Here is a 144,179-nt window from a genome sequence, read left to right on the forward strand (position 1 = left end):
GTCCTTACATAAAAACCCTAGGTCCTCTATCACATGACTTAGCCCTGAATTTGACTTGAAGATACTGGTGGCCTGGTACGCTGCCCCTAAACTTTCCTGTAACTGAGGGCCTACACCTTGCCAATGGCTACTACCTAGCAGCAGCACTTTCTTCTTCCTAACACTTTGTACATTCCTAGGCTTCTTGACCGAAATTTGAAGTGTGCTGCACATTTCCTGCTCCTCGTTCTACCTGAGGCTCTTCTCCACTTAACTCTGGCTGTGGTGATACCTGTACTTGGTGTTGATGATAAAACTGTCAGATCATGTTCCCTTTCTTCCTATCCTCCTACCAGCTGCCAGTTCCCAACCACCCTCGTCCCCCATATCTCCCTTGAATCTTAGAAGCTCCTTCCTTGCTTCCTCCAACTGTGCCTGAAGGGTACAGATTTTCCTTTCCTGTTCCCCAATCAAAATGTTCCTACTCCTTACGCTGCAGTTCCAGGAGAGAGCCTCTTCTGTTCTCCCAACATTCGCCCCATTGCAGCCCCCCCCCCACCCCCCACCCACAGAGAAAATATTTCCTACAAGATTGGCAACAAATCCCTCTACTCACTACTCTTATAACAGCTTCCACATTTCTCACTCATGGTCAGTTTAGAAAGAATAATTAAGTTTAAAGAATGTTTTAAATTTGTCAAGGATGATAGATTGGCTGTGTGTAAGCAAAAAATGACACAAAGGTCTTATGTGTGGTGGTTGATTTTTTGTACTGATTTAGAGATACAATGACAGAAAAATGAATTTGTAATTAATTTGCTTGTAGAGGATTTTTGTTATCAGGCATTTTTGGTCAGGTTTTTAAATGTTTATAACTCGGAAAATTTAGGCCTAGATCACATCTATCTAACCAGTAAACAATACGAAATGTGTTACATACATACCCAGCAGGATAACTGTGAACATGTCATGTTTAAATGGAAATGTAGTCACACTGCATACAACTTGGTTTCATATTTCATGTTTCTCAACAAATTATGAATTTTATTTAATTATTTTTGGCCCAATGAAGACATAATTTTTATCTGGCACTAACAACCAGTATACAGACAGGCACGGGCATTTCCACAGATTTTTGTACTCAGGTTGCTACATAATTTTGACTTATTTAGTTTCATAATGAGGAAAAGGTTTTTCACATGTGCACTTGTTCGTCAAAATATTGTAGCACTTTTGCAGCTTCATTATGGAGACATGGAAACTCTACCTGAGGAAAACAATGTAGAAGTCCTGGACAGTTTTAGTGTAAAGGGATTTATCTTTAGAATGGGAATTACATTGCAGATCAATCAGTCACATCTGTACAGACAAATGGGCACTTTCAACTGAAACAGCAAACAGACTCAAAAACAGCTGAAAAACAGATGTAAGATTGGCAGTGTCCTCAAAACTTTTAGAAAATTATCATTTTAATTCTTTCAAGGCCTGAATGAATTCCTCAGACCTCACATTGTCCTTAGCACCAGTAAACTTAGGCAAATGGACTGTGTTTGTTAGACTGTGTCCCTTCTATGATGTAATTTTCTCTTTAAATGCTTCCCCATCAAATCAGAAATAAGTTCTTTGTCACCCTGCAGAGACTTACTGTGGGGTTCAGTCAGTCAATTCCACTTAAAATCTGATGTTTGCAATCCATTCCAGATGTTGTAATACCCTTTTTTGCACTCCTTTTTCCTCCACAAATTCAACAGCAGCAGATTTTAAATAGAAAAATCATTCCAGTCTAGACCCTTACCTTAACAAATACACTTTGAAGTAACATATAAAGTAACCACACTCTTCATTCAGTTCCATCAAAAACTGTTGTAACTGACAGTGAAATAATGTGTGTGACTTCAGAAATTTTACTTTTTGTACCACCAGTTTCTTCACATGCTCCATGCTGTCAAATGTAGCACAAAGTGCTTCTTGACATACAGACAATGAACCTTGACTTTCAATCATTGTAATTTTTTGCTGTTTCATTGTCAAATAAATCTTTAAATTCTTTCTGCATGGTATTGTAATGTTGTTTCACAGTAAATCTGCAGTACTCATCAATTATGCAATCACATAATAGATATCGAGAACTGTCATCCCTCTCTTCCATCATTTTTATTAATTTTTAAAGGCTTGTGAGAATAGACAACTAAACTGTCTGTTTCTGTGTAAACAGTCACAGGATATGTGAAGACCCTTCATACCATGAACAAACACCAAAGCATTCCAGCACTGACACAATGATTCTGCTGAATAGCAGACAGTCTTCCTGACTAAAAAATGACACACCTCAACACTGAGTGGAATGTTGTGATACACTGAGCAAAGCTGAGACAATCTGATGCTTGACCTGCACATGATCTGCACATCTGCCTTGCATGCAGTTTGGCATGCCATGACCAGCCCTGCTCTTTTGTATCCCCTATACTTGAGAAACATAATCTTCTGCCTCTTATATCATCTCCAAACAGTAAATATGCTCTCCTGGGCAATTTTAACCAGCTTCCTTTTCCTAAACCAGCAGACAAGTCCTAAGATCTACCTATACTGTCAACAACAACCTACAACATCTGTCTTATGACAAATTAAGACTTCAACCCTCCCCCTTTCTGCCTAACTGAAATCCTATCAGTCTTTTCAGTCCTATATCCCACCTAACAGGTCCTTCCCCAATATGCTACCAACGGATTTCTTAATATAAAACACTCTCCAGTCGCCTTTCTCATTTAAATTCTTCATTTTTTATTTACCAGGAGCTCTTAGCATCACCATTATCACAGAGCATAAAAAGAACATTTTCAAAATAATGATTCTAATATACCTTCTCCATTTTCTGTTTCTTTCTCCTTTCTTCAGATCAGTTTGGCAGCTGTTTTCATTTCCTTCCACCCACAGAAACATTCCACTTTTAAACTTTCCTCCTAAACATTTGTATCCTCATTTTTTCCCAACTGTTTCTTGAATTCTTGAATTTTGGTGATTGTTGATCTTTGTTGTCAGAGATACATGAAAATTCATTTGATTCATTTAGTTTCATTAGTTCAACAAATATGTACAAAAAATAGCAAACATCTCCTCCTTATTATTTCTGATATGTTTCCTATGTTCTGATAAATTATATTATTTTGTACCCTCTGAACTCTGTCTGAACAGGCTTTGGAAGGTCTAATGTTACTGATCGACCACCATGCCAACCTCAACCAATAGGCTTCATTGGATGTGGACATGGAAGGGCATGTGGTCAGCGCACTGCTCTTGTGGCCATTGTCAGTTTTCATGACTGGAGCCACCACACATCCCAAAAGAACTCAGCAGACCCAGGCAGTCACCCATCCAGATGCTGGCCAAGGCTGACAGTATATAACTTCGGTGATCTGATGAGAACTGGTGTTACCACTGTGGCAAAGCTGTTAACATATTATTTTGTACACTACAAATTCTAAAGGCTGTAGAAGACCTAATGTTTTTCTTAAAATTCCTGTTTGTAATTATTCTAATTTTTCAAATGGTTCAAATGGCTCTAAGCACTATGGGACTTAACTTCTGAGGTCATCAGTCCCCTACACTTAGAACTACTTAAATATAAATAACCTAAGGACATTACACACATCCACGCCTGAGGCAGGATTCGAACATGTGACTGTAGTAGCAGCATGGTTCCGGACTGAAGCACCTAGAACTGCTCGGTCACAGCGGCCAATCTAATTTTTCAAGTTTATAGTTTAGCATTAAATATTCACTGGCAAATAGGCATTCTGGTTTCAGTACTGTGTTGTACTGCTTCATTTTAGGTTATTCAGACAAGCACTTTTTTTTTATAAGTATTCTTAGATTTACTACAGCAGATTTTTTAAAAGTGTTTACTTGGATTTTTTCTCCCAAAATATTTGAATTTCTTTACTTTTTTTATTAGACTAACAGTGTCCTAAATTTTTTGGAGCACTTTTTTATAATTGACGTGTATTTTCTTTCTTCTACAGAGATTTTTAAGCCTATCATGTCAGTTGCCCTTCCAGGAAACTGACTTGTATTGCTGCATTTTTTCAGACCTCCAGAAAGAAAATGAGAAAATAATCTTTAAAAGCTAGACAATTTATTGCAAATCCTTGGCTTTCTTCCCAGCGTGAGTGGGAATGTTTTGTGTTCTTTGAGCGTTTAATTCAAATTTCCCACAACTTTCTCAGGATGACAGTTAAAAGGAATGGAGATAAGTTTTTGACTTAGTTTGGAAGGTCAGCATACCTCACCTATGAAGTTTTCTTTAGGAATTGTGTATGTAATGGTTTCATGGATTAGGTTTTCCAAGTTAGACAAGTTGACAAAACTCTACCATCTGGTGAGCAAGATGTATGAGACAGGCGAAATACCCACAGACTTCAAGAAGAATATAATAATTCCAATACCAAAGAAAGCAGGTGTTGACAGATGTGAAAATTACCGAACTATCAGTTTAATAAGTCACAGCTGCAAAATACTAACGCGAATTCTTTACAGACGAATGGAAAAACTGGTAGAAGCGGACCTCGGGGAAGATCAGTTTGGATTCCATAGAAATGTTGGAACACGTGAGGCAATACTAACCTTACGACTTATCTTAGAAGAAAGATTAAGAAAAGGCAAACCTACGTTTCTAGCATTTGTAGACTTAGAGAAAGCTTTTGACAACGTTAACTGGAATACTCTCTTTCAAATTCTGAAGGTGGCAGGGGTAAAATACAGGGAGCGAAAGGCTATTTACAATTTGTACAGAAACCAGATGGCAGTTATAAGAGTCGAGGGGCATGAAAGGGAAGCAGTGGTTGGGAAAGGAGTGAGACAGGGTTGTAGCCTCTCCCCGATGTTATTCAATCTGTATATTGAGCAAGCAGTAAAGGAAACAAAAGAAAAATTCGGAGTAGGTATTAAAATTCATGGAGAAGAAGTAAAAACTTTGAGGTTCGCCGATGACATTGTAATTCTGTCAGATACAGCAAAGGACTTGGAAGAGCAGTTGAACGGAATAGACAGTGTCTTGAAAGGAGGATATAAGATGAACATCAACAAAAGCAAAATGAGGATAATGGAATGTAGTCAAATTAAATCGGGTGATGCTGAGGGGATTAGATTAGGAAATGAGACAATTAAAGTAGTAAACGAGCTTTGCTATTTGGGGAGAAAAATAACTGATGATGGTTGAAGTAGAGAGGATATAAAATGTAGACTGGCAATGGCAAGGAAATCGTTTCTGAAGAAGAGAAATTTGTTAACATCGAGTATAGATTTAAGTGTCAGGAAGTCGTTTCTGAAAGTATTTGTATGGAGTGTAGCCATGTATGGAAGTGAAACATGGACGATAACTAGTTTGGACAAGAAGAGAATAGAAGATTTCGAAATGTGGTGCTACAGAAGAATGCTGAAGATAAGGTGGGTAGATCACGTAAATAATGAGAAGGTATTGAATAGGATTGGGGAGAAGAGAAGTTTGTGGCACAACTTGACTAGAAGAAGGGATCGGTTGGTAGGACATGTTTTGAGGCATCAAAGGATCACAAATTTAGCATTGGAGGGCAGCGTGGAGGGTAAAAATCGTAGAGGGAGACCAAGATATCAATACACTAAGCAGATTCAGAAGGATGTAGGTTGCAGTAGGTACTGGGAGATGAAGGAACTTGCACAGGATAGAGTAGCATGGAGAGCTGCATCAAACCAGTCTCAGGACTGAAGACCACAACAACAACAACAACAACAACAACAACAACAACAAGTTAGATTTAACTCCAAATTCAGGACAGCTTTGTCTAGTATTTTTCTGTAAACAGTGAAAACCTTTTTGAAACCAATATCAATTATGGTACATTTTGGGAGTTCATTAACCTGTGAAGAATATTATGGACATGAAGTTGGAAATGTATACAGAACAGGTTTTTTTCCATTTGGTAAAAAAAAAAAATGGAAATGCGTTTGGCGTCATTGGCCGGGAGGCCCCTCGCGGGGCAGGTCCGGCCGCCATAGCGCAGGTCTTATTACATTCGGCGCCACATTGGGCGACCTGCACGCCGGATGGGGATGAAATGATGATGAACACGACACAACAACCAGTCCCTGAGCGGAGAAAATCTCCGACCCAGCCGGGAATCGAACCCGGGCCCAGAGGACGGCAATCCGTCACGCTGACCACTCAGCTACTGGGGCGGACTTCCATTTGGTGAAATAGATGTACTTCTGTTATTGTCAACACCATGCTTTCTGCTCTTCTTGTGTAATAGGTATATTAAAGACACTTTCCATTTCTTCAGGATCTTTCTTGTTTTCCAGATTTCTTAAATCGTTAATGATTTTTAGTTTGGAAAATTTTAAAATTTAGTTTTTATATTTCTGTTATTTTTTAAATAAAGATTGAAGAGCAGTGACTTGGCTTGTGACATCCTTCTCTTGATAAGTGGAATAGAAATTAAGAACAATAAACAAACCAGGTGGTGCTGAATTAAGAATTCACTCTGTTTAATATAATGTTTTCAGACTATTAACTCTTTTCATTTTTTAGTCTTATTGCTGAAGAGTAGTTGAAACAACTACATCTGTATCTCAGATGCCTAAAGTGAATGAAATGATAATAGAAGACAAAAAGTGGGATACTGCATCTCAAAATTGTCCTTGCAGCTATACTCTTGCTATTGAAGGACCTAACAGGCAGCTAAATGTCACACAGACAGACGTTATTTTATTTGGATCTGTAGATGTGATTACATTTGACAACACGTCTTCCATAATAAAGAGTAGCCAACATTTTTGAAACTGTTTCAATCAAAGTAGAATAAGTCCTTTTTTTGCCACATAACATTATTCACCTAAATGAAATAGCATTTCAGTTATTGTTAACCATCTACAACAGTACATTAATTAGTTAGTTACAGTAATTACTTGTTCCATAACCTATATTCACAATAAATGGTATAACGAGGAATGTGTTAAAAGAGAAAATACATTTATGACTATAAATAACTAAAAAGTAGAAGAAGAAATATTTTGTGGATTTGTGCTGGCCATTAAAATGTTTGTTCTGTCAAAATGACTATTTCTATTCAAGAGTTCTTCTGTGGTACAGTAGAAGTTATACAGAAGAAATGTGTTGATGTACGTTTAAAAATACTTCTGGTATCTGTCAGACATTTTATTTGCATGGGCAGATGGTCAAGGACATTTTTAGCTGCATATATCACCCCTTCTGTGACAAAGTTAGACTCAATATATCTAAATACAGATCATTTTTCTCTCTGGTGTTGTACTTGTGACTATCTTTGTTAATCTCAAACCCAGATGGAGTGTAGATGACTATTTTTGTATGTGTATAAATATACTGCAAGATTCTGGTTAATATTCCCAGATGCTCAAAGAGTTTTATATATGTGAACTCCACACATAATTCGAATTGTCTCCTTTTGTGGAACAAATACTTCTTGCGTAAGAGAGGAGGTGCCCAAAAATGTTATTCCATAAGACACTAGTGAATGAAAATATGCTAAATATTGGATGTGCTTTGTTTATTTCAAAGTTTAAAGCTAGCCAATTTGTGCAAAAGCAGCCAGTATTTTCACAAAAACGTTAATTCATATTTTATCTGTTGGTGCGTCTTTGCTCAGCAAGATTTTTTCTGCTATCTAATTTCTCCCCATGCAGATGATGTAGCATCACTCAGACAGCCTAGCATAACTTTCGGAATTCTATGTCTTAAATAAGAACTAAACCAGGCACGTGCTGAACAATGCATTCTATAAAAAAAATAATTTCTCTAATAGAACATTATAACTGAAACAATCAAATGTCTTCAGTAAGTCACAGAAGATCCGAACTGTGAGATTTTATCATTTAAAAATTTTATTACATGTTCTGTAAATGTATATGTTACTGTCAATGTAAGATGATTGGTAAATCCTAGAATTAACTGATGAAACCTAAGACTTACCATATAATGAGAAATTTCGGACTTCTACCACATCGCAATGGTAAATCTTAGGTTTCACCAGTTAATTTTAGAATTTACGAATTATCTTACTTTTACAGTGACATATAATATAGAGCTGACTCAGAAGAGTGGCGTTTTTGAAATGCAAACTATGATTTGGCTAAGTAGCCTATCCCATTACTTACATATGTGGGTGACACAATGGAGTGCACTTACTTTCTCAAAAATTTCAGACTGTGTTGTAGGGAGTGACAGTGGTCTCTAGTTACTGACATCTGTGGAGTCACTGTTCTTATAGAATGACCAGGCAATGTCATCTGTAAATTTGTGTGGGGTAACACCCAGAATTAAATATACATTACATAAGTGACTAACATCACATATTATAGAGCCCTAACTTTTGACTGTCTTATGGAGAGTCAGTTCAAGCTTAAGGTTTAGTCCTTCAGTGGATCTCAGTCTTTAAACTATATATGAGTGAGTATTCCTTAATTTTATGGAAAAGTCAGATTGTTTTCTTTTGAAGCCAGATTAACTATAAGGAAGTGACAAAAGTAATGAACTAGTCCGTTACCAAGTGTGTAAGTAAAGATGTTTTTTGTTTATGGTAACAACTTCTGAAAACAATTGTGTTAAGTGTTACTTCATAGCAAATCTTGCTTAATTTTGGGGCAGGAAGTGTGGTGCAGTAGAATGTTGTATTATGAAAATATGTTGTTGTGTGCAGTGTCACAATTGAGTGCTTTGTTTGCAAACGGGAATGAATTGCAGTTTTCATAAATATCTATACGTTTATTTTTGTGAGTTGGTAATTTTTGCTTAAGTGTCCAGGAGATTCTTGTGGGCAGTGTGACGCAGGTGCCAATGTAGCAGAAAGTGGGCTGGCTAAAGTCTTCTGGACTCCTGAAGTTCCAGCAGTGCCCACCGATGAAGAAGTGTGGTAAAAGTTTTTTTTTCAAATATTGTCATTACCAAAAAGTTTATATAATTTGAGTCTTTTATGTGCAGCTTCTACCTGATCTGTAATGCCCATAATACATAGGGATGAACCCTTTTTTATATGTTAAAGTTTCATTCTGAAGTGAAAGGTGAATAAGTTGTAATAGTCAACAGGACTCACATAGTGAAATACATACGAGAGTCATCCATAAAGAGTCATCCACAAAGTAAAGTACAACTGTGCAACACATCCATCGCCGATCCCCTGCCACCGTGAATGCAAGCATGCCAGTTATCTCCTTCCACCATCTTAGTGTGAGACGAGTTCTGTTGCCGAGCAGTCACGCCTCTAAGTTCTGTAAACTTTTCAAATTAGTGGCACTCTTTGAAAATCGCGCCAAATGTGAAGAGCGGAGTGTCATTCGTTGAATGAATCCACAAAATATTTTGCATACTGAAATTTGTAGACAAAGAATTTTTATGGTGATAGAGAAATGAACGAGTCGCCATTGACATGGAATATTGTCTGCAGAGGTGTTTTTGATTCACGACTATGTGCAGCCTCAAGTATCAACCCGAAGACAGTAAGGACTTACGTCTTAAGTGGAAATTATTGGATACCACCCTTACAGCCCTGAATAGGCACCAAGTAATTTACACTTATTCCCGAAATTAAAGAAATTTTTGGGTGGAAAACAGTTCTCAACTGAGGAAGACGTCAAACAAGTAGTGACATGATGGCTCAAATCTTTGGTGGTAGAGGAGTACAAGGGAACTGAAATACTGATCCCATGTTGCAACAGGTGCCTTGACAGTTATAGAGACTACATTTAAAAATAGAGTAAGGTATTGTAACTTCGGAAATAAATTTTTATGTCGATATCTTTCGTTTTCATTTAGTTATACAACAGTGTTCTTTACTTTCTGGATGATCCTCCTATATTGAAAGCTGATGACAATAAGAACAGAAGCGCAGGAATTCGATTTTACACAAGCATTAAAAAAGAATAACACTTCACTGTTTCCTTAAATCAATTAAAAGAATGCCAAGATAATGGCACTGGAAAAAATGGCTTATTATCTTCTGCATCCTTGACACATCTCCATGAGCTCCATCGCAAGTGACCGCATTGTCAACAAAATATTAGTATTGCTTCCTTTTCCTCCGATAGAATGTATCACTGTTAAGTCCTTCAATAGTGCTTCCCTTTTTCCATGGATTTCGTAAACAAATATCTTCGGAAACACAGCTCGCTGCATTCGTTTGTGAAATCCAGAGTGTTGTAGACAAAGGCGTCGATGCTGATGCCGTGTTCTTTGACTTTCGGAAATCATTTGATACAGTACCGTACTGTCGTTCAGTCAACAAAATACAAACTGGTTTCAGTACTTCATTGCAGTTATAACACAATACATTGCCTAACGAAACTATATGGTGCCAGAGACCTTTCCAAGTGTTTCTGGTACCGCGCGCCACGGTTTTGAATCCGCGCCAGACAGCATGGACGTCGAAGACCACTAGAGGTCTCTGCACCGTCGCGCCGTAAGCTGTGGTGGTGCGCGCCTCCTGGCCCACGTATAATGTGAGGGCGCCACGGTGGAACACGTGGTCCCAGCGGCCAATAGCGGCGTACCCGATCATGTATTTAAACGCTCAGCCAGTCAGTCTGATCTTTGCATGCATCTATGGACATCTCGCCTACAGACAGATTGCTTACGTTACTTTGTTCCGCGTACGAGTGGATGTGGTTGATTTGTGGGGTTTTCTTGTAACTCCGTTGCCTCTTGCATGTTGTTGTTCATAAGGTATCGCTCGTTTGTCCTTCATTGTTTGTGTCCGTCCTTAACAGTTTGTGTTGTTGTTGGCTTTCCTTCACTGTTCTGGCCGCGGTTACAACAGTGTTAAACATGTCTGATGTATATATGCAGACTGAGCGACGAATGAAAATTTGTACCAAGGCTGGAATTCGAATCTGCCTCTCCTATTCACTAGGCAGATGCGTCAACCACAATGGCGTCCTAGCACAATGCCTTTGCACAACTGGATGAACTACCCTAGCATGCCTGTCTCCTGTTTCCAAAATCCTATTCACGACCCAGCTGAGGTGTGCCACATTGGTGAAGTGGTTAGTGCATCTGCTTAGTGAGCAGGAGACACAAGTTCAAATCGCGGTTCTGGCACAATTTTACATTAGTTGATTCAGTGTGCAAATATGAAATAGCCTACATGGCAAATGTAATTTGAGGAGTACCCCAAAGGAATGTTATAGAGCAGTTACTGTCCTCAGTGTACAAAAATTATCTATTGGATATTGTCAGAGTTCCAAGAGACCGTTCACCATCGATGCTGTTGCCTACTACTTTGCAATGCCAGAAACTGAAGTGAAAAGCAGAAACACTTTAGAAGTACTGATGTTAGTGCAGAGGCTGGCTTTTGACTCTAAACGTGAATAAACTTAGTGTACTGCGTGCAAATAGACGAAGAGAACCACTACTGTTCAACTACACTATTGGTGACAAATTACTGGAAACAGTAACTACTGTAAAACACCTACGAGTAGCTATCTAGAATGACCTACAGTGAAATGACCACATAAAACTATTTGTAGGACATATACAGGTCAGGTTGAGAGTCAGCGAAAGAAATATAATTCAACCAAGGAAGAAGCTGCTGATCAAACACTTCTTGAGTTGTGCTTGTGAGTATGGGATCCTTAACAGATAACACTGACGGAGAAAGTAAAGAAGATCCATAGAGGAAGAGAGCATTTCTTCAAATGATCGCGTGGTAAACTCTCATGTGTCATGGAGATGTTCATCCAGTGCGAGAGGCAGACGTTACATGAGAGGCGTTGTGCATCACTAAGTAGTTTACTGCTGAAATTCCGAGAGAGTACATTCGAGGAAGAGTCAGACAATGTACCACCTCGTACGACACAAATCTCGCAAAATGACTACTACTAGAAGATCAGAGTAACTGGAGCTTGCACAAACGTTTATTGATTGTCGTTCTCTCAAACATCATTCTTGAATGGAAGAGGAAAAAGAGGAAAATTATAGTGGCATCAAAGATGTCCTCAGCCATACCCCATTAGGTGGCTTGCAGAATATAGATGTGGAAGTTCAGGTTATGCACAAGTATCTCCAGTGTTTCGGAAGTCGATTGTACGAAACATAGAAGAGACACAGCAAAATGACACATGTCAGTGGATAGAGCATGTCTCCAATTTTTGTTTCATAATACGCAGCACGGTGTAGTTGCAGAGCACACCACTAGAGGGCAGGCATGTTAGAAAATGGCGTACAATTGAGCGATTTGTGTATTTTTTTCCCCCTTGAATCCGCTAAATATGAGTACACAGTGACGATATCGTATCATATATCTGGTAAAAGTTCCAACAAACAAAACAACCCATGTGTGGTACAGCACATTCCGCGAGAGTTGATGCTTATGTGGTGAGAAGATGTTGGCCAGGAGCGTCAGCAGAGAATGTAGATCATGTGCAGGAATCATTCGCTAGGAGCCCAAATAAATCGACGACATGTGCGAGGAGAGGACTCCAGATACCGTAGTCAACATCTGATACATTCTATGTGAAAATTTGGGTGTAAAACCTAGCCAGCTACAGTTGTTACATGTGCTGACTACTGGGGACAATGAGCCTCACTCTGATATTTGTAATGACTTTTCGCAGAAGTGGATTTTCTCATGTGTCTGGAAAGGTGAGTTTTCTTAATGTATGTGTTTCAGGCATGGAACATCCTTGCGAGAATGCGCAACAAATTCGTGATTCACCTAAAGTTAATGTTTTTGTGCCATAAAAGTGTTTGGATCATTTTTCCTTGCAGAGAAAACCGTGACTCGTTCCGTGTATCTGCACATTATAAAGTCGTAGGTTGACACTCTGTGGCTAGTACTGAACCTATTAATGCCCGATTTCTAAAGTGAAGATACGAGTATAATTTTTTTAACTTACACGCTTTTCGTTTTTGGCAGGTGAGATTTTTGTATATGTTCAGAAGGCATAAATGGTGTAACTCAAAGAATAATAGGTATCCAGGTACTGTACATTTGATTAAAACCCATTTGAATAAGAACAGTGATTGAATATATTAACAGAAATAATTTTTCGAAATAAAGCACTAATTTCTCCTTTTGATGTACAAAAATTTATTTCACAATTTATATTTTCAAACCTCTGAAACTTCTTGGAAGTCTATCTTTGTTATACGTGTAGGCTATCTTTGATTTTGGAAGGGTGGGCTATTTGGCATGTATGTAACAAAGTACGAGGAAGGAACTGAGTTAGCGTGCTTGTACTTCGGTACTAATTGGTTATTGCCTGTGGAGAGTTGTTGGATATTTGGATTATAAAAAAGAAAAGTCAGATTTCACTGTCATTATGATGAAAATGGAATATATTGTCTGTGTCAAAAACATAGAGAGAGATTTCTCTTGGATTGAATAAACAGCCAAAAAGGAATTATGCATTTTATTCAAGCAATTGATAAAAACCTGAACCATTATTAAAACCAGGTTAACAGAAGAAACCACCCTCGAGACAACGCTGCTACAGTTAAGTATCTGCAATCAAAAATGGATTGTACTCGTCTCCAAATTAAGTCAAAGTGCAAAACAGAGTCTGTTTTGCTCTGAAGTGTCTTCACTAACTACTTATTCTCAAGAATATCATTGTGGAATCTGGGCACATTTGAACGTGCTGCAGCAATGGCTTATGCCACAACTGTAGCAAGACGGTGGAGATTTTATTTTGGCAACAAAACGGTGCTCTACACTCTTTGTTTCAGACGTTAGTGATTACCTAAAAGCCGAACTACCTCAATGTTGGACTGGATGTGCTTCCATTGTACCTCTCCACTTCTTCAGTGATCGTCATGGTCGCCAGATTTAATTCCACATCATTTTTCCGTAGGGGGAGTGTCTGCCAAAGATTGTGTGCTCTTGCCTTCACAGTCACTTAATCTGGAAGAGTTGCAAGGAAGGATAATTAATGCGGTAGCTGATACTGACCATGACATTTTGGGACATGTGTGGCAAGAGTTTTACTAATAAATTGACTTGCATGAACGAAAGATCTCCTCGCTAAGCCATGGAGGCCCAATTGGTGTCTACCGGTTGCTGTGTCATCCTCTGCCTTGCAGCGTCATGCAGATGCGGTGTGGAGGGGCACGCGGTCAAGCACACCGTTTTCCCGGTAGCTTTGGAGATTTTCCAGATCGTGGAGCCACTACTGTTTTGTCAAGTAGCTCCTCAGTTGGCATTACGAAGCTGAGTGCACCCCTTATCGGTCCTCCCACCAAGGAAAAATTCTTAGCAGTACCAGGAATCGAACCGGGGTGCTCCACACAGCAGTTATACACACTGGCCACGCAGCTACGGAGGCATTTGCATTGACTTGTACGAGGGCGGTTCAGAAAGTAACCTCCGATTGGTCACAGTGCGGGTTGTGGGGGGAGTAGCGACGCCATCTGTGCGTTCACGCACTCAACAGGTCAGTCGGCATCAAGCCGTGGTCGAGTGAACGTCGTACCTGCGCTAGTTTAGTTTTTGTGGCAGTTTGAAATGTGTGCTGCAATAGAAAACCCCGCCAAATGTGAAGTGCGTGCTGTCATAAGGTTTTTACAGCCAAAGGATATTCTGCAGCAGCTATTCATCGTGAGCTTTGTGCCGTGTACGGACCAAGAGTTATGAGTGAAGGAATTGTCCGTGAATGGGTACGTTTATTTAAAAGTGGACGAGAAAACGTTCATGATGAAGAGAGGAGTGGTAGACCATCATTGGTGACTGACGAACTCGTTCAGACAGTTGATGCAAAAGTTCGTGAAAATCGACGTTTCTCAATGTCGGAGTTGTCTACTGGTTTTCCACAGATTTCTAAGACTCTCTTGTACGAGATAGTGACAGCAAGATTGGGTTACCGTAAGTTCTGTGTACGATGGGTGCCCAAAATTCTTACCGACCACCACAAAACTCAAAGAATGGCCTCTGCATTAGACTTTCTGTCACGTTATGAGGACGAAGGAGAACCATTGTTAAACAGAATCGTGACCGGTGACGAAACCTGGATTAAGTACGTGAACCCTGAGACAAAAGAACAATCAAAGATGTGGGCACATTCAAATTCGCCTACCAAACCAAGAAAAGCCTCGCAAGATTTTTCTGCCAGAAAACTGATGGCAATGGTGTTTTGGGATGCCAAAGGGGTGTTGTTGGTTGAATTCATGGAACGTGGTACGACCATTAATCAAGACGTGTACTGTGAAACAATAAAAAAGTTACGACGGGCTATACAGAACAAACGCCGTGGTATGCTGACTTCCGGTATCGTTTTTTTGCACGATAACGCCCGTCCTCACTCTGCTCGCAGAACAACGGCCCTTCTTGAGTCCTTCAAGTGGGACGTTATCAACCATCCACCTTACAGCCCAGACCTGGCGCCAAGTGATTATCACCTCTTCATGCATTTGAAGAAATGGCTCGGGTCACAGCGGTTTGATGATGAAGAGCTCAAAGATGCGGTCACAGGCTGGCTCCAGGCACAAGCGGGTGATTTTTATGCAGAAGGAATTTCAAAGCTTGTGAAGAGATACGATAAGTGCCTCAATCGCTATGGAGACTATGTAGAAAAATAGTGCAAAGATGTAGTTGTAAGATGTATATATTAAAATATTTTTAATTAACTTGGTGTATTTTTTTAAATCAACCGGAGGTTACTTTCTGAACGGCCCTCGTACTATATCAATATTTATTGAACAATGTGTGTCTAGTTCCCGTACGTCTTTCAATGTTTGCACAGTCGCGTTCTGAAACCCCGAAGGTACGAGTGTCATTTGAAAAGTTCTACACACCTTATGACAGCTTCCCAACACTTTGGGAACTTCTGTATTTCGAGTAGGGCACCTTCATTGTTGAGCTGTCTGATTAATCGGGTCATGTCACTGGAAGCTTCATCAGTTGCATCAAAACGTTATTCCTTCAGCTTCGGAAATAAATCGAAGTCTGGCGGGCTCATATCGGAACTACATGGTGTCAAGTATTTCCTATCCAAATTTGTCGAGCATTTGTGTCACTGGTAGGGCAATAGGCGGTCTTGCATTATCGTGCAAAATGACACCAGCTCCGAGCATGTCAGATCTTCTTTGACGAATTTTCGGGTGGAAAACATTATGCAGAAACAGCTTGTAGTACGGGCCTGTTACAGACGTCACCTTGGGCACTCTATTTGCGAATATGAGCCCATTCATGTCCTACGTAAAGATAGTCATCAGTGTCATCTTTAATTTTTGGTGACAATTTTTTCCGGGTGAGGGGAACCGGAACTTTTCCCTTGTGACGTCTGTGACTTCAGGTCTCCGCCAAAACATGGTATTCAGGTTTCGTCAAGTCGACAATACTTTTCAGAAGCTATTCTACCAATTCTTTTGCCACCTGCTTTCCATTCTTCACTCAGGTGATGCGGAACCTCTCTGGCAGCAACTTTTCTCATCTTTAACTTTTCAGTTAGATTCTCTAAGATGAAGTGAGAGACATTCTGGCTTCATATGCAATTTACTCACAACGTTTTCGTCTATCTCCTCTCAGAATCTCATTAATAAGAACTTGAAAGATGTAGTCTGTTGCAGTTGATGTGCTTCCACTTCTTGTGTTGTCCTCAGTGCTTACCCGACCTTCATGAAAACGGGCAGACCATCGTGATAATATCCACTACGATATTCCCACAAACCTCTTCCAATGTGTTACAAATTTCCGTTACTGTTCTTTCCACGTAGGAATTCGATTCTGATGTAGGAACGCTGGTCACTACGTATAATCCGAGTTGACTCGGTTTCAGCTTCCATTTTGAAACTGAATTACGATACAGCTACGTGAACCAGCGAAACACATATACGACCGTCGCGCTTAAGTCTCAGTCACAACTTACAACAATTTCAACTTGATCGAGTGGCTGTAACGGTCGGGGATGCCCAGTGTGCAAGACTTTTGAAATGACCCTCGTACTTACGAATAACACTGTAAATGTAGATTTAGCTGGCAACTTCCAACCACGGTTCAAGGAGTCATAAATAATGAAAAAGAGTAGCTCCCTTTCCGGAATAAAATGGTTGCAGCGAGACGTTAGTTTAGCATCGGTTTTATTGACGGGAAATTAGCGTGGCGTGTCACTCGGCGGGCGTGGCCACGACCTCCTCGGCGACCTCCAGCGCCGCAGCCTCCGTCTCTTCGGCGTGATGCTCCTCGGCTGGCGGGGCCTCCCCTTCGCCGCCCTCAGCCGGCGCCGCCTCCTCCAGGTCGTCCCCGGGCCGCGGCTGCGCCAGGATCTCGTTCTCGGGCTCCAGCTCAGCCAGCTTGCCTCGCAGCAGGTCGTTCTCCTCGCGCAAGTTATGCAGGGCCGCCACACTTTCCTGTGCGCATTTTTATTTATTTAACGATTACTGGCAGTGGTCAAATTGGCTCTCTTCAGCTATATGATTGCATAATTTGGTAAAAGTCTACATCAGGGCCAGGGGCCGGTCTTTTGTGTTTGTGCAGCAATGTTGTCAGCAGTTTCCACAAAGTATGTGCTGCAAATAGTCTACACGGGTTTGCCGCCGGATGAAGTTGTGAAAATTCCACAATATTTCCTCGGAGCAACTGTCCGACAACTTCAGGAGGTTGAACCTTGCTGGTGGCAAGGTACGACTGACGGTATCTGCACGTCGACGTCCCTGTATATACACTGCCATTAAAATTTCTACACCACGAAGATGACGTGCTACAGACGCGAATTTTAACCGACAGGAAGAAGATGCTGTGATATGCAAATTATTAGCTTTTCAGAGCATTCACACAAGGTTGGCGCCGGTGGCGACACCTTCAATGTGCTGACATGAGGAAAGTTTCCAACCGATTTCTCATACACAAACAGCAGTTGACCGGCGTTGCCTGGTGAAACGTTGTTGTGATGCCTCGTGTAAGGAGGAATAAAACGTACCATTACGTTTCCGACTTTGATAATGGTCGGATTCTAGCCTATCGCGATTACGGTTTATCGTATCGCGACATTGCTGCTCGCATTGCTCGAGATCCAATGACTGTAAGCAGAATATGGAATCGGTGGATTCAGGAGGGTAATACGGAACGCCGTTCTGGATCCCAACGGCCACGCATCACTAGCAGTCGAGATGACAGGCATCTTATCCGCACGGCAGTAACGGATCGGACAGCCACGTCTCGATCCCTGGGGACGTTTGCAAGACAACAACCATCTGCACGAACAGTTCGACGTCGTTTGCAGCAGCATGGACTATGAGCTCTGAGACCATGGCTGCGGTTACCCTTGACGCTGCGTCACAGACAGGAGCGCCTGCGATGGTGTACTCAACGACGAACCTGGCATAACGTCGTCTTTTCGGATGAATCCAGGTTCTGTTTACAGCATCATGATGGTCGCCTCCGTGTTTGGCGTCATCGCGGTGAACGCACATGGGAAGCGTGTATTCGTCATCGCCATAGTGGCGTATCACCCGGCGTGATGGTATGGGGTGCCATTGGTTACACGTCTCGGTCACCTCTTGTTCGCATTGACGGCACTTTGAACAGTGGACGTTACATTTCAGATGTGTTACGACCCGTGGCTCTACCCTTCAGGAGGATAATGCACGACCGCATGTTGCAGGTCCTGTACGGGCCTTTCTGGATACAGAAAATGTTCGACTGCTGCCCTGGCCAGCACCTTCTCCAGATCTCTCACCAATTGAAAATGTCTGGTCAATGGTGGCCGAGCAACTGGCTCATCACAGTACACCAATCACTACTCTTGATGAACTGTGGTATCGTGTTGAAGCTGCATGGGCAGCTGTACCTGTACACGCCATCCAAGCTCTGTTTGACTCAATGCCCAGGCGTATCAAGGCCGTTATTACAGCCAGAGGTGGTTGTTCTGGGTACTGATTTCTCAGGATCTATGCACCCAAATTGCGTGAAAAATTAGTCACATGTCAGTTCTAATATAAAATATTTGTCCAATGAATACCCGTTTATCATCTGCATTTCTTCTTGGTGTAGCAATTTTAATGGCCAGTAGTGTAGAACACGCACGCGAAGAATGTTACATGTACAGGGGCGTCGACGTGCAGATACCGTCAGTCGTACCTAGCCACCAGCAAGGTTCAACGTCCTGAAGTTGTCGGACAGTTGCTCCGAGGAAATATTGTGGAATTTGCACAACGTCATCTGGCGGCCAACCCGTGTAGACTATTTGCAACATATCCGCTGTGAAAGCTTGAAGAGTCACAAAAGTGGATGTGTTAGTTGCTCTATCTACACAGCCAATGAGAGAGAACTGGGCAGAGAACACGTTTGCAAGCAAGAGAGGAAGGAACAATGTCACTTTCTCACTTTAATATTGATGCGAAATCCGTTGAGTATATGGGATGAAAAAATAGCTGTGCAGTAAGGTCCCAGCCTACCCTCAAAATCTTATATTGTGGCATATTCGAAAGGAACAGTCAAATGTTTGTGACAACAAAGATTATATATATTCTAAGGTAAAAAATAAATCAATAAACAGACGCATCACGAACGAATTATGGAACTGTCCGAATGGAATGGAAATCGGTAGATTTGATGCAGATGTATAGACAAATAAGTGATTATAATTTCAGAAAATTTGGATGATTTATCCAATTAAAGAGCTTCACAAACTGAACAAGTCAACAACTCGTTGACCCACCCCTGGCTCTAATGCAAGAAGTTTTTAGGCTTGATACTGATTGATAAGAGTTGTTGGATGTCCTCATGAGAAAATCATGCCAAATTCTGTCCAATTGGCGCTTTAGATCGTCAGAATCCCAAACCAGTTGAAGGCCCCCCGCCCCCCCCCCCCCATGACGCTCTAAACGTTCTCAATTGCGGAGAGATCATTCGACCTTGGAAGCGAAGGTTGGCTTTGGTACGCTTGATGACAAGCGGTAGAAACCCTCGCTGTGTGCGGGTGAGCACTGTCTTGCTGAAGTGTAAGGGGCTACTATCACCGACGTACTGCTGTTCTGTAAGGCTGCCACGAATAACAACCGACGGGATCCTGCTATGAAAAGGAATGGCATCCAGACCATCACTCCCGGTTGTCGGGCTGTATGGCAGGTGACAAGTCATGTGGTATCCCAACTCTCCACGGCATCTTCACACACGTCTTTACTTTGGCTCAGTTCGAAGCGGGTTTCAATTCTACTGCAGTTAATGAGATTCCAGGTCCCGATGACTAGTGATGATGTTTTTGAAGACGTCCCAGACAGCAATGGGATACCAACCTGAATATTGCCCGCCATGCTGCCCGCCAGCATGCCCTCTTTAGTTATCATATGCGGCACCTTCACAGCACAACGGTACATCGACGATATTCCACGCCCCGTTTCGTTGCCCTTAATGGCAAGCCATCCTGAGCTTACATTTCAGCAAGATAACGCCCGTCCACACGCGGCAAGAGTTTCTACTGCTTGCCATCATGCTTTACAAACTCTGCCTTGGCCAGCTAGGTTGCTAGATCTCTCCCCAATTGAGAACGTTTGGAGCATTATCGGCACGGCCCCCCCAACCCTCTCCGGATTTTGACGATCTAACGCGCAGTTGGACAGAATTTAGCACGATTTTCTCAGGAGGACATCTAACAACTCTATCAGTCAATGCCAAGCCGAAAAACTTCCTGCGTAAGAGCGAGAGGTGGACCAACTCGTTATTGACTTGCTCAGTTTGTGAAGCTTTTTCATTGAATAAATGATCCACTACTTTTGAAAATGTAATCGTTTGTTTGTCCACACACGTACTTCACGTCTACAGATTTTCGCCCCATTCGGATAACTGTTTCTTGGTGCGACGTTTTTGTTTTGTTTTGGAGTGTATTTCATTACTGCTCGTAGAAATACAGTGCCTCTTTTCGTGTCTCTCGCTGGTTATGGAAAACTCGCTACACGAAACTGGTGCATTGCAAATGAATGAGCTGTAGAGAAACACTATTGTGACTGTCACTGGCTTCAATCTAGACTTCAGTCCACACTTTTTATGCTTAATATAACATGATTCAAGACATTACAACAGTTAATGATAATTATGACTAAATGATGATGAGATGTGCACTGGAGAGGATGTTATAAGGAAAAGTATGTGGGATTTCTGTATGGAAAGCATCCGAAGGATATGAATGGAATGACAGTTGGGCAAGAAAATTTTTGTCGCAGCCTTCATTTGGGATGGGCTCGTTAGGGTATGTCATGGTTGGCAGGATGAGGAGATTTCATGGATGGGCTCAGGTTTTTGGAGGACGGACTATTGAAATCCCGCTGGGAAACACGTGGAGTATTTAGAGATGGAGGGAAGCTGGGGCATGTTAATAGCGGCGCGGCAGCAGATCAGGGCTATCAAGACTGTGGGGAGACTATTGAGTGTTGAGGCTCACGTTTACCAGATGTGAAGGAGAGACACGAAAGTTCCAGATGTTTGCAAAGATGTGGCAAATTTGTGAGCTTGTACAGCATGTTGATGTGAGAAGGTAGATGGGCATATGAAAGTGAGGTAGCGTGTGTATAGTTCAAGAATATGGAGTGACCGATAAAACTTGGCTGGAGAACAAGTCCATGCTGTACTTGAATAGGTCGGTATAGAATGGATGAATGTTTTGTATGTGTAGATGATAGGTGTAGGATTTACTCTCCATATTCTGTCGGTTAGTAATTTTGTGGGGCTAGTTGGGAAGGCATACACGTTAGATTTTGATTGAGTGGTAGTCCGAGGCATTTGAGTGTTTTAGTAAGGTGGGTTGGCCAGCTATGGGTTGTCAGATAAAAGCCTCTGTGATGGAATTCATGAATGGTTTTTCATATAATTATTCCCTTTGTTTTTGCAAGCTAGATGGGAAGGTACCAGTGGTCACATCAGAAGGTAAAGTTTTTGAGAGAAGTTCAGAGGAATGGCTGGGTATGATGGATAGGATGGATTACAAGGAAGGTAGTGTCATCAAGATATTGAAATAGCTACACAGTAGGGGATGGTTATGAGAGGACAGGTGTGTATCGGAGATAAAGGAGCAGTGATAGGGCGGACCCTTGGCGCATGCCTGAATGTAGATGGAAAATTCGGTGATGATGTGTGTTGTTGATTGTTATATAAGATGGAGAGTTAGTAGGAATGGAAGCCTATGCTTGCTTTGACGCTACGTTCATACACTCATATATGTTTGATGCTTTACGTTTTGGCGATTCAGGTAAAATATTCAGATCATCTTTAAGAACATTAAGTCATCTCTTTATGCATGGGTCCATAACTGTTATGCATTTTTGAATGACGACTTTTTGTAAGTGACTTCTTTTAGAAAAAGTAGCGCTTCATTTCATTCAATAAGTTTTATTCATTACACTTAATTTTATTCCTTACACTTTTTGTTCCTTCTACTTTATTTCATTGGCTAATTTCGTCTACATCACACAAAATATTACAATGTACTTGTAACACATCATGATCTACATAGCAGTGTAGAAGAACTACACAATGGGTCTCTATCAAAAATCCTGCGCACACAACTATCAAAGGTGTAAAGTATTGCATAGAATTTATAGTACACTGCACTTTATTCCTCCAACACAAAAAACTTCACATTTGAGATAGTTATTCCAATACTTACCATGGTTGTGCTGAACACTTATTAGGGACACCACACTATTTTTTGGATAATAAGTAGACCTAGGGTTTTGGGGTGGAATAATGTGAAGAACAATATGCAAAAAAGTGTGATGATTTATGTGAAAGTGTGCCAGTTTCAAACGTGAAAATAAATAATATGTACGACAGTTTGCAGATCAGCTGTGACATCACTTACGCGCCTTCAGAACGGTAAGTGTATCACTGTGTGCCTAAATTCTTTTGCGTCACGGTGTTCTCTCCACACTCCAACACAATGACAGAGTGATCTGTGCCACACACTATATGCATGTGAACTGTCACTGATAAAATGTGATCAATAACTCCAAACAATGGATGATCCTAACAACTGATATGATCCTTGTAAGAAGTATATAATGATTCAGTTTAGAGAAATAAGGATGAAGGAATCCTTCCTTCTTTCTGATTTGTTATTCGTAGTTAAATATTTTACACAATTGGAGATCACTCTTTTCAGTTGGCAGGCAAATCTGGTGCATAATAATCTTGTTTCACTTCCTCTTCCGTTTGCTTAACCACTAGATATTCTTTCTCATGCACAAGGTTGATGATTTCACATTGCAGGCATGTCATATCCCTCTCTCCCTTTTCCATCGTAAAACTTAAAAAGAATTCCATCTTTCATTAAAAAGTTTTCATAAGGTTGGGCTTTTCTACATGTTTTGTCCCAGAAGCAGATCACTGTTTGATAGTGCAGGAATGCTCTTTCAAGACTAAAACCCGCCTTGGTATCCTTGAAGTCTTTCCTATCCGTAATCTTTTCGGATGCATTACAGTCTGTTACAAGTTTGAAATATATTCCTAGAAAATACAAGCATATTTCTTTAAGGCATTAACTGAAGATAAACTTCAAACTCATAACTACTATATTTGTCTTCGTGAAGTGTTTCTTACTCATATACGAGACTGGGTGGAACTTACCATTTAGAGATATTGGTAACAACGTGGCACCAAAGCCCTCTCTGCTTGACTCTGTGTGTAATTCAGTTTCCCATTCTGGGTTGTTGATTTTTACAACTACATCCACTGAAAGGATATCTTTGAGCGTCTTAAATGCTCACCTCTGCTCCTTGAATCTTATACTCTCGATTATTTCTCAGAAAATCATTCAGAGGTTTGGCAGTTGTAGCGTAATTTGAGATAAACTTGGAAAATATCCTATTAGTCCTAGAAAAAATTGTATTGCTGCATAAGATTTCGTTGCTGGAAAGTTATGAACAGCTATCGTCTTCTCAGAGGGAGGTCGGATTTATTCACACTGTATAGCATACCCAAGAAACGAACAGCTCTCTTCAAGAACTGCGATTTTGCTAAATTAGTATTCTGCTGCAGTTTTTAATACTAAACTAATCTGTTGAAATGCCTCATCATCACTCTTGGTTCATATAATAATATCGCCCATGTAAATAGATGCAATGTTCTCTCGAGTCAACGAAAAAAAACCTTCTTCTGTTGAACGCTAGTACACTGTAGGCGAATTTGAGAATTCGAATGAAACTTTCCTGAAATGCAACTTCTCCGAGTGTGTCGCAAACGATGTATGTTTTCGGTTTTTCTTTTCAACATCAGCGTGAAAAAAAAATTGTTGAGGTCTAGCGTGTAAAGCACACAGGTGTCTTGTAGTTTATTTAAAAGATCTTCATTGGGGGGCAACGGGTAACGACTTTTCACTGTAATTTTGTTTCGTCTTCTGTAGTCTCTACAGACGCAATGTTGTCCATTTCTTTTTACAACTACAACTTGGGTAACATATTCAGATGAACATGGTTCTGTTATTCCTTGATCAAGTCACACCTGGATTTAATTGTCAACAGTTTCTTTCACTCCTGGTGACGATGTTCTTGATTTACTATAGGTTGGTTGCTCTTCTTTCACAATAATCTTCACTGAGACATCAATGGACCTTGTCTTTGTTGGAGTGTAATTAGTCACTAAATCTTCGATAGGTTCCTCTGTTTCATCACTAACGGAGCTTTCAGTATCTGATTCTGATTTTTCAGCTGTATGAATACAGAAAAGATGAGCTTCTCGTTCTGGCTTCCTAACAGTAACTCTGTCCTTGTTTACTAAAACGTCAGTTGGTATAGAAGATTGTTCACAACTTCCATTTTTTAATTCATATACCTCTAGAAACCAAATAATTATCTGTTTCAAATCTCTGATTTGGTAACCTCAATCAAAATGGGAAGGCTAACATGGTTAGGACATGTTCAGCGGATGACAGATGATGGATGATGGAGAGGGTTGTATGGGCGCACGACGGCAAGGTCATCAGCGCCCGCTCAGTAACATATTGAGACGGGTGTTAAGAAAATACCCAGTAAGATAAAACAGAACGTAAAACACATGTAACAAGGTTGGAAAGATATGTGCCTACCCACACCGAAACGTGGGACGAAGCATGCCGTCAGTAGTAAAACATGGACAACACAAGAAGAAAGTGGTAGAGCGAGCTAAAGCAATATAGCAGATGGAAGTGGCTGGCTGACCTCAAGGAAAAACGGGAGGAGCCAGCCAATTTGCAATACACTAAAACTTCCAGCCTAAAAGTTCAGGCCAAAGTCCAGACACATCACAAAACTTTGAAAACCTAGACACACACGTCTCATCATTAGCTAAAACACAGGGCAGATCCCCATCAACTTGTGCTTCTGCCCTTGCATCACGGTATAAAATGCAGTCTGTTAAAACGTGCCGGACAGAGATGTGCACACCAGAAGCATCACAAAACGGGGGATCCTCCCGCCATAATAGGAAGCTATGTGTGAGAGGACAGTGCCCGATCCGAAGACGCGTGAGGGTCACTTTCTCCCGCCTGAGAAACCGGCAGGAGGAACGCCATGGCCGAGTTGTTGACTTCACCAACCGCAATTTATTGGCCGTCACCGCCAGCCATTCTTCCTCCCACAACTCCATGCACTTCTTGTGGAGTGCAGAAATGACACACTGCAAGGGAATAGGACACTGGACCATGTCCTGCTCTCTGCAGGCCTCCTTAGCAGCCCGATCAGCCTGTCGATTACCCTATATTCCTACATGACCAGGCACCCCGCCGTTGGAGCAAGTACAGTTGGTCATATATCAGCTGGACCATCTCCTCAGTTGGGTACAGATTCTGCAATGACTGAAGGCACTAAGAGAATCGGAGCAGAGGAGAAATCGATTGCCCCGAACACGATTCACCAGCTCCAGTGCCTTCAGGATCGCGTGAAGCTCCGCTGCGAAAGCGGAATATTCATCAGGGAGGCGAATCCAGGTAACATGATCAGGGAACATAGCGGATGGCAGAAGAAAGGCTTCCTAAGAAGATGATGATGGGACTTCCTGGTGGTAGAAGAAGGAAAGGAAGACCGCGTGTGAGATGGCTGGAAGATGTGGAATCCGACCTGAGAGTGGAGGGAGTGAGGAGGTGCAGGCGTGCTGAACACCGAGACGATCGGAAATCTGCGAGTGAGGAGGCCAAGGTCCACAGAGGACCGTAGTGCCATGGAGTAAGTAAGTAATCTTCACACCATCAATTTCAACAATACCTACAACATACTCGCGTCGAGAAACGAAATTTTTCCCAAATCCTGTCAATACTGCCCCTGTATCTTACGAATGTGGAGCATTGATGATCTGGGAAATATTTTGTCTTAATATATTAAGTTGACCGCCATAGTCAGTAAGCATCTTCGCCTCTCATTTACTTATTCGGAATGCACTCGAGGTCTACGGGTAGTGTCACTGATTAGTTATCGAAACGTCCTCCGTCCCATGCTCGAACCCTGCCACGGCTTAAATTTTGAATAAAAATCGTTAGCAATGGCGTGGCGAAAGACTTTTGGCATAAGATGTCACTCTCGTTCTGCCAACAGCCTTATCAAAGGGGGCAAAGGAGTGGGGAAAGGCTCAGGCCACTCTCTTGTCCTTGGGGTGGGAAACTGCCCCGACAAGGCGGAAGAATCAGCAATGATCAATGGCATAAGGATACAGAAGGCTCTGGAAACCACTGCATTAAAGACACACAATATTTATCCACAGGGCATGTTGCCTGCAACTGAAAAAAGTGTCAGGATGATCTATCCATCGGCAAAAGATTTTGGACTAATTCCCAACTCAGATCTCTCGTAGGGGCTCCAAGAGGGGAGGTAGCCATGAGAAAAAGACTGAATAACCAGTAAAATGACGCTGTTTTACGGGTCGAGGCGTGGAATATCAGATGTTTGAGCATGGCGGGGAAGCTAGAACATCTGGAAATGGAAATGCTCCTGACTCAATCTAGATAAGGGGGGGGGGGTCATGAAATTAAATGGAAAGAAGACAAGGATTTCTAGTCAGGCGAGTGAGCTGTAACAACAACAACAGCAGAAAATGGTATGACGGGAGTAGGATTCGTTATAGGAAGGTAGGGCAGAGAGTGAGCTACTGCGAACGGTTCAGTAATAGGTTTTCATCATCAGTATCGGCAGCAAATCAATACCGACAACAATAGTACAGATATATATGTCGACGTCGCAAGCAGAACACGAATCAATAAAGGAAGTACATGAAGATACTGAACAGGTAATTCAGTAGGCCTACGTAACGGGAGATGAAATTCTGATAAGTCATGGGTGAGTGGAATGCAGTTGTAGGGAAAGGCGCAGAAGAAAGGGTTACAGGGTAATATATATTGGTTGTTTGATTTGGGGGAGGGGAACAAACAGCAAGGTCATCAGTCCCATCGGATTAGGGAAGGATGGAGAGGGAAATCGGCCGTGCCCTGTCAAAGAACCATCCCGGCATTTGCCTGAAGCGATTTAGGGAAATCACGGATAATCTAAACCAGGATGGTTGGACGCGGGTATGAACCGTCGTCCTCCCGAATGCGAGTCCATTGTGCTAACCACTGCAGTTAGACAACATCATGGTTATGCAGAGATTCCGAAATCAGATATTGGACTTCTTTTTTTTGTTTTTGGTTTAGGGCGCAAAACTGCTATGGTCATTAGCGCCCGGTCCGTGACTTACGAAACAGTAAAAAACCGAAAATGGAAACCAGCACCAATGGGAACGAAAGTCATAAAATTGGAGAAACTAAAAGCAGAAGGAAGGCTTAAAAATCCACTACAGAAAGGGGTTGGTTGTCCCTAAAAAAAGCTTCAAATGACTGACGTAATTTCACTGGCACTAATAAACTCGAGAATGCGATCGGCTGAACGCGTGTCATCTGCTAAAATCGACGATATATCAGGCGACAGCTGTAGACGGGAGCGTAACGGATTAAAATAGGGGCAACTCAATTAAAAGGTGTCTTACCGTCCACAGCTGAGAGCAGTGGGGACAGAGTGGGGGAGGATCGCCGCTTAAAAGATGTCGATGGCTAAAAAGACAGTGCCCTATCCGGAGTCTAGTTAAAATTACCTCCTCCCGACGACGCGTTCGGGAGGAAGAGGTCCAAGCACAAGGAAGAGCTTTCACGTCCCGCAATTTATTATGGGGAAGTGTCGACCAATGTGCGTGCCATAAAAGAACAACACGACGACATAAAACGCTCCGTAGATCGGCGAAGGGAATCGATTGAATAGCTGGCCGAAGAAGAGAGACTGCAGCCTTGGCTGCTATATCGGCCGCCTCATTTCCACAGATACCAACGTGTCCCGGGAGCCAGAGGAACGCCACCGAGACGCCCCCCAGGTGGAGAAAGCGCAGACTGTCCTGAATCCGGTGGACCAGAGGGTGCACAGGGTAAAGAGCTTGGAGACTGAGGAGAGAGCTGAGAGAATCTGAGCAGATAACGTACTGTATCCGCTGATGGCGGCGGATGTAGTGGACAGCCTGGAGAACAGCGTAAAGCTCCGCAGTATAAACCGAACACTGGTAGGGAAGCCGAAAGTGATTTGGGGTGTCGCCAACAATATAGGCACTCCCTACACCTAACGATGTTTTCGAGCCATCGGTGTAAAGAAATGTGGCTTCCTTCATTTGTGCACATAGAGCAGCAAATGCCCGACGATAAACAAGTGAAGGGGTACCATCCTTGGGAAATCGACAAAGGTCACGGAGCAGGCAGTTCCGGGGACGGAGCCAAGGCGGTGCTGTACCCCAAGTTGTCAAGAAGGTTTTAGGAAAGCGGAAGGAAAGAGAATTGAGCAGTTGACGGAAGCGGACTCCCGGTGGTAGTAGGGAGGAGGGGCGGCCTGCATACCCTACATCAAAGGAGGCGTCGAAAAAAATGTCATGGGCTGGATTAGCAGGCATGGAAGACAGATGGCTAGCATAACGACTCAGAAGGACTGCTCGCCGATTGGACAGCGGAGGTTCAGCAGTCTCAGCATAAAGGCTTTCCACAGGGCTGGTGTAGAAAGCTCCAGACACTAAACGTAATCCACGGTGGTGGATAGAGTCTAGACGCCGAAGAATAGACGGCCGAGCAGAGGAGTAGACTATGCTTCCATAGTCCAATTTTGAGCGCACTAAGGCGCGATAGAGGCGGAGAAGGACCACTCAGTCCGCTCCCCAGGAGGTACCATTCAGGACACGGAGGGTGTTGAGGGATCGCAGACAGCGAGCCGAAAGATAGGAAACGTGGGAGGACCAGCACAGTTTTCTGTCAAACATAAGACCCAAGAATTTAGCGACGTCTGAAAACGGAAGGTTGACAGGTCCTAGATGTAAGGAGGGTGGAAGAAACTCCTTACGTCGCCAAAAACTAACACAAACGGTCTTACTGGGAGAAAAACGGAAACCGGTTTCGATGCTCCAAGAGTGGAGGCGATCGAGACATCCTTGAAGACGTCGTTCAAGAAGGCTGGTCCGTTGAGAGCTGTAGTAGATCGCAAAATCGTCCACAAAGAGGGAGCCCGAGACATCAGGAAGGAGACAATCAATAATTGGATTTATGGCAATGGCAAACAGTACAACACTCAGCACGGAGCCCTGGGGTACCCCGTTTTCTTGGGAGAAAGTACGGGAGAGAGTAGTGTTCACCCGCACCCTAAATGTGCGCTCTGCCATAAATTCGCGAAGAAAAAGGGGCAGCCTACCTCGAAAGCCCCAAGAGAACAGTGTGCGGAGGATGCCTGTCCTCCAACAGGTATCGTATGCTCTCTCCAGATCAAAAAATATTGCTACTGTTTGGCGTTTCCGGAGAAAATTGTTCATGATATAAGTGGAGAGAGCAACAAGATGGTCAACTGCAGATCGATGCTTTCGGAATCCGCATTGGGCAGGTGTTAAAAGACTGCGGGATTCCAGCCACCAAGCTAAACTGTAATTCACCATACGCTCCAAAACCTTACATACACTACTCGTGAGAGAAATGGGGCGATAGCTAGATGGGAGATGTTTGTCCTTTCCAGGTTTCGGAACAGGAAAGACGATAGCTTCCCGCCATCGTCTGGGAAAAGTACTGTCGGTCCAAATTCGATTATAAAGGCGAAGGAGGTAACGCAGACTATGGGTTGATAAATGCAGCAACATTTGGACGTAGATACCATCCGGTCCTGGGGCGGAGGAGCGAGAAGAAGAGAGTTCATGTTGGAGTTCCCGCTTGGAGAAAACAGTATTGTAGCTTTCGCGATTTTGAGAGGAGAAAGCAAGATGTCGCACTTCCGCTGCACGTTTCTTCGGGAGAAACGCTGGCGGGTAATTTGAAGAGCTCGAAATCTCAGCAAAGTGCTCACCCAATGAGCTCGAAATCTCAGCAAAGTGCTGACCCAATGAGTTAGAAATTGCGACGGCGTCCACTAATGTATCATGCGCGATAGCGAGCCCAGAGACCGGGGAGAAACTAGGCCTGAGAACCGTCGAAGCCGACTCCAAACTTCCGAGGAGGGAGTGAAGGTGTTAAATGAGCTAGTAAAGAATTTCCAGCTTGCCTTCTTGCTATCGCGGATGACACGACGGCATCGCGCACGGAACTGCTTATAGCGAATACAGTTGGCCAAAGTAGGATGGTGGCGGAAAACGTGAAGAGCACGTCGCCGCTCACGTATTGCGTCACGGCATGCCTCGTTCCACCAAGGAACTGGGGGGGGCGCCGGGGCAATTCGGAGGTGCGTGGTATTGAACGTTCCGCAGCTGTAAGAATAACGTTGGTAATATGTGTGACCTCATCGCCGACGCTGGGAAAGTGACGGTCATCGAATGTCGCTAGAGACGAAAAAAATGTCCAATCGGCTTGGGCAAACTTCCAGCGTCGCGGGCGCATATATGGCAGTTGAGGCTGCAGTCTAAGGACACATGGAAAGTGGTCACTCGAGTGTGTATCATCAAGGGCGAACCATTCGAAGCGCCGAGCTAGCGGAACAGTACCGACCGCAAGGTCCAAATGAGATAAATTTGTCGTGGAGGCAGACAAAAATGTAGGGACCCCAGTGTTGAGGCAAACTAGATCCGCTTGGTGGAAGACGTCTAGCAATAGTGAGCCACGTGGACAAGGATGTGGAGATCCCCAAAGCGGGTGGTGGGCGTTGAAGTCCCCAACCAGCAAATAGGGGGGGTGGAAGCTGACCAAGAAGATGAAGGAGATCAGCTCGTGCCATTGGTGTGGACGATGGAATGTATACAGTATAAAGAGAGAACGTGTATCCAGAAAGGGAAAGACGGACGGCGACAGCTTGGAAGGAAGTGTTTAAGTGGATTGGGTGATAATGGAGAGTATCATGGAGAAGAATCATGAGTCCTCCATGGGCTGGAGTGCCTTCAACAGAGGGAGATCATATCGGACGGACTGAAAATGCGGGAGAACAAAGCGGTCATGGGGACGCAGCTTTGTTTCCTGAAGACAGAAGATGACCGGCGAGTAGGATCGTAAGAGGATCGACAATTCATCCCGATTGGCTCGAATGCCGCGGATATTCCAGTAGATAATGGACATAGGGTGAACAGAAAATGGAGGAATGTGACCAAGGTTGCTGTCAACTCAGCGACTGCTCAGAGCTTGCGACCGACAGCATGGAATGGCATTCAGCCGAAGGCAGAAGATCCTGATCCATAGGTTGTTCAGGAGCAGCTCCTGCCACCAGCGATAAGCTGGTTGATCGGCCGCCAGCAGTGCGCCTCGGCGACACAGAAGACGGCCGAGGGCGATTTCCGCCAGGTGGTGCTGTAGATGGGACACGCCTTGGCGGAGAAGGAGATGAACTGGGTTTCTTAGTAGCCTTCTTGGAAATATGATGTTTAGATGAAGGAGGAACCGATGGTTGTGAAGTTGGGGTACGTAAAATATCTTCACGAGTATGCTCTTTTTTCGAAGTCTTGGTGTCTGACTTTTGGGCTCGAGATTTAGCAGAACCCGATGAAGGGTGAACCATAGAGTGGGCAGGCGAAAGTGGGGAGGTTGAACGGGCGATCTTTGCGCTGGCCGATCTGATGACTGTGGCACTAAAAAGGTGAGGTCACAAGTCTGCGTGGCCGCCTCCTTTGTTGGCTGAGGAGAAGCAAGGACAGTGCTGTATTTTCCTGTCTGAGGCACGGTGGGCTGTCGACTGGCGAATAATTTTCGAGCAGCAAAGGTCGACACCTTTTCCTTCACTCTGATTTCCTGGATGAGCTTTTCGTCCTTAAAAACGGGGCAATCTCGAGAGGAAGCAGCGTGGTCACCCATACAGTTGATGCAGCGAGGGGATGGAGGTGGACAAGCACCCTCATGGGCATCCTTGCCACACGTAACACATTTGGCCGGATTGTTGGAACAGGAGTGGCTGGTGTGATTGAACCGCTGACACCGATAGCAACGCATAGGGTTTGGGACGTAAGGGCGAACAGAAATTATCTCATAGCCTGCTTTGATTTTCGATGGGAGTTGAACTTTGTCAAATGTCAAGAAGACAGTGCAGGTTGGAATGATGTTCGTGTCAACCCTTTTCATAACTCTATGAACAGCCGTTACGCCCTGGTCAGACAGGTAGTGCTGAATTTCTTCGTCAGACAATCAATCGAGGGAGCGTGTATAAACGACTCCACACGAGGAATTTAAAGTGCGGTGCGCTTCAACCTGGACAGGGAAGGTGTGGAGCAGTGAAGTACGCAGCAATTTTTGTGCCTGGAGAGCACTGACTGTTTCTAACAACAAGGTGCCATTCTGTAATCTGGAACAAGACTTTACAGGACCTGCAATTGCGTCGACACCTTTCTGAATAATGAAAGGGTTGACCGTGGAGAAGTCGTGACCTTCGTCAGACCGAGAAACAACAAGGAACTGTGGCAACGATGGAAGAACTGTCTGTGGCTGAGACTCAGTGAACTTACGCTTGTGAGCAGACATAGTGGAAGTTGAGGAAACCATTGCGGAAGAATCCGCCATGATTACCGGCGTCTCCGATGGCGCGCTCCTCCCTTGTGGGGGCCCTCTCTGAGGGCACTCCCGCCTTAGGTAATTGTTCACACCTCAGGTCACACCTCCCGACAAACGGACAGAGGGACCAATCGGCACTTTCGGAAGGTATCAGCTCGGGTAATCACCCCTCCCTGGGCCTGGCCGTTACCAGGGGGTACGTAGGTGTCCTACCTGTCTCCCCGGGGTGGGGAATTACGCGTTACCCCGTCACCGGCTACGCACAAAAATGCGTGGGTCGGCCTTCAGACACGCACAGGGAGGAAAAAAGAAAGGGAAAGGAAAGAAGAGGGGTCTCAAACGCCGCAGCGGAGAAAAGGGTAAAGAGAAGAGGTAAGGAAAAGAGAAGGACAAAGGAAGGATGAAGACATACAAGCAGAGAAGGTGAAGAATGCGGTACATTGACGAGCGTCCGTGTCTGGACGTAGGCACAAACCATACTCGCAGAGGGGGAGAAAGGGAAGGAAAGAGCTGGAGGTGAGGGGAGGAGGGGCGAAGATGGGGGAGAGGGAAGGATGTGGAAAAGGAAGGTATGCAGCCCGGAAAGGAAGGAGGGCCACATTAGCTCGGGGTCCCGTGCTCGCTACGCACGTATCCACAAAAGAGTTGTGGACCCCCTGGGGGTAGATATTGGACTGTAAGGCGTACCCAGGAGCAGATATAGATACAGATCACAATTTAGTAATGATGGAGAGTAGTCTGAAGTTTAAGAGACTGGTCACGGAACTCATGGTGCAAAGAAGTGGGGTTCGGAAAAACTAAGGAATGAAGAGATATGCTTGAAGTTCTCTGAAGCTTTATGTACTGGGATACTGAACAGCTCAGTAGGTAGTTCGGTTGAAGACGAATGGGCATTTCTAAAAAGGGCAATCGCAGAAGCTGGAAACAAAAACATAGGTACAAGGAAGGTAACTGCGAGGAAACTATGGGTAACAGAAGAAATACTTCCGTTGCTAGACAGAAGAAGGAAGTACATAAAGGTTCAAGAGAATTCAGGAATGCATAGGCACAAGTCACTTAGGAACGAAATAAATAGGAAATGAAGGGACGCGAAAGTGAAAAGGACGTATGAAAAATGTGAAGAAATCGAAATGATTGTCGGAAGAAATGACTTAACGTGTGGAAAAGTCAGAAAAACCTTCAGTGAAATCAAAAGCGAGGGCGGTAACATTAAAAGTGCAATGAGATATTCCACTGTAAGATGCAGAGGTAAGAGCAGATAGATCGAAAGAGTTCATTGACGGCCTGTATGAGAGGGAGGACTGGTCTAATGACATGACAGAAAAAGAAACAGGAGTTAGCAGGGGAGAGACGGTGGATCCATAGGGTATCCGGTACTAGAATCAGAATTTAAAAGAAGTTTTAAAGGTTTAAGATCAAGTAAGACAGAAGGGATACAGAACATTCATTCCTTCGGATTTTCTAAATTCTTTGGGGGCGGGGAGGGGGGGGGGAAGAAGTAGCAAGAAAACGACTATTCACGTTGGTGTATAGAATGTACTACACCGCTGACACGCCATCAGACTTTCGAAAGACAATCATCGACAATATTCCGAAGATTAAAAGAGCCGAAAAGCGCAATAACTATCGCACAATGAACTTAACAGCTCATGCATCCAGGTTGCCGACAAGTATAATAATACAGAAGAATGGAAAAGAAAATTGAGGATCAGGTAGATGATGATCAGTTTGAATTCAGGAAAGGTAAAGATACCAGAGAGGCAGTTCTGACGCGGTTGACAACGGTAGACTGAATAAAATGAAGACACATTCATAGGATTTGTCAACCTGGGAAAGTATTCGATAGTGTAGAATGGTACAAGATGTTCGAGATTCGGAGAAAAATAGGGTAAGTTGCAGAGAATGATCGGTAATATGTAGTACGTACAAAAATCAAGAGGGAACTATAAGAGTGAGGACCAAACCGAAAGTGGAAGACTGAATTGGAAAGGGTGTCAGACAAGGATGTATTCTTTCACTCCTACTGTTCAATCTATACAACGAAAAACAATGACAGAATTAAAAGAATGGTTCAAGAGTGGGATTAATACTGGAGGAGAAAGGATATCAATGATAAGATTCGCTGATTACATTGCTACTCTGACTTAAAGTGAACAAGGATTGCAGAAACTGTAGAATAAAATGAACAGTCTAATGAGTACTGAACATGGTTTGATAGTAAATCGAAGAAAGACGAAAGTATTGAGAAGCAGCGGAAATGAGACCAGTGAGAAACTTAACATCAGATTTGGTGATCAGCAATTAAATGTTACGATCGCAGTCTCAATTGAATGACATTCGACAACGAGCGAAGTATCGGAAATATACCCTGCTAACGGCTGTGGGTCTGGAAATAGAACTATCTGTACCATTCTTATGATTTGACATACTCTTCCCTTTGCAGTCACAGTATTCCCAGTCAAATTCATACCTTCCTATGCACATGTCTGAACACAAACACACATACTTTATAAGCCTGATGCTCAAGGCGAACCTATGACGCACTCCAACTACTAAGCATAATACTTTGTCAATAACTGATCGCTGGCGACGCGAAATAATACCGACCGAAAACCAACGATGGGTGGACATGTCTCATAAGTTTTTCTTGCGAGTGCTACCAACGTGTCTTAGAAAGAGCAGTTTAATTGTCTTACAAGTCGCGAGATGTTAAAAAACCCATTCCCGACAATTGCTATATGTTACTGTCACAAGGAGTCTTGGTTCTACATGTGTACACAAGTATCTATGTTAAAAGTTATATCAACTTCATAAATCCACGTATGGAATTACGTACAAATCATGTGGTTTTTCCAGACAAAAACCGAGATGGTGATCACAGGAGTGTATATTATCAAACCAGCAGTCTGGTTACACGTAGCCCACAATGCAACCTCGTAGTAAAATCGCAGAATTTTTAAAGTGGTTCATCTAAAGAGTGTGGTATGAAACCGGTATTAGCAACCCCCCTCACCCTGCCATTACTAGATATTTCTCCAGTATTTGTAATGCATTCTGTCTTGATGCAATGTCAAAGGGTTGGTGATACATCCACTGGGGTATAGGAAATTTTTGATTGAGAAGGACCACAAACAGTAGATGGAATGATGATTGAGGTCATAAGAAATGTACATTAGGTTTTCAGATATTTAATGCCACACTAGCTGCTAGAAATGCTGTCTGGGATTCGGAATCAAGTACCTCCATTCAATTACATTGAAAGGTCTCTGTTGGATTCCTTTCATGTTTAATTTCTCAAATTTGTTGTCTTTTACGGCATAAATTCCTCGTCTAAATCTACTGTGGCGTTTCTGACTATCTGGGAGGAGACTGAGTAGTGGAACGTGTTACTTTTACACGTAAACAAGAACGATCTGTCACACTACTACACTTTAAAGCACAGTTTATATGTAATTCTTATATGTAATTCATGTCACACAGTCTCATACGGAACCTACATCCGCTTTCTGTTATATACTGTATATGATAAGATACTGTCATCCCCCTTCCCTTCTGTGTGAGAGGATGAATGATCAAATGTGTTTGTAGTGCATGCTTGAGGGTAGCAGACAAGGCTGTCTGCTAGAGAACAGTAGGACCAACGTCGGAACAGGTAGCTACGGTTCCTAAAAGCAGAGAGGTTTCTATTCTTAGTATGGTCCGGTCCGTCCCTTGTCATGTTGGTATAGGAAGCTGCCCCTCTGGCCCCTTCCGTTTTGTCTTTGTGAGCCACCCTCAGGGAAGCACGCTCGGTGGCAGTCCAGTTGGGGAGTTGCAGTCTGGTAGTAGGCAGTTGCAGTCTAGCGGTGGCGAGCGTCTGAAATGGTAAGATCTCCGGCTAAGCGCGTGTCTGTTAAGTCCATAGGACAATGGATTTGTTAAGTTCAGCCTAACTGAAAATTTAATCACCGTGATTTCAGGTTTAGCTTTAAAATATCTAATGCTATCTTAAATTGCAGCGTAGTGTAATTCTCATGTGAAGTTCATATTATTTTCCGGTAGTTGCTTTGTTACTACTTTATGAGTAAAGTGGAACCACGTGTTGGTCAGTAACTCTAACTAAGATCAATCTTAAATGCGAATGCTTGTGTGATTATAACGTCTCGTCTTAACAATATTTTGAATATAGTAACTTTTCTTTATGTTCAACCCACGTGGCGTGTACTTTGTGAGACCAGTACCACGTGCTTATATAACTGTTTGACCCGTCAGGTTAACAGTAAGACGTTAGTAACCAGTTCGAGGTTTTTCTTTTGTAATTTGCTTTTCGATCTAATTTATTTTAATTATCAGAATTGTTGTGGAGTTATACGCTTTGTGTAAACCAAGTTGACCACGTGAAGCATGTGGTGTAATCATCAAAGTAGCCCTCAGCTATTCTTCTTGGGAAGATTCCACAAAGAGTTAATATGAATTTAGTATACCAGTGTGTGGTAATTACATGACGGACAGGATTGTGCTACGAACTTAATTTCTTTGAGTGAAAACTGAATCTGTTGGTTGTGGTTAATTTCTTCTTGTTTATGTTTCAATGTTCTTTGTGTGTTATTTTATGAATGCAGTGTTGTATCCAGTCTCCCAATCTTGGCTCCATATTTTATGTGTTCTGTAAGATTCCAATCTCACATTTTCACAATCGTAAATAAGGCACCAGCTCAGTATAACTCAAGTATAATATGCTGAAATTTCAATGAACAATCTTAAAATAAATTGGCAAATATAAACTGATTTCTTTCTTTTTATTTAAATTCTCCTTTTATATAGATATATTACCGGTTGTTGTATGACTGTAAAAGATTATAATCAATGTTAGTCTGATTGGTAATGTGGTAAACCTAGACTAGTTACCTGCTGAAACAGTGGCCCAGTAAACGCACGGTTAACCTCCCCAGACAGCGCACGGCTTGTAACCCGTTTTCATTATCTATTGGCTAGCAGTAACGACTTCTTCTTCATACCAAAATTAAAGCTAAAACATTACAACATACATGCATTGGATACTAGGTAGAATTCTTTTAATGATTACAACCACGACTGAATAATAATTCTGGCACTCTCATTACTCGAAGCGACTCACATTTCCCAAATTTGTCTGATACAGTCAAATTCTAGTCTCGTTTTAGGTGGTCTCCATACATCCGGTAACAGCCCTCTCAGACTCTGCACTACCATCCCTGCAGCTTGGCGCATGTGATCGTTCAAATGTAAGTTGTAATTGGGTAGGAGTCTGAGGAAACTATACCTACCGCCTTCTGCATATAATGTAGAAGCGGACTAAACTGGGACAGGACTGTGTTTTGACCATTCCATGGAAACAGGAACTGAGAGAAGGACGAGGATTTTGGCTTCTGCACTGTGGTGCAGCTGCAAACTACATACCAGTACTACAGATCGACGTCCATTCACATCTGTCTTCCCAACATGCTATCTTCGTTATTCTTTAACATCCATCAGAGAAAAATTACGAACTATAAAAGCTAATCTAACTTCATCCGATAGAGAACTAGATGAGATTTTTACCGCATCTCCCTCCTCCCATATATCAGAAACAAATACATCGTGCATGTAGGCATCGAGCACATGTGACAATCCTACTAAATATACAGGTACTGATCAACTGCACAGACCAGTTTAAAGTTCCATCACCTGTACTCTAGGAGGATCATCGTATCCCAAGGACTGTACTGTAAGTCACAAGAGACCCCCCCTGTGGCCCAGTCTTGTTGCTTGAAACATACAGTAGTGGTGGTGGTGTGTTGGGGCTTATGGGCGCTCAACATCGAGGTCATCAGCGCCCTGACACACATTAAAAGGAACGAATGTGGACAGACCTAAGAAAACTAAAGCACACACTCAAAGAAAGCAGGAAAAGAAGGAAAATGCTACATAAGAAAGTAAAACCTAAGGAAAGGGGAAACATAGCAACAAGAATGTCACAGGAGATTGTTATTGGCTGGCCACTTACATAAAATATGGGCGAGCTTGTCACACAGTGAGCAAATTAAAATCCTCTCCCTAAAATCTTTGTAAAAACATTTGACAGGGCACAGAACTTTAAAACTTTAGCCACATTCGTCCGAGTGTTGCCTAAAAGAGATGGCAGGTCCGCTGGCAAGTCAGCCGCGACCCGCTGGTCAGAAAATAAAACGCAATCCAATAAAACGTGGCGCACAGTGACCTGGACGCCGCAAGCACCACACATTGGAGGGTCCTCTCGCCGGAGAAGGAAGCCTTGCGTCATAGGGCTGTGGCCTATTCGAAGCCGAGTGAGGAGAACCTCGTCCCGTCGATGGGGCTGAAAGGAAGTACACCACACACGCGTTGTGGGCTTGACTATACGGAGCTTATTGTCAGTCACTTCCAGCCACTCATCCTCCCACCGACGCATGACCCGTGAGCTCAACAGCGAGGTGAGTGCGTGCAAGGGGATAGCACACTGAGATACTTGTGGGGCGAGACACGCCTCCTTGGCTGCGAGATCTACCCTTTCATTCCCAGCAATGCCAACATGCCCCGGAACCCAGCAGAAAGCTACAACTTTCCCCAGTCGCTGTAGTCGGAGGAGGGCATCCTGGATGGTCTGGACAATTTTGTCTGCCGCATACAAACGTTGCAATGAGTGAAGGGCACTGAGTGAATCGGAACAGACAAGAAATTTAGGAGAGGAAGAATGTCTCATGTGCTCCAGTGCCCGCAAGATCGCAAACAATTCTGCATCAAAGACAGTAAAAGTCTGAGGCAGTCGGACCTTGAGGACACGATATGGAAAAACAACTGAGCAACCAACAGAATCCCCTTGTTTCGACCCATCCGTAAAAACAGCTACATAGTCGTGGTGCTCAGATGAAATGGCAGAAAATGCTGCATTAAAAACGGTGGCAGGAGTGCAACCTCTCTTGTACTGCAATAAATCTAAAATCACTCCGGGCTTCTTCAGTAACCAGGGTGGCAGGCGGTTAAAACCTTGGATTTTGGGTTGTACAGACTCCACACCGAGGGACTCTAGTACACGTTGCACACGGATCCCAAACGGCAACGTAGCCCGGGGACGGCGGGAAAAAAGGCGGTCCAGAGGTGGATGGGCAACAAGATGGTGAGCAGGCGATCTGGGAGCTGCAAGAAACTTACAAGCCTGGCGCACCAGCAGGAGCTGCCGCCGGATGGTAAGTGGCGGTTCGCCAGACTCAGCACAGAGGCTGGGTACGGGACTGGTCCGATAAGCACCCGTGGCCAGTCGGATCCCAGCATGGTGAACAGCATCAAGGATCCGCAAATAAGATGGCCTCGCTGACCCATATACGGTGCACCCATAGTTCAGCCGTGAGCGCACGAAAGCTCGATAAAACTGAAGGAGACGCGCCCTGTCCGCGCCCCAATACCTGTGGCTGAGGCACTTGAGGATGTTCAGTGCCTTCAGCGTTCTGGCTTTCAAGTCACGTAGGTGTGGCAGCCATGACAACCTGGAGTCAAAAATTAGGCCCAGAAACCGCACTGTGTCTCTAAAACGTAGGACAGTATCCCCCATATGCAAGGCAGGCAAAGTAAAAAGTTGACGAGAACGATTAAAATGAACACAAACACACTTTTCGGCAGAAAACCGAAAACCCGTCTTTGCAGCCCACTCCTCTAACCGCCGCACTGTTAGCTGCAACTGACGGCTCACGGTTGCAACATTGGAGGAGGAACAGAAAACAGCAAAGTCGTCCACAAATAAGGAGCACTGTACTGGATTCTTCACTGTAGACGTTATACTGAAACATACAGAAAACAGAGCAAAAACTCTCCAATGTGGCGGTGACTGGACACAATCAAGTACCGTGGTATACTACACCTCCCGATCAGTGCATCTGGGCTAGGTTTTGGCAGCTGTGCTACATTTACAAGGAATTTTAAGACACAGAACGAGAGGTTATGTCATGATCTCATTGACAGATCTGATACAATCGATCGAATCGCGAAGAATGACTGGGGAATAGGTATAAATTGACCGAATATACACCGAAATGCGGGGGAAATCGAGGAGGAACTTGCGTATCTTTTGGTTCGCCCAGAACAATCTCTACATGGGAACAAGTACGCGGGAGCAAGAGGAATCCGAGAAAACGTCGACATGGAAATGAAGGGAATCAGGGAAGCAGCCAACTTTTCGCCGTCAAGGCAGCATTATACTGTATATCTCTTGAGGTATCAGTGATACACGCGAGTTGACTACTGTATTGGACACTTTGTCGGGAGACAGAGAAGCATCCGCCTCTAAACTTACATGCATCTGCGTTAAAGGATAACAGAGTGTGGATGGGGTGATCGATTGAGATGGAGCAGTAACGAGGTACGATTTAATGGTTGACTGAGTCATTCTAGAGAAGGGGAAGTAGCTGGAGGTCATTTTTTTTTCCAGTGTTCTGTCCGGATGCATCAGTTGCGTGACATAGCCTGCGTGCTACTCGTATACAGCCACGTGTTCTGTATGCGGTTTAAAGCACTGTCTACTTGTGAATGATAACGGTAAGCCTGTCGGTCATCAGAGGACTTCCATCTCATGTGTGATGAAACTTGACACATTCCTCTGAACGAAGTTTGATTTATGTGATGTATTCCATCCCCCCTATCGCATCTTGGGTGTAAAGTCGAGACTTCATCATCGTAACTAAGTTAGAGATAGGAACTTGTGAGGGGTTGCAATCCCTGTGTACACATTCGCCCGACAGATGTGCTGTTTACAGAGTTAGTGGCGGAATGACTTGTAATTTTCACATGTGGGACGCTGCTGCTATACGTTTATCTGTTTCCTTGTAAGATGTATTCCCCATTACTAACTATCATTTTACATAGGGCTGAGGCAGGTATAGTATAATTTCTGAACCGTCATCGGATGTGATCAGTGGACGCTATACATCTCTGGAAAGCTATATTGTGGTCGTATCACACATGGCCAGTGTTTTGAAGCAGTCGTTTTTCCGTTTTACGGTTCGGTGACATAGTCTGTCAGAGAGAAACCGGGAAGAAGGACGTATGTCCTGCACTTGAAATATATTTCTTACATTGGAATATTCAAATGGCTCTGAGCACTATGGGACTTAACATCTGAGGTCATCAGTCCCCTAGAACTTAGAACTACTTAAACCTAACTAACCTAAGGACATCACACACATCCATGCCCGAGGCAGGATTCGAACCTGCGACCGTAGCGGTCACGCGGTTCCAGACTGAAGCGCCTAGAACCGCACGGCCACACCGGCCGGCATTGGAATATTAACAAGCCGACATTCCATACGACTGATGGTCGGAAATGCATGCGATATAAAATTATAGCCCGTTTTAAGTGCAGAACGCCTTAGGGGTGCGTGTGTTTACTTTATCTCTTACCAATACCTTCCAGGTACTGACACTAGACTCTGGAATAATACTTTAGAAGTGATAGCTTGGTTGATTTACGTAAAAATGCGTCAAACTCCATCCACCTGGAGCTCCATCGCGCATAAAAACTTTCAAATCTGTTACTACACATTGATAAGGAGTTCTAATCTTCTCGACATGGGCGCATCTTGAGCAATCTTCTGCAGTTGGATGGGTGAGGACTTGGTAAGCTCCATCCATTCACGAGACGTGGAATGCAACGATCTACTTCTGGTCAGTTGCAGATTAAATCGGCACTGGTGCTGCAGGGCAGGTTGGTCGATGACAGTTTGAGGGGGGTCTTTCAGGCTCTAATTTTACCCTAAAACTGCGAGAATGCTCTGTGACTCTCATCAGCATAGAGATAGATCATAAATTAAGCACTATGCTTGAGGCGTTAGAAATGTGGAAAGCACTGTCTGACATACTCTGATCATGTGTGTGTTCGAGAATTAACAGTGAATGGATGTACTGCATAGTCATCTATCCACATTCGCAATGATACTCGCAAAGTGGAGAAGGGGCGGTTTATCTATGATGCTAAAGTTGGGAAACACGCTGTCACATCACTGGTCGGTGTTGAAATTAGTTTAAAATTGCTAAAATTGTTGACAGTATCAATTGTGATGCATATTATTTCAGTACATCGGCGGTGTCTTTCCCATCCCATCCGTCCACTGGCATGCTGTTGGTTACAACATAATAATTTGACAGCACTTGTTTGAGTTGGAGAAGGAGTTTTGTGAAGGGGTAACACCTGGGGATGGCTAGCACTGAAACAGTGATCGTGTACATGATTGCAATATGAGGAATCAGTCAAAACGGAATGCAGAGCCATCAGCTATTCGGTCAGTGTGACAGATGAGATTAAATGTGGTTTGGAAACCCACGCCAACGCCGTAAAACTCTTCCAATCTCCTTATGCTGTAAATGACTTTTAATTAAAATCATCCAGTGTGTGAGGTGCGTAATGGTAACAGCAGTAACAATATGATTTACACACTGCGACGTCTAGAGGTAGCCTAATTAACCTATCTTTCCTCCAAAATTCAGACTTTCCGCTAGGGGGGCTTGGGAGCGGCGTGTGACACTTTGCAGCCACCTTGGGTAATAGTACTCACGTTATCACCTGACGTCACGTCAGCCATCATGAATGACGTCAGTCATGTCACAGTGCAATGTCTTGGACAACTGTTCTTTGGGGTGATGTCTTTGTTTTCTGTGAGAGGCCATGTATCAGAACGTGTTAATGAATGACGTCAGTCCGCAGCTCGTGGTCGTGCGGTAGCGTTCTCGCTTCCCGCGCCCGGGTTCCCGGCTTCGATTCCCGGCAGGCTCAGGCATTTTCTCTGCCTCGTGATGACTGGGTGTTGTGTGATGTCCTTAGGTTAGTTAGGTTTAAGTAGCTCTAAGTTCTAGGGGACTGATGACCGTAGATGTTAAGTCCCATAGTGCTCAGAGCCATTTTTGAATGACGTCAATCGCATCATCAGCTGATATCACAGCAGCTATCCTGAATGACGTCAATCATGTCACAGTGTGACATCTTGGATAACGGTACTTTGGGGTGATGTCCTTGTTGTCTGCGAGAGGCAGTGGATCAGAACGTATTAATGCCAGTTTGGAACCTGACACAGACCTCGAAGTCGTGGCAGAAAAACAAATTGATTGGCAGTGTAGAAAGCGAGTTAGAGCAGAAAAATTTAATGTTCCAAACATCGAAACTGGGCCACAGGGGGTGTCTCTTGCGACTTACAGTACAGTCCTTGGGATACGATGATCCTCCTAGAGTACATGTGATGGAACTTTAAACTGGTCTGTGCAGTTGATCAGTACCTGTATATTTAGTAGGATTGTCACATGTGCACGATGCCCGCATGAACGATGTATTTGTTTCTGATATATGGGAGGAGGGAGATGAGGTAAAAATCTTATCTAGTTCTCTATTGGATGAAGTTAGTTGAGCTTTTATAATTCGTAATTTTTCTCTGATGGATGGTAAAGAATAACGAAGATAGCATGTTGGGGAGATAGATGTGAATGGACTTGTATGTAGCTTGGGGGTGAACCATCGTGCAGTAGCAAAAATTATCGTCCTCTCAGTTCCTGTTTCCATCGAATGGTCAAAACACAGTCCTATCGCAGCTTAGCCTGCTTCTATACGGTATGCAGAAGGTGGCAGATATAGATTCCTCGGAGTTATACTCAATTCCAACTTACATTTGAACGATCACATGCGCGAAGCAGCAGGGATGGTAGTGCAGAGTCTGAGAGGGTTGTCGCAGGATGCATGGGGAGTACCTAAAACGAGGCTGGAATTTTACGGTGGAAGACAGATTCTGGACTTGTGACTTGCTTTGAGATATGAGAGTGCCGGAATTATGATTCAGTAGTGGTTGTGATAGTTAAAAGGTTTCTCCTTAGGATCCAATGCAAGTATGTGCTTGAGTGGAGGTACTTGATTCCGAATCCCAGACAGCATTGCTAGCAGATAGCGTGGCATTAGAGGTCTGAAAAGCTAGTGTACATTTCTTACAAATCAATCATCACTCCATCTACTGTTTGTAATCCTTCCAATTCAACCATTGCCTATAGCACAGTGGATATATCACCAACCCTCTGACATTGCATAGAGACAAAATGCATTACAAATACTGGAGAAATATCTAGTAGTTGCGGGGTGAGGGAGTTGCTAATACCAGTTTCATACCACTCTCCTTAACCGAATCACTTTACAAATTCAGAGATTTTATGACGAGGTTGCATCGTGGGCTGCGTGTAACCAGACTGCTGGTTCGATAATATACACTCGGTATGTGTCTGGAAAAACGAGATTCATAGGTAATGCCATACGTGGATTTATAAAGCCGATATAGCTTTTAACACACGTACTTGTGTGCACATGTAGAACCAAGACTGCTTGTGACAGTAACATACAGTAGTCCGCAGCTCGTGGTCGTGCGGTAGCGTTCTCGCTTCCCGCGCCCGGGTTCCCGGGTTCGATTCCCGGCGGGGTCCGGGATTTTCTCTGCCTCGTGATGACTGGGTGTTGTGTGATGTCCTTAGGTTAGTTAGGTTTAAGTAGTTCTAAGTTCTAGGGGACTGATGACCATAGATGTTAAGTCCCATAGTTCTCAGAGCCATTTTTAGTAACATACAGTAGTTGTTGGGATCGGGTTTTTTAACATCTGCCGGTTTGTAACATGATTAAACCACTCTTTCTAAGGCACGTTGGTAGCACTCGCAAAAAAAGCTTATGAGACATGTCCACCCATCGTTGATTTTCAGTCAATATTATTTCGTATCACCAGCGATCAGTTACTGACAAAGTATTATACTTAGCAGTAGGGGGTACGTGATATGTTTGCCTTGAGCATCAGGCTTATGAAGTACGTGTTTGTATTCAGACATGTGCATAGGACGGTATGAATTTGACTAGGAATACTGTGACAGCAAAGGGAAGAGTATGTCAAGTCATAAGAATGGTATAGATATTTCTATTTCTAGAGACACAGCCGTCAGCAGGGTGTATTTCCGATACTTCGCTCATTGTAGAATGTCGTTCAATTGAGACAGTGATCGTAACATTTAATTGTAAGTATTGTCCGCCTCCGTAGCGTAGTGTAGCGGTAGCGTTACCGCCTACCATGCAAGGGGGCCTGGGTTTGATTCCTGGCAGGGGACTGGCTGTTGTGTGTCCTTCATCATCATTTTCATCATCACTCACACGCAAGTCGCCGAAGTGGCGTAAGTGAAAAGACTTGCAATATGGCGGCCGAACCCTGAAGGGGTACATCCTGGCTAATAATGCCATACGATCATTTCATTTCATTTCATTGTAAGTACTGTGATAAAACATATATGTGACCTGTTTTCTAGGGTGATTCTGCCTATGCATGATTGACATGGAGCGACAGTGACGGGAATGATTCACGTTTCCTATTAATGGTAGGAGCTGTCCGAATGGAAAGGCCTGTTGGAGTGTAAGAATGTAGCTGACTTAACCGTGTAGTCCTCTAGACGGCTGAATAGCGAACTGTTATTTAGTATGTGTTGGACAGCTTTTGTGATCACGTAGAAATTTGAGCAGATTCAATATGGACGTATGTTTGTGCTGGGACATTATTCACGCCCATGTAAATTGTTCGGTTGACTGGTCCTTCACATTTCGCGTCTTTATTTAGTTGAGGGAACGTTGATTGTGGTGTATGCATCTAGCAGTTGGAAGACACTTTTGCTAGTTCTCTACACATGATAAACACGTTATTTGACTTTGTAAATTATAGGGATGACTTGGAATCTGTTACATCAGCGAAATCGGTATTGGCGAGTGGAAATATCAGTTTGCTCTATGTTTCTTTTGTCGCGTTTTTTTCACGTAAAGGTCTTCACAGATGGGGTAAATTTCTAGTTACTCAGTGGTCTAGAGCACGCTCCACCTCGTTGATGTTTGGGGTTTCTAGGGAAATAATATCCAGTCTATATCTTCGGAATTATGTTGCGCGATCGATTGGTAGGATACTGCTGCGTGCTTGATATCGAGAATTACCGCGAAAATGATATAATATTATGGCAAACCATGCGAAAATACATGTGTTCTTGTAATCCCAGAGTCTAGAGATGGGTGTAGAAAAGCAAGCAAGGAATCAGGTTTGGACCAGAAACAGTAAAGCAGGTGTGCTGAGTGGGAACGAGCCCGAATTTGTAGAACTGTTGTGAGAGTGACTTCGGTCTGCTCTAGGGTGCTCTGGTCACCTGTCGGGAATGGATGACCGCTGCCTCGCAGGGAAATATCTAGTGCTGTGAGGAGTGTATACGGTGCTGTCTGTCTTTGTGGTATATATACGAATGGTGTAAAAGGGCTGATTTTGTATGGCAGTGGACACAAATTGTATGTTTACTACGTAACATGGTATGCAGTGATATATTGCTTGGTTGGAGATCAGTCTCATGATCTAATATTCAAGTCTTCAGTGAGAGAGCAGAGTAATTGAGTAAGAGTTTTTCAGTATTAGACGATATGTAGAGGCACTTTGCAAGGCTTAATTGTTGGTGCAATATGACGATCTGTGTAAAACAGTTTTTGCTGCTTAAAGTCTCATCTTCAGAAAGAAAAAAAAGGCAGTCAGTTTTTCCACACCGGTGGCATCAGTAATTCGGTGGGTAAATTCGATAAGAGCCAATCATAATGCACAATTCATCCACAAAATATCCTTTGTGCTGGGATATAGGAGTCTCTACATAGTGGTGAAAACGTTTGCGCATGTTGAAAGCAGATAGGATAACATGTGATGGACGCGGTGTCACATTAAGATCGCGAGGAGGAATGCATTCGACGTTATTCTGGGCTATTTTCGTAAACACATTCTGTTAGGGCAAGAATTTCCGTGCATACAAGCTGAGACATCACAAAAGCTCCTACAAAAGTGCACTTAAGTATTTCTGGGGCACTATACGATTTCCAAGAGTTCAACTTGGTTCTTATTTCAGATAGCCATGTGGCTTCAGTATAACATTGAGAACATTGCCAGATGTGCTTGCAATGGTATTTAGCTATGCACAGTGATGTGTCAGCCACACGTCACTTAAGTCCCGATGGAATTGCTAGGGAGAAAGCAGCCTGTGCTATTCTAAGATGGATTTCTGTAGCGTCTGCGAGGGTGCGTTGATCGGCAATTAGGTCTTTGCTGGACCGTATGTAGAGAGAAGCTTCACACCAGCAGTGGTGAACACATGCTCGTGCGACCCAGAGGATGACTTGACACCAATTTAGATTGACATGTGACATCAGTGTAGCACTTGAAGAACTTTAACTGCGGAGGTGACTTTGGTATGCTGTCGGCAGTGGCGTGAAAGTGATGGCTCGCTCTGGCTTGCATCTGGTGGTGGCTCATGGTGGTGTCAATGCGTGCGCGCACTTCGAACGTCTGTGCTCTGCAAATAGGTCTTTGCTCCAGTCTGGTGGCGCCAGCAATGTTGCCCAGGTGATCTCGAATTTCGAGAGGAATTTATCAATTGTCAAGTATGAAAGGGATGCCGCCACCTCATGCTTGAGGGACCAAATGGGCACCTGTGCATGGCTTGGCAGCTGCCGGTGCATCCCTACTTCTGGGAGAGTTTGCAGTAGCCTCCTGTGTGATCCAGGAGACAGGGGGTGGGGTGCAGTGCCTGCGTAGGTTGTTTTGCGTGTCTGTTACATTATTTTGTGAGCAGGTCTGTAGGCTGTGCTATGCGTCATTTGGACAGTTTATGAGTTGATTTTGTGTCTGCACATAAGTGTACTGCAATATTTAGGGGGAGTTTGAATGTCTGTGTACTGAAATTATTTCAGTAATTTAATAGTTGTTTGCGTGTTTGCAGGGCGTTATTTCAGTAATTTATAATTAGTTTACAGTTTCAGTGGGCTGTGTGGTGTGATCCCAAGCATGTCAGAGAATGTGTTTGTGTCAAAGTGATAAATTGTTCCAAAATAAATAAAGTACACTTTTTCCTCTCTCCAGCAGCCCAGCACAGACTGTCATTTTCCCCTCCACTCAGATATCTTGGGTTACGTCATGGAATGGACAACAGCATCCTCTGGTGGCAGGACTGTGTACTAGGTCAGTTGGATTCTGGATCCCATGGTGACTACACTTGATGGTGGTACTGCATCTAATTGTTTAAAGAAATAGTGCATGCAAAGCACTCAGCACAGGCTGAGTCCTTTTCCCCTCCAGTTCCAAGGAAGAGGTGGCGGTCGAGTGACTTAGGTTGGTGGAGGTAGCCCAAGTGCCCTTTCATTTCTGTAGAGATAGCACAAGTGACCTTTCTTTACTGCTAAAATTCACACTTCCCACCAATCCCTAGGAAGAGGTGGCGGTTGTGTAATATAGGTTAGTGGGGGTAGTCCAATTCACATATCTTCCTGCGATTTTAGTAGATTAGTGGAGGTGTGTTGCTTTATCCTGATGGAATTTGAACTTCCTGCCAGGGGGGCGTGGTACTTTCCCGCCAAAAGCGCCATCTTAGTTAACTGTACTTGGGACATCAACTGACGTCATGGCCGCCATCTTGGATGACGTCATGCACTGTTGCTAAGTCTACAGGCCGCCATCTCGGATGACGTCATCAGCGACCTCTTGGATACATCTGGCAACAATGGAAAGGGCACACAAAATTCCGCTTTAAAAATGATTTTTTTTTGTTATGGGAAACACTAGGCGATGTATGAAAGACGTAATGTGGAGCCTTTGTCTGATCCGACTCCATCAACACATTGTAAAAATGAAATTTCTGGCATCTTCCGAAACACCTGAGATAATACGTCGGATGACTCTTAGGAGAGATACCATGTACATTCGTAACCTTTTATTTGAATTAATTGACTCCATCTAAACAACTTGATTTATTACATTTACTTAAAGCAACAGTAGTCTGGCTCGCCGCCATGTTAACTACACTTGTAGAAGCCGAACGAAGCATATAAACATTATGAGCTGGGAAAATGAGTTAGCCGACTTAATTACGTTTTGCAGTTTCAGATCACTAGCAGTAATTGTTATTTCTCTGCACGAAATTAGGTTTCAGATGGACCAAGGTAAGTCGCTGGCTGCTATTGTGGACTATTTCTGCTGACAGAATGTACTGCAGAGTGAACTAGTGTATTAGCGACGGGACAGCAAGGGGCTTTCTAATTACAATATTAGGTGGAATTTACACTTTGAACTTGTTTTCGGATCTTAAAGGTTCGAGACTGGTTTAATTATTCTTGCAAATTCAGGGTCAATGGTTGCATATCTGAGGGAGCATGCCCATTTGCACTGTTTGGAGCTATAAGCCGAAAGCAAACACAGCATTCAGTTCTTGGACAGTTTCTTGATGAATCATTGCTTTTATTTAATGTTCAACAGTAGCAATGGAAACTTAATTTCAGTTGCGCCTAAATTTTGTAAATGTGTACGTCTTGACTATTCTATTAAACATTTGTGTTCACACATCGTTTCTAATTTGTTTACTGAGCCATAAAGACCCATATTTTACTGCATAGCGCAATAGTTTACAAGCTTGACTAATTTTTCGAGGTAGCACTTCAGCTTTTTCTCATAAACACATCTTAGACCTGTTACACTCAGGGGCTACTCAGACTCGCCAAATATGTGATGTACTCTTGGTACATTTTTGATAGTGTATGTAGTGAGTTGGAAGATGCCTATTTTTTTTTTTAAGTATTTCTTGTATAGTAGCTGTCACATGACAATATCGGGAATATGTGCTGCCTGACTCTTTCGATTTTTGGATCAGTGAGTCTGATTTTAGGCACATGTCTCTCTCTGTTGTCGCCATGAATAACACTGGAAAATTAAGCTTGCAATTTTGTAGAAACGGTGGCTCTAAGCGTGTTACTAACATCGATAGTCCATGTCAACCATGCTTTACAAATGAGAAGCATTTTACTACTGACTGTTGATGGTATTTGAGGATTAGGAATATCGTTTCATGCTGTGTAATAAATTAAACTCTCTTCTTTTCTGCAGTTCTAATAAGTGAAAATGTTCAACAACTTAACAAGTCAATAACGTGTCGGTCCAACTCTGCCCCATACGCAAGCTTGGCATTGATTGAGAGAGCTGTTGGACGTCCTCCTGAGAGATATTGTGCCAAATTCTGTCCAGCTGGGGCCTTAGGTCGTCAATATCTCGAGATGGCTGGAGCACCCTGCCCATAATGCTCCAAACGTTCTCAATTGGGGAGAGACCCGGCGACCTCGCTGGTCAAGGTAGGATTGAGCGAGCAAAAAGATGAACAGCAGAAACTCTCACTGTGCTGAGCGAGTGTTATCTTGGTGAAAGATAAGCCCAAAGTGGCTTGGCATGAAGGCAGAAGTACCTGGTGAGCTGTGAGAGTGGTGCAGATGAAGAAATGTCACCGTAGACCATCACTCCTGGTTGTCAAGCCATACGGCGGGCGAGAGACAGGGTGGTATCCCATCATGTCTTCCGACTCGAACCTGATTGGCCGGAGTAGAATTGGTTTCGATGACCAGCGAAGCCGTGTCTGGAGATTCTTGAGTTGTGGAAGTACATACTATTTTGTACTAAAGTCGTCCGTGTTAGTATCGCAGCTATACCATCGCGAAAGCCCCGACTCTTGGGGTGCCATCCAGAATGCTGTTCTGGGACCACAGGTCGACTCTACGTCAGGGCAGCCCGTCCAGAGACCATGGGATGCAACCACATTGGGCCCACCTGGGACCGGAAGAAGTGTGCCCGCCGTCAACGTGAGTCAGTGGGTCACGGCTGTTATGTCATCTGCTGCCACCGTTGGTAGCACGAGGGACACAAAGCGCGCTGCTGCACACATGGCCGCAGCCAACTGTAGCCGTCGTACTCGGAATTATCGCTGGCAGGAGCAATTGCGTAGCAAGCCATCGCTCGGCCTATGCCCACTCTGTCAGCACTGTTGGACGACACACACACAGGAGACCACGGAATGCCGCAGCCACACTGATGCTGCCCTGTAATGAATCATGGTGGGAAGCCACAATAAAGTGGGAATTCCTGGCTGTTAGGCTAGCGCCGCACGGCATCCCCCTTAATCGTCCCGGCACCAGTCTCTCCAATAGTGCCAGAGACTGATGTCGCCTTTTCAGCAGAATGTCTAAACCAATAGCCCTTAGGTACTGCGAGTCAAGAAATTTAATTGTTGTTGGAATGTCTTGGTCATGGAAAAAAGGCTTGACAGCTACGCTATTTGTAAAATGATTTAAGTTAAAAGTAAGGAGTTAATGGATTTTCCACACCTTACAAGGGAACCTCCCCATCGCACCCCCCTCAGATTTAGTTGTAAGTTGGCACAGGGATAGGCCATGAAAAACTGAACACAGATCAATCGAGAAAACAGGAAGAAGTTGTATGGAACCATGAAAAAAATAAGCAAAATATGCAAACTGAGTAGTCCGTGTGCATGATAAGCCACATCAAGGTACGTGTACACTGAGGAGCACCGTGGTCCCGTGGCTACTGTAAGCAGCTACGGAACTGAAGGTCCCTGGTTCAATCCTCCTTCGAGTGAAAAGTTTTAATTTTTTATTTTCAGACAATTATCAAAGTTCATGCACTCAGACACGATCAACTTCGCTCTCCAAAATTCCAGGACATGTTCAGATTTGCTTGGACACATGCAGGATTTGACGGTCTACACACGGAAAAACTTGAAAACGTTAAAAACGTATGTTTTGACAGAGCACAGGCAAAACTGTGCGACTGTGAAACTGTTGCATTCATTTGTTGCCGTTTATGTGACAAACTCTTATGTTTTCATCACTTTTTTGGGAGTGATTATCACATCCACAAGAAAACCTAAATCGGGCGAGGTAGAAGAATCTTTTTACCCATTCGCCAAGTGCGCCAAGTTAGGTGGGTCGACAACATATTCCTGTAATGTGACGCACATGCCGTCACCAGTGTCTTATAGAATATTTCAGACGTGTTTTCCTGTGGAGGAATCGGTTGACCTATGAATTTGTGATCAAATGTTTTCGGTTCCTATTGGAGAGGCACGTCATTTCGTCTACTAATCGCACGGTTTTGCGGTGCGGTCGCAAAACACAGACACTAAACTTATTACAGTGAACAGAGACGTCAATGAATGAACGGTCAGATCGTAACTTTGCGAAAACAAAGTAAGTAAAATTTTTACTCGAGTGAGGACTCGAACCAAGGACCTCTCGTTCCGCAGTTACTCTAACCACGTGACCACGGCGCTCCTCAGCTTATATATATCTTGATGTTGCATATCTTACACTTGGACTACTCAGTTTGTATATTTTGCTTATTTTTTCATAGTTCCACACAACTTCTTCCTGTTTTCTCGATTGTTCTGTGTTCAGTTTTTCAAGGCCTATCCACTGTGTCAATTTATAACTAAATCTGAGGGGGGTGCGATGGGGAGGTTCCCTTGTTAGAGGAAATGGAGGTCATGAATGGCTAGTGCTTGTCAGATGTACGAAGTGTAATTTAGAAGGTTATTCAGCACCACGTACAGAATCACTGTTGGTAGTGTTTCACATGTAAGCATTACGGGCATATTACTAGACAATGCTGAAAACCGAAATGGTCGATGACTATATGTAACAATTAGGTAAATGTGTTTTGTTTTGTGTGTAATTATTGATGTTACAAAATGAGTACCGAGGAGGACAGGGATTTGGCAGAGTGGGAGACGCAAGGTGTATCAGATCCAGAGGCAGTTCGCATATGATTGGAAAAGGTAGCATAATTGACATCAGAGAATATGGAGTTACATGCTCTAGTGGAGTTGCAGTCGCCACAGAAAAGTATAGATTTGTCAGTCACAAGTTTAGTTGCTCCTTTCTTTGGTAAATCAGCTGAGGATACGCAAGCGTTAGTCGAGAATCTTAGAAATTTGGCCGAGATGGAAGGGTGATCTGACACAGAACTATTGAGAATAGCAGAATTAAGATTAATAGGAGGACGAATGCTTATACGGGCTATACAGAGGCTCTCAGGAGAACTGGAACATTTAAAGAATTTAGAAAGGGTAAGTGCAAAGGTGTACAAAGCAGAACAGAGCCACACATTCCAGGGAACAGCTAGGCACGGCAACAAAAGAAGCATGCGGAATCAATAGAAGAATTTGCGGATAGGATAAGAAAGATAAAGAGTTCTAAATATGAGTTGGGAAAGACTGCTATGGTGAATGAAGTAATTTTGCAGGAGGTTGAGCAGAGGACGATGAATTTTTAATAGGGATGCCTTTGGGGACGTCAAGAAGAGCGGTTCCAATTGATTTGTGCACAGCTGCCGGATTAGCGCCAGAGTGCGAGGAAGTTGACATGTCAAACAGACTGCAAGTTAGACAGACAGCTCTTTCAACCATTATAAGGTGTTAAAGTTGTGGGCGGATCGACGGCTGGGGAATGTGTGGAAGCAACGTCACCAGCCACAGCACAGGGAAGTCGGGAAAGAGGGCAGCGTAATGGTAATGGTATTTTCAGGAGTTGGGTATTCGGAAAGAAGCGGGCATTGAACGTAAAAGAGTCTACCTACGATCATTCCCAGTAACATTAGATGCTGCCAAGTCTTATGCAGAGGTAGACTGTATGGTCATGGGAATAGTAGAGAAAAAGAATTGTAGGATATTGTTGGACATATGAGTGCATGTGTTGGCTACCAGTGGTGATGTGGCGGAACATAAGCAGTGGAACCCACTACGGCATACTCTGTGTGGTCTGTGGAACAGAGGTATCATACGATTGGGAGCGGTGGGCGTAGTTTCTTGCCTGGGTACAGTTCAGTTCATGCAATGTGTAGGGATTGAGATACACATGAGACAGGGCTGTGACATGATTCTTGAGTTGAATTCCTTGGATCAGCATTGCGCCATAATCGATCTTAGGCTGTACATGGTGGAGCCTGATGAAACAATTTTTCATTTGGATGAAACCAATGCCAATGTAGCAGTGTCACAGGATGAATCTAAGAACCATTTAAACCACGAGCAACCACACAAAGACTCAAGTCACACAATTTTGTACCTAAGGCTACGGCGAAATCACTTTGTGTAAATGTTGAGCCTAATTTACCACAGGGATAATACGTGTGGTGGAACCATTGGAACTAAATGAAGTATTGTATCAGGTAAGTTACTTAATGAAAAGAAGTGTTTTATTAGTAAATGAGATAAATGGTGGGAAATAGGTATCCTTGTTTATTGATCATTTTAGCACTGAGGATTTGAGGTTAACAAAGGGCTGTTGATCGTTAACATGGATATCCTGGAGGAGGAACAGTGGAGTATAAGCGGTGCCGGCCATGAACAATCGGAAAAAACTGTTGAAACTGCATTATGAGGGAAGGCGAGACACGCAAAGGTAAGTGATAAAGGGCACGTGGAAGGTTTCTCTTGGAATGGCTCAAATGGTTCAAATGGCTCTGAGCACTATGGGACTTAACTGCTGTAGTCATCAGTCCCCTAGAACTTAGAACTACTTAAACCTAACTAACCTAAGGACATCACACACATCCATGCCCGAGGCAGGATTCGAATCTGCGACCGTAGCCTGTTGGAATGTTGAAATTTATTTATTTATTTATTTTTGAGAGGTCCGTTACCAGCGACGCATATTATGCAGCACCAAAAACCAGCAGGAGATGAATCACCTGTTTACTGCAAACCATAGATAGTCCTGAGGTACTTGCAGCCTATTCTGGAGGAGTTTATCGATTACCAGCTGAAGGATGGAATTATTGAGGAAAGTAAAAGCCCACAGGGTCAGGAATTGTCGTCACGCCCAAGAAAATAGTGATTGGGTCTTGGAAATATAAGTTTTATTGCGATTATCGATTCTGAATGCTAAGACTGTAACGGATGTCTACACTCTGCGAAACATTATAGAAACCATAGGCTATTTAGGTCAGTGCAAGTATTTTCAACCATGGACTTAAGGAGTGGGTGCAATCAGCTACAAGGTGCTTCAGAGGACCAACCGAAAACAGTAATTTCTTCATTGTAGGAGGATGCCTTTCTGATTAAAGAATGCACCTGCAACGTTTCAGAGGTTTTTGGACGGAGTTCTCAGTGGATTGGAACCATGTCAATTCATGGTATCTGGTGATATAACCGTCTTTGCGAGTGATATAGGCCAGCATATACAACGCCTAAGGGAAGTATTCCTGAAATTGAGGACCGTGAATTTCACGTTAAGTATAGATAAGTGTAATACTGTCTTAGAAGAGGTGACACACATTGGTCACATAATTAAGAATGACGGGGTTAAGACAGGCCCCGAGGTTGGTTAAAGCTATTTATCAATTTTCGGTACCTGAATCAGTGAAGGAACGACACTTATTTCTTGGAGTCGCAAATTATTGTAGAAGTTTCATAAAGGGTTTTGCAGATGTTGCCAGACCATTGACGCAGTTGTCGGGGGAAGACTCAAAATTTGTTTGGTCAAAGGATTGTCAACAAAATTTTGATAAACTGAAGGAAGTTTTTGAAGCAAGTACGAACTTAGTGTTTCAAAATTTCAAGAAAGAATTCATTCTGTCGTGAGATGCATCCAGCCATGCATTTGGCTGTTTGTTGTCTCAAGAAATAGAGGGCGTGAACCACACGGTAGCCTATACATCAAGGCAAATGAAATAATCAGAGAGGAATTACTCCACAGTATAAAACGTTATGTTGATCCTCACCTATGGAATCACCTACTTCAAATTATCTCTGTGGGAAATAGTTTCGAGTCAGAATGGAACATGTTGCGTTGAAATGGTTTCTGGGGTTGAAGGCTCCATCCACTAGGTTGACATGACGGGCAGTACAAGTAAGTGACTGAGTCTGAGGTCGTACATAAGCCTGGAAAAAACACGGTAACACGTGATCTGAGTAGGAAAGAACGTAGCAGTATTGCAAATAAGTGTTAATGAGCTTAAGGTATGGCAGACAGCACAGAAGCTGAGTGATGAATGCAAACAGTGTAGTAAACTATCACAGTTTTGTATACATGATGGGCTGCTGTCCAGAGAAACCAAGTTGGGGCCATAGTGGTAGTGCCAGAAAAGCTGAGGGATAGATTATTACAGAAGAGGCATGATCGTGGGTTAGCAAGTCAAGGGGGTGTAGGTCTACCAATAGAAGAATTGGTTGGTTGATTAGGGTTGAAGGGACCAAACAGAAAGGTCATCAGTCCCTTGTTTCAAACATGGTCCATTCGGACGGATTTATGTCTCAGAAGAGTCATAATGATAAAAGGTAAAAGGCTACAAAACGTGAAAGTGCAGTTGTGTCGTCAATGGTGAAAACAAAAGGAGGGAAATCAGCAAGCGGGCAACCCCAAGGCTATGCTAGAGACAGGAAATATCCCACTTCTGATGCAGTACAGGCAAGACCACCTGCTATTCAAAAGCGTTAAACCGCTAGAGTGAAAAAGTGCGTAGTGTAAAAGGAGACTAACCAAATCTAAAAAGCGATAAAAACAGAGTAAAAGGGGGAGAAAAAAGGATCTTGTCCAGGGAGGGGGGTCAGGAATCTCCAAACACAGCTTACGGTGGGAGACACCCCAACCCTCACCGCCCCTCCCCTACTCCAGAGGGAGATTAAAAACCTTAGAACTGCAAATAATAACCATTTTCACGGAGGAAACTGAGAACCAGGTCGACCATCAGGGAATCGTCTGTCAATATTAAAGGTAAAGTGCGGCGAAATCTGTACTTAGTACGCAGAGCCAAAAGAAGGGGGCATTCCACCAAAATGTGGGCTACTGACTGGAAGGCTCCACAAGCACTAAGTGGGGGTGGCTTATTACGCAAAAGAAAACCAAGGGTTCAGCCTGGTATGGCCGATGCGGAGACGACACAGGATGGTCGAGTCGTTTCGGGAGAGGCGGAAGTAAGAACGTTACGGGAAAGGTGTCACCTTAATCGCACGAAGTTTATTAGACAGGGAGGTAGGCTCCCAACTCACAAGAGTTGGCCCATGATTGTGAGGTGCGGGATTTGATATGAAGCCGTAAATCCGCCGCAGGAGGGGTTACAGAAAGGGGGAGGGGGGCAAGTGACTGCTCCACCAGCCAAATGATCAGCAAGCTCATTACCTGAGATAACCACATGACCAGGGACCCAAAGAAAGTCAACGGAACAAGCACCTTGGTGAAGATCAGCGAGACGGTCAAGGATGGCCAAGAACAAGGGATGGCGGGAAAAAAACCGGTCTGTAGCCTGAAGGGCCACTTATTGAGTCTGTACATAACAAAACGCGGTTGAGTTGGGAATGTTTAATAAAGGTAAGACCCGGGAAATTGCCATCAATTCCGCAGTAAACACCGCACATGCAGTTGGCAGGAGATGATTTTCCATGCCAACAGAGGACGTGAAGGCATATCTTACACGATCAGCAGATTTAGAGCCATCGATGTAAAAAATAACAGCATCCCGAATTTCCTATAAAATTCGGCGGAAAAAAACCATCAGTCCTGGCGCAAACTAGATAACGGGGGAAAGGTATCGCCCCTAGCTGACGACCTTGACCCACCACCCAGGTGGTAGCCATGGAAGGAAAGGCCAAAGGGGCAGAAGAAGCAGCACTGAAAGAATCATTTCCAATCAAAGAGGTAGCCATAGAAGAACGGCCAGCGGTCTGGGCCCGTAAGCGTTTCATTTGCATAGCATCCGCCCTGATACCACCCACTCCGATCAGGGGCTCTCTCCACACGTTCCACCCAGCCACAGCAAGGGCCGTCTGGCACGGCGGCCATTGCCAGGAGATCCAATGGCTCTGAGCACTATGGGACTCAACTGCTGTGGTCGTAAGTCCCCTAGAACTTAGAACTACTTAAACCTAACTAACCTAAGGACAGCACCCAACACCCAGCCATCACGAGGCAGAGAAAATCCCTGACCCCGCCGGGAATCGAACCCGGGAACCCGGGTTGCCAGGAGTTCCGACGCTCCAGGATGACAAACAACCACTCTTAGGCTTACATGAGGAGGTCACAGCTCAGGTATCAGAAGTGTGATCCCCGTGTTTTCAGAGGGCTCAACCAAAAGGTACATAGTGACCCCACTACATGGGCTGGCTACCGTGCTGGCTATGTACCCTAGCATCAGACAACGACGTGAAGGAAAAGATGGAAGGAACTAGGAGGGCACACACCGGAGACACTAGGTAAGATGCTCTTCCCCAAATGGCTCGCACTGCGGAATAGAAGTTTAGTAATGGAGGTCAAACCCCAGAGGGGGACCAGAGAATGACAAAATGATGAGGTAATTACTCAACAAAACCAAATCGCAAAGCCAACATAACCAGGAGGATAGCGGGGCCAACATAAACAAGGAAACCAAGAGAGGGAGAAGATAGGGCGGAGGGGAAGGAGCAAGGACAGGAAAGCAGGGGAAGGGAAAGGAAATGCAACCTGGGAAAGAAGGAAGACTGCAATAGCTCGGGGCCCCGTGTTCGTCACGCATGTACTCATGAAAGGACCGTGAGCCTCCTGGGGCGCAACAGAAGAGTAATGAAGAGGTATTAGTGGAACAATAGGAGGACGGTTATGGACCAGTATGTGCAGAACTACATACAGCGTGGACAAAGAGTGAATATGTGATGAATGATAGTACCATTGCAAAGATTCTGAAGGATTAGCACTGTTTCAGTTACTCAGAATTAATGTTTTGGTCCTTCCAACAAAACACCTGCAGGGAATAAATATGTACTCACTATTATAGACCATTCTTCAAGATATGTGGAAATGGTCACAATGCCCAAGCAATTGGCGGAAACAGTGGAGCAAGAGCTAGTAAACAATTGGATGCTGAAGTTCGGAGCACCTGAAACGATAGTGGAAGATAACGGAACCAACTTGGTGTCGCATGTGTTTAAGAAACTATGTAAGCTGTTACATGTGAAGAATTTTAGAACGAGTCCTCTACATTCTCAAGCTAATGGAAGAGCAGAAAGGGTGCACAGAACTGTAGGGAAGAAGCTAGCACACTAAGTGGACGCATGCCATACCATTTGGGATGTTTATTTAAGGTATTTCGTACCAGCAAACAACTCGAAGAGGGACACGAATACAGGTTTGTCACCAAATGAGGTGTACATGATCGTCGGATATCATCTACATTAGATATATTAAAGATTAGGACGATAAGGCAAGAGAATTGTTTAAAGAGTTTGTGAGAGTCATAAAGGAAAAATGGAAGAGGCTTCATAATGCTAATATACGGGCACTAGAAAAGAAAAAAAAAAGAAAAAAAAGAAAAATGTTCAAATGTGTGTGAAATCTTATGGGACTTAACTGCTAAGGTCATCAGTCCCTAAGCTTACACACTACTCAACCTAAATTATCCTAATGACAAACACACACACCCATGCCCGAGGGAGGACTCGAACCTCCGCCTGGACCAGCCGCACAGTCCATGACTACAGTCCCCCAGACCGCTCGGCTAATCCCGCGTGGCACTAGAAAAGCAAGAGTGATACGGCAAGGACGCGGCAATCCAAATTTGGTCAATGGGTAATGTTATCGACCTCTTACACTCCAAATGGGAAAACGAAGAAATTTTTTGCAAGACATCAAGGGCCATACCAAGTTGTGAAAACTATGTTAAATGTGAATGTCAAGATTCAGTTGCTAACAAAGACGGCAATTGTACATGTGGAACGTTTGAAACCATTCCGGATGAGTCCAGAAGTTACCTCAAGCATGGTGGAGTCAGACTGGAAAGAAATAGTGAAAGAAAAGGTCTGGAGGAGCGAGCGAGAGGTTGTAGGTGAACCACTGACAAGAAGTCCACATGCATTAAGACGTCGAGGATAAAGAGTATACTTACGTTCTATGTGTATTAGATACACTCCTGGAAACTGAAATAAGAACACCGTCAATTCATTGTCCCAGGAAGGGGAAACTTGATTGACACATTCCTGGGGTCAGATACATCACATGATCACACTGACAGAACCACAGGCACATAGACACAGGCAACAGAGCATGCACAATGTCGGCACTAGTACAGTGTATATCCACCTTTCGCAGCAATGCAGGCTGCTATTCTCCCATGGAGACGATCGTAGAGAAGCTGGATGTAGTCCTGTGGAACGGCTTGCCATGCCATTTCCACCTGGCGCCTCAGTTGGACCAGCGTTCGTGCTGGACGTGCAGACCGCGTGAGACGACGCTTCATCCGGTCCCAAACATGCTCAGTGGGGGACAGATCCGGAGATCTTGCTGGCCAGGGTAGTTGACTTACACCTTCTAGAGCACGTTGGGTGGCACGGGATACATGCGGACGTGCATTGTCCTGTTGGAACAGCAAGTTCCCTTGCCGGTCTAGGAATGGTAGAACGATGGGTTCGATGACGGTTTGGATGTACCGTGCACTATTCAGTGTCCCCTCGACGATCACCAGTGGTGTACGGCCAGTGTAGGAGATCGCTCCCCACACCATGATGCCGGGTGTTGGCCCTGTGTGCCTCGGTCGTATGCAGTCCTGATTGTGGCGCTCACCTGCACGGCGCCAAACACGCATACGACCATCATTGGCACCAAGGCAGAAGCGACTCTCATCGCTGAAGACGACACGTCTCCATTCGTCCCTCCATTCACGCCTGTCGCGACACCACTGGAGGCGGGCTGCACGATGTTGGGGCGTGAGCGGAAGACGGCCTAACGGTGTGCGGGACCGTAGCCCAGCTTCATGGAGACGGTTGCGAATGGTCCTCGCCGATACCCCAGGAGCAACAGTGTCCCTAATTTGCTGGGAAGTGGCGGTGCGGTCCCCTACGGCACTGCGTAGGATCCTACGGTCTTGGCGTGCATCCGTGCGTCGCTGCGGTCCGGTCCCAGGTCGACGGGCACGTGCACCTTCCGCCGACCACTGGCGACAACATCGATGTACTGTGGAGACCTCACGCCCCACGTGTTGAGCAATTCGGCGGTACGTCCACCCGGCCTCCCGCATGCCCACTATACGCCCTCGCTCAAAGTCCGTCAACTGCACATACGGTTCACGTCCACGCTGTCGCGGCATGCTACCAGTGTTAAAGACTGAGATGGAGCTCCGTATGCCACGGCAAACTGGCTGACACTGACGGCGGCGGTGCACAAATGCTGCGCAGCTAGCGCCATTCGACGGCCAACACCGCGGTTCCTGGTGTGTCCGCTGTGCCGTGCGTGTGATCATTGCTTGTACAGCCCTCTCGCAGTGTCCGGAGCAAGTATGGTGGGTCTGACATACCGGTGTCAATGTGTTCTTTTTTCCATTTCCAGGAGTGTATAAGGGTGGCATGATGTATAGCTTAGGGGAGCTGAATTGCTGGGGGTAGCAGGGGACGTCAGGGGCAGAAAAGGGTAGTGGGTATCAGTATTCTCAATAGCCATGCTGCAGCCGCGCGGGATTAGTCGAGCTGTCTAGGGCGCTGCAGTCATGGACTGTGCGGCTGTTCCCGGCGGAGGTTCGAGTCCTCCCTCGGGCATGGGTGGCTATGTGTGTCCTTAGGATAATTTAGGTTAAGTAGTGTGTAAGCTTAGGGACTGATGACCTTAGCAGTTAAGTTCCATAAGATTTCATACACATTTGAACATTTTTTGAATAGCCATGCTACTGGACGTCATCGGAGTAAAGCGTTACAGAACCATCAACTGGAAGGAGGAGTGCTGTTCGTGAAGCAAGCAAATATGTGGTGGTCGCCGGTCACCGCTGGGTCATACAGGTGATATTTAACACGTGGGAGATGACTAGAGGAAGCACTTGCCAGATCCGGCAGGGTGCAGAGAATCAAAGAATACTTGAATGAGTTAGAGGGGCACGTATTTGGAGGCACAGGACTTATGAGAAGCTGAGGGACGAGAAGAGGCAGGTTCTGGGGATTATACCTCAAGTCGTCGGAGAGGTTGGATTGATGCAGAAGACCGACCTCTGAGTGGCACATCACGCATATATCGCAAGTTTGGAGAAAGATGTTTTAAACAGTTCTCGGTTACTTCGCCAGCTGACACAGGAACTAACGAACTACGCGAAAACTGTGGAGGAATCAGTGAATCAGCACATTAGGAGGTTACAAAGAGAAGTAGAACTTTTGGACAAGAAAGCAGTAGTACAGAAATTGTTAAAATGTTCGGAAAATAGTATATGGGAAACGCGCGGAAACGTATCACAGTTGCGGGAAGCTATTCACCAAGCTGCGCGAGGACGACTAGGAGTAAATTTGTTGTCATCGGACCAGTACCTGGAGGAGCGACAGAAAGTGCAAAAGGAGGTACCTACGGAATTGGGGTTGATTCTGGAACCTAGTCATGAAAACTAACCGTTTTATTTTAGCCTAGCCACGGTAGCAGCAAGGCCTAATGGAGCAAAATTGTACACTTCAGTTTCCTTTGCACTAGCGTGGAAGCAGACACAGAGCCAATGTTACATAGTCCATGCATATCGCATTAAGTGGGAGACGCTGAAAAAGTTTGCCAGGAAAAAAGTACAGCAATTGTTATTGATTGCAGAAGATAAGAGCAGGCATGTGGAAATGGAAGAAGCGGAATTGCAGGAGTGTTACAAGGGTGAAGTTACGGTTTGTCGGAACAGTTTAGTTAGAGGTCAGAACTCCTGTGAAGTAAAGTTACTGCTGGATCAGAAAACGGAAATCGATTGCAAGAAACAAGTGATTAGGCTTGCATTGTACTTCCAGCAGATTAAGGCACACTTGTTGTACTCCTCCTGCAGAAAGTGATAGTAGTAGTCCGTTGTTTCGAAAATGGGAACTAACGACAGCGAGAAGGGCAGAGCTGAATCGGAGAGGACTGTTAATAAAGGGGACATCATCTGAAACAGTGAGACCTACTTTCCGTCTACTTGACACAATTTCAGGAATAAACAATTAAAGTATTTCGCCGTCTCAATAGTACTGGCAAGAGAAACCGATTGAAGTGTTACCAGCCGAAAGAGCTACACTCTAGGACCCGAGTTAATCCAGCCCGTGGACAAATTTATTAATGAACGGAAGGGTCGGATAACTGTGCAGACGTTGGTGTAGAATGTCAGTCAGTACAAAGAGGAACTGCCAGAGAGAGACAACGTTGACCGTTGCCATACCAGGTGCGGCAACGACACTTACTCTGCTAAGCATAGTCCTTGTTTGCTTGTGCACGAAGAGAAACACAGGACGAAGTTGGGACCCAGCCACTGTTCAAATCCCGGTGGACTGGATTCCTAGAGCCTACGAGGCACAAGAGGGAACTGTAACTGTAAGTTAAACTAAACGAACTAAGGGAACGTGGGATAAGTAGTGCTTAAGAGAACGTGATGGTAAGAGTCATCTTGAATAGAGAGTAGATCGGAACCAGTTGGGCCAGCTGCCAGGGAATTTATCACTCTAATTTCATGAGAATTATCTACTTTAAGATGACCCAAGGGACCTGATCTTGTTAAGGAAGAGGGCAGGGTAGCGCACCGATCATATTCAAACAGAAATATGCTAACAAGGGAACCTCCACATCGCACCCCCCTCAGATTTAGTTATAAGTTGGCACAGTGGATAGGCCTTGAAAAACTGAACACAGATCAATCGAGAAAACAGGAAGAAGTTGTGTGGAACTATGAAAAAAATTAGTAAAATATACAAACTGAGTAGTCCATGACAAGATAGGCAACATCAAGGACCATGGGAGTCAAGGAGCGCTGTGGTCCTGTGGTTAGCGAGAGCAGCCACGGAACGAGAGGTCCTAGGTTCAAGTCTTCCCTCGAGTGAAATGTTTAATTTTTGATTTTCAGTTTATGTGACAAACTCTTATGTTTTCATCACTTTTTTTGTGAGTGATTATCACATCCACAAGAAAACCTAAATCGGGCAAGGTAGAAGAATCGTTTTACACATTCGCTAAGTGTACAAGTTACGTGGGTCAACATATTCCTGTCATGTGACGCACATGCCGTCACCAGTGTCGTATAGAATATATCAGATGTGTTTTCCTGTGGAGGAATCGGTTGACCTATGACCTTGCGATCAAATGCTTTCGGTTCCCATTGGAGAGGCACGTCCTTTCGTCTACTAATCGCACAGTTTTGCGGTGCGGTCGCAAAACACAGACACTAAACTTATTACAGTGAACAGAGATGTCCATGAACGAACGGACAGATCATAACTTTGCGAAAATAAAGAAAGTAAAATTCTCAGTCGAGGGAAGATTCGAACCAACGCCCTCTCGTTCCGCAGCTGCTCACGCTAACCACGGGACCACGGCGCTCCTGAACTCATATTCTACTTGATGTTGCCTATGTTGCACATGGACTACTCAGTTTGTATATTTTACTAATTTTTTTCATAGTTCCACACAACTTGATTGATCTGTGTTTAGTTTTCCAAGGCTATCCACTGTGCCAGCTTATAACTAAATCTGAGGGGGATGCGATGGGGAGGTTCCCTTGTAAGTACGAAGTAGATTGCAGCAGCGCCAGCTTCAGGCAAGCGCGGATGTTATTCTTTATAACACCTTAACACAGCTGTCGTGGTTGCGATGCAAGCCGGCTTGGAGGGGTGTGGAAACAGTTGACACAGCAGCGGCTAAGCGGAAGATGGAGGATGTTTCCATACTGGCAGCTAAGGAAGTGTTAGTATACACGCTGCAGGGTACAGCAAGGCCCAAGCAAGCAAAGCCCAAGCAAGCGCAGCCTGAAAGCATATGAACACCTAGCCATTTTGTACTAAAGTAATTTGTGTTAGTATCGCAGCTCTACCTCCAGAGCCCGCCACTGTGGCCGAGCGGTTCTAGGCGTTTCAGTCTGGAACCGCGCGACCGCTACGGTCGCAGGTTCGAATCCTGCATCGGGCATGGATGTGTGTGATGTCCTTAGGTTAGTTAGGTTTAAGTAGTAGTAAGTTCTAGGGGACTGATGACCTCAGATGTTAAGTCCCATAGTGCTCACAAGGGAACCTCCCCATCGCACCCCCCTCAGATTTAGTTATAAGTTGGCACAGTGGATAGGCCTTGAAAAACTGGACACAGATCAATCGAGATAACAGGAAGAAGTTGTGTGGGAGTATGAAAAAAATAAGCAAAATATACAAACTGAGTAGTCCATGCGCAAGATACGCAACATCAAGGACAGTGTAAGCTCAGGAGCGCCGTGGTCCCGTGGTTAGCGTAAGGAGCTGCGGAACGAGAGGTCCTTGGTTCAAGTCTTCCCTCGAGTGAAAAGTGCACATTCTTTATTATCGCAAAGTTATGATCTGTCCGTTCGTTCATTGACGTATCTGTTCACTGTAATAAGTTTAGTGTCTGTGTTTTGCGACCGCACCGCAAAACCGTGCGATTAGTAGACGGAAGGACGTGCCTCCCCAATGGGAACCGAAAACATTTGATCGCAAGGTCATAGGTCAACCGATTCCTCCACAGGAAAACACGTCTGATATATTCCATACGACACTGGTGACGGCATGTGCATCACATGACAGGAATATGTTGTCGACCCACCTAACGGATCACTTGGCGAATGGGTAAAAAGATGCTTCTACCTTGCCCGATTTAGGTTTTCTTGTAGATGTGATAATCACTCCCAAAAAAGTGATGATAACATAAGAGTTTGTCACATAAACTGCAACAAATGAATGCAACAGTTTCATAGTCGGACAGATAATAATTGTCTGAAAATAAAACTTTGCACTCGAGGGGAGACTTGAACCAAGGACCTCTCGTTCCGCAGCTGCTCACGCTGACCACGGGACCACGGCGCTTCTGTGATCAAACTGTCCTTGATGTTGCATATCTTGCGCATGGAGTACTCAGTTTGTATATTTTGCTAATTTTTTTCATACTTCCACACAACTTCTTCCTGTTTTCTCGATTGATCTGTGTTCAGTTTTTCAAGGTCTATCCACTGTGCCAAGTTAAAACTAAATCTGAGGGGGGTGCGATGGGGAGGTTCCCTTGTCAGAGCCATTTTTCTACCTCCAGAGGCACTCTGATACTTGGGACGCCATCTGGAACGCTGTTCCAGGATCACAATCCTACTCCATCAGGGCAGCCCACCCTGAGATCAAGGGGCGCAGACCCGTTACCACATTGGACCCGCCCTGCCCCGTGAAGCAGCGCGCTGGCTGTCAACGTGACTCAGTGGGTCACATTCACTACTGCTCCTGCCACAGCTGCTGGCCAGCGCGAGGAATGCAAGAAGCGCCACCACACGTGAAGCCACAGCCGCTGGAGCCTAGAGTTGTCGCTGGCAGAAGCAGTTGCGTAATGCGCCAGCATTTGGCATGCACCACACTCTGTCAGCATTACTGGACGACACGCACACCCAAGATCACGGAATGCCGCAGCCACTGCTTGTAATGAATCATGGTGGGAAGCCACGATAAGCTATTTTTTAATTCTGGGCTGTTTGCCTGGCGCTGCACGACGACTCCCTGAACATCTGTGACTACAGACCTCTTCATCAGAAATGTAAAATTATGCACTTTATTAACCCGAAAGAGCTAGTATCCTATGACTACAGTAGCAACGAGTCACAACTGGAAACGGTAAACGCATACAGATACCTGGACATAACAGTTTGTAGAGATATGAAATTGAACCATCACAAAGCCTCAATCATTCGTAAAGCAGATGTTCATTGGCTCACTGTAGAATAAGAATGAAATGTAGTCAGTTCATAAAGAATGCTTTCTATAAAACACTGTTGTGACCCATCCTAGAATACTGCCCACATGTGTGGGACCAAGGCGAAATAGGCCTAGCAGTGGACACTCAACTATACTTCGAACGACAGAACTTATGGGCACAGGTTCGTTTGACCCATGGGAGACTATCACGGAAATGTTGAAGAAAATGAACTGGCAGACGTTTGAAGATCGATGCAAACTATCCTGAGAAAGTTGACATAGTAACATTCAAGAAGGAAAGATGCCTGCAGGTGCGAAGGATGGGGAAAACCTTCCCAGCCAGGCAGATGAACCTGCACTTCGGGGTATCTCCGCCATTCATGCCATAAGATTTTACATTTATTTTAAAGAACCAGTTTTAAATGATAAATGTAGGAATATACTACAACCCACACCTATCAGTCCTGTAGGGATGACGAGGAGAGGTTTAGCCTAATTACAGTACCCACTGAAGCATTTAAGCAATTGTTGTTCTTACGCTCCTTATGTGAATGGAAAGGGTTACTTTCTTTCCTAAGTAACCCTAACAACTAGTACAATGGGAACTACCCTCTACTCTGCACTTCACAGTGGTCTGCACAGTACGGATGCAGATGTAGATGTAGTTCTATTGTTATAAAGAAAATTGTTTTCATGTTTTTAATTCACATACACCTAGTACTGGGAGTGAGAGAAGAAGCTACATACAATTCACGTCCACTATATGCATGCACAACGACCTTTTAGTTAGTATGAAAATGCATATTACGTACCTTAAATGTACCACTACTGATCAGCAGGTATACATCATATTTTATTTTGAAGTATGTTTGGAAAGCGGAAGAGATACTATTTCTAAAAACTGTGTTTTTAATTCGGTTTTAATGTTTCCTACAGTATTTTCTGAAGATCAGGTCATAAGTAAAAGAAAATTATTATTGCGTCCAATAGAAAAATTAAAAAAAAAAACGGTAATCACTTCCAGTTCCCTAAATTTAGGCATTAAAGTTCTTGTTCGGGCATCTCCAGTCCTGTAAGTACCGTCAGCTCTTCTACCTGCTGGGAAAGGCTTGGAGATTAAGGGGGGGGGGGGGATTAGCAAATCCTTCCTCGATCTTTTCCGGGCGGAAATTTCACTGGGTGCAGATTTCACAGACTACAGTTGACAGGCCCCCATGCACATGTAGGCTGATCCGCCGATCCAATTGCCAAGCAAGTCATCCCAAACAGTTTGCTTGTGTATTGTTGATGGGCTCGTGGTTGGGTCAATGGTCTGGATCCGTCAGTTCCACAAGCAAGCCTCTGCCTGATTAGTCCGACTGTTATCTGCCAGCCCACACTTCGTCAATACAGCCAAGTAGAGTCTGCTAAGTGGTCGCTGGTGTCCACACTCTGTTGGACAGGTAGCTGTTGCGGTGGTGAGCAAGTTGGAGGATCAGTTGGGCTGTAATGGTTGAATTAACTCTCCCATTCACTGTCCAGCAGGTCAGGTGACCCACTCGCCGACGTGTTCGAATGTATGTGGACAATGGCGATTTTGTCGGAAGCTACCTGCTTGCACTGACGGATTATGGGCTGGTAGGTAGGGTTGGGGCAAGCAGATAAAGGCACGCACATCGGACTCGGACTCAGACCACAGTTCCTACAGCAAGCCAATTGTCCGCAGATAGGCAAACAGGTCGGGGCAGACCCATTCAGCGAGCTGGTCAGCAGACCATTCCGGCTGCATATGGGAACCTTAACAGGACACCCAATAGGACGCGAAGGCGCTATGCGAGATCCTATTAAGAAAAGGAAACTGAAAGTTATGCATCCACTGGACATCATTACCCTTAAATAAGAGCTGACTTTTCTCCAGTAGGTTTACCAAAAACCGGGAGAATCGATTGTCAGAGCCCTAATATGTGCCTACTCTGCTGAATCAATTACGTAGACGAAGTATTAGTCATTCCATAGCAGACGATGTCCAGAACTGTTAACGATGCTCAACAAGCGTCAGTGGGTCGACCTCAGAACTTTTAGATGTCTTGCCTAAGACGACCATTCTTGAAGGGAAATTAGTCAGTCAGACAATAGCTACCAATCTCTTAGGGTGAATTATAGCTTCCGCCAGGATTTATCAATCAAGAAATAGCGGAAGAGCTTACGCGCAAACATCCCCTTCGCTACCTGTGCATTACTGGCATGACAGTTGACGATGTTTTGGGGGTACAACCATCGCACGGATGAGCTTCAACCATGTGCCACATTGGTCTTAACGACATCCAGTCCGAGTGAATATGACGATACGATTGACATTATTTATTGTAGGACCTTAGAAAAATTTGGGGCTAGAAAGAAATGAAGCATCTTGAGCAAAATTTGCTCCTCCATGCCAGAAAGCGTGAATTCCGGAAATATGGGTCATACTAAAACTGAACTCGAGTTTTTCTCGCATGACATACTAAAGGCCAATGGACAAGGGAATCAGAAAGATGCAGAATTTCTGGAGAAACAATAGAATCATGACAACACCAATATGTGGGGTATCAAAACAAATTTGTTACCAAATGGAGAATTTCTCGGTTGGTGGACTCAGCATAGGCGAAAGTGGGGAAAGACCGGTTAGTGGAGTGAAAGCTGGTGCCATGTTTCTGATCTCATTATTTATGCGCTCTGATGGAGAGATACAGAACTGTTATTCGCTAGGCAAAAAGAAAGAGCGATCATACTGGCATTCTGTTGCTGTCCAGTTCACTTCATCTGTCGTAGAAAGTTTGTTTTACGATATTGACTGGAGAATGTTCTTTTATTTTTAAATCGTTTTTTTATAGTCACTAAACTTATAAAAATTCTATTTAATCAGGAATATTAGCTGATTAGTAAGTACTTATACACTAGCAAGCAACAGGTATCTGGTTCAACAACAGCGTGCTTTTGTTTCGTTTTTATAACCTGTACCTAGTCTTGCTCCACCATGTAATATTACGCTACTTTTTTTTGTTTTTGAAGTATCAAATACGCTGTGAATTTTCCAGAGGAAGAGACAAATAGAAAATCAAAATAATGAAGCCAAGAGAGCATGGAAGGGGCAATGGACGAAGTGTTATCGGGTTGGATGGGCTACTTGAAAGCTGCAAGAACTTTCAATGCTCCACGAAGTATCTCAGAAGATAGATTAAAAGAGGGTGGGACAAATCAACTAACTTATAAGGAAGCGGCAATTAAAGAATGATGGGCTCATGTCAACTAGTGTTATCAGAACAAAAAGAAAAAGAATTAGTCGATCATATACGAGTATTAATGTCAGAGAGTAGGACTTCTGCTTTAACATTGAGGGATGTCTGAAGACTAGCATACAATCTTGCAACAAAATATAATTTTAAGCATAAATTAAACGATGAAACGAAGATGACAGGAACGGACTGGTTCTGTGGTTTTCTAAAAAGAGTTTCTTTGGGATTTCCAGAATATACTTCGATATCAAGAGCCATGGACTTAAATAAAAAGCCTGTTGAAATTTTTTTATTTATTATATATATATATATATATATATATATATATATATGAGAAGCATAATTTTTTTCCTTGTGATATATGCAATGCCGATGAAACAGGAATAACCACTCATCTTAACAAGCCATCAAAAGTTCTTGCTTTACGAGGGAAAAAAACAGGTTGGATCACTGGTATCAGATGACTGTGGTACTTTAGTTACAGCTAAAATTTGTATGAGTGCAGTCGGTAACTTTACACCAATAATTTTTATTTTCCCTTGCACGTTGATGAAGCACTGTCAGCTATCTTTGCTCAATACCATGCTTCTGGGTGGACGTTAGCTGAAATTTTTGTGTACTGGTTTCGTAAATTTATTGAGTTTTCTATGCCAGCTGCAGATAAACCAGTACTCTTGAGTTTGGGTGGGCATGCCACACATACGAAGAGCCTCAATCTCATCGACTTGGCCTGAGAAAATGTTGTTACTTTTTTGTGGTTGCCACCACATTTTCTCCGCAGAATGCAACCGCTGGACTTGACATTCATGGCTCCTTTGGGCAGCTATTACCAACAAGAAGCTCGTCACTGGCTTGCAACACGTCTGGGAGGGCTGTGAACATTCATCAGGTAGACAACTAGTACAGTGCTGCTTACCTTATAGAAGCAGGAATGCAAACTGCAGAAAATGAGTTCAGGAAAGCGGGAACTTATTCACACACATGAAATATTTTTCCAGACCACTTCTTTGGCCTTTCAATGACCATAGATAGACATGGTCCATCAGAGATAACCACCTTTCCAGAAGAAAGCCTATTTTTAGATGAAAACCCTGCTTTAGATGAGAACCCACCTCTATTGGCAAATTTGATTCCAAAAGAGGACCAAGTTGCAACAGAAAATCTTGCACCACATACAAAGAAAAAATTTATAAATGAGCCCTGCTGCTCCAAAAGTTTGGAATCACTAGGTTCTGGTAGTAGCACCTTGGCTATGTCGTCTTTGGTTGGTGTTATCAGCCAATGATATAATGCCCCCATCTCGATTTGGAACAAGAAAACAGAAACAAGTGGTAAAAGAAGGGAGAAAACTGTCATTTGACATCATATAAAACTGAAATGCAATGTAAATTAAAAGAAAAGAAAAACATACAGGAGCAAATGGAGTCAAAGAAGAGAAAGCTGCTTTTTGAGGACATGGAAAAGCAGGGAATGACATCATGAAATTAAATCAGCAATAAAAGGAAGAATGTGAAGAACCAACATAAAAAATTGTGTTATCAAAAAATTCTTTGTGCTTCGACAATGATTCAGTGGATGAAGACGATAAAAACAAGTCAGACCCCAACTGCTTGTATTGTGACAACGTACCATATCTTCAGACGCAGGAGAAGCAGAAGGTTGGATTCAATGCGGAAAATGTCTTTGCTGGGCCCACGAAAGCTGCAGTGTAGCAGGTGATGATGATTCCTACTTTAAAAGAAAATTTGTGAATAATATTTTAAATTAACTTATATCTTAATAAAAATCTCTGCAGCTCTTCCACAGAAGATTTATAATTTCTACATTCCCATTAAGTTAGTATGTGTACCCGCTAATATCCCACTAGCGGGGTAAAATCAGGCGATTTGATTTTTTTCTGTAAAAGATCCTCTCATTAAAAAAGTAATGAAGCTATGACTTTTCTTAACTTGTGCCCAGTTAAACAATGATTCTTTTTACCAAATCTGACAATCTATAAGTTAAATAGCTTAGCTTCAAAGGGCCTTGGAGTATTAAATACCCAATCTTGCTCCAGTATCCCCTATGTCTTAGATGTAGAGTCGCCGACACATGTAGAGATAATTTCAAGCGTGTTCCAGAGAAATGTAATGTGACCCTTACAATCCATTTTATGTACGAAAGACCTGGAAGACAATATCAATAATAAACGCAGACTCTTTGAGACGGGACAGTCACGAAGTGCTGTTCGAAAAAAGTGAATAAATATCCAGTGAGATCTTCGTAAAATTTCAAAATGGTGCCAAGAGTGGCAACTTGCTTTAAATACTCATAAACGTCAAATTTCCCACTTTACAAACACCAGAATCGTAGTAACTTATTACTAGTATATCAATGAGTCACAGCTGTAATCACTCAACTCATACCTAGATGTAACAGTCTGTGAAGATATGAACTGGAATGACCACTGGAGCTCACTACCTTGGGTAAAGCAGACTGCACGCTTCGCTTCATTTGTAGGATATTGAGAAAGCGTAGTAAGTCTGCAAAGGAGAATGCTTACAAAAATCTCGTTGGAATCTTACTGGATCCCGTGTGGAATCGATATCAAATATGAGAAACAGGGTATCAAACGTATAGGAAAAAGTGGAGTACGAATGGTCACAGGTTTGTTTCACTCATGGGAAAGTGCCACGGAAATTCCGAGAAACATGCACTAGCAGACGGATAAAGACAAACGTCAACTAAACAGCCTTGGTCCGAAAGCCGAGTTACAGATTCTCAAGATCCAGCATTAGCTGAAGAATCTAGGAATACTGCAGACACCGCGAAAACAAGATTAGAAAAAATGGGCATTCATGAAGTAATTCTTTCCACGCTCCTTATGCAAATGAAACGAGGAGAAACCGTAAAGCAAGGTGAAATACACACATACTGATGAGCCAAATTATTATTATTGCCTGTTGAATAGCTAGTTTGTCCGTCGTTGGAACGAAATACATCACTGTTTAGAACTGTTCAATTATTAGTGACATCTGTTGACATCTGTACGGTAGTACAGATATAGTATACTCACACTCGTAAAACCAATAATAGTGTTTAGCTCGATTCCGCTTATTCCTGTAAACATATTACTGTTACGTGACGTGCAACAGGCTCCTTAGACTGTAGCATACCTGGTATTTAGTTACAAGAGGGTAGGCTGTGTTAAGAGTAGGGTGTTAGCTAGATCACGTGAGATCTGGTTGCGTGCAGTATTCGAACAGCTCTAGCTGAATTTTTTTAATCAGTATTTTTGCTGTAAGACGTGTCCCGCACCTACATTGAAGCACTGTTTGCATTTTTCAATTAACTTGCATTTAGACACAAATTTAGTGAAGAATAGGTGTCTGAATATCACATAAGCCTTCCTAAAATCTATTGGAAACTGGAGAAACCTAAATCAGCTTCAGAATTTAGTGCAAGAAGATGGTAGACTGTTAGTAATGTAGGACAGAGATATCAAATTTTTTCTACGTCCTTTTTTCATTATGTTGCAACGAGTCAATGAAAACATAAAAAAATCTTTCACGGGCATTAGGAACGGAACAGAAAATTAGTAAGGTACAGAAGACGCTTTATATTTCTTGCTATTGCAACATTACAAATAGTTATAATTTTTAATAATTTCGGTTCTTCTATACTAAGATTAGTACGTACGTGAAAGTGTAAGAAGAATTTGAATTTTATTCGATCATGACGTTAACCCAGCTAACATTCTCAAATCGGTATAGTGAATAATCCTCAGTTTGACTGCGGAGACAAATTTGCTGGAGATATAAACGACATAAACCTCAGATATTCGAGATATGGAGATATGAAAGAGTGAATACGTAAAAGAAAGAAAACAGGAATCAAACCTATTCCCTTTCGGAAAGTACGTGGGCCCAAAACACACACACACACACACACACACACACACACACACACACACACACACACACACAAACATAATTCACATCGTATTTATTATAACGAATTAACTTAGTCTGTAACTGGTTTTGTATCCTCCACATTCCAACCATTTTAATTCTAATGCAGCCTAACTCGGATGTTTTCTCTAAAATAACAACGTGCTGATACTACAATGATATCTACAGACAGAATTTTGTGGTTATTTGTGTATTTTGTTCGTCACTTTGAGGTATAATTGTGACTAAATGGAATTTATTTAAGAGATTTTAGACGTACAAGGATAATTTAAAGGTTAAATAAAAAATATTGAAAACTTAATATACTGTCTGGGAAATAAAAGTTATATGAATATGCCACGATGTTATTAAATATCTTGTTTGGTAATGATTAGCGCAGAAACTACAGCTATATCATTTCCGTGTATTACATCGCAAATTTTTTAAAAAAAGTTACTGTGATGTCTAGCATGTCTTGAGGAGAACAAAATTATGCTCGTGGAAACATAAGACTCACCTGAACCTGTTCACGTGCCTGCTCCATCTCGCCAGCAGTGGGGCGTAGGTCGCCCAGCGCCTTGCGAACGTAGTCGACAGGGTCCGGTGGTTTGTCGTTTTCCTCGTAGAGGGCGACGAGTGCCCTTGTCAGCGCGTCCATAACGCCCCCACGCTCCAGATACTGCCGGAACTCCTCGCGCTTCTCATCCACCGGCTTTGCCTCTGCCATGCTGACTGCTTTTTAAATACAGCACAGGTACGTCCTTATAAATACGACGCTCGCCGTTATGTGACGGGAGCGGCGCAGATAGCTTAACTTAGCTTGTCTTTTCTACGTGTCACTCAGTAGATTTCCTTTCCAGTGGCATCTGTACCACGCCCAAAATTTAGCGTACATTTCTCCAAAAAGTTATTCCCATGGAATAACGGCACCTGTTATTTATCTTGAAAGCAAAGACAGTCTTTATTTCGTTTATTTCAAAAGGCATCCGCAAGAGGCGCTTCAGTTTCGCAAAGAGTAAAAGATCTTCGTAGGGATCATAGTCGATGTCTTATTTGTGCAAATAATTGAATAGTTAACCTACGACATATGTCTTACATTTAGAATTTTCAGTATTTTTGCGCGACCTTCATATCGATTATCATTTTGTCTTTCGTAGGAACGTAATAAGGGGTCAAGAGAAATATGCGATGCTACTGTCAGCGTTGACCGGTGACGTAATGGTAATGGCTGCTGTGGCGTCACTTCTTTTGAAAGATATTTTTTTATTGGGTTGTTCGTTTACGTACATTTACTGGTAACATACAAATTACTTTTTAGTCGTTGCTGTGAACGAGAAAAAATATTATATTTCTTATTTCTGCGCTAATTCTAAGATTTCGTCAAGTTATAAGTCTTTTTTGATTGCGTAGTATGGAGACGGCGGCAGGTCCGTATATTGTACCCACTTCTGCCGATATTTTAAAGACAGCGAGAGTGCTTATCGTGAAAATCCGGGACTGCGTTTCAGTCATCTGAATTTGCTTGAGGGAACAAGACGTTCGAAAAAACGCTTTAGCTTTCATGGAGAAATGTGGTTTCATGTTGCACTAGCCGTTTCGATTTGCTTCTGAAGTGTTTATGTACTATGTACTGTTCTTAACACCTGAGCTAAAGGGTTAAAACCAAAGCTTATTTTGCGCATTTGACCTTGTTCCCTTTTCGATAAATATTACTTTTTTAATCTGTGGCTGAGCATCGTAATTGCAAATGATATTATTTTTCTCCGATTTACGATATTCGCATAGTGAGAAGTGCCTGTTTCATTTACGGTTATCCTTCGTCCACAAATTGGTGTCAGCCCTGACGCCAGCATCAACCAACATGCATGGGACATGTCTGGCGTACAGATCCCCGTGCATTTGCGCTTTTGAGCGTGAGTAATATTGTTCCACTGTTCCTAAGACATTTCGAAAAACTCAACTTGGAGAGAAATACGACGAAGACGACGAACGAACTCAGTTTCGAAACAACAAAAACAGAAAACAAAAACGTTGGCGCCAACGTGTGGTCGACTTATCATTACTGGCCCAACGCCCTTTGATGGTTGATCGAAATACCGCCAAGCAACAGAGTCATATGAACATTAGGGCCAACGTTGGTTCCAATGCTATTTCATCCATCCACACTTTGCTCGAACACTGTTGGCGCCAACGTGGCCAATGATATGATGTTATAGTCGCCATTTTGATTACGTAGTCTGACGTACATGTACATCTCTGGTTAAATTAGACACATAGGATCGCAATATTCACTTTATGTCGTAATAAAATCTTTTCTGTATAACAATTTTCTGCTGAAATGATGTGTTCAGCGATTGGCTTTGTCTTTTTCCTTTGTTACTGAGCACGAATGAACAGAATTTTGGCACCAGTTAACTATGACCGATCATTCTGCAAGTGTGTGGTATCCTGAAATTTAAAAAGAAGGTGGTTTACTGTGATTTAATATAGTCCATTGTTGACAGTGTTGTCGCCGTTCCTATATTACTTTCGTAAAAATGATAAAAATACAAACTGCCTTCATTATTGTGATTTTGTTACAATTTATAACACATTCCAAGGCATGTTGATTGATTTACAGACTGTACTTGGCAAACTTTGACATCATTGTCTGAAACAGGTGACTACTGGTTCTGTCAAGTGTACATAGGTGTACCACAGATGAGATTCTTGAAAAAGAAAAACCCACATACTAACTTGATAGCCGGTAGGATTTTAAAGATTAACAAAAGAGAATCGTTCAACGTGACAGAAGGGCAATGCTTCTGCAAATTACTGCCGATTTCCATACTGGGGCATCAACAAGTGTCAGCGTGCGAACCATTCAACGAAACGTCATCGATATGGGTTTTCGGAGCCGAAGGCCCACTCGTGTACTCTTGATGATTGTTCGACACAAATCTTTACTTCTCGCCTGGGCCCGTCACACCGACATTGTACTGTTGATGACTGTAAATATGTTGCCTGGTCACACGAGTCTCGTTTCCAGTTGTATCGAGCAGATGGGCGTGTACGGGTATGGAGACAACCTCATGCGTTCATGGACCCTGCATGTCAGCAGGGGACTGTTCAAGCTGGTGGAGGCTCTGTAATGGTGTGGGACGCGTGCAGTTGCAGTGATATGGGACCCCTGATACGTCTAGATACGACTCTGAAAGGCGACATCTACGTAAGCATCCTGTCTGATCACCTGCATCCAGTCATGTCCATTGTACATTCCGATGGACTTGGGCAATTCCGGCAGAACTATGCGTCCAGAATTGCTACAGAGTGGCTACAGGAACACACTTCTGAATTTAAATAATTCCGCTGGCCACCAGACATGAGCGTTATGAGCATAACTGGGATGCCTTGCAACGTGGTGTTCAGAAGAGATTTCCAGCCCCTCGTACTCTTATCCGTTTATGGGCAGCCCTTCAGGATTTATGGTGTCAGTACCCTCCACCACTCCTTCAGACATTAGTCGAGTCCATGCCACATGGTGTTGTGGCATTTCTGCGTGATCTCTGGCGCCCTACACGATATTAGGCAGGTGTACCACATTCTTTGGCTCTTCAGTGTATATGCGTATATCCAAAGTAGGCACATTATTTGGAGTGAAGTAGGTTTGTTAACCAAAAAGAAAAATATCATAGTATAAGTTGTTGAACGTCAATTTAGTGTAAGTTATTTAAATTATGCCGTACCAAACTGACATTCGAGACAAACAATAGCAATGGTAAGATCTTGTAAATTATTAAACAGCGATCACATTATTGTTATTATAAGACTGTGTTGTAGCTGGCGACTGATGAGACCCAAGCTTTTCATTAGATACTGTCGCATCTTTCACCGCTCGGGAGCCGAGAAATTTAGAAGAAATCAGCATATGAATTATTTATTATTTGCTACGCATATTCCTGGTCTGTATTTTATTATTTAAAGTTGTATGTAGTATGCTGTTGTGTGTATTATTAGCTTGTCCTTGTATGTGTAACAATGTTAAATAATGCTAACAATTTTGTCATAACTAGCCTACTGATTTCATACTCTAATTGTTGTCTTCTTTTCATGTCATCATCTTTGTATCTACTCAAAGAGATCTATATTGCAGTTATGCATATTGGTACCTGACATTTCCTGTTGACAAGTGCATAACTAGCAAAGCACACACATCAAAAATAGTTTTGCATCACTCCGGTTCCCAGAACTCCTGACTTTGGATATTGTATCACAAACACAGTCCCTTTGACTGTTCAGAGATAACACTAAACCCGCCCAAAGATGTAAACAACCATAAATGAGCAGTCCCTATTAGACGGAGGGGGTCCACAACCGATCAGTTCCAGTCATTCCAACAGGAAGGAAGTACACGGATCGTGTTGTCTGTAGTTCAACCATGTCTAGACGGTCAATACCGCGGTTCGATAGCGCCCGCATTGTTACTTCGTGCCAGGAAGGGCTCTCAGCGAGGAAGTGAACAGGCGTCTCGGAGTGAACAAAAGTGATGTTATTCGGACATGGAGGAGGTACAGAGAGACAGGAACTGTCGATGACATGCCTCGCTCAGGCCGCCGAAGGGCTACTACCGCAGTGAATGACCGCTGGCTACTGATTATGATTCAGAGGGACCCTGACAGCAAAGCCACCATGTTGAATAATGCTTTTCGTGCAGCCACAGGACGTCGGGTTACGGCTCAAACTGTGCTCGATAGGCTGCATGATGCACAGCTTCACTCCCGACGACACCATCACCATGCAGGGCGGCAGAGATGAGGCCAAAAAGATGCCGAATGGACCGGCATCACGTTCTATTCCCGATGAGTGTCGCATATACCTTCCAGCAGACAATCGTCGGAGACGTGTTTGGAGGCAACCCGTCAGGTTAAACGCCTTAGACACCCAGTCCAGCGAGTGCAGCAAGGCGGAGGTTCTCTGCTGTTTTGGGGTGGCATTATGTGGGGCAGACGTGCGCCGTTGGTAGTCACGGAAGGCGCCGTAACGGCCGTACGATACGTAAATGCCCTCCTCCGACTGATAGTGCAACAATATCGGCAGCATATTGGTGAGGCATTCCCCCCCCCCCCCCCCCATCGTCCACATCTTGTGAATGACTACCTTCAGGATAGCGGCATCGTCGACTAGAGTAACCAGCATATTCTCCAGAAATGAACGCTTTCGAACATGCCTGGGGGAAATTGAAGAGGGCTGTTTATGGAAGACTTGACCCACCAACCACTCTGAGGGATCTACGCCGAATCGCCGTTGAGGAATGGGACAATCTGGACCAACAGTGCCTTGATGAACTTGTGGATATTATGTCACGACGGATACAGGCATTCATCAACGCAAGAGGACGTGCTACTGGGTATTAGCGGTAGCGGTGTCTACAGCAATCTGGACCACCACCTCTGAAGGTCTCGCTGTATGGTGGTACAACATGTAATGTGTGGTTTTAATGAGCAATAAAAAGTGCGTAGCCCGCATCTCGTGGTCGTGCGGTAGCGTTCTCGCTTCCCACGCCCGGGTTCCCGGGTTCGATTCCCGGCGGGGTCAGGGATTTTCTCTGCCTCGTGATGGCTGGGTGTTGTGTGATGTCCTTAGGTTAGTTAGGTTTAAGTAGTTCTAAGTTCTAGGGGACTGATGACCATAGATGTTAAGTCCCATAGTGCTCAGAGCCATTTTTTGAAAAAGTGCGTAAATGATGTTTATGTTGATCTCTATTTGAATTTTCTGTACAGGTTCCGGAACTCTCGGAACCGAGATGATGGAAACCTTTTTTTGATGTGTGTATGTAGGACGTGACTGACTTGCCGTCTTGAGTTACTTATGCACACTTGGGCTATCTGATCAAATAACAGTGAGTTTCAGTGACCCAGAGTCGAAAGAATGTCGACAGGAGTTACGTGACTTTTGGAAAGAGTACCAAATGGTCTGTGTTTAGTACAGTTATTCTTACAGTTCCATGTATGTAGTATAGCTGCCTAATGTGCCGTGGAGATGACATCGGTTGACTGTTGTTGTTGTGGTCTTCAGTCCTGAGACTGGTTTGATGCAGCTCTCCATGCTACTCTATCCTGTGCAAGCTTCTTCATCTCCCAGTACCTACTGCAACCAACATCCTTCGGAATCTGTTTAGCGTATTCATCTCTTGGTCTCCCCCTACGATTTTTACCCTCCACGCTGCCCTCCAACACTAAATTGGTGATCCCTTGATGCCTCAGAATATGCCCTACCAACCGATCCCTTCTTCTAGTCAAGTTATGCTACAAATTTCTGTTCTCTCCAATTCTATTCATTACCTCCTCATTAGTTATGTGATCTACCCATCTAATCTTCAGCATTCTTCTGTAGCACCACATTTCGAAAGTTTCTATTTTCTTCTTGTCTAAACTATTTATCATCTACGTTTCACTTCCATACATGGCTACACTCCATACAAATACTTTCAGAAACGACTTCCTGACACTTAAATCTATACTCGATGTTAACAAGTTTCTCTTCTTCAGAAACGCTTTTCTTGCCATACCCAGTCTACATTTTATATCCTCTCTACTTCGACCATCATCAGTTATTTTGCTCCCCGAATACCAAAACTCATTAACTATTTCAAGCGTCTCATTTCCTAATCTAATTTCCGCAGCGTCACCCGATTTAATTCGACTACATTCCATTATCCTTGCTTTGCTTTTGTTGATGTTCATCTTATATCCTCCTTTCAAGACACTGTCAATTCCGTTTAGCTGCTCTTCCAGGTCCTTTGCTGTCTCTGACAGAATTACAGTGTTATCGACGAACCTCAAAGTTTTTATTTCTTCTCCATGGTTTTTAATTCCTACTCCGAATTTTTCTTTGTTTCCTTTACTGCTTGATCAATATACAGATTGAATAACATCGGGGATGGGCTACAATCTTGTCTCACTCCCTTCCCAACCACTGCTTCCCTTTCATACCCCTCGACTCTTATAACTGCCATCTGGTTTCTGTACAAATTGTAAATAGCCTTTCGCTCCCTGTATTTTACCCCTGTCACCTTCAGAATTTGAAAGAGAGTATTCCAGTCAACACTATCAAAAGCTTTCACTGAGTCTACAAATGCTAGAAACGTATGTTTGCCTTTTCTTAATCTATTTTTTAAGATAAGTCGTAGGGTCAGTATTGCCTCACGTGTTCCAATATTTCTACGGAATCCAAACTGATTTTCCCCGAGGTCGGCTTCAACAAGTTTTTCCATTCGTCTGTAAAGAATTCGTGTTAGCATTTTGCAGCTGTGGCTTATTAAACTGATAGTTAAGTAATTTTCACATATGTCACCGCCTGCTTTCTTTGGGATTGGAATAATTATATTCTTCTTGAAGTCTGAGGATATTTTGCCTGTCTTATACATCTTGCTCACCATATGGTAGAATTTTGTTAGGCCTGGCTCTCCTAAGGCTGTCAGTAGTTCTAATGGAATGTTGTCTACTCCAGGGGCCTTGTTTCGACTTAGGTCTTTCAGTGCTTTATCAATCTATTCAGGCAGTATCATATCTCCCATTTCATCTTCGTCTACATCCTCTTCCATTTCCATAATCTTGTCCTCAAGAACATCGCCCTTCTATAGACCCTCTATACACTCCTTCCACCTTTCTGCTTTCCCTTCTTTGCTTAGAACTGGGTTTCCATCTGAGCTCTTGATATTCATACAAGTGGTTCTCTTTTCTCCAAAGGTCTCTTTAATTTTCCTGTAGGCAGTATCTATCTTACCCCTAGTGACATGCGCCTCTACATCCTTACATTTGTCATTCCTGCTTAGCCATTTTGGACTTTCTGTCGATCTCATTTTTGAGACGTTTGTATTCCTTTTTGCCTGCTTCATTTACTGCATTTTTGTATTTTATCCATTCATCAATTAAATTCAATATCTCACCTGTTACCCAATGATTTCTATTAGCACTCGTCTTTTTACGTACTAAATGATCTGCTACCTTCACTATTTCATCCCTCAGAGCTACCCATTCTTCTTCTACTGTATTTCTTTCCCCCATTCTTGTCAATAGTTCCCTAATGCTCTCCCTGAATCTCTCTACAAACTCTGGTGCTTTCAGTTTATCTAGGTTCCATCTCCTCAAATTCCCACCTTTTTGCAGTTGCTTCAGTTTTAATCTACAGGTCATAACCAATAGATTGTGGTGAGAATCCACATCTGCCCCTGGAAATGTCTTAAAATTTAAAACCTGGTTCCTAAATCTCTGTCTCACTATTATATAATCTATCTCAAATCTGTCAGTATCTCCAGGCTTCTTCCATGTATACAACCTTCTTTCATGATTCTTGAACCAAGTGTTAGCTATGATTAAGTTGTACTCTGTGCATAATTCTACCAGGCGGCTTCCTCTTTCATTTCTTCCCCCCAATCCATATTCACCTACTACATTTCCTTCTCTTCCTTTTCCTACTATCCAGTTCCAGTCACCAATGACTGTTAAATTTTCATCTCCCCTCACTATCTGAATAATTTCTTTTATCTCACCATACATTTCATCAATCTCTTCGTCATCTGCAGAACTAGCTGGCATATAAACTTGTACTACTGTGGTAGGCGTGGGCTACGTATCTATCTTGGCCACAATAATGCGTTCACTATGTTGTTTGTAGTAGCTTACTCGCATTCCTATTTTCCTATTCATTATTAAACTTACTCCTGCATTACCCCTATTTGATTTTGTATTTATAACCCTGTATTAACCTGACCAAAAGTCTTGTTCCTCCTGCCACCGAACTTCACTAATTCCCACTATATCTAAATTTAACCTATCCATTTCCCTTTTTAAATTTTCTAACATACCTGCCCGATTAAGGGATCTGACATTCCACGCTCCGATCCGTAGAACGCCAGTTTTCTTTCTCCTGATAACGACGTCCTCTTGAGTAGTCCCCGCCCGGAGATCCGAATGGGGGACTATTTTACCTCCAGAATATTTTATCCAAGAGGACGTCATCATCATTTAACCATACAGTAAAGCTGCATGCCCTCGGGAAAAAATTACGGTCGTAGTTTCCCCTTGCTTTCAGCCGTTCGCAGTACCAGCACAGCAAGGCCGTTTTGGTTAGTGTTACAAGGCCAGATCAGTCAATCATCCAGACTGTTGCCCCTGCAACTACTGAAAATGCTGCTGCCCCTCTTCAGGAACCACACGTTTGTCTGGCCTCTCAACAGATACCCCTCCGTTGTGGTTGCACCTACGATACGGCTATTTGTATCGCTGAGGCACGCAAGCCTCCCCACCAACGGCAAAGTCCATGGTTCATGGGGGGGGGGGGGGGGGGGGGATCGCTTAACTATAGAATGATAAAGCAGCTGTAGGGAGCAGAGGGCAGAAAGAGTGGGGGAACGGTCTTTCATAAGCTGCTAGTGATACTAAACGTGGAACGCAGTAAAAGGAAATAAGCAGTTCATCTGTTGGTGAATATCTCGTGAACAGTGATGCAGTGTGTGTTAACAATCACAGTATGCGTAGAGGCAAGACAATGTGGAAAGAAAATAATAGCGGATGACAAACTAAAATAAAAAACGAAATGTTTTGCGAATGAGAGACAGCTACGCAAACATGAGTGCAGTATGCGGTATTAATGAAATAAAATGGATGCACTAACGACAGTGAAGCTTCACCAAAACATGTAAGGTTGTTAAAGTAGAAAACTTTGCTCCCGGCAGAATCGTATATCCATGAATGTAATAACTAATATTACCTGACTCACACTAATAGTACAGTAACAAGTAATGCCAGTAAAGGAAAAAAAACTGAAAAAGAAAAATGATATACTCTCTACCAACAAAAAGTTTGTATTGGCCGCGTAAAATATTACACAAATACTGGCACAATTGTTTGCACCACTGCTTCTATGGCTATCGTCGTTATGCTTCTCTCATCTGTTGCATTTCCTTGTGGAACATAGAAGCCTGTCCTTAAACTACCAGGGCCACAACAGTCCTCTGCTTGATTCCGTGGACGCCGCATAGCACGTCTGCAGATTTTATACTGTGATAATCGATTCCACGATTCACTGTACCGTCACAGATTCCACATTCCCGAATAGTACTAATAAGATAAACAGTCTTATCAGTCCATTTCCTTCGGTGACTGCCGACCACAGATGCCATCTTTTTATCTGTACGGAATGTAGAATGCCAAGGAAGGCTGTACGATGAGATCGGAGTCATACTGAGGGGATAATGTGATCCTGGCAGAACTGCCAAAGCTGTCCTCCTCATCCCCTCACCCACACAAAACCACCTTTCGACGATTTTTCTACATGTTTTATAATGGGACAATATATTCGATAAACCTTTATGTCTTGGTACATTATTCATTTAAAATGTTTAAAAAACAATCGATTGTGAGTAGAACTCCCGCTCCGAGAGGGTTTCGTTTAAATTTAATTATTTACATATGAGGGCGTGCTGAAAACTAAAGCCTCCGAATTTCTTATGTAAAGTCTGTTAAGGGTATTCAAATAAAACAAAAGTTATTAATATTTTTCATCTTTATTCTTCGTGTCTACAGACACTGGTCAGCCAGAACATTATGACTACCTACCTAATAGTCGGTATGTCCGCCTTTGAAACGGATAACAGCGGCGATGCGTCGATACATGGTACCAATGAGGCCTTGGTAGATCGCTGGAGGGAGTTGGTACAGCATCTACACAAACAAGTCACCTAATTCCATTAAATTCCGGGGAGGGGTGGCGCCATTTTCCATCACATCCCAGGTGTGTTCGATCGGGTTCAGATCTGGGGAGTTGGGGGACAGCACATCAACTGGAACTAGCCTCTGTGTTGCTCCAACCACTCCATCATACTCATGACCTTGCGACATGGGAACTACTTAAACCATACATCCATGCCCGAGGCACGTGTGAACCTGCGACGGTAGCGGTCGCGCGGTTCCAGACTGTAGCGCCTAGAACCGCTCGGCCACTCCGGCCGGCAGGCCGGTGGTCATAATGATTTGGCTGATCAGTGTATTTGCAACCCTCTACCACTAGAGGGCTCCGAATTGTAGCATGTAATATTGTACTGTGTAACGTAACTATGTTATTGCGTGAGACACAACGTGGTGTAATCAAGTTTTGAATTCTAGGAGTTCGTTCTATACGAGCACCGTGACATCTGCAACAATCCAATGCCTGGGGTTCACTGAGACACAGTCCCGACTTGTGCACATCCGATTACGGATTGATAGTGATGAAGCGCTGCAAGCAGAAGTGAGGTTGTGGCTCGGTCAACAAAGTCAAGCATTCTACAGTGACTGTATCAACAAACTAGTCTCTCGTTGGGGGGAATGTGTTCGTCGCCAGGGTGATCACATTGAGAAATAAATACAGGGTTATTACAAATGATTGAAGCGATTTCACAGCTCTACAATAACTTTATTATTTGAGATATTTTCACAATGCTTTGCACACACATACATAAACTCAAAAAGTTTTTTTAGGCATTCACAAATGTTCGATATGTGCCCCTTTAGTGATTCGGCAGACATCAAGCCGATAATCAAGTTCCTCCCACACTCTGCGCAGCATGTCCCCATCAATGAGTTCGAAAGCATCGTTGATGCGATCTCGCAGTTCTGGCACGTTTCTTGGTAGAGGAGGTTTAAACACTGAATCTTTCACATAACCCCACAGAAAGAAATCGCATGGGGTTAAGTCGGGAGAGTGTGGAGGCCATGACATGAATTGCTGATCATGATCTCCACCACGACCGATCCATCGGTTTTCCAATCTCCTGTTTAAGAAATGCCGAACATCATGATGGAAGTGCGGTGGAGCACCATCCTGTTGAAAGATGAAGTCGGCGCTGTCGGTCTCCAGTTGTGGCATGAGCCAATTTTCCAGCATGTCCAGATACACGTGCCCTGTAACGTTTTTTTCGCAGAAGAAAAAGGGGCCGTAAACTTTAAACCGTGAGATTGCACAAAACACGTTAACTTTTGGTGAATTGCGAATTTGCTGCACGAATGCGTGAGGATTCTCTACCGTCCAGATTCGCACATTGTGTCTGTTCACTTCACCATTAAGAAAAAATGTTGCTTCATCACTGAAAACAAGTTTCGCACTGAACGCATCCTCTTCCATGGGCTGTTGCAACCGCGCCGAAAATTCAAAGCGTTTGACTTTGTCATCGGGTGTCAGAGCTTGTAGCAATTGTAAACGGTAAGGCTTCTGCTTCAGCCTTTTCTATAAGATTTTCCAAACCGTCGGCTGTGGTACGTTTAGCTTCCTGCTTGCTTTATTCGTCGACTTCCGCGGGCTACGCGTGAAACTTGCCCGCACTGGTTCAACCGTTTCTTCGCTCTCTGCAGGCCGATCCGTTGATTTCCCCTTACAGAGGCATCCAGAAGCTTTAAACTGCGCATACCAAAGCCGAATGGAGTTAGCATTTGGTGGATCTTTGTTGAACTTCGTCCTGAAGTGTCGTTGCACTGTTATGACTGACTGATGTGAGTGCACGCTTTCTCGGCTCCTGTTGCCATTTTGTCTCACTGCGCTCTCGAGCGCTCTGGCGGCAGAAACCTGAAGTGCGGCTTCAGCCGAACAAAACTTTATGAGTTTTTCTACGTATCTGTAGTGTGTCGTGACCATATGTCAATGAATGGAGCTACAGTGAATTTATGAAATGGCTTCAATCATTTGTAATAGCCCTGTATGTAGACGCGAAAAATAAAAATGTAGGATGTTAGTCGCATTTCAAGACACAAAGGAACGAAAGACACTAGCTGTCGATGGACACTGATTTATATCAATAGGACAAGCTGAAAATTTTTCTGGGCCTGGGTTTGTACCTGGGTTTCGTGCTTACTATGCAGTCCTCCCGTCAGACTCAAATTCTCAACTTATACCACGCACTACTGATGTGCCTCTGCTCATTAGTCTCATTTTCTTAGTGTTCATCTGCACTGAAGGGATCATCGGCCCTCTTCACCTTAGTTATGTATATGTGGAGTCTGAAAGAAAAGACAACTTTTTGGTCCTGCAGCCACTATAAATCTAGACGCAAGAGATTTAGAGACAAATGGTTCAAATGGCTCTGAGCACTACGGGACTTAATATCTGAGGTCATCAGTCCTCTAGAACTAAGAACTACTTACACCTAACTAACCTAAGGACATCACACACATCCATGCCTGAGGCAGGATTCGAACCTGCGACCGCAGCGGTCGCGCGGTTCCAGACTGAAATGCCTAGAACCGCTCGGCCACCAACGGCCGGCATTTAGAGAATTAGCTGATTTATATCGGTGGAGCAAGTTGAAAATTTGTGCTGGACCGGGATTCGAACCCAGGTCTCCTTCTTACTAGGTAGATGAGCAGACCACTACGTCATCCGGACACAGTGGTCGCCACAACCGCACGAACTACCCCTGCTTATTAGCCTCATTACGCGCGATATCTAGCCGATTTCCGTAAAGAGTTCGAACTTGTTGTGCATCTACACTGAAGGGATCATTCACCGTTTTCGCCTTAAGGGGCTCCGGAACGCCCTATACTTGCAATGTTAAAATAACGCTTATAAATTACATCTTTCCTCACAAAGTATTTGAGGTAGGAAGTTGAACTTTTTACAGATTATTTATTGGAATATGGGCTACAACTTAACACAGGGATTTTACAAAATTTTAGTTCAGTTATATGAAGATGATTTTTTTTTCAATTGTAATGAAAATTCACATTTTTTTGCAATTTTTTATTTGTATATTCAAAAATATACAGTTTTTTGGAAAAAGGCTGTGTTAAATTATGCAGAAGGTACTGTGTAACATTTACTGAAAGTTTGAAACAAATATGTTTGAAAGATCCTTAGAAAACATGTAATTAGTGTGAGAAAATAAAAGTTTTGGGAATCGAGCGACAAAGATTGGATTAACTTTTTAGTGCATTCCAGGTCCATAGGATGGATTATCTTCATCCTCTGCAAACTCCTCCTCCGGCTTCCTCTTGTTCCTCCTCCTGTTTACTCTTGCTTGTATTTCTAGACTCTTTACAGCCCTGTCTGCAGCCCGAAGGCGTTCCTTGTCTAAAGCAAGCATCGCTCGTACCATGTTAGAACCTATCTTCATTCCCATATTTCTAAATACCTTGTACCTTACAATGTTGCCATCATTGAAAGTCGCAACAGCATCATACACACCAAAGTGAAGTGTTTCTATTCCAACAAATACAGTCTTGGGGATTCTCGACCATATGACACTATTTACACTTTCATTGGGGTTTTGAGTTTTTCCGTGAATACACTTTTTCAACAGTTCAGGTGCTGCTAAGTCTCTGAAAATAGGTTTTATACTTTATCTCACATCACTAAAATGTACCTGATGAACACGGACGTTAATAATAACACCATTTGACAGCAGTTTAACAGCGCCACAGTGGGTCACGCCCATGTAGAACATATTTCAAAAAAAATTTAAAAATAGTTGTAGTCTTCGGAATTGAATAAATTATATATCTATTAAAAGGTAATAGTCTGCAGATTCAGAAAACCCAAAAAAGTAAAAATTGAACTTTTCATGATTTTGAGCCTTTCCGGAGCCCCTTAATTATACACTCCTGGAAATTGAAATAAGAACACCGTGAATTCATTGTCCCAGGAAGGGGAAACTTTATTGACACATTCCTGGGGTCAGATACATCACATGATCACACTGACAGAACCACAGGCACATAGACACAGGCAACAGAGCATGCACAATGTCGGCACTAGTACAGTGTATATCCACCTTTCGCAGCAATGCAGGCTGCTATTCTCCCATGGAGACGATCGTAGAGATGCTGGATGTGGTCCTGTGGAACGGCTTGCCATGCCATTTCCACCTGGCGCCGCAGTTGGACCAGCGTTCGTGCTGAACGTGCAGACCGCGTGAGACGACGCTTCATCCAGTCCCAAACATGCTCAATGGGGGACAGATCCGGAGATCTTGCTGGCCAGGGTAGTTGACTTACACCTTCTAAAGCACGTTGGGTGGCACGGGATACATGCGGACGTGCATTGTCCTGTTGGAACAGCAAGTTCCCTTGCCGGTCTAGGAATGGTAGAACGATGGGTTCGATGACGGTTTCGATGTACCGTGCACTATTCAGTGTCCCCTCGACGATCACCAGTGGTGTACGGCCAGTGTAGGAGATCGCTCCCCACACCATGATGTCGGGTGTTGGCCCTGTGTGCCTCGGTCGTATGCAGTCCTGATTGTGGCGCTCACCTGCACGGCGCCAAACACGCATACGACCATCATTGGCACCAAGGCAGAAGCGACTCTCGTCGCTGAAGACGACACGTCTCCATTCGTCCCTCCATTCGCGCCTGTCGCGACACCACTGGAGGCGGGCTGCACGATGTTGGGGCGTGAGCGGAAGACGGCCTAACGGTGTGCGGGACCGTAGCCCAGCTTCATGGAGACGGTTGCGAATGGTCCTCGCCGATACCCCAGGAGCAACAGTGTCCCTAATTTGCTGGGAAGTGGCGGTGCGGTCCCCTACGGCACTGCGTAGGATCCTACGGTCTTGGCGTGCATCCGTGCGTCGCTGCGGTCCGGTCCCAGGTCGACGGGCACGTGCACGTTCCGCCGACCACTGGCGACAACATCGATGTACTGTGGAGACCTCACGCCCCACATGTTGAGCAATTCGGCGGTACGTCCACCCGGCCTCCCGCATGCCCACTATACGCCCTCGCTCAAAGTCCGTCAACTGCACATACGGTTCACGTCCACGCTGTCGCGGCATGCTACCAGTGTTAAAGACTGTGATGGAGCTCCGTATGCCACGGCAAACTGGCTGACACTGACGGCGGCGGTGCACAAATGCTGCGCAGCTAGCGCCATTCGACGGCCAACACCGCGGTTCCTGGTGTGTCCGCTGTGCCGTGCGTGTGATCATTGCTTGTACAGCCCTCTCGCAGTGTCCGGAGCAAGTATGGTGGGTCTGACACACCGGTGTCAATGTGTTCTTTTTTCCATTTCCAGGAGTGTATATACAGGATGTTCGGAAATTCCCATTACAACCTTTCTAGGACTTGTAGAGGGGAAACATCGGTTTGTATTAACACATTAACGTTACGAGTTTACATTATTCCAGAACAAAAAAGGACCCAGCATACTGTACGAACAGAAGACTACTGAATACTACAACAGGGCTCGATGTGGCGATCACCAACGTTGTCACAGACATTTCACCTAAGAGGCATGTTCTGGTGCACGCTCTTCATCACACCTGGCGTCTCTTCAGTTTCTAGTTCACCGGCCAGAACTCGTGCCAGATCTTCCCCTGTCTCTACAGGAGTCTCGTAAATTAAACTTTGAAAAGCAGACGTTAGACGGCCGTTGTGGCCGAGCGGTTCTATGCGCTGCAGTCCGGAACCGCGCTGCTGCTGCGGCTGCAGGTTCGAATCCTGCCTCAGGCTTGGATGTGTGTGATGTCGTTAGGTTAGTTAGGTTTAAGTAGTCCTACGTGTAGGGGAATGATGATCTCAGATGTTAAGTCCCATAGCGCTTAGAGCCATTTGAATCATTTTTTTGAGCAGACGTTAAATGAAGTCAGGTGACCGTCTAACGTAGTACACATTTTTCCCTCAGCAGACGTGGACGCTTTACACATCTGAGATAAAACCGTCGTAGAACGTATACTATACATTTCCGGGGCCGGCCGGTGTGGCCGAGCGGTTCTAGGCGCTTCAGTCTGGAACCGCGCGACCACTACGGTCGCAGGTTCGAATCCTGCCTCGGGCATGGATGTGTGTGATGTCCTTAGGTTAGTTCTTAGTTCTAGAGGACTGATGACCTCAGATATTAAGTCACGTAGTGCTCAGAGCCATTTTTGAACGTTTCCGGACATATCCTACTCAAAATAGTATGTACTCACTCCGCTCTGGAAGTCACATAAGTTTTTAATGGGAATTTCTGAACATTATCCTGCACACTATCTTAAGATGTTCCCAAGTTAATTTTACAGTCACGTCTCGACTGTTTACCTGTCTCCAGCCTGCTAGTTTAACTACCCCGGATGTTGGCCGGATTAATTCAAAATCGAAACGTGTACGAAAGTTTTATATCACTGTAAGGATATCGCTGTTAGAGGGCTGAGATCCTCTCAAAGAACTACCAGATTCTGATGCCGTCGGTGGGAAGGGCTTGCTAGCCTCCCCTTTCTGACCGTGTGTCGCCCACGACGTCTTGGATGAGGGTGTGGTTCCACATTAGCCTTCCTATTGTACCAAGGGACGTGGAATCGTCGTAGTATAAGTGCGTTCGCAGTCTCGTAGCAACCAATGACCGTCTCTTTCGCAATTGCTCCAAGTGCGAAAGACCAGTGCAGAAATTGGCTCCAAACTGATACGTTAAGATTTTAAGACAGATTTGTTCCTTGCGGTCGAGAGTAATAGGCGGCAACTGGCTTTTCTCATCCGATCGACTGAAACTACCCGTTTGGCTGACTTCCTTCTACGTCCAGACTCTTCCTTTTACCCGCGGGCGAAAACCAATACGATTATATGGCTCTTAGGGCATTATGTTCACTATACAGTGGGAGGTAAGAACCACCCCGACTATCGTATCTTTCAGCAATATATGCTTAACGCTCACTGGAAACGACAGCGAATGCCACGTTATCGCGCTTTATTTGCTAACACGCTGTTTCTTGTTTGAAATCGCCAGGGGATTGGATAACTCAGATTTAGGTACGACACTGTTATGTTTCGAGAACCCTCCGGGCCCCTCCCGCACCCCCCTCCTGGCTTTCGTAATAATATTTGTTTCGTATCACGGTTGTGAAGATTTTGCTTCATACGTCAATCATATTTCACAAAACAATTTTCAGAAATACACAAAAGTTTAGCTTTCTCGAACACTAGAGTCTTAGTTCATTGCAAGAAGAAATTTCAATTTTGCCTAAGGAGAAAAGGAGAAAAATTAAAGTCATCTGGGGGCTTAATTTTTCATTTCCACGGAAAATTTTCGAGATGGAGAGAGTCTGCCAACGTGCAGTATTAAAATGTACACCACTGGTTCAGCCTTAAAAATGTGGTAGATCGTTTAGCAAGGAACCGAAAAACTGCAGGATCGAATCTCGACTGTATTAAGAAACGAAGATGGCCGAGTCGGTTAAGGCAAGCGTTCTAGAGAAGCGGTACATCCGGGTGCGAGTACCGATCCAGAACGAATTTTGAGCACTAGCCTTTGCATGGCTGCAATGCCCTGGGCGGCTGGGAGACATTATTTCATTCCTATCTCTTTTCATCCCCTTTCCTCTCCATTCTGTTCACCCCAATTCTTCCTGTACACACTAACGGAAAAAAATGTAACATTAAAAAGGAGTTGTGCGACATAAACAAAGTTGGTAGCCGTGTTCTACTTCTGAAACATGACATCTATTGAAATTTCGCGACAGTCGCGTAACAGTGGCGCTAATAGCACAACTGTGAGGATGCAAATAAGATTCGCTTTAAAAAGATGCTTAACGTTCATGAACTTTAGTTAACTTTGGACGTGATTCGAGGATATTAGTCAAGAATGCCTTGAAGGCATTATCGACACTTCACATAGTTTGCACGAGGCCGTTTAATAATGCTTCGAGAAGCTGGATGTTCTTTCTGCGATATTGCAGAAACACTTGGCAATAATGTAGCCACTGTAGATGATTGCTAGCAGCAGTGGTCATGGAGATGCGCGCTTCCAAGAAGACCAGGTTCCGGTCGGCCACATGGCACTATCGAGACGAAAGACCATCGTGTTCGTCGTGTGAATCTGGCCCATCGTACTGCAAAAACTGAATAGCAGCTGCAACCACAGTGACACAGAGAACTGTTACAAATCGGTTACTTCGAGGAGAGCTCCGAGCCACACGGCCTGTAGCGTACATTCCACTGACTCCAAACCAACGCGTCTTGCTACTTCAGTGTGTCAAGCGAGAGCTCATTGGAGCCAAAGTGGAGATCTGCTGTGTTTTCTGATGAAAAGTGGTCTGCTCGGTGCATTTACGGTCAAGTGTTGGTTACAAGGAGGCCAGATGGGGCCTTGCGACCAAACTGTCTGCTTGCTAGACACACTGCACCCACACCTGGACCTATGGTGTGGCGTGCAATTACATACGACAGCAGGAGCACTCTCATCGTTATCCCACGCAACCTGACTGCAAATTTTTACGTCAGTCTGGTGATTCGACCTTTTGTGCTGCCATCATGAAAAGCAAACCAAGGGGTGTATTCCAGCAGGATAACGCTTGCCCACATTCCGCTGTTGTAAGCCGACATCCTTTAAAGTAGTGGTTCCCAGTCTTTCTTACACCATTACCCCTGCATGCAATCACACATTAACCAGTATCCCCCTCTACACCCCACTCCCACCCTCTGTTGCCCCCCCCTCCTTCCCCCATATTATCACAAATTTTAACACCTAACTAAACTGAATGAAAGACTTTTCTTGGAATACTTTTATTTTTTAAAATGATGAGAACGAATTATATTTACTTTGTGTGTGTGTGTGTGTGTGTGTGTGTGTGTAGAATGAATGACGAAGTGATTCGTGGTGCATCGCAAGTGCCACCCACAACTACATCTCAGAAAAGAAAGCTAACTATTCAGAGTGTGGGTACACTCTCGTTACAAAACATGCTTCCCCTGCATTACTCCTTTCCATTGCGACACTTGCTTGACCTGCACACTGCAACCCCCTTTCAAAGTCAAACAAGTTCAGATGTGTGCACTATACTCACTGTTTGTAAATTACTTCATTGCTGCACTCCTTACCTCTAAAATGGCAGAAATGGGACCACTTATGGCTGTTAATGGAATGTGTCTAACCACTCTAATAATAATAACAATAATAATAATAAAATTGTGCACAGCACTATAGTAGCTACAATATAGTTGCTACTGTGTCGTGCTGTCAATTAATTCATTAAGTGTTTCGAAGCGAGTAATGAAGCAATTACAGACTACTGCAGGTACTATCTACAGCTTGAAGAAGACATTTTCTTGAGATATTTAGCATTTGTTACGTATATGTCTCACTTTTATCACCGGCGATGTACGGGACAAAGCACAATATATGTGTGTAATGGGTGGACGATGTGAAGAACCTGTAGCCTCATGCATGCATTCAACACCCTGTCAGTTACACGTGGGATTCATGTACCAGAATTTCACATTTTTAATGGCTTACTTTAACCTGTTATCTTGCATTTTTATCAATTAAATATATTACGTGGACAAATGTGTTTTCGCAATTTTATTACTCTTCATTAATTATTTTGTGGTGCTACGATTTATTTCCTGTCTGTATATTTCTTAGCTGTTTCATCGCGAGTGTCTGTTGTAGGTGTTTCTGCTGATCACAAGTATTTAAATATGAAAGTAATTATTTTTAGTTATAAATTAGTACATAATGTTGTACATAAGTTTAATAATAACAAGGAAACATAGAAACACATTACTGAGAGCTGTTGCAATGAATAGAGCCCTCTCTTCTAATTCGTGCCTTGAAAATGGTGGTGTGTGCATCTGTAGAAATATCGGCAGCTGTTGAGAACTTTATATTGCAGCATTTCCGTAAGCTATTTGAACATTTGACGAGCTAGGAAAAATTTTCAGAGCATAGCTACTGGCTGGAGGGGCTTTTCTGCCTGCTTCCTTTACCGTCTCTATCTACTCCAGTTGGCAGAAACTCAGAAAAATCGGAATCCTTTGGTCAAACAGAGTATTTGCTTCATCACTTATCCACTCACTGACCTTTGAGGTATTTCAATACCGTAGTGAAGTAACAGCATCGTTGAATATGGACGAGCTGTGTGAACCAAGTCACGAAGACTGTGTCATGATAGACGCCTGTTCGGTAAGAAATCGCTTCTTTATGACGCTGCTTGTACGAAATGACACTGTAGGAACGACACGTTCGCAGTCGTGGGACGGAGGAAGGCTTTCTCTCGTAGGCAGAAGATAGAAACACGAGGATTAGGATAACCCATTTCCTTCTCCCAGTGAGTTCTTAAAGCGATTACCCTTCGGGTTTCTTTTCCCTTCAGTTTTTGCGCCCCCTCCATGCCTGCGCCGTTGCCGGGGGTAGGCGGGAACCTCACCACCAATGACACCAAACATCACACAAATAAGACACTTTGGCAGCCATACGAGTTCACTCCTCTTGCGTGGAGGAATGCCTTTGGTACTCGAGCCATGTCGGTATGACTTAAACAAATATGTTCAGAGCAGGGTCTTTGGGAATGGGATAGGCCCATTGTGGTTTAATAGCCTTCTTAGAAAACTGCTCTGTAAGCAAAGAGAGCTTCATCTCAGATTCAAATGTAAAAACCTAGCTCACCAACAAAAGTTGAACGAAGTGAAAATGAGTTTAAGGTTATCAATGAGAAAAGCGTTCAATGACTTTGAAAGTAAAATTTTGTTAACTGATCTGAGTGAAAACCCTAAGAGATTTCGGTCTTATGTAAAATCAGTAAATATATAATTTAAGAGGGATCACCGCTATCAGCCGCAGTGGAACGATAAGCGGAATCAGTGGCGACAAGCGAAAATGTGTACCGGAACGGGATTCGAAGCCGGTATCTCCCACTTACTAGGCAGGTGAGGTGACCACTGCGCTGTCCAGGACACTGCGGTATCACAACTGCGCGGGCTATCTCGGTACGCCTCATGGCCGATCCACACTACCATCGAGTGCCGCCTACCTGCTGTCCCTGTCCATTATACTCCTGTTAGCTACTTAGAGATTCCCACTGCAGGCCGGACGTATTCATCTACATCTACATCCATACTCTGCAGCCCACCTGAAGGTGTGTGGCGGAAGGGTACCTTGAGTACCTCTATCGGTTCTCCCTTCTATTCCAGTCTCGTATTGTTCGTGGAAAGAAAGATTGTCGGTATGCCTCTGTGTGGGCTCTAATCTCTCTGATTTTATCCTCATGGTCTCTTCGCGAGATATACGTAGGAGGGAGCAATATACTGCTTGACTCCTCGGTGAGGCCGGCCGAAGTGGCCGAGCGGTTCTAGGCGCTACAGTCTGGAATCGCGCGACCGCTACGGTCGCAGGTTCGAATCCTGCCTCGGGCATGGATGTGTGTGATGTCCTTAGGTTAGTTAGGTTTAAGTAGTTCTAAGTTCTAGGGGACTGATGACCTCAGAAGTCAAGTCCCATAGTGCTCAGAGCCATTTGAACCATTTGACTCCTCGGTGAAGGTATGTTCTCGAAACTTCAACAATAGCCTGTACCGAGCTACTGAGCGTCTCTCTTGCTGAGTCTTCCACTGGAGTTTATCATCTCCGTAACGCTTTCGCGATTATTAAATGATCCTGTAACGAAGCGCGCTGCCCTCCGTTGGATCTTCTCTATCTCTTCTATCAATCCTATCTGGTAGGGATCCCACACCAGTGAGCAGTATTCAAGCGGTGGGCGAACAAGTGTGCTACAACCTACTTGCTTTGTTTTCGGACTGCATTTCCTTAGGATTCTTCCAATGAATCTCAGTCTGGCATCAGCTCGGTATTCGTGCATTCGCACTGAAGATGCGCAGTGGTTTCCACAACTGCTTACTATGCGGGAGATCCCAGGTTCGAATCTCTCTCCAGTAAACATTTTCTCTCGTCGCCGCTGATTCCGCTTAATGTCCCACTGAAGCTAATAGCGGTGATCCCCCTTAAATTTACATACAGTATTTTACTACTGCTGGATCTGCTCGGTGTCTGTTCTTTCGAAGGAACAGCCACTGAGCACTGAAATAAAATCAATAAGCGGTTCGAAATCTTCTATTCATTTACTCAGTGACAATACTGACACCGAAATGGAAGACAACAGAGAGAAGGCCGAAAAACTGAATTCGGTCTACCGAAATTGTTTCACCGCGGAAGATCCTAACACAGTCTCTCCTTTCAGTCGTCGTATGATCGTCGAAGTGGTAGATACTGAGATAACCGATCGCGGAATACAAAAGCAAATATAGTCGCTTAGTAATTGGACAGACATCAGGAGCAGATGAGACACCTACGGGACTCTGCAAAGATTACGTGAAAGATCTTGCTTCCCTTCTAGCAGCAGTTTATCGTAGATCGCTGGAGCAACGAAGGGTACTAAGCGACTGGAAAAAAGCGCACGTCGTTCCCACTTTGAAGAAGGGACGCAGGACAGACCCACACAATGGAACACATTTTATGTTGAAGAAGTATGACTTTTTGGAGAATAAAAATTTCCTCTATAAAAATCAGCATGGCGTCCGGAAACAGAGATCTTGCGAAATCAACTCGTTCTGTTGCAACATGAGATCCATAGCGCTGAGGACGACGGCGCTCGGGTTGATGCCTTACTCCTTGTCTTCAGGAAGCCATTTGAAGCCATCCCGCATCGGCGTTTAGGAAGAAAAAAATGAGAGCTTGTCGAGTATCACACCAGATTTGCGACTGGATTCAAGACTTCTTTGAAAATGGGATTTAACACATTGCTCTTAACGAAACACAATGAAAAATGTAAAGGTAATTTCCGGAGTACCCAAAGAAAGTTTGATAGGACCATTATTGTTTATAATGTATATAAATGAGCTATTAGAAAGCGCCGGAAGCTCTTTAAGGCCGTTGTCAGATGATGTGGTTATCTATAACAGAGCAGCAATGCCAGAGGACACTATCGATTTGCAGAATGGCCTGCAAAGGATTGACGGATTGTGCAAAGTCCGGCAGTTGAACCTGAATGTAAGTAAGTGTAACAGATTGCTCATACGTAGGGAGAGAAAGCCACGACTGTACAAATACACTATTGATAAGAAAACTGCTGGAAACAGTACTACCGTAAGATATATGGGGTAACTATCCAGAGCAACCTTAAGGGGACCAACCCTGCCTATCTAACCCATGTAAATTTAGGCACGAATATGATCCATTTCTGAAAAAAACTATTTGATGCAAGATCTTAATATTTTTACTGCATGTTACATGATACTAATAGAGTCAACTGTATTAAAATCTACTTTATCCATTTTATAGTTTTTAAGAAATACTTTTTTAAATTTATTAACGAAAAATATTAAGTTTTTTCTGCAGAAAATATTTTTTGTGAACATCCTAATGGGGGAATATTAATGAATGTAGTACCAGAGGTGCCTTTTTATGTTATGCAGAGTCTCTGAAAATTTCATTCATTTATCTATGATAGTTTCTGATATAATGGGGCATATGTACTGAAATTTTTAGTTTGGTGGATATTCACTTTAAAAAAAACTTTTGAAATTTGTTACTTACAGTTAATTACAACTGTCCTGCTGCATATGATGGCCCTTCATTGGCCTCTAGCAGGTCTTCCCGCTTCTTTTTCACCTTCCTGGATGTTTGTCTTGCTTTCTTGGCCGTATTAGATGCTGACCTGCCTGCATCGGCTATCCTCATTTTATCACAATGTTGCAGCCCAATGATCATATTTTCTCCAGGATTAATTCCCAGCTTTTTCAGTATCCAACACTTTCCAATATTACCACAATTGAATGTAATAAAAGCGTAATGAACTGCTAGTTTCATTGTATGCATGCCTACAAGTACAGTTCTAGGAAGGCAGTTCCAAATTATGCTGTTGAAACATTGATTTGGGTTCTGTGTCTGCCCATGCAGACATTTCCATAGAAGGTCAGGATGATCCAAGTCTCTGAAAATAGGTTTAATTGCTGTAACAACAGCAGCTGAAAGACAATGCTGTTGATAATAAGATTCTCCAGTTGCCTGAGCCCTACTGTTTGTGCACCACGAATTTTCACCTGATGGACACAATCCAAGACATGGCTTATCATCAGCAGAGGACTTATGGAAGAAGATGGCCCAAACATCTCTCTTCATTGCCTCCAGATTTTCTTTATTTCTCCTAATTGCCTGCCCATAGTGTACCTGCAAGTTTTCTATTTCAGCTTTAGTTAACTGAACCTGTCCGGTCAACAATTTTTCATCTTCTAAATTTTTTCCTCTCATATCAACAGTTAGTTTTCTCAGCCTTGTTCCCAAACGTTTTTGAACATGGCCTACACATTCTATTTTGCTAATAATGACATCTCGATATAGCTTAGAGTTCACCACATTGTTGTATGCCTTACTGTTACCATTGCCCAAATATTTGGTGTACCGTACGCCTCTTGTTTCTACAGAGCGATGAAATATTTGTTGTACTCCATGAACTTCCATTCCACCACTTGTTTCTCTAAAATTAGCCACACAGTTGTGTTCTTTATGTTCATTGACTTTACTACATTTGCAATATTTAGACATTGTCTTCACATCTAACACTTTACCGGTGTCTACACTCGTGGCAGTCACTACTCCATTCAGACAAGTATGTCCTCTTTTATGCCAACTTTCATCAAGTACAACTGCAATATCCGAACATTCATCATTTTCTTCCACTGTTTCCCTAGCAGGCAGTTTCATGCTTTCCTCACTGACCTCACTTACGGCTTTCTCTAATATTGTAGTAAATTTTTCAAATTTATTTGGTGGCTGATGTAAGTTCAACACTGAACAAAATGTTCTCCTGCAGTCATGCCCTTGCCGATGGATCGTAAGGCATAAACTAATCTAGTAATGATTTCATAAGGGCCACTTGCATCTGGTTTTCAAGAACTCATAAATGAAATCACAGCTGAGCATTTAGTGCAAATTAGATACAAAGCAATTGCTAGGCCCTTTCTCCCACTGTCACTCTCACAAATTTTCACATTCTGTGACTCACCACACTGTCTACATTGTACAAATTTAGAAATTACATCTGATAATATTCTCAAATATATAATAACGTTACTGCACCCCTTGTCACTTACAATAAATTCGTTGTAACTCTCTTGAAATGGTGAGAGCTTCTTTGATGATGCACTTGTTGAAGAATTTCCATTAGAAACATCGTTGCCAGGCGACATAACATCTTGTACAGAAAGCTTTCTAAACTTCTTTCCTCTAAATTGTCGTTTCTTGAAAATGCCTTTACGTTTCCTCATCTTCAATAAACACAACAAAACACACGTAAATAAGCACTGCAAACATAAATATAACAACTATTCGCAATCACACTTGAACACAACTAACCGCGTTTTGAAAACGTGTTGTTTACAAACAGTAGAAACAAAAGAATACTGACCGTTGCATTCCAAGGATAGCCAACACACTCGGGAGTGAAAACAAATCCCTAACGTGCAATGTAGGGAATATAAAGACCTAAAATATGTGCAGAAAAGTGGTTGACAGAAAAGTGGGCGTGGCACATAAACACACGTGGTAGGAAAATGCTCTTCAAATGCTCGAAAAAATTTTTTTCCAGCAAAATCCTTTTCACAGTACTTGAATAAATCCTTAATCTATCGAAATATGATGAAAACCTAAAATCAATTTTTTTCGACGTGAACCACTGTGTGGTACCCTTAAGTGGAATGACTACATATAAGAAGCAGTAGGAAAAGCTGATGCCAGACTGAGATTCATAGGAAGAATCTTATGGAAATAAAGTTCATCCTCGAAGGAAGTGGCTTATAAGACAATTGTTCGACGGATTCTTAAGTATCAATGTGGGAGCCTTAAGAGGTAGGACTTACAGAAGAGATAGTGAAGATTCTGGAAAGAGCGGCGCTTTTCGTCACGGGATCGTTTCGTCAGCGGGAGAGCGTTACTGAGATGTTCAACACACTCCACTGGCTGACGTCACAAGAGAGCTGTTGTGCATCAGGGAGAGGTTTATTATTGAAATTTCGAGAGAGAATTATCCAGATCCAGGAAGGGTCTGACAGAGTATTACTTCCTCCCACATACACCTCGCGTAATAGAACCAACATAGAACCTTACCGACAATCGTTCAGAAAAAAAAAAAAATCAATCAAGACGGATTTTAAGTAACATTATAAAATCACAGATTGCTGTTATCCCATAAGACATTATGTCTATTTTTGCAAAAAAAAAATCGTTCTTCCCACGCGCAATTGTCGACTGGAAAAGGGTAGGGGTGCTGAATTGGTCATATCAGACGTACCCTTCGCCACACACCAGTAGGTGGCTTGCCTACAAGACTGTGTGGCCAGCATCCTTACCTCACCTTGCACATGCATAAGACCTCCTCTTCCCTTCTCTTCGCAAACAGCTAAATGTTTACGACAATGAATAATATTGCCCTCAGATACAGGGACACATTGGGAAATAAACAGTCAATAATTTGTGAGAAGCGATGAATTATAAGTCATTGCTACGAGTGAAAAGAGCACCACTTTAAGCTGTACTTTAGGTCCCTGCGTAACCACAACCTAGGAAATCGCAAAAAATTCGGAAAAAAGACCAAATATCTGTGAAAAGTGAGAATGCAAATGTATGGTCCACAAAATCAGTTACAAACGCTAAGATGAAAAAAAGAAGTTAACGTACAACAGGACTCGTATCTACTTTCTTCTTCTCTGTAAGTCAACAGCTCTAACTACACGGCCACGCTGAACATACGCAAGATGAGGTGTGCATGCTGGCCATAAAGTGGCATTCCACACACGAAAGGTGAGGTGCAGGTGCAGAGTCTTGTCTCTAAGACTTGCTCAGCTGCTTGTGAACATCTGCTCCGTCCACAAGCGTTTCTTTTGTACGTTCGTTGTCAGTGACGAAGTTGATTTTAACTGCATTTCCGAGGGCGTGGTGAACAGTAATGCCTCTGATTTCTTATGTGGTAACACTTAAAACTTGTTAAATAAAACAATTATGATTAACATTCTACATATTTATTCTTCATGTCTACGTATTTATTTTTCAACATCGTCATCCTGGCGACAAACACATTTCTCCGAAGAAGAGATGAGTTTGCCGACACCGTGACTGTAGAATATTTGATCGATGACAGTGAATTCAAGGCGTCGGGTTACTGCGGATTCCGCACACCCGTTTGTGGTCTGGCATCTCATGCTGAAGTAGAGGGTGCTCCGTGTGTGTGCGAACTCTTCCAAACTCGATTGCAGTACTCTGTTTCTCACGCGCCGATATAGGTACGTTACACACTGCCACGTTACGGAGCGTTCTAGCGGCAGAGTGCTGCAAATGTAGACATGAAGAATAAAAATAGGAAATGTTAATAACGTTGGTTTTATTGAAATATCTTTAAGAGTTTTCACTTAACAAATTCGGACGCATTACTTTTCAGCTTGGAATCGTACTAGCATTCTACTTCGTATTGTGATGATTCCCAATTGGAATCACTACAGGCCTACCTTGCTACGCACTCGGTACGGTGCGGCGTGAGATTTTTTCTGTAATCCTCCCTGGTCTTCCTGGATCATGCGTCTGCCGCATCGTCCAAGATGCGCCAAGCTATCGCGTTCGTTAATGCTGTTCTAGGATCCAGCGCGGCGACGGTAATCCTGAATCCAGGAAGGAGTAGGATGTGCTGGTGCAACTGCAGGGCACATCAGGGCAATAGCGCAAACACTGAATATTAAAATACTGCTTTATTTTAGAGACTTTATTTAGGTTATTATGCTTACACATCTTATTCGGATAATTCTTCTTATTCGACGTGTGAGTGACTGATTCATCGGATGTTGATACCATATTACACCACAGAATACGATATGTTACCTAAAACAGCCACATTATGTTTGATATGATTCATATTTTGAGAATAATAGTAACCGCAACAGAACACTGTGGAGCTATGGCTTATATGCTGACAGAACCACATGCGAATTAACAGTGGAAAACGCACTACCAAACACATGCTTATTTTGACATTTGCTGCTTATGAAATCGAAATGTTGTTGACAAGATTTGGAGGGTTGATTTAATAAGCCGTATTACTAAATGGTTCAAATGGCTCTGAGCACGATGGGACTTAACATCTGAAGTCATCAGTCCCCTAGAACTTAGAACTTCTCAAAACTAACTAACCTAAGGACATCAGATACATCCATGTTCGAGGCAGGATTCGAACCTGCGACCGTAGCGGTCGCACGGTTCCGGACTGAAGCACCTAGAACCACTCGGCCACGTCGGGCGGCGCCGTATTACTCCGCATCAATAGTAGTTGACATAGTATCAATGGTAACAGTCAGTTACACTTGCTGCTTCCGCCAGATGTCTACAAGATTTCTCTGCAGTTCACAATTAAATGCCTGGCAGAGTAGTTCAAGCTATATCTCTATCGTTCCGCCGGACCGTGTGGTCGAGCGGTTCTAGGCGCTTCAGTCCGGAACCGCGCCACCGCTGCGGTCGCAGGTTCGAATCCTGCCTCGGGCATGGACGAGTGTGATGTCCTCAGATTAGTTAGGTTTAAGTAGTTCTAAGTTCTAGGGGACTGATGACCTTAGATGTTAAGTCCCATAGTGCTCAGAGCCATCTACTGTTCCACTCTCGAAAAGCGCGTCGGAAAAACGAACACTTGAATCTTTCCGTACGAGCTCTGATTTCTCTTATTTTATGGTGGTGATTACTTCTCCATGAGTAGGAGGTCACGATTAAAATATTTTTGCAATCGGAGAGGAAAAAGTTGGTGAATGAAACTTCACGAGACGCGCTGCCGCAACGAAGTACTCATTTGGATGACTTCATACTTTTCACTATTTAGAGTCAACTGACACTTTCCGCACCTTACAGACATATTGTCTCAATTATTTTGCAGTTGGTTCCGAGCGTCTGATGACTTTATTAGACGTTAAATGACAGCATCATCTGCAAACAACCTAAGAGGGCTGCTCAATTGACTCGTATGTTGTTTATGTAGATCGCGAATAGCAAAGCGCCTTAAACACTTCCCCATAAACACCTCCTTATGGAACGTCAGATATTACTTGTGTCTTACTTGATGACTTTCCGTAAGTTTCTATGAACTGTGACCATTCTGACAGGATCCCTCGAATCCAGACGCACAACTAAGGCGACATTCTATAGGCATGCAATTTGATTAGAAGTCGCTTGTGAAGAACGGTGTCAAAAGCCTTCTGGGAATCTAAAAATATGGGATCAATCTGACGTTCTCTGCCGAAAGCACTCATTACTTCATGAAAATAAAGAACTAGTTTTGTTTCACAAGAACGATATTTACTGAATCCGTGTTGACTATTTGTCAATAAATCATTTTCTTCGAGGTAATTCGTAATGTTCACGCACAGTATATGTTCATATTCTACTGCAAATTGACGTTACTGATATGGGTCTGTAAATTCAGCAGATTACCCGTATTCCCTTTCTTGGGTATTGGCGTGACTTGTTCAACTTTCCTGTCTTTAGATAAGGATCTTTTGACGAGCGAGCGGTTGTATACAATTGACTGTATCATTGTATTCTGTGTGGAACCTTGTCTTTTGACTGTATCGTTGTACACTCCTGGAAATTGAAATAAGAACACCGTGAATTCATTGTCCCAGGAAGGGGAAACTTTATTGACACATTCCTGGGGTCAGATACATCACATGATCACACTGACAGAACCACAGGCACATAGGCACAGGCAACAGAGCATGCACAATGTCGGCACTAGTACAGTGTATATCCACCTTTCGGAGCAATGCAGGCAGCTATTCTCCCATGGAGACGATCGTAGAGATGCTGGATGTAGTCTTGTGGAACGGCTTGCCATGCCATTTCCACCTGGCGCCTCAGTTCGACCAGCGTTCGTGCTGGACGTGCAGACCGCGTGAGACGACGCTTCATCTAGTCCCAAACATGCTCAATGGGGGACAGATCCGGAGATCTTGCTGGCCAGGGTAGTTGACTTACACCTTCTAGAGTACGTTGGGTGGCACGGGATACATGCGGACGTGCATTGTCCTGTTGGAACAGCAAGTTCCCTTGCCGGTCTAGGAATGGTAGAACGATGGGTTCGATGACGGTTTGGATGTACCGTGCACTATTCAGTGTCCCCTCGACGATCACCAGTGCTGTACGGCCAGTGTAGGAGATCGCTCACCACACCATGATGCCGGGTGTTGGCCCTGTGTGCCTCGGTCGTATGCAGTCCTGATTGTGGCGCTCACCTGCACGGCGCCAAACACGCATACGACCATCATTGGCACCAAGGCAGAAGCGACTCTCATCGCTGAAGACGACACGTCTCCATTCGTCCCTCCATTCACGCCTGTCGCGACACCACTGGAGGCGGGCTGCACGATGTTGGGGCGTGAGCGGAAGACGGCCTAACGGTGTGCGGGACCGTAGCCCAGCTTCATGGAGACGGTTGCGAATGGTCCTCGCCGATACCCCAGGAGCAACAGTGTCCCTAATTTGCTGGGAAGTGGCGGTGCGGTCCCCTACGGCACTGCGTAGGATCCTACGGTCTTGGCGTGCATCCGTGCGTCGCTGCGGTCCGGTCCCAGGTCGACGGGCACGTGCACCTTCCGCCGACCACTGGCGACAACATCGATGTACTGTGGAGACCTCACGCCCCACGTGTTGAGCAATTCGGCGGTACGTCCACCCGGCCTCCCGCATGCCCACTATACGCCCTGGCTCAAAGTCCGTCAACTGCACATACGGTTCACGTCCACGCTGTCGCGGCATGCTACCAGTGTTAAAGACTGCGATGGAGCTCCGTATGCCACGGCAAACTGGCTGACACTGACGGCGGCGGTGCACAAATGCTGCGGAGCTAGCGCCATTCGACGGCCAACACCGCGGTTCCTGGTGTGTCCGCTGTGCCGTGCGTGTGATCATTGCTTGTACAGCCCTCTCGCAGTGTCCGGAGCAAGTATGGTGGGTCTGACACACCGGTGTCAATGTGTTCTTTTTTCCATTTCCAGGAGTGTATTCTGAGTGGAATCTTGTCTTTATTAACTGATGTAAGCTGTTTCGCTACAAACTGCTACGCCCACCTGTTTGTGTAACTTGAGTAGTTCCAGTAGTGACTTACAGGTGTTAGAAGTTCTGCATTTCTTGAAGTGCGCAGTTTTACATTTCTGTACATTTAAAGCAAGTTTCAGTCTTTGAACCTCTTTGAACTTTTGTGCTTTCGAAGTAGTTTTCAAATAGTAGTGCACTATAGGTAACTGCATCATCTACAATAAGTCTGAGGTTATATCAGCATAGTCTGCCAGGTCACTGATGTGTAACACGAACTGTAAAGATAGCAACACACTTCCTTATGAAACGTACGACGTTATTTCCACTCCTGTCGACGACTCTCCATCCAAGATACAAGGACGATTCGTAAAGTAAGGTCCGATCGGTCGCGAAATGGAAACAGTTGTGAAAATCAAAAATTTTTCGTTTGCAACAGTTAGCTACATCTTCAGCTCAGACTGGGACATTTTTCTTAGCTTTGTACCAACTTTCCAATAACCTCATCATAGAAGGCAGCCGACTGTGCTTTCTGCCAATTCTCTGAGCTGGTCTGTTGCTCGTTGTCTGTGCCAGAATGCTGACTTCATAGCCAGCGGTTCATCTGAGCAGAGATGAAACTCGTGGGAACCAATTACTGTCTATATTGTGAGTGGTCAAACACTTCCCCTCGAAAGAGCTGCAGGAACATCTTCATTGCCCCTGGAGAGTGCGTTCGAGAATTGTCATGAAGAATCAAACGCATGACAGTTATGTTATGTGGGCTGCGTGACATCAGGCGAAATCTCTCACCAGGCTCTCATACTTGGTGGGAGTCATTATTTAACTAGTCATATTTACATGCTCACTGTGTGTGCAGAACTGAAAAGAGCGACCTGACGCGATTGATGTGCATATTAGAGACACTGCACAACATGTCTGTGCAAAGATTCATCGGTTTTTTACTATAGTTTTCATTTTGCACTCGATCGAACCTTAGTTTCTGAATATCCCTTGTAAAATGCTGCATCGTCCTTAACAAGAAATCCTCAATCCAGTCACAATTTTTTCGATGTCCAATGTGATTCTTCTTTGAACGTGCTAGTTGTGTCCAATAATACGGCGGGAAACAGCAGGGTCATAATTACCAAACAAAGACAGCTTGTGTTAAACAATGTTTATTAGCTTGCACCTTTAAAATAAAGTAAAACAGGTAAATCTAACAAGCTCACAGGAGCACAATAAAAACTTTTCTTAAACCCCAGTTAAAATCTGCACAACAAAGGCATTAACCATTAACAAAATTTCTCTTGGTGTAAATACTTTATGAAATCAAAACTTGCCAAAACCTGAAACCGAAAGACTATGCTGTACAACGAATTCTCTTTTGCAAATATAGATTCATACCAAGGTATAACATTAAGGCATAACATAAGGCACACAAGTAATAATAGCCGGCCGGTGTGGCTGTGCGGTTCTAGGCGCTTCAGTCTGGAACCGCGTGACCGCCACGGTCGCAGGTTCGAATCCTGCCTCGGGCATGGATGTGTGTGTTGTCCTTAGGTTAGTTAGGTTTAAGAAGTTCTAAGTTCTAGGGGATTGATGACCACAGATGTTAAGTCCCATAGTGCTCAGAGCCATTTGAACCATTTTTAGTAATAATAAAAGCAACTTCAAAAACTTCCATGCTAAGCAATGAAGACACCGGGCACACTAACTTCTGACTAAGGAATAATCCAGTTGATGCCTGTACAGGGAGGCACTAATTAAATAACAAACAATTAATAAAAAAAACAGAGCCCCAGCATCTAAACATTCCCTAAGAATATACGCACGTGAAACACTCCTTTACAAAAATTAAACTTCACAACCAACACACAAGGTACCACTATAATAAACAAATGGCTGATAAGGGAATACAGAATTAATCAGGCAGAGCCTCCAGCAATCTGATCGGGCACTAATTACAGAGTAAAACCCAGTTTTACAGGTTTAAATTCATATTTCGAGCGATAGGTGCATTCGTTCAAGCGGCAGAGGAACGGGTTACAAAGCTTAACGACGTGACAGAGCCAGGAACCGAGAGAACTGCAATACTCAACTTAAGGGCGAGATCGAAACAGAAGGCCAGAAACATGGAGCCCGGTCTAACGAATAACAATTCCACTGGCAACGGCCAAGTCGTCAAGCCCCGGTGCCACAGCCCACAGTACCGGACGAAATACACTGCCCTCTGCACAACTGAAACTTAAATTAACTACAACAGCACGCTTGTAATTGCACATTCATATGACATAAAAGAAAAAACTTAAAACAGAATAAAAATTAACTCAAGAGCTAAGAATTCATTTAAACATTACAATACACTCGTAGATAAGATTATTCCTTGAAACGTGTAATAACAGCTGTGTATTACCTTGAACGGGCAAGGGTCCACCAGAACTACACTTTCATGGAATATTATGTAGTATTACGAGACAGCATAGTATTTCGTTAATCGTAAACTAAGGTGGAAATTTTGTTACTTAATCACCAAGGTCGCAACAACTTTAGATATACACTGCTGGCCACCGTAAATGCAACACCAAGAAAGACAAGAGGTAGCACAACACAATTTATTTTGTAGGTAACTTGTTGACCAAGTATCAAATGGTTACGTTTACAGACGTCTGTGACATGTGGTTCCTGCCAGAATCAGTAGCCAGAGTAGCCGCCATTGTTGGAGATCACCGCTGTCACACGTCTTGGCATTGAGTCAAAGAGACGTTGGATGTGTTCCTGGGGTACAGCAGCCCAAGCAGCTTCCACACGTTGCCAAAGATCATCTGGTGTGGCAGCTGGGGATGTAATCTGGGTCACTCGTTGAGCAACCATGGACCACATGTTTTCTATCGGCGAAAGATCCGGAGAGCGAGCCGGCCAGGGAAGCAATTCAATCTGGTTATTGACGAAGAACCTTTGGACAATGCGTGCCACGTGTGGTCGCGCATTATCCTGTTGAAATATGGCTGTGGCCGAGCCCTGAAGGTAAGGAAGGACAACTGGCTCCAGCACCTCGGATATGTAGCGCCGGCTATTTAAAGTACCGGCAATGCGTACTAGAGGCGTGCGAGAGTAATATCCAATACCGCCCCATACCATAATACCCGGTGCAAGACCAGTGTGGCGGTGCATAATGCAGCTGTCCAGCATCCTCTCTCCACGGTGTCTCCACACTCGAATCCGACCATCGTGGTGCTGCAGACAGAAGCGTGCCTCGTCAGTAAAGACAACGTCATTCCATTCTGCCGTCCACATCCGTCTGTCATCACACCATTGGCGACGGAGACGTCTGTGGTTCTGCGTCAATGGTAGACGAAGCAATGGACGTCTTGCGGACTGACCACTCTGCTGTAAACGGCGTCGAATGGTACACGCAGACACTGGATGATGCGTTACAGACGCAATGTGCTGTGCTACGGTTCGGGATGTCACTGAGCGATCCGTCACTGCCATGCGCACAATTTGCCTATCAGCACGTGCAGTGGTGCACCGAGGTGAATGCGATCGACCACGTCGGTCCGTCGTACCCTCCTGCATCCAACGGTCACATATCCGCATTACAATTGTTTGGTTTCGTCCAACACGACTAGCGATTTCTCTGTATGATAATCCACAATCTCGGTAAGCCACTATCCTTGCTCTGTCGAACTCGGATACTTGATCAAAAGATGTTCTCTGTTGTCTACGAGGCATAACTGATCGTCTTGTGAAACAACCACAAGGTAAACACACATGCCGAACGTACACTCGTCGAAATCGCCAAGCCTTAAATGGCGCTATGAGGTGGCGCCACAGGCGCGCGTGATGTGCGTTTGCGCTGAAATTCTAATCAGTTGCATATCTCATCGCTGCAAACTCATGGTGTAAATTTCACTTGATTCGGATGCTTCCTTCAGGGTGTTGCATTTACGGTGGCCAGCAGTGTACAACCACTCAATAATGAGCAGCTCACCGGGCTTCCTTATATATAGCTGCAGGTCCTTCATCAAGTGTTAGGAAACTAAGATGGAATGCCCAAGGCCTGTTATCATGTCACGTCTGACATAACTTTGACATATCAGACTTGTCACCAAATGCACACTGACGACAACATTAGTTAACCATTAACAAAAATAGAGAAGCACACACTTGCACCTTCTAACAACCCTACCACAACAAAGGTCAAAAATTAATTATGATTGTACTGTTGCTCACGCTGCTAAATATTGCATTTTCGGGCAACAAAAAAGTGAAATAATGGATAAACTAGGCACTCATATTTTCGTGTTTCCCACGCTGGTCTCGTTGTGAACTCATGGCTCAATCGTCGAAAATCTAGGTAGTGATTATTCGAAGCTCGGATGGAAAGAGGCCTAGGTGTTATTCTGCGATATTCAAAAGCTTTATAGATGTGTTTCATAAACCATTCTTGAAGATTAAACTTTTGCAAGTTAAGTCAATGGTGATGTAAAAAAGTAATCAGCACTCCGAATTTAAGTTACACTTCTTTTTTTATTACTTTTGTTGCAACAACACTTCACAAAACAAAACATACTTGAAAATATCTTCCTCACTCTTAAAGTTCACATTTCATAAACTGACTACAATTTGCGTCTTTTCAACATGACGACCAAGACTTGACTGTCCAATAGCCGCTCACGCGCCCAAAAATCAGAGTTACAAGTACGTCAAAGATCATAGTGACAAAAGAAAGAATACATATAAGAATAATATATCATTGCAATATAAACATATCGATGTAGCAAAGTACCTCTACATTAATGAAATCGAATCTGAACGTTGTCACAATGTCAATTTCTATAATAATGTATTACATCTCCAGTAACTTGTACTTTAGCACATCTTCCTGCACCTTTCATCCACAAACAAACACTCTCCTGTTCACTAATTTTACGATGATTCCTTGTTCTCAACGAAAACGCCTGGTTAGATATGAAGTAGGAAATACCCAAGTCCCTATTATACACTGAGCTCGCAGTGAGTGCGTAAAGATGTCTAGAAAATAGTGTCTGCCGCCAAGTACGGGGGCCTGGTGAGAAATTTCCCCTGAAGCTATGCAGCTAACATTACATAACTGTCGTGCTGTTTCATCTTCAAGACAATTCTCAGTCGCATTCTGCAGGGGCAATGAAGATGCTCCTGCATCGTTTTCAAATGGAAATGTGAGAGTACCCACAATACAGCCCGTAATTGTCTCCCTCTGAGTTTCAGCTCTGGTCACATGAACCGCTGGTTATGAAGACAACATTTCGGCACAAGACAACGAGCCGTAGGCCAGCGTAGAGAATTGGCGGAGAGCACTGGCGGCTGCCTTCTATAGCGAGGGTATGGGAAAGTTGGTACAACGGTACGATACACGTCTAAGTCGGGTCGGCGACTATGGAGATAAGTAGCTGCAAGGTGTATCTAACTGTTGCAAATAAAACATTTTTGATTTTTACCGTGGTTTCCATTTCGCGACCTATCGGACCTTACTTTCGGAATAGTCCTCGTATTTTACAGAAACACAGTAGAATATTGCTGGTATCGAAAGGTTGCGGTGAGGTGCCGTAATGGTTATGTAATTCAAGTACCATTACAACCTGTTTAAATGAAACACACACCATACGCCCAGGCGAAAGGTTAATACCAGGTGACGCTCCGGCCAGCTCCTCTTCTCAACATGCACTGCGCGGCGAGAAAAGCAAACGCCACGCCTCGTGCTGGAACCCAAACCTTTCTCCCGCCTCCGACCGCAGCACTCCAGTAATACCATGCGCAATGAACATGCGCACCAAGCAAGAGCCAATCGCCCGACCCCGTTGTAGCCGCAACCGACAGACCACACCCGTGAGAGGCTTGCTGACTCGACGCTACAGACTTAAATAGCCGAATCCACAATGAACAACTGACTCGCGGACGGCCAAAGAAAAATCGAAAGCAAAGATGACACTAGCGGGACAGAAGTACTGGCGCCAGCCGCGCGACGTATCACTTCTGTGGTTAACAAATGTTGTTGCGTTACCAAGTTAACTTTCCCCGTGTCCCGTATGTTGGCGAACTATACAGGGTGGTCCATTAATCGCGACTGGGCCAAATTTCTTACGAAATAGGCGTCAAACGAAAAAACTACAAAGAACGAAACTTGTCTAGCTTGAAGGGGGAAACCAGATGGCGCTATGGTTGGCCCGCTAGATGGCGCTGCCACAGGTCAAACAGATATCATCTGCGTTTTTTTTTCAAAATAGGAACCCCCGTTTTTTATTACATATTCGTGTAGTACGTCAAGAAATATGAATGTTTTAGTTGGACCACTTTTCTCGCTTTGTGATAGATGGCGCTGTAATAGTCACAAACATATGGCTCACAATTTTAGACGAACAGTTGGTAACAGGTAGGTTTTTTAAATTAAAATATAGAACGTAGGTACGTTTGAACAATTTATTTCGGTTGTTCCAATGTGATACATGTACCTTTGTGAACTTATCATTTCTGACAACGCATGCTGTTACAGCGTGATTACCTGTAAATACCATATTAATGCAATAAATGCTGAAAATGATGTCCGCCAACCTCAGTGCATTTGGCAATACGTGTAACGACATTCCTCTGAACAGCGAGTATTTCGCCTTCCGTAATATTCGCACATGCATTGACAATGCGTTGATGCATGTTGTCAGGCGTTGTCGGTGGATCACGATAGCAAATATCCTTCAACTTTCCCCACAGAAAGAAATCCGGGGACGTCAGATCCGGTGAACGTGCGGGCCACGGTACGGTGCTTTGATGACCAATCCGCCTGTCATGTAATATGTTATACAATACCCGCCAAAATCGCTGATGTTCCACTTGTCGGAGCCATCGTGGATTTTCCGTTGGTCAATAGTGCATATTATGCCGGTTTACGTTACCGCTGTTGGTGAATGACGCTTCGTCGCTAAATAGAACACGTGCAAAAAATCTGTCTACGTCCCGTAATTTCTCTTGTGCCCAGTGGCAGAACTGTACACGACGTTCAAAGTCGTCGCCATGCAGTTCCTGGTGCATAGAAATATGGTACGGGTGCAATCGATGTTGATGTAGCGCTCTCAACACCGATGTTTTTGAGATTCCCGATTCTCGCGCAATATGTCTGCTACTGACGTGTGGGTAAGCCGCGACAGCAGCTAAAACACCTACTTGGGCATCGTCATTTGTTGCAGGTCGTGGTTGACGTTTCACATGTGGCTGAACACTTCCTGTTTCCTTAAATAACGTAACTATTCGGCGAACGGTCCGGACACTTCGATGACGTCGGCCAGGATGACGAGCAACATACACAGCACACGCCCATTGGCCATTTTGATCACAATTGGCATACATCAACAAGATATCGACCTTTTCCGCAATTGGTAAACGGTCCATTTTAACGCGGGTAATGTATCACGAAGCAAATACCGTCCGCACTGGAGGAATGTTACGTGATACCGCGTACTTACAAGTTTGTGACTATTACAGCGCCATCTATCACAATGCGAAAAAAGTGGTCCAACTAAAACATTCATATGTCTTTACGCACTATACGAATATGTAATAAAAATGGGGGTACCTATTTAAGAAAACTCAGTTGATATCCGTTTGACCTATGGCAGCACCATCTAGCTGGCCAACCATAGCGCCATCTGGTTTCCCATATACGAGTGCCGTTCTTTGCGGTTTTTTCGTTTGATGCTTATTTCGTGAGATATTTGGCCCGGACACTATTAATGGACCACCATGTAAACATGATCTTATCAAAAGTATCCGGACACCTTTTAGTAGACATAAATATGCTGTGTGTTGACCCTTCACCTGTTTTGGCTGCTTGAACTTTGCTGGGGATACTCTCTGAGGTCTTTGCATATCTGTGGAGCACTGGCAGCCCGTTCTTCCTGAACAGTCGAAGCAGAGAACGTAGTGATGAACTGTCACCCTATCCTAGGTGAGCGGTCTGCAATCCAACGTGAAGCGGTGCTGTGGTGTTCCTCAGTCCTTTGCTTTAATAACTACTGTATGTCAATGAAACAAAGCTAGAACAACTCCTGAAGTTAGTCTGTCGATTGACTTGTTTTTGTTCCTTTAAAAAAATAGAAGTCACTTATTTCGGTTTTGCGCATTTTCTTCACTCTATAATAACTTCCCATTCGATTCTGAGGAAACTAACTGGCACAGAAAATTTATTTTTTTTGGTGTCTTATAGTTTCACAATAAGCTTGCTGATGAATTTGTTTTCGATATTGGTCATGGTTATTGTGATACTTAATTTCTAAGTATGCTATTGCATAAATTTTCAGGGTTTCGCGGTGAAAAATGTGGTCGCTGGCTTCTTTACAGTTTGTCCATTTTAAATGATTTGTCGTTATTAAATGCAGCTAACATATCGAAATTGTTTGTAACGCTGGAACGAAAACCTTATCTCACTACGTTATGGAGACAACAGAACTTGAAGTATTTTATTTTAACGCACGGGGGGCCGAGCGCACGCCCTGAGCAGCTCAGTGGAAGTAAACATGTTATTCTGCCATCAGTACGTCCGCTCTCGCAGCACAGTACATTTATTATGAACACCCGAAATGCATATTTATTGGGAACTCGTAATTTGTATGAAGAACTGAAATGTCTACCTTTGCTGTTCAAGAAATGTGCTTGAATATCACCTACACCTTGATTATATCTTGGATGCTATAAAACCTGTTCTTCAATTGTATTCAACCAATTCTGTTCCACCAACTCCCATTTTGTTTCAGAATTTCAAAAAAGGCTATTTCCACAATCGTTGTAGAAGTTAGTATAGCTGTATAAACAACATTGTTAAAAATCACATGATCGAGTCAACACTAGATGACTTAAAAAAATAAAATAAAAGTAAATAAAAAATACAGCATAATATTTTTTGGGAATGATGGAAATGCCATAACTTTCTTCATTCGCACTAAAAAAAACATAAATAGAAGAAGGGCAGCTCTGGTTATATCTAGTGCAAATCATTCTTTTCAATTGCGTTATTAGCTGTCACTGACAAATTATAAGTTTATGGTGAATGTAGGCCCCTACAGCAAAGGGAAGTACTCAGATGTTTTTGATGACTGCATTTGCCGACATGCACTAGAAAGGGGAAACTAAAAATACCTAAAGAAGAATTTTTCCTCGTATCCACAATCAAATTCTCTTTATGTTTTTCTAGGAGATGTAGCGTTTCCTCTAAAGGAATATTTAATGAGGCGTTTTCTAGAAAGAACAATGACTGTAGGTGATGCTAGAGCAGATACAGCAATCGATTTTCTTGGGCAAGAATGGTGATACTTTGGGTCTACAAGGTGATTCCATGATGATGTTACAAACTTTCAAGGGTAATGGGGAAGGGTAACTGTTTCAATCTAAGTTAAGGGACCCTGGTCCGGAAACGACCGAATCGGTAGTTATAAGCGAATATCGTTCTGATGCCTTTGACGGTGGACATCTTCCACTGCAAGGTCATCGCTTTCCATATTTTGAGAGGACGTAGTATGGACCAAAATAAGAAAAAAATCGTCCAATAAGCATGGGCTCTAAAGTGCATGTCTTGTTTGTTAGTAGTAGGAAAGATGAGCAACTGTTGTTAAATTAATCATTTTAGAGCCCAAGTTTAGTGGCAATTTTTTTATTGTTTTGGTCTGTACTAACTCCTCCAAAAATATGGAAAGCAAAGAGCTTGCGGCAGAGAAGGTCCACTGTCAGAAGTATCAGAGCAGTACCCGCTTATAGCTTTCGATTCGCTCGTTTCCAGACCATGGTCTCTTAAGTCAGAGTGATACTTTGTCTTTCTCCGTCATCCCCGAAAGCTTGTAGCATCACCACGAATCATCCTGTATAACAACTAAAATTAGAATTTTGCATAAACCTATCAAAACCAGAGTAGAAAATGCAGTACATATTGTGAAAGCTGTAACTTTATTACACACCAACTGTGATCTCATCTTAATAAATGAGGGTGATGTTGCAGTTTTGCAGTATGTATACCGAAATATACCGAAAACAGCACAACAATTTATAAAAAAGATATAAAGCTTCATCGTGAGTAGCCGTGTAAGTGAGGAAAATTTTTAAAATGTATTTTGATTGAAATGCTATGCAAAGAATGTAGAATGCCGTTCTTAATTAACGTGCTGTATGTACTTACTTAGAGTACCAATAATGTTGGTTACTTCCTCGCACTTTCTGTTCGATGTTAAATGGTTATTATAACTTATTTTTCCTATCCTCAATTGATAGATATATGCTTCCATCTATGAGGTAGGCGACCCATGCAGAATGGGCCCTTAATGAACTGTGGAAGTTCTTGGGCGCAATTTAATTTATTACCATATTTCAGTACATCATCAGAGCATAGCTTTGTTAGAAAGAAAAGTAAATAGTTACTATATGTAGTGTCAAAGAACAATTATACGCACAATGGTCAGATGTTGCTTCAATACCTACAAACAAATACAATGAGCCACACAGCTACACATCACTGGGCACATAAGATATCGTAAACAGCTCATACATGTGTGAGGCCTAGTGCCGAACTGTACATAGAGACCAGTAGCGGTGAGGAAAACAACTGCCATCACCATGTGAACACATCATTGTACTGAAATTGTGCCGAAGTTATATATATATATATATCAGTTGGTTCTACTGAGAAATTCATCAATGGAGTAGAAGGAGTTGGCCACCAATAAATCGTTTAGGCTTCTCTGAAACTGAATTTCATTGGTTGTTAAGCTTTTTATGGCTGCTGTCAAGTTATTGAAAAGGTGTGTTCCTGAACAGTGCACACCATTTTGTACAAGACTAAGTGACTTTAAATCCTTGTGAAGACTATTCTTATTTCTAGTATTGATTGCATGAATTGAGCTGTGGGTTTGAAAAAGTGATATATTTTTAATGACAAATTTAATTAAGGAATAAATATATTGGGAAGCAGTAGTTAGTATCCCTAGTCCTTGAAGAGCTCTGATCAAAATTTAGGACGTTGCAGGTTGAACCAAAAGTTGCATTCCACGTCCACTTCAAGCGAAAATATCAGACCAACTTATTACGTAGGTTAAGCCGCATTGCATGTAGCACGATGCCGAGCGCGCGTCGAGGCCTACGAGAAAGAACGTACGTCACGAGGGTAGGCCTACGCTCGCTCGCTCAATTCAGCACACAAAGTACGTTCCCACACCTGTTAACTTGCAACCAGGTGTGTGCGTACATCAAGACTTGCATCTTCTAGTGGAATCCGTTATTATGGTTCAAAAATGGTTCAAATGGCTCTGAGGACTATGGGACTTAACTTCTGAGGTCATCAGTCCCCTAGAACTTAGAACTACTTGAACCTAACTAACCTAAGGACATCACACACATCCATGCCCGAGGCAGGATTCGAACCTTCGACCGTAGCGGTCGCGCGGATCCCGACTGTGGCGCCTAGAACAGCTCGGCCACCCGGCCGGCCGTTGTTATGGTGTCTGACTGTCGGAAGTCCATAGGCCTACTTATAATTTGTTATGGCTGTACTGGGGTACAATCAAATTAAAATCCTGTTAAAATGATAATCAGTTGTATAAGGCACCACTTCTTGTATGAAATCAGGACTGTTAAGCAGAAGAGATTGAATGCTATAAACAAGCCGTTATACCATTTATATCGCGTATTGATCTTATATTAACATTTGTTGTAGTACTGTTAATCAGTAAGACTTCATAATAGCGGATTCCAGTAGAATCTGCAGTTCTCGTTAGTATGTACTCTTTCAGCTGCGAGTTAACAGGTGTAGAAACGCATTTTGCCTGCTGAGGTTGTAATGGATCTGGCAGATGTGTTATTTTCTACCGGATTTGTCAATACCAAATTGTAAATGTTTTCTTATATTTTTGTCAGAATATTTTTTTAATTGTAATTTGCCTTATTTTATGTTAATTTACTTATATTTTTGAGAGTGACACCATATTGATTACTAATAGTAGTTGTGACGAAGAATATCAAAGAGACTGATTACAAGTGGAAGCTTGTGTGTTGTGTAAAATGTCATTGACGCTGGAGTCGTCTTTGACTGTAGTCAGTCGACAGTAAACTCTTCTTGTGTGTTGACGGTAAAACAATGTGCAGGTCGCCGTTATAAATAATTTGGAAGTGAACAGAAAAAAAATGAATTATGTTACTATTTTTTATATAAACTTTAAGAGGAAACCACATTCGAAGAAATGGTATTTGAAGCACCAAAAATGAGGCAAACACATTGAATCAGGTCATTTCTGCATCCAACAAAACTGCATTGTGGAATCATACTTCCACTAGACAACTGAAGCCAAGACAAATATCGCCTTGTAAACATTTCATGGAGAAGGTACTGTCACGAAATAGGCCAAATTTAAGTAAATAAAAAATAGTGAGCATATTTCAACTGGGGGCTCAACCGGGATATTGTGTTCACGAGATCTTCAACAGTGAAACGAGGAAGAAAATTTTTGTGTGTTAATACCAGTTTTCTCAGAATGTGTGTTACAGTATTTGTGTTCATCGGGAAGTAAATGTTTTGGAGAAGAAATATTTCGGCAAAAAATATAATTCTCGACAGAAGAAGTAATTTCAAGAATTTTGGTCAGCAATCACATGGATGGAAAACGTGGGTTTGCAACAGTAGAAGAGTGTTCCAGATATGTCACGAAACCCTCGTATTTTGTTAAAACAATATTTTTATCTTGTTTTGTATTGTTGTGTATAATTTTTTTTTCTTCACGATGACTTATGAGATTTTCGAGATTATTGTGCCTAAAGTAGAAAATAGTAATTTAATAGACTTTGAAAATCAGAACAGCTCAAATGAAACAGAAAGAACCGATCAATTTGATTTAAAAAGTTTTCTTGTAAATTTCACGAAAGAAATTTAACAATCAGTTGACGACAATAAGACTTACTGGGATGAAAAAATTGATAATATTTTGTTGCAAGTCCAAGCAGTCAATACCCAAGTGGGTGATCTTTCGAACAGAGTTGGCAGTGTTGAGGAAAAAATTGAATCTGTGGAAGCAAAAGTAAATGAAATTGATGCTAAATTGAGCGATGGAATTAATACTGTAAAAAATGAGTTACTGGCAGGTAGGGAAAGTAATTTAATTGATTTTAATGAGATAAAAGGGGAAATTAAAAATTTGGATGAGGACACAAAAGTTTTTGTAAAAAATGTAGAACAAGAAACTGACAATCGTTTGGTTATTCTAGAAAAAAAGTAGAGTGCAATGATTTAGAAAACAAAAAATCTGTCAAAGAACTTAGCGAAAAACTTGAAAGTTTTGACATTGAATTTCAAAGCAAAAATCACAATGTCAACACATGCAATCTTGTATCTAATATTCCAGTGAAGCACTTTTCGGTAGATGGACCCTTACAACCCATGGATTTTATACCGTATTGTAAGGATTGTTTTTTACCTCACTCACCAGATGATATGAAAATTAAATTTGTGAAAAATTCTTGGAAGGAGAAGCTTTGACTTGGGCAAACCAGATTGTAACTGTGGGGATGACCTTTGAATCAAAATTTCTGGAAAATTTTTGGGATGATCTTAAACAAACTAGAATCAAAATTGAATTTTTGAATGGGAGAAACTATAGAGAATCAGATGGGAGCATGAAACAATTTTGCAAAAGTGAACTTCAAAAACTTACTCATTTCACAAAACCTTTGGATGACTTGATCAAAATTGATACCGTAAAGAGAAGATTGCCATCAGCAATGGAGTAGAGTTTAGTTCATCGTCCTGATAGTAATGTTGAGCAGTTTCTCAATTACATTGAAAAGTTGGATAGGTTAACAACAAGAATACACAGTGGGTTTACTCAGAAAGGTAATGGTCAAAATTGGGGAAATGATAACTTTCAAAAAGGGAAAAAAAACAATTATCATGGTGTCAGTCAAAATTCAGGGGAATATAACAATTTTCAAAAGAAGGACCATAATTTTCATCCAAAACAAGAACAAGATTTTCGCGGAAATAATCATCAAAGTAGAGAACACTTTAGGGATCAAAATCACAGAAATTTTGCTAGAGATCAGTACAATAGAAACTACCAACAATCAGGTAATGTTTGGCATAGGAATGGGAACAGAAATGTTGATCAGAGACATTGGAAGAACCACAATCAGCAGTTCAAACAGGAACAAGTTGTAATTCAGGAAATAAAAAACGAGTACACGCCCCCTTGAAGGTCCGCAAGGTTGAGGCAGAAGGTGAGCATGATGAAAGGACCAATGGATGTGACTATCATAAACCCAAACATGACATTTCCAAACCTAAGCTATCACATGAGGTTATTAGTTGTTACTTGTTGAAAAAATTTCAAGAGGAAAATAATGATGATATTGATAAAGATAAAATTTTCAGTAAACAAGAACATACAGTAGATAAAAGTAATTGTGATTCATTTAATTTGACAGAGTTTTACACTTGTGCAGAAAAGAACAACACTTTGCCAGATGATGTAATTTGTAGTAGTTCAGAGACGTGTGTGAATGAAAGAGAGGATGCATGCTGTGAGAATGAAAATATTGGTGAAAGGGTTCTGGTAACTTTAGAAAGGGGAAATAATATTTTAGGGGATAATTTGAATGTGTATGACCTGAAAATGTAAAATGATAACGATGTTGATGATAAAGTTGATAATGATGGTAATGGTATTGATGATGACGTTGAGGAAAGGCGTTTCATTAGTTTAAATAGGGAGTTGGGTATACACATGGTTGAAAATGGATTAAATAGTGAGAATATTATAGAAATTCTCAGGGATGTTACCAGGATGAATAAGGCTCACAAGCAGGGTGTATGTGAAAGTGTGAATTTTGATGTTGTTGGTAAAGAATCTGACTACACAAATAATGATGACACATGTATAACTTCTAGCCTAAGTGAAACATTTACAGATACTAATGACATACACACATTTCTTATGAATCTATGGCTGAACAGTGAAACTATTTCTTTTGACAAGAACTTTAGGAAGATGCTTATTAATGTATGTGAAAATATATGTCCTGAGTTGTGGAAAAAGATGAGATATTTTATTTTTGAAAAGCTGAAGGATAAGTACTTCAATAGTATATAATGTGATTTGGATGAGAATTTGGCTATTTGAGATAATAGAGAGTACTAATGACAATTTTGTATCTTGTGCAAATTTTATAACTGTGACAAATAATACATGTAATGATATACCACATGATTCTGATAAGTATAGGTTTGGGGAAATTGAAAGTGATTTATTACATGGGGATACAGGTTCTGAGAAAAGTGATCAGTTTTGCAGTCCTTATATAAAAGTTCAAATTGGGTCATGGATTGGTAAATGTTTAATTGATACAGGAAGTGAGATCTCGGGTATATCTGAAAGGTTAAGCAAGAAATTGAAAGTGGGGAAAGATTATGTTGAAATGCCAGTTGTTGGGGTAAAGATAAAAGGTGCTACTGGGAAGAGCAGTAAATTGGTAAAAAGCCAGGCTTTAGTGACATTTTTAATTGAAGGCAAGTTGTTCACACATGGATGTTTTGTAATTCAGGAATTTAATGAGGATTTTCTTCTGGGTATGAATTGGATAGTAAAAGTAAATACAGCATTTGATTGGGTTGGAAGAAAACTTTTGATAGAAACTAGTGAAAGACAATACATTCAGACAAAATTTGTGAACACACTTGGTGATCAGAGTAATGGAAATTTTGACAGTATCAATTTATTAAAAGAAAATAGTTTAGAGAATATTGAAATTCATAGATTTGATACTGATGAAGTTGAATTTGGGAATTTAGTAAATTTGAAATTTCAGAAATACAAAATTTATCTGGGGAGCAAAAACAACAGTTAGAAAATCTGATGTGGGAATACAGTGATGTTTTCAGTGACATACCTGGTAGGGCAAAGGGTTATTATCAGTGTGAGCTTCAGGTAAAACCTCATGAACCATTTTTCATAAAACCATACAGTATTGCAATATCAAAAAGACCTGCTGTTGAGAAAGAGCTGAAAAAGATTGAAGGATGTAATATAATAGAAAGGAGTATCAGTGTATATAATAATCCTTTAGTAGTTGTTTCGAAAAAAGATGGTGGAGTAACATTGGTTTTGGAATCTAGACAATTAAACAAAATTTTGTTCAGACAAGCAGACCATCCCGAAAATATTGATGAGTTACTTTATAAATTTACAGATATAAAATATATGTCAAGTTTGGATCTAACCTCGGGTTTTCATCAGGTACTACTTTCGGTTAATTCCAGAAAATATACTGCTTTCTTGTACAATGGTAAGAGTTACCAATATTGTGTTGTGCCATTTGGGTTAAATTCTTCAGTTTCCGAATTTATAAGAGCTTTGGATCATGTACTGGGGCAAGAACTTGCATCTAAACTGATAATTTATGTAGATGACCTCTCAGAGGCAGTACGCCGACTACATTTAAAATAATCGTCAGTGAAACTAACGCCAACTACATACACAACCTGACAAACACTTGCACGGAGACCTGAACAGTATGAAACAGTAACTAAACACACACGAGGGAAATCAGGAGTCGATGTGTACACACACACACACACACACACACACACACACACACAGCCGACTTACAAACGTTCGGCGAGCCCAAACGCGTCGTTCGGTAGGACGACCGACCGACGATCGACGAGAACCGTGGCCCGGCTCAGGTGATATGTGGCGGCAATGGTCGGGCGAGGCATGTCGACACAGGCCTCGCTGCTACTCCAACCCGACTACACTAGCGCCGCATTGCACATAGCCGACTAATGAACGATCGGCGAGCCCAACGCGTCGTTCGGTAGGACGACCGACCGACGATCGACCAGGACTGTGGCCTGGCTCAGGTGATATGTGGTGGCAATGGTCGGGCGAGCCATGTCGATGCAGGCCTCGCTGCTACTCCAACCCGACTACACTTGCGGCGCATTACACATAGCCGACTAAAGAACGATCGACGAGACCAAACGTGTCGTTCGGTAGGACGACCGACCGACCAGGAACGTGGCTCGGCTCAGGTGATACGTAGTGGCAATGGTCGGGCGAGCCATGTCGATGCAGGCCTCGCTGCTACTCCAACCCGACTACACTTGCGGCGCATTACACATAGCCGACTAAAGAACGATCGGCGAGCCCAACGCGTCGTTCGGTAGGACGACCGACCGACGATCGACCAGGGCCGTGGCCCGGCTCAGGTGATACGTGGCGGCAATGGTCGGGCGAGCCATGTCGACGCAGGCCTCGCTGATACTCCAACCCGACTACACTAGCGCCGCATTGCACATAGCCGACTAATGAACGATCGGCGAGCCCAACGCGTCGTTCGGTAGGACGACCGACCGACCATCGACCAGGGCCGTGGCCCGGCTCATGTGATATGTGGCGGCAATGGTCGGGCGAGCCATGTCGACGCAGGCCTCGCTGCTACTCCAACCCGACTACACTTGCGGCGCATTGCACATAGCCGACTAAAGAACGATCGGCGAGCCCAACGCGTCGTTCGGTAGGACGACCGACCGACCATCGACCAGGACTGTGGCCCGGCTCAGGTGATATGTGGCGGCAATGGTCGGGCGAGCCATGTCGACGCAGGCCTCGCTGATACTCCAACCCGACTACACTTGCGGCGCATTGCACATAGCCGACTAAAGAACGATCGGCGAGACCAAACGTGTCGTTCGGTAGGACGACCGACCGACCAGAACCGTGGCCCGGCTCAGGTGATACGTAGCGGAAATGGTCGGGCGAGCCATGTCGATGCAGGCCTCGCTGATGCCCCAACCCGACTACACTAGCGCTGCATTGCACATAGCCGACTAATGAACGATCGGCGAGCCCAACGCGTCGTTTGGTAGGACGACCGACTGTCGATCGACCAGGACCCTGGCCCGGCTCAGGTGACATGTGGTGGCACTGGTCGGGCGAGCCATGTTGACGCAGGCCTCGCTGCTACTCCAACCCGACTACACTTGCGGCGCATTGCACATAGCCGACTAATGAACGATCGGCGAGCCCAACGCGTCGTCCGGTAGGACGACCGACCGACGATCCTCTAAGACCGTGGCGTGGCTGAAGTAATGCATGGCGGCAATGGTCGGGAGAGCCATGTCGATGCAGACCTCACTGCTCCTGAAATCCGACTGCCATAGTGCCACATTGCCACTCCCCGACTGGCAGGTCCGGACCGCCCTCCAGACGCGTTCCAACCGACTGCTAGACCCGAACTTGCGATCCGAACTGCCGACACGAACTTCCAGTCTGAACTGCGACCAACTCACAACAGACAACGAGCGGGAATTAATAGCAGTCGAGCAAAGATACTACGAGATGGGATATATCGACACGTGATACTAACGCCGCTCACGGTCAGGCAATACTGCAACTTATTGACAATAGCAATTTAAATTAACGTAGTGAGGTGGAAGTACGTTAAAAACAGGGTGTAAAATACATGATGGCGGGAACACGAGCCACGCACGGCTCAATCAGTCTTCTGCTGTATTAGCAGGTCTTTTGCCTCTCCATTTTCTGCGGGCCATTGCTTCCTTCTTAAGGCTGCTGTATGTTGTACCGTCCATCACGTCATCCAGTATCTGAAATCTCTTCCTTCCTCGCTTTCTTTTCCCTTCTACACAACCTTCTAAAACTGCTCTTATCAGTAGGTCATACTTTCTTAATATATGCCCAATCCTAATTCTTTTTCTTCTTTTTATTGCACCTAGTAACTGTCTTTTCTCTCCCACTCGTCTCAGTACCTCTTCATTTTTTACTCTGTTCATCCAGCTTATTCTTTCCATCCTCCGCCATGTCCACATCTCAAAAGCCTCCAGCCTTTCTCTGTCTTCCTTCCTCAAAGTCCATGTTTCAGCCGCCATACAGAAGAACACTCCATACAAAACATTATATGAGTCTTTTCCTCTGTTCTCTCTCCTCTGTCTTTACACCTCCTTAATAGAGACGGAGAAACACATTCATCCTTGGGAATTAGTTCACTGGTGATCGCTCTTGTTTGGGAACAGTTAATTTTTACCCGCTCACCGTTCATTTGTGCGTGGTACACGGTTCTTATGAAAAACTGAAAATTAGTAGCATAGGTGACTGAAGATGGAAGGCGCCAAGAGGGACACTTGGCTCCCCCCCCCCCCCCCCTGCAGTACAGAGTTTTTATTCATGTAGCGTTATGTGGCTGATCGCAGTGAAATAATATAAGGTGGCGCACGAAAAACCGGCGCCAGGTACAGACAGCTCGTCAATTACGCACAGTTTGTAGACCGCTAGGAACAGAATAGATAAACATGTAATAATTAGGCAGTAAGGAAATAACAAATAAGCTAATGCAAACAACAACTTCGAACCAATACATGAGGATTGGTGGGCGACAGTGAGCCGATTTTTCGTGCGCCACCCTGTACCACTGAAACAATATTGTTGAAGTTATCATATTCTCTTTACAAAATATGAGCCCAGACACTCGATTACGGAGCGCGGGCTTCATTCGGTTGTAAGTCGGTCTGCCTTCCACAACAATGAACATGCTGTTTTACCTTGGATCAAAATAAGGACGGAAAATGGCCACTAGTGTGTTCCGTACCGACTTCCTTTGCATGTGTAATAACAAAAAAACTTTTATTTTTATAAGTATGTCTTCTGTTGTTTATCGAAATAGTGAAGTAAGCTGATATCCTCTTTCGTTACCTGAAAAGATGTAATTTATGTAAATAGAAAATACATTTTAACTACCGGTTGTGAACGCTGAATACAATACGAATAGAACCAAAAGTCCCGTGTTAGAAAAAAAAATGGTTCAAATGGCTCTGAGCACTATGGGACTTAACAGCTATGGTCATCAGTCCCCTAGAACTTAAACCTAACTAACCTAAGGACATCACACAACACCCAGTCATCACGAGGCAGAGAAAATCCCTGATCCCGCCGGGAATCGAACCCGGGAACCCGGGCGCGGGAAGGTCCCGTGTTCGAGAAAAGTCTGAAACAGATCTAGAATGGGCGAGCGCAGCGAACGAAACGAACAACTCGGATACTGAACTAAGTAGGAGCAGTCGGCTGTGGAACAGACGAGTGGCCACGCGAAGAAGGACGAGTCCGACCGAGGGAGACCGAGACCGAGACGGGAACGGGACCGAGGATGGAACGAGACCGGCCGACGTGCCATTGCGGGAACGAGACCGACCCTTTCCCGTTCCTGGGAACTATGAGTAGAAAGTCGCGAGCGAAGTGAACTATGAAAGACCTTTCCTTACGACTCGATCCTCGCTCCTTCCGTTCATCTTGGTGAACCGTTCCTTTGGACCCGTTAGTTCGCGAACGACCCATCTCTACTCTTGAAGTTTCGCTTAGTATTGATTGCAGAAATTTTCGGCAAATAACCTATTCTCTTTAACTCGCTACGCACATTCATGGTGATAGCTGGACTGCTGGTAAGCCTTTAGAACTCACGAATGGTTTTTTTCTGCTGATTTTATGCGAGTTTTTATTAACACACCGCCCGCAGTGCTCAACGGTCCTTGTTCGTCAGTACTGAGGTCTGCTTCATCTCGTTAGCTGCGATTGTTCCTTCACGTTTCAACTTCACAATCACATCACCAAAAATTCACTCGGACAGCTTTAGAAGGCGTTTAATATTCCTGATGCGTTGGTTACTCAGTTGACCTCCAATGATTATTAATCCGCGTTTGAAGCCACGGAGCTCTTCCGCCAGACCCATTCTGCTGATGCGCGCTTCTCTACAGACAACACATTTCCCCTCACCTCCTAAAATACTGGCGGGTCTGCCTCCTGTGACATCCAGCGGTCAGTTCTGCGTTACGTAGGCGTGTCCGGATACTTTTAATCGGACGGTGTATTTCCCAAAACACATTAGTTGTTCAAAAACGGTTCAAATGGCTCTGAGCACTATGGGACTCAACTGCTGTGGTTATCAGTCCCCTAGAACTTAGAACTACTTAAACCTAACTAACCTAAGGACATCACACACATCCATGCCCGAGGCAGGATTCGAACCTGCGACCGTAGCAGTCCCACGGTTCCGGACTGCGCGCCCAGAACCGCGAGACCACCGCGGCCGGCATTAGTTGTTCTTCGTGAGTTATTTCCTTTGAGCCACCTAATATTGGCATTATTTACCACAGCGTTGTTCAGTCTGGTAGAACTTACTATATTTGGTTGTCATCTGGTTCGTCAGCATACCGAATAATTGCTGCAACGTTAATGCAGGCTGTTAACTTCAGTTTCAGCACTTTTTGGACTAATTTTTTTATCGTGATGCCTCCCGGCCAACAATGCCATACGATCATCTCGTCTCCTAAGTAACAATACAACTAGGTGATTCCTTTTTGAAACGCATTATCAAAGAACTATGTTATCAGTCTCAATGAAGAAAAATAAAAGCCGTGATATTATCATGGTCTCATGAAATACTTCGCTACCGCTCCCGTCCGAATCAAACATTGCGACAACGTTTTCATGATCTGGTTTAATACATCCTGACAAGCGCAACAGTCAAATAAAAGCTTTTAATTCATTAATATCCAATTGTTATGCGTAAGATGGACTTGGTTCCCTTCACTTTTGTTTTCTTCCTCTTCTTTTGTCGTTTATCTGTGAAAATTTAACACTGAATATGAGCACAGAAACAAACAAATACCACGCCTCCAATACATTTCCAAAGGTGAACATATTTCCTGATAAAGTTCGGGTAAGTTGTTTATGCATCTTACGCCATTTTCAAACTGCAACATTTTTCCAAAGCAATTGATGGTTTATATCTGGAAATTTGCCTTCATTTTCTGCATGAAGCCCATCTGAAGATTTATGAAAATCAGATTCATCATCACTTGGGATGCAGTATTAGTTTTATTTCATGAATTGCAAAAGTGCGGATAGTTGAAAACGGGTTTCGCTGTTAGAGGTTTATCGCACCGTTTCCGCGAATCAGTTTTTATGAGAAAGATTTTAGGAACTGAACGAAACTTAGTCTAAAGAGTAATAGGGGGCGAAAATGTATACATTTACGAGCTAATGGGGTCCAAATTCCCAAACAGAATAAAGCATAAAGCTTCCGCCAGCGTTCAAACAACGACTAAACGTTAAGCGACTTTCACGAGAAGAAATCGGATCAAACCCTTCACGCAGATCTGCAATCGAAGAATAGTGACAAATATGTGATCGTGCGTTCTTCGCGATCGAATGATTTCATTGGCAGCAGTACTCATAGTAGCCACGTGCAGATGAAATCGCTCTAAGTCGCGAACAGCAACTGCGTCTAAATACAGCGTCATTTTGATTGTTTTATTTAGACTCACAATCCCTGTTGGTTTCGCGGTTAACCCCTTGATTTAACTGCAGCATAATTCACGTCTGCGCTTGGTGCGTCCAAATCTGTACCGTTTCACACGCCTAGCTCTTGTCCACGCCCGGAATAATGCTCTCACAGCCATAAATGTGTATGACATCCCCTCGCGGAAAAGCACATTTCGTGATATATTGGTGTACTTTGACGAAACATTTGTGTCTGCAGTGCCACACAACCTCAAATAACAATAACTGTTCCCTCTGCGCTGCTCTAAAATAGCGGCTGTTACCCGTTTTCGAACTGTACCTGGACTCGTTTCCTCACCATAGAAATCGAATGAAATAAGCTAAAGCTACCAGAGAAACGCCGAAGTGTGTAACTATTCCTGGAACTGAATTATTAACTTCCATTTCATACCGTTACATCATCGAAGGCAGTCAGGGAACAGTTGCCATTTATTCCGGGATAGCTAAATATAACAATTTCTGCTTTCATAGCGCAGTTCTACATCTACATCTACATCCATACTCCGCATGCCACCTGACGGTGTATAGCGAAGGGTACTTTGAGTACCTCTATCGGTTCTCCCTTCTATTCCAGTCTCGTATTGTTCGTGGAAAGAAAGATTGTCGGTATCCCTCTGTGTGGGTCTAATCTCTCTGATTTTATCCTCATGGTCTCTTCGCGAGATATACGTAGGAGGGAGCAATATACTGCTTGACTCCTCGGTGAAGGTATGTTCTCGAAACTTCAACAAAAGCCGGTAACGAGCTACTGAGCGTCTCTCCTGCAGAGTCTTCAACTGGAGTTTCTCTATCATCTCCGTAACGCTTTCGCGATTACTAAATGATCCTGTAACGAAGCGCGCTGCTCTCCGTTGGATCTTCTCTATCTCCTCTATCAACCCCACCTGGTACGGATCCCACACTGGTGAGCAATATTCAAGCAGTGGGCGAACAAGTGTACTGTAACCTACTTCCTTTGTTTTCGAATTGCATTTCCTTACGATTCTTCCAATGAATCCCAGTTTGGCACCTGCTCTACCCACGATCAACTTTATATGATCATTCCATTTTAAATCACTCCTAATGCCTACTCCCAGATAATTTATGGAATTAACTGCTTCCAGTTACTGACCTGCTATATTGTAGCTAAATGATAAGGGATCTTTCTTTCTATGTATACGCAGCACATTACACTTGTCTACATTGAGATTCAATTGCCATTCCCTGGACCTTGCGTCAATTCGTTGCAGATCCTCCTGCATTTCAGTACAATTTTCCATTGTTACAACCTCCTGATAGACTACAGCATCATCCGCAAAAAGCCTCAGTGAACCTCCGATGTTATCCACAAGGTCATTTATGTATAATATGAATAGTACGGTCCTACGACACTCCCCAGCGGCACACCTGAAATCACTCATACTTCGGAAGACTTCTCTCCATCGAGAACGACATGCTGCGTTCTGTTATCTAGGAACTCTTCAATCCAATCACACAATTGGTCTGATAGTCCATATGCTCTTACTTTGTTCATTAAACGACTGTGGGGAACTGTATCGAACGCCTTGCGGAAGTCGAGAAACACGGCATCTACCTGGGAACCCGTGTCTATGGCCCTCTGAGTCTCGTGGACGAATAGCGCGAGCTGGGTTTCACACGATCGTCTTTTTCGAAACCCACGCTGATTCCTACAGAGTAGATTTCTAGTCTCCAGAAAAGTCATTATACTCGAACATAATACGTGTTCCAAAATATTACAACTGATAGACGTTAGAGATATAGGTCTATAGTTCTGCACATCTGTTCGACGTCCGTTCTTGAAAACGGGTATGGCCTGCGCCATTTTCCAATCCTTTGGAACGCTACGCTCTTTGGTTATGTTTATGTTTGCTGTGAAGTTCCCTTTGCTTCCGCAGCAGTTTTCTAACTCGGTTGTTGTACCACGGTGGCTCTTTTCCGTCTTTTACGATCTTGCTTGGCAGATACTCATCTAATGCATATTGTACGATGTTTTTGTACTTTGTCCACTGATCCTCACACTATCAGTACTTCAGACAAATCTTTTGTGTTGAGCTGTCAATTACTCTGAAATCTGCTTTTTGTCACTTTTGCTAAACAGAAAAATCTTCCTACCTTTTTTTAATATTTCTATTTACGGCTGAAATAACCGATGCAGTAACCGCTTTATGATCGCTGATTCCCTGTTCTACGTTAACTGTTGCAAATAGTTTGGGTCGGTTTGTCACCAGAAGGTCCAATATGTTATCGACAGGAGTCGGTTCTCTGTTTAACTGCTCAAGGTAGTTTTCAGATAATGCACTTTAAAAAATTTCACTGGATTCTTTGTCCCTGCCACCCGTTATAAACGTTCGAGTCTCCCAGTCTATATCCGGCAAATTAAAATCTCCACGCAGAACTATAACATGGTCGGGAAATGTACTCGAAATATTTTCCAAATTTTTCTTCAGGTGCTCTGCCACAACATCTGCTGAGCCAGGGGGCCTATAGAGACATCCAATTACCTTCTTTGAGCCTGCTTTAAGCGTGACCTTCACCCAAATTATTTTACATTTCAGATCTCCGTCAATTTCCTTCGATGCTATTGCACTTTTTATCGCTATAAACACGCCTCCCCCTTCACTGTCCAGCCTGTCTTTGCGGTTTACATTCCAATCTGAATTTAGAATTTCATTACCGTTTACGTCTGGTTTCAGCCAACTTTCTATCCCTAGTACTATGTGGGCATTGTGAACGTTTATTAACGAGAGCAGTTCTGGCACCTTTCTATAGACGCTCCTGAGTTTACTATTACCACATATTATTAATCCCTCAGGAGGCGTCTTGTCGGGCCTAGGGAGGGAATTCGCTAACCTAAAAGACCCACATGTGAACTCCACAGGTACACCGCTACCCTTGTAGCCACTTCCTGCATGTAGTGGACGCCTGACCTATTCAGGGCGGCCCTACATTTCTCCACCCGATAGCGGAGATCGAGAAATTAGCACCCCAGATCTCCGCAGAATCGTCTGAGTCTCTGGTTTAAGCCTTCCACTCGGCTCCAAACCAGAGGACCGCGATCGGTTCTGGGAACGATACTACAAATAGTTAGCTCAGATTACACCCCGCGAGCGAGGCTTTCCGCCTCCACCAACTCCGCCAACGGCCTCTATGAACTGAGGATGACCTCTGAACCCAGACGGTAAGAGACATTGGTGCCGACATGAGCAACAATTTGCAGTCGGGTGCAACCAGTGCTCTCTATCACCGCCGGCAGGGCCTCCTCCATATTTCGGATGAGACCCCCCGGCAAGCAGACAGAGTGTACAGTTTCTGCTCTCATAGCGCTCATGTGCGATCGTTTTAGTGTAAGAGGCACAAATATGAAAAATTATCGTTTAAATAAGTTTTCAAAAATAGCTCATTTTTTAATTTCGACTGTATATTTTACAAAATGGTATGCAATTGATAGGATCTTAGATAGGATTTGATCTAGAAGACGGGAAGATTAAGTTTCTTGTCGATGCTAAGGTAATTACAGACGAAAGCCCGAATTGGGGAAGTTAGTGGAAGGAAATTGGCCGCGCCCTTTCAAAGAAACCACATTAGTCTTCGTCTTAGGTGATTAAGGGAAATCGCGTAAACCCTGCCGGCCGGAGTGGCCGAGCGGTTCTAGGCGCTACAGTCTGGGGCCGCGCGACCGGATCGATCGCAGGTTCGAATCCCGCCTGGAGCATGGATGGGTTTGATGTCTTTAGGTTAGTTAGGTTTAAGTAGTTCTAAGTTCTAGGGGACTGATGACCTCAGAAGTTAAGTCCCATAGTGCTCAGAGCCATTTGAACCATTTGCGTAAACCCTAAACGTGAATGACCGGACGGGGCTCTGATCTCCCGTCATCGCAATCGCGCTGGGTTGCATATACGCTACAGCAACGCACATAAACGATTTTGGTCGCCCCTTATATACAGGACGATCCATCTTTTACTCAACCTGTAATATTATATGTGACTGCGCGCAAGATCTTCATATTCTGTCGCTCGCTACAAGCAAACTATTAATTGTACAGGAATAAATGAACAGGGCCTTTTTTGTAGGACAGGTAATTTAGTTAAATGTTGTCTGGGATACGTTTTCGCTAGAGGGCACGGTTTTCGAGTTATTCGAGGAAAACGTACAAAAATAAGCTACAAATGCCCCTGTACACCCACACTCATTCCTCATAAGTCAGTGTGTTGTTCGTGGCACTCCCTCCTAACGCAACACGAAAATTTGCGATTACACGAACTGTTCCCGATATTCGATCTCTTTTGTTCTTCATTGACTAGCCTTATTATGACGCCGGCTTAGTCGAGAACTTATAAAGTGTAAAACTGTCGTTTGTATAAATTTTAACTAAGAGATTTGTGAATTTTAACAGCGTAAAATAATTAGTTGCGTCGGTGTATTCGTCAGGGCTTGGTGGTTACGAAACAACTGTGCTTGTGAGTACTGTTTGGCTCGAATTGTCAACATAATTAGTTTTACCGTAACGTTTACAAAATTCGGTTTTCATTCATTACTCTCATGGACACAGTTAAACTAATAATTTTAACGAAATGGCTGACTATGCTGGTGGTGTAATAACCGAATCAGTAGAGACCAAAAAAGATCGAATATTGAGAACAGTTTGTGTAGTCAGAAAGTTTTGTATACTGGTGGGAGGGGTGCCACAAACAACATACTAGAAATGCTGACTGTTGAGGGATATGTGTGGGGCTGGAGTTGCATTTGAGGGTCATTTTTTTACTTTTTTCTTTTAATAACGCGAAAGCCGTGTTCTCCAGCGAAAATGTACTGCAGTACGACATTTAACAAAATTAAATTTCCTGCAGAAAGCAGGAGTGGCCTACCGGGACCATCCGACCGCCGTGTCATCCTATGAGGAGGATGCGTATAGGAGGGGCATGGGGTCAGCACACCGCTCTCCCGGTCGTTATGATGGTATTCTTGACTGAAGCCGCTACTCTTCGGTCGAGTAGCTCCTCAATTGACATCATGAGGGTGAGTGCACCCCCATAATTGGCAACAGCGCATGACGGTTGGATGGTTACCCATCCAAGTGTCGGCCACACCCAACAGCGCTTAACTTCGGTGATCTCACGGGTACCGGTGTATCCACTGCGGCACGGCCGTTGCCCCTGCAGAATGGTCATGCTTATTTATTCTGTAGGACGAATAGTTTGCGGACGTAAGGTCAGATATATCTTGCGGGTTGCATGAGACGACAGCAGCAGGGGCAGCTGAATCACACTGAGTTTAGGGAAATCTTTTGACGATGCTCACTGGAATACACTCTTTTTTATGAAGGTAGCAGGGACAAAAACAGCGAGCAAAACGTTACCTACAACTGGTATGCAAACCAAACTGCAGTTCTAAGAGTCGAAGGACAAGAAAGGGAAGCGACAGTTCAGATGAAGTTGGAGAATGTTCTCTACATTGAGCAAGCAATAAAGAAAACCAAGCAGAAATTGGGAAGTGAATTCAAATACGAAGAAAAAAGAAATAAAAACTTCGAGGTTTTCTCATGACATAGTAATTCCGTCATAGACGGCTAGGGAATTGGAAGAGGAGTTAGGCGAAATGTAAAGGGTAGTCCATTGATCGTGACCGGGCCAAATATCTCACGAAACAAGCGTCAAACGAAAAAACTACAAAGAACGAAACTCGTCTAGCTTGAAGGGGGAAACCAGATGGCGCTATGGTTGGCTCGCTAGATGGCGCTGCCATAGGTCAAAAGGATATCAACTGCGTTTTTTTAAATAGGAACCCCCATTTTTTATTACATATTCGTGTAGAACGTAAAGAAATATGAATGGTTTAGTTGGACCACGTTTCTCGCTTTGTGATAGATGGCGCTGTAATAGTCACAAACGTATAAGTACGTGGTATAACGTAACATTCCGCCAGTGCGGACGATATTTGCTTCGTGATACATTTCCTGTGGAAAAATGGACCATTTACCAATTGCGGAAAAGGTCGATATCGTGTTGATGTATGGCTATTGTGATCAAAATGCCCAACGGACGTTTGCTATATATGCTGCTGAGTATCCTGGACGACATCATCCAAGTGTCCGGACCGTTCGACGGATAGTTACGTTATTTAAGGAAACAGGAAGTGTTCAGCCACATGTGAAACGCCAACCACGACCTGCAACAAATGATGATGCCCAAGTAGGTGTTTTAGTTGCTGTCGCGGCTAATCCGCACATCAGTAGCAGACAAACTGCGCGAGAATTGGGAAACTTAAAAACGTCGGTGTTGAGAATGCTACATCAACATCGACTGCACCCGTACCATATTTCTATGAACCAGGAATTGCATGGCGACGACTTTGAACGTCGTGTGCAGTTCTGCCACTGAGCACGGGTTCTATTTAGCGACGAAGCGTCATTCACCAACAGCTGTAACGTAAACCGGCATAATATGCACTATTGGGCAACGGAGAACCCACGATGGCTGCGACAAGTGGAACATCAGCGACCTTGGCGGGTTAATGTATGGTGCGGCATTAGGGGAGGAAGGAAAATTGGCCCCCATTTTATCGATGGCAATCTAAATGGTGCAATGCATGCTGATTTCCTACGTAATGTTCTACCGATGTTACTACAAGATGTTTCACTGCATGACAGAATGGCGATGTACTACCAGCACGATGGATCTCCGGCACATAGCTCGCGTGCGGTTGAAGCGGTATTGAACAGCATATTTCATGACAGGTGGATTGGTCGTCGAAGCACCATACCATGGGCCGCATGTTCATCGGATCTCACCTCCCCGGATTTCTTTCTGTGGGGAAAGTTGAAGGATATTTGATATCGTGATCCACCAACAACGCCTGACAACATGCGTCAGCGCATTTTCATTGCATGTGCGAGCATTACGGAAGGCGAAGTACTCGCTGTTGAGAGGAATGTCTTTACACGTATTGCCAAATACATTGAGGTTAACGGACATAATTTTGAGCATTTATTGCATTAATGTGGTATTTGCAGGTAATCACCCTGTAACAGCGCGTTCTCAGAAATGATAAGGTCACAAAGGTACATGTATCACATTGGAACAACCGAAATAAAACGTTCAAACGTACCTACGTTCTGTAACCTACCTGTTACCAACTGTTCGTCTAAAATTGTGAGCCATATGTTTGTAACTATTACTGCGTCATCTCTCACAATGCGAAGAAAGTGGTCCAACTAAAACATTCATATTTCTTTACGTACTACATGAATATATAATAAAAAATGGGGGTTCCTATTTTAAAAAACGCAGTTGATATCCGTTTGACCTATGGTAGCGCCATCTAGCGGGCCAACCATAGCGCCATCTGGTTTCCCCCTTCAAGCTAGACAAGTTTCGTTCTTTGTAGTATCACGTATACCAGGTATAAATAGGCAGTGCATCTCCGGCGCTTATTTCGTGAGATATTTGGCCCAGTCACGATCAATGGACCACCCTGCATAACGGTCACGAAGGGGCGGTACAGGATGTTCAACAACAAAAGTAACGTAAAGGTAAAGGAGTGAAGTCCAATTAAATCACACGATCTGGCGGAATTAAATTAGGAAATGGGACACTAAAAGTAGGAGATGAGTTTTTCTATTTTGCGCATGAGACTGCACTGAAGTTATAAACATCATGGCATAGCAATATGCACATATCAGGATCGCAGTAGTATCCCATACACAAAATATAAAAGGGCAGTGCATTGGCGGTGATAGGTACTCCCAACGGCTTGTTGAATCAACGTCACGTCGAGTTGCTGCAATATTCCGGGCAAAAGAAGGACCGCCACGTAATTAGGAGATATCCCTCGACTTTTGTGACTATGGTCGAAGTAGAGAGGATAGTGCAGACTGACAATAGAAAGAAATGCGTTTCTGAGAAAGAGAATTTGTTATCATCGAATGTAAATTTAGATGTCATGATTTTTTTCTGAAGGTATTTTTCTGGGGTGTAGCCCTGTGCAGAAGTGGAACGTGCACAATAAGTATTTCAGACAAGGAGAGAATAGAAACTTTTGTAGTGTGGTGCTATTCTAGAATACTGACGAACAGATGGACAGATCGAATAACTAATGAAGATTGAACTAGTGGAAAATGGAATTTATGTCGCAACTTTCGTAAAACGTGGAATCAGTTAACAAGCCACGTACTGAAACATAAAGGATTTGTGAATTTGATATTGGAGGGGTGGGAGGGTTGGGAGGAGGAACTCGCAGAGGGATACCAAGTCTCGAAAACTTAACTACGTTCAAATGGATATTGTCTGCAGCATTTATGCGGAGATGAAGAGAGTTTGTGACTGCTCATACAGTGAGATTTTAGTCTGGAGATGTAGTTAAACTCTACACGGGTCATGTTTTAGTCAAAAGTGGAGTGTGTGGAACCTACAGGTCTGGCCATGAGAAGAACAAATTGCTGGATAAACGTTCCCAGTGATGGAGGGGCTGACTGACCGCTCGCTGGGGAAAGATGGCCCCGGGATCACTAGACAACGAGAATTCAACCCGTTCTCACAAAATTTGGGCTGTTAACACGTTTGTGGATCGTTTAAGGCGAATGAAACCATTAAATCAGTCCTGGTACGCCTGTCTGATCTATTAAAAGGCTTAATCAAATCTGTATTAATTTTAACTAGAATGTCTTTTTACATTGTAATATAAACTATAAACTTTCCGATCTGTCCTCCTGGGAATTCAATCCGTTCTCAGAAATGTTTGTCAAGACGTCTTGCAACCTCTGGAGTCGTTCTGGAACCAGAGCAGCTGTGGAAACTCCGAGGCTATTTTACAAACAAAGAGCGCAGGTCTCTCGGCAGCTTCCACACGCCCGACAAAGCTCAGCTAAATCGTTTCCGGAACTGTTTTTCACGACACCTTGCGACCCCTGGAGTTTTTATGAACCCATAGCGGCTCTGGGAACTCCGATGCTATTTTGCAAACCTAGAATGGAGGTGCGTCGGTAGCTGCCAAGTGTTACTTTCCCGTTGACTGTAATAGCAGTGGTTTCCATGTGTATTAAAGGCTGCGAAGAAGAGTTAATTTAGGTAGCATAGTTAAGGAAGGGAACATTGCAAGCTTCGCAGTGTAGACTAGCGTGCAAAGCTGCATCAAATCAGTCTTCACATTAAAGACTACAACAACAACCGTGGCGTGAAATTTGACATGTGGGACACAATTCTGAGTTGAGTGAGACTCATGTGCCTAGACCGGAGCAAGAAGAAACAACAGGCATGCAGCAAATATTCCTTTGATAGTATAGATAAACGTATTGTTAAACCAGTGGCGTAGCGAACATAATGGCGATCGGAGCAAAACTCTTACCCCCCAAATCGCCGCGCGGACACAATACACTATCCTTTATTGGAGTCCCCCCCCCCCTCCAGAAACATATATAGTAATATAAGGGGCGTTCAAAAAGAAACGAACCGGAGTCTGGAATGCGCAAACCGGTGACAAGAGGGTAATGTCATGGCCTGTATAACGAGGTGTGGCTCTAAACAGAGCGTGGAAGTTCGCAGCCCATCGTTAGAGGGCACGTGTGTACGTCACGTGACTATACAGAGTTAGCAGCAGCATGCATCAATCATCCAACGCTGCCAGTCGCATTGCGAACAGTGACATAGAGGCGTCGACAGAAGAACAAAGAGGTGTTGTTCGTTTTCTGACAGCGGAAGGAGTGGGAGGAATGGACATTCATCGACGAATGTCACAAGTTTACGGCGAACACTGCATGTCCCTTGCAAGGGTCAAGGCATGGCATAAGCGCTTCAGGGAAGGACGGGTGTCGTTAGCCGATGATGCACGGTCTGGAGTACCACACTGAATTACCGATGACATCGTCCAGCTGGTGTATGCACTCATTACCCACGACCGCCGAGTGACAGTGAAAGTCAAAGACCCCGTGGTCGGATTGAGCGTCGGACTTGCTCACACCATCGTGAAGGAACGACTGCACATGCACGAAGTGTGTGTCCAATAGGTGCCCCGTCTTTAGCCACACCAGGAAGCATGTCGAATTGCCCACACTCTTGCTCGTCTGCAGCACTATGCTCAGGAAGGGAATGCATTCTTGGCACGAGTGCTGGCTGGAGATCAGCCATGGTGTGATCAAACCAGAATAAAAACGTCTCCAGTGGAAGCATCCAGGGTCACCACCACCAAAAAGAACCACGGTGCGAGAAAGGTAATGCTGACGTTCTTCTTTGACCAAGATGGCCCCCTTCTGATTCACTTCCTGCAGCACGGGACAACAGTGAATGCCCAGCGCTATTCGCTTGACCACCCTTTGCTAAGCGTTCCAATCAAAACGACCAGGCAATCTCACCCATGGGGACATTGTGCTCCACGACAATTCAAAGCCCGATACGGCCAAAACAGTCTCGGCACTCCTGCAGAAATTCAAATGGGATGTTCTCGGTCACCCTACATACAGTCCGGACCTCTCTCTCTGTGACTACGCCATTTTTGGTCTCCTTAAAAAGGCTCTGAGGGACAACGATTCACCTCGGACGGGGATGTCCAGCTGTACGTATGGAACTGGTTAACATCGCAGCCCAGATGTTCATGGCCTTGTGTCAAATTGGGACACGTGTCTCAACAGCCAGGCTCAATACTTCTAACAAACAGGTACTGGTTTCTGTAATTATGCCTCCTGCTCATATAATATATTGCACCCATGATCTATGGGTAGCCGGCACAGTAGCTCAGCGTGTTCGGTCAGAGCAATGGTTGGCCTCTGTGATAAAAAAAGAGTGAAGGATCAACAACGAACTGGAACGGATGCCATGTGAAGAACGAAATGAAAAAAAAGGAAAAAGATAGCGTCTCTGACTCATAAGCAATACGTCTTCGGTCCTGGGTTCGAATCCCGCCGCTGCTTAAATTTTGATAAATAGTCAGCATTGGCGGCCGAAGATTTCCGGCCTAAGAAGTCACCATCATTCTGCCAACAGCCTTGTCAAAGAGGGCAGAGGGACGGACAGAGATTCAGGGCATTCTATTGTTCCTATTGTTCTAGGGGTCGGAAATTGCCCCTAAAAGCGGAAGAATCACCAGTGATCAATGGCATGAAGATGCAGAAGCTATGGAAACCACTGCATTAAAGACACGTAACGATATCCGCAGGACATGTGGTCTGTAATTGACGAACTGTCAGGATGATTTCTCCATTGGCAAAAGATTCCAGAATAGTCCCCCATTCGGATCTCTGGGAGAGGACTGCCAAGGGGGAGGTTACCATGAGAAAAAGATTGAATAATCAACGGCAGGATAACGTTCTACGAGTTGGGGCGTGGAATGTCAGAAGCCTGAACGTGGTAGGGAAGCTAGAAAATCTGAAAAGGGAGATGCAAAGGCTCAATCTAGATATAGTAGGGGTCAGTGAAGTGAAGTGGAAAGAAGGGTAAAAGCAACAGCAGTAGGACCCGTTAAGAATACGAAGGTAGGGCAGAGAGTGTGTTACTGTGAACCGTTCAGTGACAGAGTTGTTCTTATCAGAATCGACAGCAAACCAACACCGACAACAATAGCTGAGGTATACATGCCGATGTCGCAAGCTGATGATGAAGAGACAGAGAAAGTGTATGAGGATATTGAAAGGGTAATACAGTATGTAAAGGGGGATGAAAATCGAATAGTCATGGAGGACTGGAATGCAGTTGTTGGGTAATGAGTAGAAGAAAAGGTTACAGGAGAATATGGGCTTGGGACAAGGAATGAAAGAGGAGAAAGTCTAACTGAGTTCTGTAACACGTTTCAGTTAGTAATAGCAAATACCCTGTTCAAGAATCACAAGCAGAGGAGGTATACTTGGAAAAGGCCAGGTGATACAGAAAGATTTCAGTTAAATTACATCATGGTCAGACAGAGATTCCGTATCAGATACTGGATTGTAGGGCGTACCCAGGAGCAGATATATACTCAGATAACATCACAGTAGTGATGAAGAGTAGGCTGAAGTTTAAGACATTAGTCAGGAAGAATCAATATGCAAAGAAGTGGGATACGGAAGTACTAACAAGGGAACCTCCCCATCGCACCCCCCTCAGATTTAGTTATAGGTTGGCCCAGTGGATAGGCCTTGAAAAACTGAACACAGATCAATCGAGAAAACAGGAAGAAGTTGTGTGGAACTATGAAAAAAATAAGCAAAATATACAAACTGAGTAGTCCATGTTCAAGACAGGCAATATCAAGGATAATCTGAGCTCAGGAGCGCCGTGGTCCCGTGGTTAGCGTGAGCAGCTGCGAAACGAGAGGTCTTTGGTTCAAGTCTTCCCTCGAGTGAAAAATTTACTTTCTTTATTTTCGCAAAGTTATGATCTGTCCGTTCGTTCATTGACGTCTCTGTTCACTGTAAAAAGTTTAGTGTCTGTGTTTTGCGACCGCATCGCAAAACCGTGCGATTAGTAGACGAAAGGACGTGGGAACCGAAAACATTTGATCGCAAGGTCATAGGTAAACCGATTCCTCCACAGGAAAACACGTCTGATATATTCTATACGACACTGGTGACGGCATGTGCGTAATATGACAGGAATATGTTGTCAACCCACCTAACTTGTACACTTGGCGAATGGGTAAAAGAATTCTTCTACCTTGCCCGATTTAGGTTTTCTTGTGGATGTGATAAACACTCCCAAAAAAGTGATGAAAACATAAGAGTTTGTCACATGAACTGCAACAAATGAATGCAACAGTTTCACAGTCGCGCAGTTTTCCCTGTGCTTTGTCAAAACAAATGTGTTTAACGTTTTCAAATTTTTCCATGTGTAGACAGTCAAATCCTGCATATGTCCAAGAAAATCTGAACATGTCCTGGAATTTTGGAGAGCGAAGTTGGTTATGTGTGAATGTCTGAACTTTGATAATTGTCTGAAAATAAAAAATTAAAATTTTCACTTGAGGAAGACTTGAACCAAGGACCTCTTGTTCCGCATCTACTCACGCTAACCACGGGACCACGGCGCTCCTGAGTTCTTAGTATCCTTGTTCTTGCCTGTCTTGCGCATGGACTACTCACAGTTTGTATATTTTGCTTATTTATTTCGTAGTTCCACACAACTTCTTCCTGTTTTCTCGACTGATCTTTGTTCAGTTTTCAAGGCCTGTCCACTGTGCCAACTTATAACCAAATCTGAGGGGGGTGCGATGGGGAGGTTCCCTTGTAAGGAATGATGAGATATACTTGAAGTTTTCTAGGGCTATAGATACAACAATGAGGAATAGCTCAGAAGGCAGTACAGTTGAAAAGGAATGGAAATCTCTAAAAAGGGCCTTCACAGAATTTGGGAAGGAAAATATAGCTACAAAGAAGATAGCTGAAGAAACCGTGGGTAACAGAAGAAATACTTCAATTGATTGACGAAAAGAGGAAGTACAAACATGTTTCGGGAAACTCAGGAACACAGAAATACGAGTCGCTGAGGAATGAAATAAATAGGAAGTGCAGGGAAGCTTAGGCGAAAAGGCTGCAGGAAAAATGTGAAGACATCGAAAAAAAAATGATTGTGGGAAGGACAGACTCAGCATACAGGAAAGTCAAAACAAACTTCGGTGACATTAAAAGCAAGGGTGGTAACATTAAGAGTGCAACGAGAATTCCATTGTTAAATGCAGAGGAGAGAGCGGTTAGGTGGAAAGAATATATTGAAGGCCTCTATGAGGGGGAATATTTGTCTGATGTGATAGAAGAAGAAACAGGAGTCGATTTAGAAGAGATAGGCGATCCAATATTAGAATTTGAAAGAGCTTTGGAGGACTTAAGGTCAAATAAGGCAGATGGGATGAATAATATTCCATCAGAATTTCTGAAGTCATAGGGGAAGTGGCAACAAAACGACTATTCACCTTGGTGTGTAGCATATATGAGTTCGGCGACATACCATCTGACTTTCTGAAGAGCATCATCCACACAATTCCGAAGACGGGAGGAGCTGACAAGAGCGTGGAATTATCGCAGAATCAGCTAACAGATCATGCATCCAAGTTGCTTACAAGAATAATATACAGAAGAATGGTAAAGAAAATTGAGGATCCGCCAGATAACGATCAGTTTGGCTTTAGGAAAAGTAAAGGGACGAGAGAGGCAATTCTGACGTTACGGCTAATAATGGAAGCAAGGCTAAAGAAAAATCAAGACACGTTCATAGGATTTGTCGACCTGGAAAAAGTGTTCGACAATATAAAATGGTGCAAGATGTTCGAAATTCTGAGAAACGTAGGGGTAAGCTACAGGGAGAGAAGGATCATATACAATATGTACAACTACCAAGAGGGAATAATAAGAGTGGACGATCAAGAACGAAGTGCTCTTATTAAGAAGGGTGTAAGACAAGGCTGTAGCCTTTCGCCCCTACTGTTCGATCTGTACATCGAGGAAGCAATGATGGAGATAAAAGAAAGGTTCAGGAGTGGAATTAAAATTCGAGGTAAAAGGATATCAGTGATACGTTTCGCTGATGACATTGCTCTCCTGAGTGAAAATGAAGAAGAATTACATGATCTGCTGAACGGAATGAACAGTCTAATGAGTACACAGTATGGACTGAGAGTAAATCGAAGAAAGACGAGGGTAATGAGAAGTAGTAGAAATGAGAACAGCGAGGATTGATGGTCACGAAGTCGATGGAGTTAAGGAATTCTGTTACCTAGGCAGTAAAATACCCAATGAGGGTATCAAAAGCATACTAGCTATGGCAAAAGGCATTCCTGGCCAAGACAAGTCTACTAATATCAATTATCGGCCTTAATTTGAGGAAGAAATATCTGAGAATGTACGTCTGGAATACAGAATTATACGGTAGTGAAACATGGACTGTGGGAAATCCGGAACATAAGAGAATCGATGTATTTGAGATGTGATGCTATAGACGAATGTTGAAAATTAGGTGGACTGATAAGGTAAGAAATGAGGAGGTTCTACGCAGAATCGGAGAGGAAAGGAATATGTGGAAAACACTGATAAGGAGAAGGGACAGGATCATAGGACATCTGTTAAGACATGAGGAAATGACTTCCGTGGTACTAGAGGGAGCTGTAGAGGGCAAAATCTGTAGAGGAAGACAGAGATTGGAATACGTCAAGCAAATAATTGAGGTCGTAGGTTGCAAATGCTACTCTGAGATGGAGAGTTTAGCACAAGAGAGGAATTCGTGGAGGGTTGCATCAAACCAGCTAGAAGACTGATGACCAAAAAAACAAACAAAAAAATGCTGTTCGTCGCTTGACGACGTTGATTTATTTTGTGCAGTGACTGTCGGTGTAAAGGGTTAAGAAGTTGAAGTTTTCCACAAGAAGCGCGTTGGCTATGGAGAACAAAGACCGTTTACTGCTGGTAAAGTTGTTTTATCAGACGGCAGCAACAGCAGCTCTGCATTGCGAGAATATCGCTGACAGAA

At 43.5% G+C, this 144,179-nt stretch overlaps 1 protein-coding gene across 1 annotated transcript; it reads right to left on the reverse strand.

Moving 5' to 3' along the window:
* Window positions 1-17,080: 17,080 nt before the first annotated feature.
* On the reverse strand, window positions 17,081-75,296 carry LOC126260349 (c-Myc-binding protein-like). The gene is made up of 2 exons (XM_049957674.1): window positions 75,087-75,296; window positions 17,081-17,323 (listed from the first exon to the last, which is right to left on the reverse strand). Exons 1-2 carry the CDS (start codon window positions 75,294-75,296, stop codon window positions 17,081-17,083), a joined length of 453 nt encoding a protein of 150 aa, XP_049813631.1.
* Window positions 75,297-144,179: the final 68,883 nt, after the last annotated feature.

The sequence above is a fragment of the Schistocerca nitens genome, chromosome 5, assembly GCF_023898315.1.
Source record: "Schistocerca nitens isolate TAMUIC-IGC-003100 chromosome 5, iqSchNite1.1, whole genome shotgun sequence".
NCBI lineage: Eukaryota > Metazoa > Arthropoda > Insecta > Orthoptera > Acrididae > Schistocerca > Schistocerca nitens.

Excerpts from the sequence above, each read along its gene's own strand:
- LOC126260349 (XM_049957674.1), bottom strand. The coding sequence starts at position 75,296 with ATGGCAGAGGCAAAGCCGGTGGATGAGAAGCGCGAGGAGTTCCGGCAG. Across the intron at positions 17,324-75,086 it reads AGGCACGTGAACAGGTTCAG|GAAAGTGTGGCGGCCCTGCA; the intron begins GTGAGTCTTATG and ends AAATGCGCACAG.